Below are 144179 nucleotides of genomic sequence, written 5' to 3'. Positions count from 1 at the left end.
TAAGGACATGGATAATCGGGGAGACAATTACAAGGGAAAATACAAAGAGATTAGGAAAGAAGTCAAAGAACAATTAGGAAGGCAAAGAGGAACAATGAAATGAAATTATCAAGGAATATAAAACAAAATAGAAAATATTTTACAGGCCCATTAAAAAAAGGAAGGTTGGGATGGGAATAGGGCCTCTAAGAGATGGACAGGATAATACCACAGGCAGTGATGGAGAGATGGCAGAAATATTAAATAATTATATTGCCTCAATATTTATCAGAACATGATAGGTGGACATGATATTGGATCGAGAGATTTGTAGTGAAATAACAGCTTTTAAAGACAAAAGAGGAAATATATTAAACAAACTGATCAAATTTAAAGAGGGGAAAAAACTATATTTATGAAAAGCAGAGTGTGCCAGGAAGGGACAGAATGTATAAACATGAAGGTGAATCAGAAAATGGGGTCAAAGCAGGAAAAGAATGGTTAAAAAATTATTAAAAGCTCTTTACCTGAATGCACGTAGCATTCATAACAAAATAGATGAGTTGACGGTACAAATAGATACAAATGGGTATGATCTGATAGCCATTACAGAGACGTGGTTGCAAGGTGACCAGGACTGGGAACTAAATATTCAGGGGTATTAGACAATTCGGACAGACAGACAGAAAGGAAAAGGAGGTGGGGTAGCACTGTTAATAAAGGATGAGATCAGTGCATTAATGAGAAACAATATTGGCTCAGAAGATCAAGATGTTGAATCAGTTTGGATGGAGATAAGGAATAATAAAGGGAAAAAGTTGCTGGTGGGCATAGTCTATTGGCCCCCTAACAGTTGCTACACTGTTGGACAGAGTATAAATCAAGAAATAATAGAGGCTTGTAATAAAGGAACGGTAATAATCATGGGCAATGTTAACCTTCATTTTGATTGGACAAAGCAAATTGGCCAGGGGAGCCTTGAGGAAGAGTTCATAGAGTGTATCCAGGATAGTTTCCTTGAACAGTACAGAACCAACCAGGGAGCAGGCTATCTTAGATCTGGTACTGTGTAATGAGGCAGGATTAATAAATGATCTCCTAGTAAAGGATCCTCTAGGAATGAGTGACCATAACATGGTTGAATTTCAAATTCAGTTGGAGGGTGAGAAAGTTGATTCTCAAACCAATGTCCTAAGCTTAAATAAAGGAGACTACAAAGGTATGAGGACAGAGTTGGCTAAAGTGAACTGGGAAAATAGGGTAAAGTATGGGACGGTTGATAAGCAGTGGCAGACATTTAAGGAGATATTTCATAACAAAAATATATCCCAATGAGAAGGAAAGACTGGAAGAGAAGGGATAACCATCTGTGGCTAACTAAGGAAATAAGGGATGGTACCAAATTGAAAACAAAGGCATACAGTGTGGCCAAGACTAATGGGAGGCCAGAGAATTGGGAAACTTTTAAAAGCCAGCAAAGAACGACTAAAAAAATGATTAAAAAAGAGAGGGAAGATAGATTATGAAAGTAAAGTAGCACAAAATATAAAAACAGATAGTAAGAGTTTTTACAGGTGCATAAAAAGGAAAAGAGTGGCTAAAGTAAATGTTGGTCCCTTAGAGAATGAAACTGGGGAATTAATAATGGAAAACAGAGAAATGGCAGAGACGTTGAACAAATATTTTGTATCGATCTCCACGGTAGAAGACACGAAAAACATCCCAATAGTGGATAATCAAGGGGCTAGAGGGAGGGAGGAATTTAATACAATCACTATCACTAATGAAGTAGTACTCAGTAAAATAATGGAACTAAAGGCAGATAAGTTCCCTGAACCTGATAGCTTACTTCCTATGGTCTTAAAAGAAATGGCTGCAGAGGTAGTGGATGCATTGGTTGTAATCTCCCAAAATTCCCTGGATTCTGGAGCGGTCCCAGCAGATTGGAAAACCTTAAATGTAGTGCCCCTATTTAAAAAAGGAGGCAGACAAAAAGCAGGAAACTATAGACTGGTTAGCCTAACATCTGTCATTGGGAAAATGCTGGATGCATTATTAAAGAAGCAGTAGTGGGACATTTGGAGAAGCATAATTCAATCAAGCAGAGTCAGCATGATTTTATGACAAATTTGCTGGAGTTCTTCGAGGATGTAATGAGCAGGGTGGATAAGGGGGAACCAGTGGATGTGGTCTATTTGGATTTCCAGAAGGCATTCAATAAGGTGCCAGAAAAAGGTTACTCCACAAGATAAAAGTTTACGGTGTTGGGGGCAATATATTAGCACGAATAGAGGATTGGCTAACAGAAAACAATGAGTCGGGATAAATGGATCATTTTCCAGTCGGCAAACAGTGATTAGTGGGGTGCTGCAGGGATCGGTGCTGGGTCCTCAATTATTTACAATTTATATTAATGACTTGGATGAAGGGACCGAGTGCATTGTAACCAAGTTTGCAGATGATACAAAGATGGGTGGGAAAGCAAATTGTGAGGAGGGCACAAAAAATCTGCAAAGGGATATAGACAGGCTAAGTGAGTGGGCAAAACTTTGGCAGATGGAGTATAATGTGGGAAAATGTGAGATTATCTACTTTGGCAGAAAAAATACAAAAGCAAATTATAATTTAAATGGAGAAAAATTGCAAAGTGCTGCAGTACAGAGGGACCTGGGGGTCCTTGTGCAAGAAACACAAAAAGTTAGTATGCAGGTACAGCAAGTAATCAGGAAGGCAAGTGGAATGTTGGCCTTTATTGCAAGGGGGATAGAGTATAAAAGCAGAGAAGTCCTGCTGCAACTGTACAAGGTATTGGTGAGGCCACACCTGGAGTACTGTGTACAGTTTTGGTCTCTGTATTTAAGGACAGATATAATTGCATTGGATACAGTTCAGAGAAGGTTCACTCGGTTGATTCCGGAGATGAGGGGGTTGACATGAAGATAGGTTGAGTTGGTTGGGCCTATACACATTGGAGTTGAGAAGAATGAGAGGTGATCTTATTGAAACATATAAGATAATGAGGGGGCTAGATAAGGTGGATGCAGATATGATATTTCCACTCATAGGGCAAACTAAAACTAGGGGACATAGTCTCAAAATAAGGGGCTGCCCATTTAAAACTGAGGTGTGGAGGAATTTCTTCTCTCAGAGGTTTGTAAATCTATGGAATTCTCTGTGCCAGAGAGCTGTGGAGGCTGGATCATTGAATATATTTATGGCAGAGCTCGACAGATTTTTGAGCGATATTGGAATAAAGGGTTATGGGAAGCGGGCAGGGAAGTGAAGCTGAGTCCAAGATCAGATCAATCATGATCTTATTCAGTGGCGGAGCAGGTTCGAGGAGCGAGGTGGCCTGCTCCTGTTTCTTATGTTCTTATGCAACATGTCCAGGGAACTACAGACCAGTCAGCTTAACATCGGTGGTAGGAAAAATAATGAATCCCTACTGAAGGAAAAAATACAAGAACATCCAGAAGCCAAAAATATAATGAGTAGTCATCATGGATTTCAAAAGGGAAAGTCTTACTTGACCAACCTCATTGAATTTTGTGAAGAAGTAACAGAGAGAGTAGTCAAGAAAAATCAATATGTGCAATGGGGCTTTGACACCGGAACTTAGAAATGCAGAATGTAAAATCAATTGAACCTAAATATAAAAAGGGAGTAAGGGTAAAAACAGAGTAGAACACCACTTTTAAAAACAACTGGGAAAGATAATTGTGCATAACAGTTCCATTAAAAGAGACTCAAAAAATTCAGAGTGGAATGGTGTCATTAAAAGAAACTTAGAAAGGAAACTCAAAGCAAAATGGCACACCCACATTATACTTATCTTCCTGATCTATTTCATTATTTCTTCCTAGATCTCGCCCCTGGAAGCCATATTATCATCATCATCATCATAGGCAGTCCCTCGGAATCAAGGAAGACTTCCTTCCACTCCGAAAGTGAGTTCTTTGGTGACTGAACAGTTCAATACGGGAGCCACAGACCTGGTGACAGGTGGGACAGACATTCATCAGGGGAAGGGGGGTGTGGGACTGATTTACCACACGCTCCTTCCGCTGCCTGCACCTGACCTCTTCATGCTCGTGGCGTTGAGATTCAAAGAACTCAACGCCCTTCCGGATGCACTTTTTCCACCTAGGGCGGTCTTCGGCCAGGGACTCCCAGGTGTCAGTAGTGATATCGCACTTCATCAGGGAGGCTTTGAGGGTGTCCTTGTAACATTTCCTCTGCCCACCTTTGATTTCTTGAATCCTGCACACATTTTAGAAATTCAATTTATCTTTCTCTGTTTACTCTCTGCCTGATCTAATCAATGAGTGGGTAATTAAAATATCTTCACCTCTCTATTTATACATTTTGCCACTTATGCACCTTCTTTCCCCCTCTGCTCTGAAATCCCACTCGAACCAAATTCCCATTATGGGAGTATTGGTTTAATTGCACTCTATGTTCTTACGACTATCTCTCTTTTTCTATTCATGCCAAATTTGCTCACAAATCAGTTTCATCTGCTCATTCAGCCCAACTACACAGTAGCTTAATTAACACCAAAGCCAATGACTAAGGATCACCTGCTACTTGTTAACTGCCAATTCATTATCAGTTGCAGAAATTTAAATTTTTAGAAGGAAGTGACATCCTAAGTAAATGTTGACAAATCTTAAGATGGGGTGGTACTTTAACTTCTACAAAGCCTTTGCTCGAGTCCCATGTGAACAGCTGCTACACAAGCTCTAAGGTAGTTGTTTTCTTTTAGTAAAACTTGGCTTGAGGTATTTAGATGACAGAGGGTGCTTTTTGTGCTTTGGTGGGTGTACTAAATGAAATGTCCCAGGGATTTGTGTTTCTAATCTAAATAACTAAACCAGGTTCAGATTTGAGAATACATAATAGTTTTACTTCTTATGGGCATGGGTGTTCATTCTATTTTGAAAAAGGACCAAAGTACAGATATTCATGTAATCTAACCAAGTCACTAAAATTGAAGAATACAGCTCAGTATTCTGTTTATTTGAGTCTTTTTCCAACTTCAATTAAATTTGGTAGTTTTCCAGGCATATATTGCTGATGTAGACAATTTAAATTGTCCTGGAATCTTTAATGGGAAGTAAATTAGAAATTCCATTTGCAGTGTCTGTTGTTAATAAGTATGGAAATGTTTTCCCCAACAAATGCCACATAAAAATCACCCCTACTGGGATAATGTCCTAATCTATACTTCCTCCTTCACCTGCTAATCTCAACATACCAGCAATACTATTAACTCCTTCAAAGAAAGAACCTCAACAGCTTGTTGCAACCACAAAACCCACACACATCCACCAGTACAAGTTAGGGCCCTTTTAGATTGCGCAACAGCACCAAACTGAGGCAAAAGCCATTTAGATCCTATGTTTATCCCTGTTCTGAAACACTGATATCCATGCTTATGAGTTACCACTCAGTACATCTTCCCAAACCCCCAGCTCAGAATTAGTCCTGAATGAATCCATCAAATGTATAATGTACAATATTTCAAAAGTAACAAATTATAATTGTTGTGTTTAGTACTATTTGAATGTTGCCCCCTGACCTTTCAACATTTCTTCCCTTCTCTTCTCAAGTATGGTATTTTGGTATGTGATTATAAGTAATACAATAAGGTGAAGTACAGAACTGTAATCACAGTAATAAACAATTTTCAATTGCCCAGTTAGGTGCAACCTCTACATGCACTATTTCTGAAGTATTGTTGATTGACTTAACCTCTGATTCAGCATTGTAGGCATCCTGATCTATTCTTTCAAAATCACAAATATTCAGCAGAGTTCCAGCAAGCTGCTGCTCATGAAGAGTAAATGGAGTTCAAGAGGTTATTCAAAATAATTGGTTGTACCCGAAGATATCACTTGAAATTGCTTGCAATAAAGGTTGGCTGAAGCAAACCAGATAGGGGCTTGCTGAAAATGATAGAAAGTAGTTCTAACCCTATGCCATATGTTCAGTCGTCAATCAGGTCCTTACAAGGGATCATTATTTCCTTATTTTCCTGATTTAAATGGGTCAAATGTCCTTTTTCATAGGTTTTGTTTTACAACCAACAAACCTGCAAAGCCATAATTCAGTTAGATTTAGGGTAGTTATGGAAAAGGACAAAGTTAGACCAGGAATAAAAGTTCTCAATTTGGGGGAAAGCCAATTTTACTAAGCTAAGAGGTGATTTAGCCAAGGTGGACTGGAAACAGCTACTGGAAGGTAAATCCGTGACACAGCAGTGGGAGACATTCAAGGAAAAGATCCTGAGAGTTCAGAGCAAGTATGTTGCCTTAAAGAAAAAGGGTGAGACTGACCATTCTCGAGTCCCATGGATGTCAAGGGGCATACAGGATAGGATAAAGAAAAAAAGGAAGGCTTATGCAAGATACCAAGGACTCAATATTGCAGAAACTGTAGAGGAGTGTTGGGGTGAAATTAAAAAGGAAATTAGGAAAGCAAAGAGCGAGCATGAAAACATTTTGCCAAGTAAAACCAAGGAAAATGCACAGATGTTTTAGAAATATATTAGGAGCAAGAAGATGATGAAAGAGTAGAGCCTGTTAGAGAGATTAAAGGTAATCTGTGTGGAGGTGGAAGAAGTGGGTATGGTTCTTAATTAATACTTTGTCTGTTTTCACAAAGCAGAGGGGCATTGCAATCAGAGAGGAGCAGTGTGAAATATTAGATGAAATAAACATAGAGAGGAAGTATTAAAGGGTTTAGCAGCTTTGAAAGTGGATAAATCTCCAGGCCTGGATGAAATGTATCCCAGGCTGTTGAGAAACAAAAGAGGAAATAGCAGAGGCTTTGACCATCTTTTTCCAATCTTCTCTGGTTACAGGTATGGTGTTGGAGGACGGCTAACGTTGTACCTTTGTTTAAAAAGGGAAAAATGAATAGACCAAGTAATTACAGGCCAGTCAGCCTAACCTCGGTGGTGGGAACATTATTGGAGAAAATTCTGAGGGACAGGATAAATCTTCATTGAGAAATACACGGATAAATCAGACAGTCAACATGGATTTGTTAAGGGAAGGTCATGTCTGACGAACTTGATTTAATTTTTTGAGGCAGTAACCAGGAGGATCGATGAGGGTAGTGCATTTAATGTAGTGTATATGGATTTTAGCAAGGCTTTTGATAAGATCCCACATGGCAGACTGGTCACAAAAGTAAAAGCCCATGGGATTCAAGGCAAAGTGGCAAGTTGGATCCAAAATTGGCTCAGACAGGAAGCAAAGGGTAATGGTTGTGTTATATATGCAGACTATAGATATACTCTCTGTGTAGTCACTGTATAGTTGCATAAGATGGAGACTTGTTACCTGGTGAATTATTAATAAGGTTTACACTGTGTATATACTATGCTGGCACCACTAGAGGGTGCAACTGATGGAGACTGGGATTTCCTGCCCCTGTGGCAGAGACTGTCCACCAGAGGGCACTGTGGTGGGAGACTGAGGGTCACCTGCATAGGTGTGCAGGGCCCAGTATAAAAGGCTGCTCACCATGTTTGTGCCTCACTCTGGAGTTACGAATAAAGGACCAAGGTCACTACAGTTTGAGTACAACACATTGCCTCATGGAGTCATTCATAAGTGCATTACAGACATAACAGGTTGTTAGGTGTTTTTGTGACTGGAAGGCTGTATGCAGTGGGGTTCCTCCGGGCTCCGTACTGGGTCCCTTGTTTTTTGTCGTGTATATATCAATGATTTAGACTTGAAGGTAAGGGGTGTTATATATATAAACTTGTATTTACTCTGCTCAGCCCCTGGCGTCCCAAGGGATCCCATAATTCCTTGGGAGCATAAGTATTTAAGGAGGCCTCACACAGGTTGGAGAGGCACTCTGGAGGCCTGCAATAAAAAACTGAGGTCACTTTATTTTCAGCTCAGTGTTCAGTCTGACTCTTTTTCTCCATACATAACAGGGGGTATGATTAAGAAGTTTGCAGTTGATCCAAAAATTGGTTGTGTGGTTGATAATGAAGAAAAAGACATCAATGAATTGGTCAGGTGGGCAGAACAGTGGCAAATGGAATTTATTCTGCAGAAGTGTGAGGTAATGCATTTGGGGAGGGCTAACAAGGCAAGGGAATACATATTAAATGGTAGGACACTGAGAAGCGGTGAGGAACAAAGGGACATTGTACTGCATGTCCACAGATTCCTGAAGGTAGCGGGCCATGCAGATATGGTGGATAAAAAGGCATATGGAATACTTGCCTTTGTTAGCCGAGGCTTAGAACACAAGAGCAGGGAGGTAAAGCTTGAACTATACAAAACACTAATTAGGCCAAGCTAGAATACTGCATGAATTTCTGGTCACCACATGACAGGAAAGTTGTGATTGCACTAGAGAGGGTACAGAGGAGATTGATGAGGATGTTGCCTGGACTGGAGAATTTTAGCTATGAGGAAAGTTTGGAAAGGCTGGGTTTGTTTTGTTTGGAACAGAGGAGGTGGATGGGAGACCTTTCATTGAGGTGTATAACATTATGAGGGCCTAGATAGAGTGGATAGGAAGGATCTATTTCCCTTTGTTGTGGAGTCAACAACCAGGGGATGTAGATTTAAAGTAATTGGTGGGAAGTTTAGAGGGGATTTGAGGGGAATTCTTTTCACCCAGAGGGTGGTGGGGGTCTGGAACTCACTGCCTGAAAGGTGGTAGAGGCAAAAACACTCACCACTTTTTAAAAAGTACTTGGATATGCACCTGAAGTGCCATAACCTGCAAGGCTGCGGACCAAGAGCTAGAAAGTGGCATTCGGCTGGATAGCTCTTTGACGGCCGGCGCGGACACGATGGGCCGAAACGCCTCCTTCCGTGTTGTAAATTTCTATGACTGTGATATTTTTGCAATACAAATTTTCAAAATGCGGAGTAGTCCTAAAAATGGGGCAGTAACAAATCTGTAAAGCTTGTTTCATTCACTGGGCCCTGCAGATCCTTGTCCACTGTATAGTGGAGAAACAAGATGATAATTTTGGTTCAGGAGGATAGCCAAAAAGCAGGCTTCGGAGACCACGAGTATAGCAATAGAATGACAGAGCATATGACTTTAGTGTCCTGGAGGGATTATTCATTCCGGGATGTGGACATTGCTAGTGAGTCTAGCATTTATTGCCCATCCCTAATTGTCCTAGAGAAGGTGATGGTGAGCCGACTTCTTGAACTGCTACAGTCCCTCTGGTAAAGGTGCTCTCGCAGTGCTATTGGGGGGGAGTTTCAGGATTTTGACCCAGTGACGTTGAAGAAACGGCCGATATATTTCCAAGTCGGGATGGTGTGTAACTTGCAGGTGATGGTACTCCCCTGCGTCGACTGCCATTGTCCTTCCAGGTGGTACAGGCTGTGGGTTTGGGAGGTGCTGTATAACTGGCCTTGGCGAGTTGTTGAACTGCATCTTGTAGATGCTACACACTGCAGCCATGTTGCACCAGTGAATGTTTAAGGTGGTGAATGGGGTGCCGATCAAATGGCATGCTTTGTCCTGGATGGTGTCGAGCTTCTTGACTGTTGTTGGAGCTGCACTCATCCAGGCAAGTGGAGTATTCCATCACGCTCCTGACTTGTGTCTTGTAGATGGTGGTAGGGGTTTGGGGAGTCCGGAGATGTATCACTTGCTGCAAAATACCCAGCCTCTGACCCACTCTTGTAGCCGCAACATTTATGTGGCTTGTTCAGTTAAGTTTCTGGTCAATGGTGACAGAAAGGATGATGGTGGAGGATTAGACAATGGTAATGCTGTTGAATGTCAAGGGGCGGTGGTTAGACTCTCCATCTATTTGGAGATGGTTATTGCCTGGCATTTGTGTGGCACGAATGTTACTTAGTGATGTTCATGAGGAACACTGCATACTGTTGAGGAAGGGGTAGTAGATGTGAGGTCGATGAGGAATCCGCATATTCAGGAAGTTGCTTACTGTCTGTCTGGGGTTATACACCTCTATGATCCTGCTTTCCAATGTCAGATGTTAAGATGTCCTTGTGGAATAGTCATTTGCTTCCATGCATGGAGCAGTGGAAGATGAAGTTAGAAAAGACAGAAAGGAGATGAGTAAAAGTGGAGGGCAGAGAAACCCAAGGCAAAAAACAAAAAGGGCCAATGTACAGCAAAATTCTAAAGGGTCAAAGTATAATAAAAAGGCAAGCCTGAAAGCTCGGTGCCTCAATGCGAGGATTATTCGGAACCCAAGAGAGAACTCTGAGCTAGTTAGAGTGGGTGAGAGCGCAGATGAACAGGACCCCAAGGAAGAATGCAAAAGGCAGGAGGCAACAGAGCAGAGTAGCACTGGGGTAAGTGTAAACCACAAGGTGATAGGAAGGGACAATATTTATGAATATAAAGGGGCTGCAGGAGGGGTCAAAACAAAAAATCATGGTTTAAAAACTAGTATTAAAACACTTTACCTAAACGCACGCAGCATTCGAAATAAAGTAAATGAGTTGACGGCACAAATCATTACAAATGGGTATGATTTAGTGGCCATTATAAAAACATGGTTGCAGGGTGGCCAAGACTGGGAATTAAACATACAGGGGTATCTGACAATTCGGGAGGATAGACAAGAAGGGAAAGGAGGTGGGGTAGCTCTGTTAATAAAGAATGATATCAGGGCAGTTGTGAGAGACGATATTGGCTCTAATGAACAAAATGTTGAATCATTGTGGGTGGAGATTAGAGATAGTAAGGGGAAAAAGTCACTGGTGGGCGTAGTTTTCAGGCCCCCAAATAATAACTTGACGGTGGGGCGGACAATAATCAAGGGAATAATAGAGGCATGTGAAAAAGGGACGGCAGTAATCATGGGGAATTTTAACCTACATATCGATTGGTCAAATCAAATCACACGGGGTAGCCTTGAGGAGGAATTCATAGAATGCATACGGGATTGTTTCTTAGAACAGTATGTTACAGAACCTACAAGGGAGCAAGCTATCTTAGATCTGGTCCTGTGTAATGAGACAGGAATAATAAACGATCTCCTAGCAAAAGATCCTCTTGGAATGAGTGATCACAGTATGGTTGAATTTGTAATATAGATGGAGGGTGAGGAAGTTGTGTCTCAAAGAGCGTACTATGCTGAAACAAAGGGGACTACAGTGGGATGAGGGCAGAGTTAGCTAAAGTAGACTGGGAACACAGACTAAACGGTGGCACAATTGAGGAACAGTGGAGGACTTTTAAGGACCTCTTTCATAGTGCTCAACAAAAATATATTCCAGTGAAAAAGAAGGGCGGTAAGAGAAGGGATAACCAGCCGTGGATAACCAAGGAAATAAAGGAGAGTATCAAACTAAAAACCAATGCGTATAAGGTGGCCAAGGTTAGTGGGAAACTAGAAGATTAGGAAAATTTTAAACAGCAAAGAATGACTAAGAAAGCAATAAAGAAAGGAAAGATAGATTACGAAAGTAAACTTGCGCAAAACATAAAAACAGATAGTAAAAGCTTTTACCGATTTTTATATAAAACGGAAAAGAGTGACTAAAGTAAATGTTGGTCCCTTAGAAGATGAGAAGGGGTATTTATTAATGGGAAATGTGGAAATGGCTGAGACCTTCAACAATTATTTTGCTTCGGTCTTCACAGTGGAAGACACAAAAACCATGCCAAGAATTGCTGGTCAAGGGACTGTGGGAAGGGAGGACCTTGAGACAATCACTATCACAAGGGAGGTAGTGCTGGACAGGCTAATGGGACTCAAGATAGACAAGTCCCCTGGTCCTGATGAAATGCATCCCAGGGTATTAAAAGAGATGGCGGAAGTTATAGCAGATGCATTCGTTATAATCTACCAAAATTCTTTGGACTCTGGGGAGGTACTAGCGGATTGGAAAGCAGCTAATGTAACGCCTCTGTTTTTAAAAAAAAAAAGGGGGCAGACAAAAGGCAGGTAACTATAGGCTGGTTAGTTTAACATCTGCAGTGGGGAAAATGCTTGAAGCTATCATTATGGAAGAAATAGCGGGACATCTAGATAGGAATAGTGCAATCAAGCAGATGCAACATGGATTTATGAAGGGAAAATCATGTTTAACTCAGTTACTGGAATTCTTTGAGGATATAACGAGCATGGTGGATAGAGGTGTACCGATGGATGTGGTGTATTAAGATTTCCAAAAGGCATTCGATAAGGTGCCACACAAAAGGTTACTGCAGAAGATAAAGGTACGTGGAGTCAGAGGAAATGTATTGGCATGGATAGAGAATTGGCTGGCTAATAGAAAGCAGAGAGTCAGGATAAATGGGTCCTTTTCGGGTTGGAAATCGGTGCTGGGACCACAACTGTTTACAAGAGACATCGATGACCTGGAAGAGGGGACTGAGTGTCGTGTAACAAAATTTGCAGATGACACAAAGATTAGTGGGAAAGCAGGTTGTGTAGAGGACACAGAGACTGCAGAGATTTAGATAGGTTAAGCGAATGGGCTAAGGTTTGGCAGATGGAATACAATGTTGGAAAATGTGAGATCATCCACCTTGTCGGGGGGGGGGGGGGGGGGGGGGGAAACAGTAAAAGGGAATATTATTTGAATGGGGAGAAATTACAACATGCTGAGCTGCAGAGGGACCTGGGGGTCCTTGTGCATGAATCCCAAAGTTAGTTTGCAGGTGCAGCAGGTAATCAGGAAGGCGAATCGAATGTTGGCCTTCATTGCGAGAGGGATGGAGTACAAAAGCAGGGAGGTCCTGCTGCAACTGTATAAGATATTGGTAAGGCCGCACCTGGAGTACTGCGTGCAGTTTTGGTCACCTTACTTAAGGAAGGATATACTAGCCTTGGAAGGGGTACAGAGACAATTCACTAGGCTGATTCCGGAGATGAGGGGGTTACCTTACGATGATAGATTGAGTAGACTGGGTCTTTACTCGGAGTTCAGAAGGGTGAGGGGTGATCTTAGAGAAACATTTAAAATAATGAAAGGGATAGACAAGATAGAGGCAGAGAGGTTGTTTCCACTGGTCGGGGAGACTAGAACTAGGGGGCACAGCCTCAAAATACGGGGGAACCAATTTAAAACCGAGTTGAGAAGGAATTTCTTCTCCCAGAGGGTTGTGAATCTGGAATTCTCTGCTCAGGGAAGCAGTTGAGGCTAGCTCATTGAATGTATTCAAATCACAGACAGATAGATTTTTAACCAATAAAGGAATTAAGGATTATGGGGAACGGGCGGGTAAGTGGAGCTGAGTCCACGGCCAGATCAGCCATGATCTTGTTGAATGGCGGAGCAGGCTTGAGGGGCTCGATGGCCAACTCCTGTTCCTAATTCTTATAAACATTGATCTGTGCTAATGTTTCCCATTTGAGCATGGAACACCAGTGGCAAACTCATGCAGGCCATCGTCGTGGGAGTGCTCCCACAAAATAGTTACGGTAGTATGCCAAAGGACGGAAGAGTGGTCAGTATTACAGAGAGAAATTGGAAGTGCCTCATTTGGGACGCTAACTTTTAAAAGTAGAAAAATTAGCGGCAGGTGCTATTTTCAAACTTTTTTTAAAATTCGGCATTTGTGCTCCAGGAAGGAAGTGGAGCGCTTGATTTAGCGCTGCACTTCCTGGAGCATGAGGGGCAGCAGGCAGGGCGATAGCTGTTCAGCACATTGCTCCGTGCAGCCCTGATACGTTCGGAGGCTCCTTCCGTCCCTTAAAGGGAAGGGCCATCGCTGCAGACTCTGCAAAAGACTTCCCTGGACCCCGACGGATGCCGTGATCTAGCCCGATGCACTGCAGCAGAGTGCCAAGCTGATTAGTCGCTGGCAGGAAACCAGGTTTTAAAAAAAAAACCTCGATACATAGATTATGTGACTTTTTTTTTTTTACTTGCCTCAGCCACCTCACCTTTAAGCATCGTCCCCGAAGCACCCGGCCTCCCGATGGGCACCTCCTGCAGCTGTCGGTGTTTTTGCCTGCCGATGCTGCAGAGGCAGAGCGCAAGTTTGGATCTGGATCGATGCACACGGCAATGACGTCACGATCTCTGGGCGCAGGAGACTGGGGTGCAATGCAGTACCGCTGCCGCAAAACTCCCGCCAAATTTAGCAGGAGTCGCTGATCTCGCGCAAAACCCATTTGCGCTCCGTTATCGCCCACCCCCGGAGGTTCAAAGGAGGCCAATTTTGCTCCCTACATTTCTGTTCAGGAAAGGGATCAGCTAGCAGATTACTAACTAGATGTGTACAATCAATGATGTCCTGTACCTTGAGGAAACTACCATTTTAGAAACAATTTGAATTGCCTCTGAAGTATGTGGAAGTAGTTGAGTGTGTGACAAAACAGTTCTTTATGGAGCAATGGATTGAAAAAAAGTTGACTGTCATGAGCTCCCATGTAGATGCCTGGTTGGACTTTGAGGCATAAAAGTTGAGGGCAGTGGTGACTTTCTCTGCCACTGGCACTGCAGAGCAGTAATACGTCTGTTACTGAGGGGAGACTTAATTGACATGTATAAAATGATGGGGGGCCTAGATCGAGTGGATAAGAAGGACCTATATCCCCAAGCAGAGGTCAATAACCAGGGGTCACAGATTTAAAGTAATGGGTAGAAGGTTGGAGGGGAGATGAGGAGAAATGTTTTCACCCAGAGGGTGGTGAGGGTCTGGAACTCACTGCCTGAAAGATTAGCAGAGGCAGAAACCCTCATCACATTTAAAAAGTACTTGCATTATGCACTTGAAGTGCCATAACCTACAAGGCTACAGACCAAGAGCTAGAAAGTGGGATGAGCCTGGATAGCTCTCTTTTTTGGCCGGCACAGACACACTGGGTTGAACGACCTCCTTCTGTGCCATAAATTTCTATGATTCTGCCATGGGTCAGGTAACCAGGTCAGAGGCCATACTGAACCTGAATCTCATTATACACATTCTAATGTTATGCTCACTGACTGTTGCAATAGATCTTGGAGCATTAGTTCTGCAAATTGTTTATCTTGTGCCCTCTGCACTAAAATATGCTTGGCAATCTCTACTATACCCTATGTGCCAGTATCCAATGACTAACACCAAGTCTGTTCTGGAGGCAAATACTCACTTTATTTTTAATCCCCTTCTGCATAATTCTACATGGGTTTCTCATGTTTGTCTTTCAACAATGCCTTAATAACCTTCAGAATAGAGATGAACCTGGAAGAAGCACTTTTTACCACTATTACACCACAGTTTATGTGCAGTTTACTTTTTTTAATAAAATAAGTCAACCGAGGCAATTGTGACTTGATCACTATACTCAATCCCCCTTTAGGGAGATGCTGTAGCCGAACTACTCGTCCAGCCTCCAAAACTACACCAGAGCACCTTGTATGATGGATCAATAAACCATATTGGTCCTTGAGCTGCCTTCACATTCTAAAAATGCAGCCAATGATGCACATGATTTTGTCTGTAATAGAAAATATAAAAGCACTGACTTCGCTTATTCCAGCAGCGACCCACTTTTACATGGATTTTGTGAGCTTAGATTTGCAACTCTGCTTCAGATTGGTGCCTGATGAAGAAAGGGCAAATGTTAATGTGGTACTGGGAAGCTGGTATGGCACTGCTCTCTCAAAATCGGAACTACTGAATGAAAGCACCTTTATTTTGTCTCCGTGTTGGAATACTGTAATTTTGTTTGGCAGTCTTTAGAGAAAACCTGTCCCTTCTTTCTGGATGCAGAATAGTCCAAACTTATGCAGGCCAGTGGAATGCATCAGGATGGGCGACGACATGACCAGTGTCCTTCTCCTCCTAGAAAGATCATTAATATCTGTGTGGGCTGTCAGTCTTCAAATTGACCAAAGCAGTACTACAAAAGTTGCTGGTGCTCAAGTTAGACCTGCATGCCAGAAACACAGCTAATGCACCTGCATTTAATGTTGGGTGACCAGCCAAAGAAATCTGCATGGAATACCAGTGGAGAAAATGCACACTTTTTTCTTGCCTGGAATTCTGCTCTTTGCAAGCAGGTGTTTAACTACATAGTTAATCATCTCTTGCGAAAGCTGAGTTGTTGGAGAATGCATTGGATTAAGAGGGATTTGTAACTCGCCCATTGGCACCAGGGTAACATTTTTGCAGATTACTACTGTGCTCCCAAAATGTCATGAGGCATCTGTTCTTTTCATAATTGTGTTCTACTGTAGTCTGTTGCCATATCACTGAACAAACAAACCAAAAAGAGACAACAGCCAGACTATTGTGCCACAATTGTAGCAGTATCGCTGTGAATTTTATGCAGTGTTTCATTGCTGGAAATCTGAATATTGAATTTAATACCCCCTTGCATCACACACTAAATTTGAATGGTATCCCAGTAAAGCACTACTGGGAAATAAAGAAGAGTGCTTTTTTTTTTCTTCTGCTGAATTAATTGAATGATGATCAATCAGCAGCAAATTTTGCATGCCTCAGTTTCATCCTGCAGCAGATTGCTAAACCATTGCTGGTAAAAAGAAAAAAAGAGAGATTTTGATTTATATAGCGCCTTTCACGACCACCGGACGTCTCAAAGCACTTTGCAGCCAATGAAGTACTTTTGGAGTGTAGTCACTGTTGTAATGTAGGAAACGCGGCAGCCAACTTGTGCACAAGCAAGCTCTCACAAACAACAATGTGATAATGACTAGATATTTTTGTTATGTTGATTGAGGAATAGAAATTGGCCAGGGCATCAAGAATAACACCCCTGCTCTTCTTTGAAATAGTGCTATGGGATCTTTTACGTCCACCTGAGAGAGCAGACGGGACCTCTGTTTAATGTCTCATCCGAAAGATTGCACTGCATTGAAGTGTCAGCCTAAATTTGTGTGCTCCAGTGTCTGGAGTGGGACTTGAACCTGCAACCTTCTGACTCCGAGCAAGTGTGCTACCCACTGAGCCACAGCTGGTACTATAAAGACCAAATGTGTTTACACTTTGTCATCATTCCTGACATTAGACAAGAAGTTTGTCACGTTAAAACACAGTGGAGATTCCCCAAACTTTCTGCCAATAATTGAAAGTTGTCCTAGTTAGAGTGACTCTCAGTGCTGAAAGCTGCTGAACATGAGGAGAGACTGAGTATCTGGCTAGGTGTTCCACCTCCGTCTCTTGAAATATGACAAATGGTGCTTGGCTGAGATCAGAAGGCAAACACCATGACTTGAAAACCGTTTTCTTGGTCATGTTTAAAACATTAGGGCCATTTTGTTAAACAAGGTTATGATTTCAAACCAGAAACTCTAGGATAAGGCTTCATATGTACCGATGGTTATTTTGTTTGTGTTCCATGCGTACTCTTCCAAATTATTTAAAAAAAATTTTTTAATTGCTTTGAAAAACATAGGATTAATGTAACATGTTTTCCTCATGATCTCAAGAAGCAGTCATTTACTTTGACTTAATCACTTCAGATTCTATGGAAAAGGGAATATCTCATTATCAAAAAGGGAACGGCTTAGCTTGCCATTTTTTCATGTTAAAATCAAATCAGTTAGTTGTGTTGTAATAATGAAAAGTGCATATGGAGCAGGTAACAGCACAGTGGCTGTGAAATATCCTTAAAATGTTCTCTCTTGTGTTTCTACTGACAGATCTTGACCAAGGGTTATGCTGTAACATTTGTAATTTATCTGAATGGAAGTAAGCTTGGTGTTGTGGAAGAGCAGTGTGACTAGGGCGGATGAAAGTTCATGTAAAATTAAAAATAGCATCTCTGGTTGATAAGGCTGGAAAAAAGGTAATAGAATTCGAGGTTTTATCTCTCGGTACAGAATATAAAAGCCAAGAAGTAATGAGCCTATATAAATTGTCGATAACACCTCTGTTTGAGATAACTGCTGCCTGATATGAGGAAATATAAATGAACAAGACTTGAAAAGTTGGTTCTTTTTTCCTTGGAACAATGCAGATATAATACAAGTTTTTTAAATTATGAAAGGATGGGACAGGGTTGATCGAAGAAAACTTTTTCCAGTATTGAGTGCTCAAGAACGAGGAGCCATAGATACAAAATTAAATGCAAGGGAGTTAGAACCGAGGGCAGGACCAACCTCTTCAGACAGAGGTAGAAGTGATGTCAAAATTTAAGATTAGATTGGATAGGGATGGAGATGTGAGAATCCTGGGAAATCTCCATTTCAGATTCCCCTAACTATCTAACATGGACTAAATTAAATAAGTATTTTTAGTTATAGGTTCAAGTTTGTATTTTCTAACTTGCGTGAGGTACGGCAATTCTTGAATAACCATGCTTTTAAACTAGTGTAATGTGCCCTGGGTAGACCTGATTAGATTTAAAATGGAAGAAACCAAGGCATTGAGCCTTGCTGGGCCAAATTTAAAGATGCACTAAGCAGCTTTCCAAGCAGAACAAAAGAGCAACCTATTCATGGGACCCCAAGGCTAAAGAATTAATGGAATTTCAGAGCCTGAGATAAGAAGATATGGGAACAGGGCAGGTAAACGTGTTTGATACTACTTGTTTGTGTGGAGGGTAAATGCCAGCACAGACTGTTTGAGGTGAATGGCCTGTTTCTGTGTTGTAAATTCTGTGCAGTTGTTTGCTCTCACCCTGCTGCTGTTATCTTAGTCTCTGTTATTGTTTTACACTGGTTTTTGTTCCTTTTGGTTTCCATTGGCTTTCACTTTTGTTTCTCTTCTGTTTTGCTTTCATTTTTTCTCCATACATTTCCTTTCTCACTCTGTATTGCCTACTTCTGATGAACTCGCAGCTGATCAACCAAGACAGCATAAAACCTAGCGTGCTGCAGCAAAATGGCCATTGGGTATTTCCAAGATTCTCCAAGAAAATATGAGATTTGGTATTTTCCCTGAGAATATCCATTTTTTTGAAGTTCTGTGGTGTTCACGTATCCATAACAGTATAACTAAATTCTGCTTTTCCTGTAGATTACAAATTATTCTTTCCTATTTCTGTTACCATTTTCTTTGCATTTACCTTTGTATAACCATAAGAATAAAAACACCATGTAAACAATTACATTGGCATAATGTTTTGCTAACGAAGAAAGAAATAGCTCCATCTGATTTTTTAAAATGGCATATCTGATTAACCGAGTCGCACTTAGATAATGGAAAGTAGCTATTGAAATCAGAGTTTTGTGAAACCTGCCTTCATTTCCAGAGAGAATACATATATCTTGCCAGCTCTGTTTCACACATCTTGTAATATCTCATTGTTACAATTATTACAATCTTACAATAAACTAGTAATGAAAATCAGGAGAAATATTGCCTCGCATTAATTTCTCAATTTAAAGTTTCTTCCAACTTCTGCATACAGGCCATTTTCTCTGACACATGCAAGAATTCCTGCAGATATGGATCCATGCCACCCTGCAGATGGTGCCTTAAAGACACTACTACATTGGAAATAGTAATGGCTATTCTAAGTTTTCCACACATCATTCGCTTGAATAACATGAGCCAGTAATTAATCCACAACTGCAACTAATCCAGTGGCACTGGATTCAAAAGCCATTTGATGACTGATTTATTGCATTGGAGACAGAACCATAATAACCAGAAATGGGAATAGAAATAGCTTCTGGGAATGTTTGTGGTAAAGGAAAGTTTTATACCAAATAATTTTACGCAGATCACTATTAAAATGATGTCATGAAAATGTGGGAGCAGATGGAGACCTGATTCAAACAGTATTTTACTTGCACTTGCACAAACCTGTCCAGTTCATAATCCAAAGTAATTACATCGGATTAACTTTTGTTTTACAAGGATATGAAATTCTTTCCATTTGTTTCCAGGTACTTTTGGGTCGCCCTTAGTCCTGCAACTCTGGTGGTGTAGAGGGTGGATGAGTGACCTGGTACCAGCCTTCTGCCAATGTCACTCACCAGAGTGACAGTGGAAGTGCACCAGGAGAGCTGAGTTTTCAGCCCCCATTTCTCAAACAGAGACGATTCACTAGGCTGATTCCAGAGATGAGGGGGTTACCTTATGATGATAGATTGAGTAAACTGGGTCTTTACTCGTTGGAGTTCAGAAGGATGAGGGGTGATCTTACTGAAACATTTAAAATAATGAAAGGGATAGACAAGTTCGAGGCAGAGAGGTTGTTTCCATTGGTCGGGGAGGCTAGAACTAGGGGGCACAGCCTCAAAATACGGGGGAGCCAATTTAAAACCGAGTTGAGAAGAATTTCTTCTCCCAGAGGGTTGTGAATCTGTGGAATTCTTTGCCCAGTGAAGCAGTTGAAGCTAGCTCATTGAATGTATCCAAATCACAGATAGATTTTTAACCAATAAGGAAATTGAGGGTTATGGGGAGCGGGCGGGTAAGTGGAGCTGAGTCCACGGCCAGATCAGCCATGATCTAGTTGAGTGGCAGAGCAGGCTCAAGGGGCTAGATGGCCTACTCCTGTTCCTAATTCTTATGTTCTTATGTTCTTAAAGGATGGCCACAGTGACTCTCGCCAATTTTCCCTCTGGAGAAAGGCGGGCAAAAAGCAACATTAAAGATTTTTTTTTTAAACACACATTATTCCGAACTTCCAGCAATCTCCTAAAATTATATCAATTTTTTTTCAGCTATATGATGAGATTTCAGTTACATTTTCTTTTCTTTTCAGCCAGTTTTCTTTCCTACTCTTAACCTGTTGAAGGTGTCTCCTTGCTGAGTACAGTTCTGCAGGCACCCTTCACTATCTAACGTAAGTGGGTATTGTTCATGTGCGAGCCTTGTAAATGGATGCAAGAAAGTTATTTCATGGGGGAGCATCCTGTCCAAGTGTGATCCTGTTTCCACATAAGCATTTCCATCAGGGATGGATGGATAGCAATCATTAGCAGGAACCCAGACAACTATTTCCCTCAGGAGTGGGGTTGAGGCCAATTTTGGAGCTCCTTTAGCACCCTAGCTAAGATCAGCTCACTCACTACAGAATGGAGATTATCCCAAGGTTTCTTCCTGCCTTGGCCACAGGTTTTTTTTACTTAAATAGTTTGCGTGCTTAGGGAGTGAGCGACTAGTGTGAAAGGTTGCACCATTGACCGAATGGGGCAAGCGTAATGGGCCTGATGATCTTTTGTGATCCTTCTTTTCATTATCCTAACCCTCTCCAAGTCCTGCTCTCCCATCATTTTTTTGCTTGCAGATCTCTTGACTTCTTGTCCACCAATGGCCTCGATTTTAAAGTTCTCCTCCCTGTGTTAAAATCCCTGCATGGCCTTACCCCTTCCTATCTTTAACCTTCTACAGCCCTACAAACCTCCGAGAACTCAGCATTCCTCCAACGCTGACAGTAAGAATCTGTTGGGATTCACTCTCTAGGTTTACACATAAAGATTGGCCACAGATGTGAGATACTGTGTCCACAGAACTGTACAGCAGCAGGAGTGAAGGGCTCAAAAATCCCACGCTATATTTAGCATAATTTCAGTGTATAATCAGGGCAAAGAACTTGTTTTGGCAGCCAAATGAAATAGAAGCCTTTTATGCCAGTTTTCCACCTCAAAATAGAACCCCTCCAAAATTCCTTCTTGCTTTTTGTCCCTCTCAGCAATCTGCCAAGCTGCTGCTATGTGAGCTCATTTACATACAATATAATCAAAGCCATTGGTGCTGCACTTCCAAGTTTCCTACTTTTATGCTTGCTGTTATGTATCTGGACTTGTACATACTCTGTACAGCCACCAGAGGGCTCATTCCCTAGAGTCCCAAGGGATCTCATAATCCCTTGGGAGCACAGGTACTTAAGGAGGCGTCACAGGTTGGAGAGGCACTCTGGAGACCTGCAATAAAGGACAAAAGTCACACTTTACTTTGAGCTCAGTGTTCAGTCTGACTCTTCCTCCATACACACTGGCGACGAGATACAGATAGCGAACCCAAAGATGCCGAGAACAGTGGGCATCCTGGAGAAATTCTTGGAGGGAGATGATTGGGAATCTTTTGTGGAGCGACTTGACGAATACTTCATGACCAATGAGCTAGATGGGGAAGAGAGTGCTGCCAAACGAAGAGCGATCCTCCTTGCCATCTGTGGGGCAACAACGTATGGCCTCATGAAGAATCTGCTCACTCCAGTGAAATCCACGGAGAAATCGTACGGCGATTTGTGCACACTGGTCCGAGAGCATTTGAACCCGAAGGAAAGCCTTCTGATGCCGAGGTACCGGTTCTACACCTACAAAAGATCTGAAGGCCAAGAAGTGGCGAGTTATGTTGCTGAGCTAAGACGCCTTGCAGGACATTGCAAATTTGAAGGACATTTGGAGCACCTGCTCAGACTTTTTCGTACTTGGCATTGGCCACGAAACCATACTTGGCAAACATTTGACTGTAGAGACCCCAACCTTGAGTAAGGCCATAGCAATAGCCCAGGCGTTCATTGCCACCAGTGACGATACTACGCAAATCTCTCAGCACACGTGCTGCTACAGGTACTGTGAACAAAATGATGTTTTTGAATCGTAATGGACAGGGCAGGTCACACATATCTGCAGATGACTGAGTCCACCTTCAAGGGTGATGAATGCAAGGCCATTAACACCTTGTTGGCACTGTGGGGCTGATCATCGTTTCCATTCATGCCGATTCAAAGAATACATTTGCAAGGGCTGTGGAACAATGAGACACCTCCAACGAGTGTGCAGGTGAGCTACAAAGCCTGTTAAACCTGCAAACCACCATGTTGCAGAGGAGGACAGATCCACGGAGGATCACGACAAAACAGAACCTCCTGAGGAGGTAGAAGTACATGGGGTGCACACATTAACCACGAATTGTCCCCCGATAATGCTGAAGGTTGAACTAAATGGACTCCCGGTGTCAATGGAGCTGGACACGGGCATGAGCCAGTCCATCATGGGCAAAAAGACTTTGAAAAGGTTGTGGTGCAACAAGGCCTCAAGGCTAGTCTTGACTCCAATTCGCACGAAACTAAAAATTTACACGAAAGAACTGATTCCTGTAATCGGCAGTGCTACCGTAAAGGTCTCCTACGATGGAGCAGTGCACAAGCTATCACTCTGGGTGGTACCGGGCAATGGTCCCAAGCTGCTCAGCAGGAGCTGACTGGGAAAGATACGCTGGAACTGGGACGACATCCAAGCACTATCGCCTGCTGACGACAATTCATGTGCACAGGTCTTAAACAAATTTCCTTCGTTGTTTGAACCAGGCATTGGGAAATTCCAAGGAGCAAAAGTGCAGATCCACCTAATTCCGGGGGCGCGACCCATCCATCACAAGGTGAGAGCAATACTGTACATGATAGAGGGTAGAAATTGAGTTCGCCGGCTACAAAGAGAGGGCATCATTTCATCGATCGAGTTCAGCGAGTGGGCCAGTCCTATTGTCCCAGTCCTCAAGGGAGATGGTACCATCAGAATCTGTGGCGATTACAAAGTAACTATCAATCGTTTCTCCCTGCAAGTCCAATCCCCACTTCCAAAAGCCGACTACCTTTTTGCAACGCTGGCGGGAGGAAAGACGTTCACAAAGCTGGATCTGACCTCGGCCTACATGACGCAGGAACTGGAGGAATCATCGAAGGCTCTCACCTGCATCAACACGCACAAAGGTCTTTTTGTTTATAACAGATGCCCATTTGGAATCCGATCAGCGGCAGCGGCATTCCAGAGAAACATGGACATTTTACTGAAGTCGGTCCCGCACACCGTGGTCTTCCAGGATGACATCTTGGTCACAGGTCGGAACACAGTCGAGCATCTGCAGAACCTGGTGGAGGTTCTTGGTCGGCTCAACTGCGCGGGGCTCAGGTTAAAACGCTCAAAGTGCGTTTTCCTGGTGCCTGAAGTGGAGTTCTTGGGAAGGAGGATTGCAGCGAATGGCATCAGGCCCACCAACGCAAAGACAGAGGTAATCGAGAACGCACCGAGGCCACAGAACATGATGGAGCTGCGGTTGTTCCTGCGACTCTTGAACTACTTTGGTAACTTCTTTGGTAACTTCTTGTCGGGTCTCAGCACCCTGCTAGAACCACTACATGTCTTACTACGAAAAGGGGACAAATGGGTTTGTGGCAAAAGCCAAGAAAATGCCTTTGTAAAAGCGAGAAAATTGTTATGCGCAAACAAATTGCTTGTGTTGTATGATCCATGTAAGCGTTTGGTACTAGCATGTGATGCGTCGGGTGTGTATTGCAACAAGCTAATGATTTCAGGAAAGTGCAACCGGTTGCTTATGCATTCAGGAGTCTGTCAAAGGCTGAGAGAGCCTACAGCATGATTGAAAAAGAAGCATTAGCGTGTGTCTATGGGGTAAAGAAAATGCATCAATACCTGTTTAGGCTAAAATTCGAATTGGAAACTGACCATAAGCCACTTAAATCCCTGTTTTCCGAGAGTAAAGGGATAAGTACCAACACACTGGCCCGCATCCGGAGGTGGGCGCTCATGTCCGCATACAAATACGCCATCCGCCACAGGCCAGGCACAGAAAACTGCGCCGATGCTCTGTCGGCTGCCATTACCCACCACGGGGGTGGAAATGGTGCAGCCCGCAGATCTAGCCATGGTTATGGAAGCATTTGAGAGTGATCAATCACCCGTCACTACCCGGCAGATCAAAACCTGGACAAGCCAGGATCCCTTATTATCTCTAGTCAAAAGCTGTGTGCTTCACAGGAGCTGGTCCAGTGTCCCAGTGGAAATGCAGGAAGAGATAAAGCCGTTCCAGCGGCGCAAAGCTGAAATGTCTATACAGGCAGGCTGCCTTCTGTGGGACAATCGAGTAGTAGTCCCCAAGAAGGGCAGAGACACCTTCATCAATGATTTCCACAGTACCCACCCAGGCATCGTAATGATGAAAGCGATAGCCAGATCCCACGTGTGGTGGCCCGGTATCGATGTGGACTTTGCTTAACTGTGAACGCAGGACTCTATGTACCCAGGGGGGTGCCGCTATGTTTATGGTCTTGGCCCGCCAAACCGTGGTCTACGGTACACGTCGACTATGCAGGCCCGCTCTTGGGTAAAATGTTCCTTGTGGTTGTAGACGCGTACTCCAAGTGGATTGAATGTGAGATAATGTCAGCTAGCACGTCCGCTGCCCACCACTGAAAGCCTGCAGGCCATGTTTGCCACACATGGTTTACCCGATGTCCTGGTGAGCCATGTTTTACCAGTGCTGAGTTCAAAGAATTTATGACTCTTAATGAGATCAAACATATCATATCTGCCTGTCCAATGGTCAGACAGAGAGAGCAGTGCAAACCATCAAGCAAGGCTTGAAGAGGGTAACTGAAGGCTCACTGCAGACTCGCCTATCCTGAGTCCTGCTTAGCTACTGCACGAGACCACACTCTCACTGGGATCCCACCTGCTGAACCGTTCATGAAAAGAGTGCTTGAGACAAGGCTCCTGTTAGTTCATCCTGATCTACATGAACAAGTAGAGAGCAGGCGACGTCAACAAAGTGCATACCATGATAGCGCAAATGTGTCACGCGAGATTGAAGTCAATGATCCTGTATTTGTATTAAATTATGGGCAAGGTCCCAAGTGGCTTACCGGCACTGTCATGGCCAAAGAGGGGAGCAAGGTGTTTCGAATCAAACTTTCAAATGGACTCATTCACCAGAAACGCTTGGACTAAATCAAACTCAGATTTACGGACTACCCTGAGCAATGCACCTTGGACCCTAACTTTTTTGATTCCCCCAACACACACACCAGTGGCAACCGATACCACGGTTGACCACGAAGCAGAACCCATCACCCACAGCAGTTCTGCAGAGTCCAACACACCAGGCAGCCCAGCCTTCTCACAGACGATCAACCAGGGCAAGAAGGGCCCCAGATTGACTCACATTGTAAATAGTTACACTATTGACTTTAGGGGGGAAAGTTGTTATGTATCTGGACTTGTGTATATACTCTGTACAGCCACCAGAGGGCTCATTCCCTGGAGTCCCAAGGGATCTCATAATCCCTTGGGAGCACAGGTATTTAAGGAGGCATCACAGGTTGGGGAGGCACTCTGGAGACCTGCAATAAAGGACTAAAGTCACACTTTGAGTTCAGTGTTCAGTCTGATTTTCTCCATACACTACACTCGCAATGCAGTCATAAGTTAGAATGAGAATTTTAAAATACAGTTGCTGGCAGGATCATGAGACAAGTGGTAGTGAAGAGTTTTATTGGAGATTCCTGTAGCAGTGATTATTTTGGGTTGGTGGAAGCAGAAGTACATGGTGCGCATAGTGCTCTCCATCACTCAAAGGATTTCTGCAAAGGGAATCCGATCACTGAAGTCTTCTCTTCTGTTTAACAGTCTACCTTTGACACATGCCTTAACACTTTCTCCACTACTTTCAAATAAAGGATAATTTCTTCAATCCAGTCCCCATCCTAGAACATGACAAGACATCAGCCCTCTTTGCCTCTACATGACCACGCCAATAATCAGCACCAAATAAGTGTACCCTTTCCAGTAGGACTCTAAACTTCATGAATAAAATGCACAATATAAGTGCACTTTCTATTTTAATGTTACAAAGTCCAAATCAAACACAAACAAATCTATTTTCCAAACACTGCTTCCCCTGGATTTCTAACCATGCCTTCCCGTCATCAATTCTAGTGCTTTTCCTAGGAGCAACCTGAGGGTCAGTTTTGCAAGAGGTGGTTGGCTGTTCATGTGCTATAAGAGGTTCAGGGGACTGAGGCAGCCCTCCTCACATGGCGGTTTGTACCTGGTAGGGAGCAGCTGTTTGCTGCATCTCTTGAGCTTGTTCATCAGCCTGGTGTTGCTGGTTATGTTCCACTGCCGTGGTAGTTTTTCAGGACAGCGTGTGGTTTCACTTGGAGCTGGTGAACTTGGTCACTGCCTTTGTCCCTTCCGACACAGCATGCTTGGCCAGCTTCCAGGGCAGCAGCAGGTGCATGGCGGTCTGGATCTCCCGGGAGCTGATGGTGCGGTGCTTATTGTAATAGGCCAGGCGGGAAGCCTATATTGTTCACAAACTAGTTCATGATGCCCTTGGCCTTGGAGAAGATGCCGGTGTCGGGGTGAACCTGCTTCATCACTTTGTAGATGTAGATGGAATAACGCTCCTTCCTCGACTTTCTGCGCTTCTTGCCTCCCTTTGGTGGTGTTTTCTTGATTACTTTCTTGGCAGGAACTGTTCTCTTATCGTCAGCCATTGTCTCATTCAGTCTGGCACAGATTTCTACTCTAAGAAAGCTGCAGGCCTGGCATATGCTGACCGATGAAATTTGGTACAAACAGCACTCCAGGGCATCGATGGATGCAAATCATTTCACATTGCAAATCACCACGTGGAGTTTCAGAGGAAAAAGATTAAACGGACAATTCTAATAAAAATGGAGAGTGGGGAGTGGGGAGGAATGAAGTTATTTTTAAGCACAAGAAAAATATTTTAATTTTCACAAACAGAACATCTTAAAACTGTAGGTATTAAGGCCCCAAGTTTCGTCCCGCGGCGAAAACAGCGCACCTCCGAGCTGGGCGCCTGTTTTTCGCGCCGAAAACTGCGCCTAAAAAAAAAAAGTCCGATATTCTTGAGCTCCTTGGAGCTCGATGTCTGCTTGGCGCGGCGCACTCTTCGCAGCAGGGGGCGGAGCCTAACACTCGCGCCGATTTTCTAAGTAGCAGGGGGCGTGTACAATTTAAATTAGCCTTCGTGGTGCCGGCAACTCTGCGCGTGCACGTTGGAGCATGCGCGCACGCGCAGTCTCACACAAACATTGGCACTCGCCCATTTTTAAAAATACTGCAGAAAAAGTGAAGATTTGTTTCTTGGACTCCTGCAAAGGCTTGTAATTTAATTTTTTTGGATATTTCTGTGTGTGAGGGAGTGCTTTTAGCAGCACTGCTGAATAAATCACCTGCTGAAATCAGTGAGTTCAGCTTTTCACTGCTAAACTTGCAGAACCGGTGCTGCATTGGTGCATGCAAATTAAGGACTGTGTGTTTGGAGAAATAAGAGTGCCAATTCAACTTTGCAATAATACGTGGTGTTGACAATGCAGCACCCATTCTGCAAATTTAAATATAAAACTGTCTATGGCTGCCTCTCCCTGTCCAAATGGCCTCCGTTCCCCTCACAGCTCGAAGGCTGCTGCCGTTGAGCCACTGACGCCGCCCCTAAAGCGTGGCCGAATGGCCTCAAGCACCATAAAGAGCTGCATGTGTCAGGTGTTGATTCTTCGGCTGCCGGCCAGCCACTGACGCCGCTGATATCCTATGGCCGAATGGCCTCACGTCCATCCGCTGCTGATTCTTTGGCTGCCGGCCAGCCACTGACGCCGCCCCTAAAGCGTGGCCGAATGGCCTCAAGAACCTTAATGAGCTGCGTGTGTCCTGCGTTGATTCTTCAGCTGCCGGCCAGCCACTGACGCCGCTGCTATCTCATGGCCGAATAGCCTCGGGTCCGTCCGGTGCTGCTTCTTCGTGGCCAGCCACGAAGAGAATGAAGGCCTGCCTCAAGCACTGCAGCTCAGCTCGAAGCTTGCTGCCGCTGCCGTCGAGACACTGACGCCACACCCCTGCCTGTCTCCAACATGAAAGGCCTGCCTGAAGCACAGCAGCTCGAAGGCTGATGCTATTTCACACAGGTAGGAACATGGTTTATTTAATCTTTTCTTTGCTTATAAATTTTTATTCAGGTTGGATTTATTTGTATAATATTTGTATAAGTATAACTAAGGATTGATTGTAGAATTTAATGACTTCCCTTTCCCCGCCCCCCCCCCCACCTCGTTCCCTACGCCTAATTTGTAACCTACGCCTGATTTTCTAAAGTGTAGACAAGGTTTTTTCGAGCGTACAAAAATCTTCACTTACTCCATTCTAAGTTCGTTTGGAGTAAGTTTTCACTCACGAAACTTTGAAATCAGGCGTAAGTGGCCGGACACACCCCCTTTTGGAAAAAAATTCTGTTCCAAAGTGAAACTGTTCTAACTGACGAGAACTGGAGCAAACTAAATGTCGAGAATTCCGATTTCTAAGATACTCCGTTCTACACCAGTTGCTCCTTTTAAAAAAAAATCAGGAGAAAATCATGTGGAAACTTGGGGCCTAAATATCTGTGCAGGATTTTGTTAGTGATTTTGCATATGTTACCAGCACATAATCAGTATTCTAGTTGTTAGCTCACAATGGATTTTACTGTTCCTCAATGAACCATCACTGAAATCATTTCTCACAATAAAGTAACTAAAATGAAACATTAAAAAATTGTTATAAACCTTGTAATTTGTAAAATATCCAACACCTCTTGGAATAAAACAGGCAATTAATCTAATCCTCAGAGAATTGCTCCTTCATAATTATGTCACTCGTGAGTTATTCTCCTGCAGCCATGGCTCAATGGTAACAATCTCGCCCTTGGGTCAGAAGGTTGTGGGCTCAAGTCCCACTCCACGTTTTTTTGCTTTTTGCATTAGATAATATCACAGAAAATTACATTTTTACTGTCAAATTAACAGCCACTTTTTTTTCTTTTGTATTCCATGCATCACGACATCTCCTTTCCCCACCACAACTGTGATGTACCTAAAACTACTTTATGAATAGTCACAGTTATCAGCTTGTAAAAGCAATGTATTCCCCTGCAAAAGCCATTTTCTTTTAAATTTTCTTTGTACTTGTTTCAAGTTTAATTCAAAAATCCTGCCATTGACAATACCGTGGAATGAAAAGCAGGCAAACCAAGAAAAGAAACACAGCAGCCTGTAAGAAGTGTGATCATGATTAACAATAAGCTTAATCTAGAAATTGAAATTATGGTGTTGGATCAAGTTGTTTTTCTTGTATCTTATCATTTCATTACCTTATCGGTATATATGGTTTTAAAAATTGAAAATGTAAGGAATACAAGAAAATTTATAATATGCGGAAAATTGATATCAAAATATGGGTGAACCGGAACATTATGTGGAATTTCATTTACTTGTTACAGGGATGACATATTAGATATAGTGGCAATCAAGCTGCCACATTTAAAATGTCAAGTAGTCAATTCAACTTGAGCACCATTTTATGTTGGAAAATCCTACTTATCCATGTCGGTTTCATCTTCAGTAACTAACATAAAGGTTGCTTTGACACGACCACCTAATTCTGATGCTGCATCTGTAAAATGGACTGCACTGCCAATAGTCTCTCCTTGTAGTAATATACTGTGCCAGCACAGTTTGTTATTTGATTGCTGACAATGCAGTAGAAAATACTCCATCATACTCTGTGTATTGTAATAAGAGACAGTTGAATAAAGCTATTTGCCCAGCGAATGTCCTTCAACTCTTACATAAGAAATAAGAGCAGGAGTAGACCATTTGGCCCCTCGAGCCTGCTCCGCCATTCAATAAGATCATGGCTGATCTGATCATGGACTCTGCTCCATTTTCCTGCCCGCTCCCTATAACGCTTTACTCCATTATCGCTCAAAAAAAATCTGTCTATCTCTGCCTTAAATATATTCATTGACCCAGCCTGCATAGCTCTCTGGGGCAGAGAATTCCACAGATTTACAACCCTCTAAAAGAAGAAATTTCTCCTCATCTCAGTTTTAAATGGACGGTCCCTTATTCTAAGACTCTGTCCCCTGGTTTTAGTTTCCCCTATGAGTGGAAATATCCTCTCTGCATCCACCTTGTCGAGGCCCCTCATTATCTTATGTTTCAATAAGATCACCCCTCATTCTTCTGAACTCCAATGTGTATAGGCTCAACCAATCTTCGTAAGTCAACCCCCTCATCTCCGGAATCAACCTAGTGAACATTCTCTGAACAGTCTCCACTGCAAGTATATCCATCCTTTTTTAAATATGGAGACCAAAACTGTACGCAGTACTCCAGGTTGGCCTCACCAATACCCTGTACAGTTGTAACAGGACTTTTCTGCTTTTCTCCTCTCTCCCCCTTGCAATAAAGGCCAACATTCCATTTGCCTTCCTGATTACTTGCTGTACATGCATACTAACTTTTTGTGCACAAGGACCCCAGGTTTCTCTGTACTGCAGCACTTTGCAATTTTTCTCCATTTAAATTATAATTTGCTTTTCTATTATTTCTGCCAAAGTAGATAGCCTCTCATTTTCCCACATTATACTCCGTCTGCCAATTTTTTGCCCACTCACTTAGCCTGTCTATATCCCTTTGCAGATTTTTTTTGTGTTCTCCTCCTCACAATTTGCTTTCCCGCCCATCTTTGTACATTACATTCAGTCTCTTCATCCAAGTCATTTATATAGATTGTAAATAATTGAGGACCCAGCACCAATCCCTGTGGCACCCAACTAGTCACTGTTTGTCAACCGGAAAATTACCCATTTATCCCTACTTTCTGTTTTCTGTGAGTTAACCAATCCTCTCCATGCTAATCTATTACCCCCAACCCCGTGATCTTGTGCAGTAACCTTTTATGTGGCACCTTATTGAAATCCAAATACACCACATTCACTGGTTTCCCCCTTATCCACCCTACTCGTTACACCCTCTAAGAACTCCAGCAAATTTGTCAAACATAATTTCCCTTTCATAAAACCATGCTGACTCTGCTTGATTGAATTATGCTTTTCCAAATGTCTCGCAACTGCTTCCTTAATAATGGACTCCAGCATTTTCCCAACGACAGATGTTGGGCTAACTCGTCTATAGTTTCCTGGTAAAAGCAGGCATATAGCTTACATTAACAGCATAAGAGTTTTAAAACATAGAAAAATTAAATTTAATCCCTCCTTTTTATCTTAAGAATAAGGTAAGTTTATTTTTAACCCTATTAAAACACTTTTTTTTTAAATTCTAATACATTGAATTACATTCTATTTCAATTAATTTTAAATATGAGGTTTTTTATTTATTGTGCTGTTTCTTGTTTTAGGGGGGTTTTATTGTAAAAGGAGACTGCACAAACAGAACTCTCATTGTGATCAATGAGAATACTAGATAGTGATTGGTGGTCCAGGCCCACGTGATTCCAGCATGTCCATCCATACGTGGAAGATGTGTTCCTGTATGCTGCACAGCAAATTTGAGGCCTCCGGGAATCTTGCTTACCTCCGGGACCACCAGTTATTTTTGTAGATTTATTTTTCGGGTTGGAGACATTCGTCTGAAGGAAGCCTCCGACCGCAATTTCACTCCCACAGTGAGACGGAGAGGTTTCGGGCGGAAATTCCAGAGCTAAGGGCCGAGGCAGCTGAAGGCATTGTCACCGAGGGTTGAGTGATTAAAATTGGGGATGCGCAAGAGAGCACATTTCAAGTATTTTTTCTGAAATTAACGTGCTTTACTTTTTCCATTTATCTCGTCTATGTAGAGCTATATAATATGAGATCAGCTAATTGTAATGTCAATGCCAGTCATGCCTTGTATTTACCCTAAGTAGAACTGCAGAATGATTAAGGAGATAAACGACCTAGACTCTGATTTTGTCGGGAGCAGCATTATAAAGTTTGCAGATGATACCAAACTTGGCAAAGTAGTCGAGCATGATGTGTGTTTCTATGGTTCCCTCTGATCCAACAAGTATCAAAGTACAAATAAGTTTTAATTATAATGTTTTAATGGTCCCAGTAAATGTTCTTTGGTGGTACTTTGCAGTAAATATGTCAGCATAACTTTCTATATATGCACACTATCAATAAATTTGCTGTGTTTAAAAAATTAAAAAAAATGGTATTGAAGGCCACAATTTACAATATATCAGAAGAAAATGAACAAGCATCAAATATGGTTTATTAGAAAAAAGCACATTCATCCCATGATCAGGCACATGTGAAATGCCCGTCATACTCATGCCAATAATTTGGTGCATTTCTCTCCAGAATAAAGCACTACTGGCTGGGTATTGCTGCATATCCACAGGTAAAGTATTCCAGGCAACTCTGGATTGTGTTCCACACTGGTTCAAGGTGCTAGTTTGTCCTGGAATGAAAAAAGCAACTGCAATGTATGCAGCTCTGCTCTGTGATTAATGCCACCAGTTTATCTTTGGAGGGAAGCAGACCTAAAGTGGCATATCTCTGTGCAGCAACAAAATTGAAGTTATTTTAATTTATCTTTTAAAAGTTATCTTTTAAACCAGGTAATATATTTATTCAATTATTTTCAGAGATAATGGGTGACAAAATTCTGCACTTCCCCTTTAATTGTACACATACGACCTAATGACTTACTTTTATGCAGTCCCCAAGTGAACAAATGGATCTGCACAAGAATCTAATGCACTGCAAAGTTCATTAAATTGTCTGAAGCAAATTTTTGATACACGGTTTATAGTGGTTCAACCAAGAACTTTAAGACAGCAAAGTGCTCAACTTTAACTTGTTGCAAATGGGATAAAAATTCCTCTACACACTGTGTACACTTTAAATGAATTTCTTTAGGATTTCCTCTGTGATATAGAAACATCGAAAATAGGTGCAGGAGTAGGCCATTCGGCCCTTCGAACCTGCACCGCCATTCAATAAGATCATGGTTGATCATTCACCTCGGTACCCCTTTCCTGCTTTCTCTCCATACCCCTTGATCCCTTTAGCCATAAGGGCCATATCTAATTCCATCTTGAATATATTTAACAAACTGGCATCAACAACTCTCTGTGGCAGAGAATTCCACAAGTTAACAACTCCTGAGTGAAGAAGTTTCTCCTCATCTCAGTCCTCAATGGCTTATCTGTTATCCTTAGACTGTGACCCCTGGTTCTGGACTTCCCCAACATCGGGAACATTCTTCCTGTATCTAACCTGACCAGTCCCGTCAGAATTTTGTGTTTTTATGAGATCCCCTCCCATTCATCTAAACTCCAGTGAATACAGGCCCAGTCGATCCAGTCTCTCCTCGTATGTCAGTCCTGCCATCCCAGGAATCAGTCTGGTGAACCTTCGCTGCACTCCCTCAATAGCAAAAATGTCCTTCCTCAGATTAGGAGACCAAAACTGTACACAATACTCCAGGTGAGGCCTCAAGGCCCTGTACAACTGCAGTAAGACCTCCCTGCTCCTATACTCAAATCCCCTAGTTATGAAGGCCAACATGCCATTTGCCTTTTTCACTGCCTGCTGCACCTGCATACCAACCTTCAATGATTGATGTACCATAACACCCAGATTTCGTTGCACCTCCCCTTTTCCTAATCTGCCGCCATTCAGATAATATTCTGCCTTCATGTTTTTGCAACCAAAGTGGATAACCACACATTTATCCACATTATACTGCATCTGCCATGCATTTGCCCATTCACCTAACCTGTCCAAGTCACCCTGCAGCCTCTTAGCATCCTCCTCACAGCTCACACCGCCACCTAGCTTAGTATCATCTGCAAACTTGGAGATATTACACTCAATTTCTTCATCTAAATCATTGATGTATATTGTAAGTATCTGGGGTCCTAGCACTGAGCCATGCGGCACCCCACTAGTCACTGCCTGCCGTTCTGAAAAGGACTCTCTGCTTCCTGTCTGCCAACCAGTTCTCTATCCCTGTCAATACATTACCCCCAATACCATGTGCTTTAATTTTGCACACCAATCTCTTGTGTGGGACCTTGTCAAAAGCCTTTTGAAAGTCCAAATACACCACATCCACTGGTTCTCCCTTGTCAACTCTACTAGTTACATCCTCAAAAAATTCCAGGAGGTTTGTCAAGCATGATTTCCCTTTCATAAATCCATGCTGACTTGGACCGATCCTGTCACTGCTTTCCAAATGAGCTGCTATTTCATCTTTAATCATTGATTCCAACATTTTCCCCACTACTGATGTCAGGCTTAACCGGTCTATAATTTCCGGTTTTCTCTCTCCCTCCTTTTTTTTTTTTAAATGGTGTTACATTAGCTACCCTCCAGTCCATCGGAACTGATCCAGAGTTGATAGACTGTTGGAAAATGATCACCAATGCATCCACTATTTCTAGGGCCACTTCCTTAAGTACTCTGGGATGCATCCCAATCAGGCCCTGGGGATTTATCGACCTTCAATCCCATCAATTTCCCCAACACAATTTCCTGACTCATAAGGATTTCCTTCATGTCCTCCTTCTCGCTCGACCCTCGGTCCCCTTGTATTCCCAGAAGGTTATTTGTGTCTTCCTTCGTGAAGACAGAACCAAAGTATTTGTTCAATTGGTCTGCCATTTCTTTGTTCTCCATTATAAATGCACCTGATTCTGACTACAAGGGACCCACGTTTGTCTTCACTCATCTTTTTCTCTGCTAAAGCTTCTATAGATATTTGAAATCAGTTTTTATGTTCCCAGCAAGCTTCCTCTCGTACTCTATATATTTTCCTCCTCCTAATTAAACCCTTTGTCCTCCTACTGAATTCTAAATTTCTCCCAGTCCTCAGGTTTGCTGCTTTTTCTATCCAATGTATATGCCTCTTCCTTGAATTTAACACTATCCCTAATTTCCCTTGTGAGCCATGGTTGAGCCACTTTCCCTGTTTTATTTTTACTCCAGACAGGGATGTACAATTGCTGAAGTTCATCCATGTGATCTTTAAATGTTTGCCATTGCCTATCCACCGTGAACGCTTTAAGTATCATTTGCCAGTCTATTCTAGTTAATTAACGTCTCCTCCCATCGAAGTTACCTTTCCTTAAGTTCAGGATCCTAGTCTCTGAATTAACTGTCACTCACCATCTCAATAAACAATTCTACCATATTATGGTCACTCTTCCCAAAGGAGCCTCGCACAACAAGATTGCTATTTAGTCCTTCTTGCATATCATTATTACATGGTTAGTAGAAATATTGAACAGGGGACATCTTAACATATGCTTTTGTGATGTTATGAGACATAGCATAGAAACATAGAAAATAGATGCAGGAGGCCATTCGGCCCTTCGAGCCTGTACTGCCATTCAATGAGTTCATGACTGAACATGCAACTTCAGTAACCCATTCCTGCTTTCTCGCCATACCCCTTAATCCCCCTCGTCGTAAGTACTACATCTAACTCCTTTTTTGAATATACTTAGTGAATTGGCCTCAACAACTTTCTGTGGTAGAGAATTCCACTCTCTGGGTGAAGAAGTTTCTCCTCATCTCGGTCCTAAATGGCTTTCCCCTTATCCTTAGACTGTGACCCCTGGTTCTGGACTTCCCCAACATTGGGAACGTTCTTCCTGCATCTAACCTGCCTAAACCCGTCAGAATTTTAAATGTTTCTCTGAGATTCCCTCTCATTCTTCTGAAACACAAGCCCAGTTGATCCAGTCTTTCTTGATATGTCAGTCCCGCGATCCCAGGAATCAGTCTGGTGAACCTTCGCTGCACTCCCTCAATAGCAAGAATGTTCTTCCTCAAGTTAGAAGACCAAAACTGTACACAATACTCCAGGTGTGGCCTCACCAAGGCCCTGTACAACTGCAGTAACACCTCCCTGCCCCTGTACTCAAATCCCCTCACTATGAAGGCCAACATGCCATTTGCTTTCTTAACCACCTGCTGTAGCTGCATGCCAACCTTCAATGACTGATGTACCATCACACCCAGGTCTCATTGCCCCTCCCCTTTTCCTAATCTATCACCATTTAGATAGTAGTCTGTCTCTGTTTTTACCTCCAAAGTGGATAACCTCACATTTATCTACATTATACTTCATCTGCCATGCATTTGCCCACTCACCTAACCTATCCAAGACACTCTGCAGCCTCAGCATTCTCCTCGCAGCTCACACTGCCACCCAACTTCGTGTCATCTGCAAATTTGGAGATACTACATTTAATCCCCTCATCCAAATCATTAATGTACAATGTAAACAGCTGGGGCCCCAGCACAGAACCTTGCGGTACCCCACTCGTCACTGCCTGCCATTGTGAAAAGTACCCATTTACTCCTACGCTTTGCTTCCTGTCTGCCAACCAGTTCTCAATCCATGTCAGCACACTACCCCCAATCCCATGTGCTTTAACTTTGCACATTAATCTCTTGTGTGGGACCTTGTCGAAAGCCTTCTGAAAGTCCAAATACACCACATCAACTGGTTCTCCCTTGTCTACTCTACTGGAAACATCCTCAAAAAATTCCAGTAGATTTGTCAATCATGATTTCCCTTTCACAAATCCATGCTGACTTGGACCTATCATGTCATCTCTTTCTAAATGCGCTATGACATCCTTAATGATTGATTCCAGCATTTTACCCACTACTGATGTCAGGCTGACCAGTCGATAATTCCCTGCTTTCTCTCTCCCTTTTTTTAAAAAGTGGGGTTACATTGGCTACCCTCCACTCCATAGGAACTGATCCAGAGTCTACAGAATGTTGGAAAATGACTATCAATGCATCCGCTATTTCCTTAAGTACTCTGGGATGCAGACCATCAGGCCCTGGGGATTTATCGGCCTTCAATCACATCAATTTCTTCAACACAATTTCCCGACTACGAAGGATTTCCCTCAGTTCCTCCTTCTTACTAGACCCTCTGACCCCTTTTATATCCGGAAGGTTGTTTGTGTCCTCCTTAGTGAATACCGAACCAAAGTACTTGTTCGATTGGTCTGCCATTTCTTTGTTCCCAGTTATGACTTCCCCTAATTGACTGCAGGGGACCTACGTTTGTCTTTACTAACCTGTTTCTCATTACATACCTATAGAAGCTTTTGCAGTCCATTTTAATGTTCCCTGCAAGCTTCCTCTCATACTCTATTTTCCCTTCCCTAATCAAACCCTTTGTCCTCCTCTGCTGAGTTCTAAATTTCTCCCAGTCCCTGGGTTCGCTGCTATTTCTGGCCAATTTGTCTGCCACTTCCTTGGCTTTAATACTATCCCTGATTTCCCTTGATAGCCACGGTTGAACCACCTTCCCTGTTTTATTTTTATGCCAGACAGGGATGTACAATTGTTGTAGTTCATCCATGCGGTCTCTAAATGTCTGCCATTGCGCATCCACTATCAACCCCTTAAGTATCATTTGCCAATCTATACTAGCCAATTCATGCCTCATCCCTTCAAAGTTACCCTTCTTTAAGTTCTGGACCATGGTCTCTGAATGAACTGTTTCATTCTCCATCCTAATGTAGAATTCCACCATATTATGGTCACTCTTCCCCAAGGGGCCTCGCACAATGAGGTTGCTAATTAATCCTAGCAACTAAAGGAATTCTTACACTGTAGTATTGAAGTGCAAGTCTAATCCTAAAATATAAAAAGAACCTATTGATGTTTATGACGTACCTCCTATAACTGATTCTATTGGATTGAATCCTAGAAATTTACAGCACAGGAGGCTATCATGTCTGCCGGCTGACAAAGCTGTCCAGCCTAATCCCACTTTCCAGCTCTTGGTCTGTAGCCTTGTAGGTTAGGGCAAATCAAGTGCATCACCAAGTACTTTTTACATGCTATGAGGATTTCTGCCTCTACCACCCTTTCATGCAGTGAGTACCGAACCCCCACCACGCTCTGGGTGAAAAAATTTATTTTCAAATCCCCTCTAAATGTGCTACATTAAATCTATGCCCCCTGGTTATTGACCCCTCTGCTAAGGGAAATAAGTCCTTCATATCCACGCTATCTATGCCCCCCATAATTTTATACGCCTCATTTAGGTGTCTCCTCTGTGCCAAAGAAAACAACCCCAGCTTATCCAATCTTTCCTCCATAGCTAAAATTCTCCAACCTCATATCTCCTCTCTCCGCTCTCTTGTGCAATCACGTTTCCTGTAATGTTGTGACCAGAACTGCATGCAGTACTCTAACTGTGGCCAAACGAGTGTTTGACACAGTTCAAGCATAACCTCCCTGCTCTTATTCTATGCTTCGACTAATAAAGACAAATATACCATATGCCTTCTTAACCACCTTATCTACCTGTCCTGCTACCTTCAGGGATCTGTGGACATTCACTGAGGTCCCTTTGCTCCTCTGCACTTCAGTGTCCTACCATTTATTGGGTATTCCCTTGCCTTGTTAGCCCTCCCCAAATGCATTACCTCGCACTTCTCCAGATTGAATTCAATTTGCCACTGTTCTGCCCACCTTACCCAGTCCATTGATATTTTCCTGCAGTCTATCGCTTTCTTTATGATCAACCACACAGCCAATTTTTGTATAATCTGCAAACTTCTAAATCATACCACCTACATTCAAGTATATATGTCATTGATATATACCACAGAAAGCAAGGGACATAGTACTGAGCCCTGTGGAACCCCACTGGAAACAGCCTTCCAGTCACACAAACGCCCATCGACCATTACCCGATCTTAATCGATAAGGGATTAAGGGGTTATGGGGAGCGGGCAGGGAAGTAGACCTGAGTCCATTATTGGATCAGCCATGATCATATTAAATGGCGGAGCAGGCTCGAGGGGCTGTATGGCCTAGTTCTATTTCTTATGTTCCCTTTGCTTCCTGCCTCTGAGCCAATTTTGGATCCAATTTGTCACTTTGCCTTGTGTCATGTCCTGACACACTACTATAAATTCACACAAGGCATATTCTGCAGACAAGGTCACTCCATGACCTGAACCTTTTATTAACAGGACCAAGAAGTGATGATCCTGCGTGGGACCTCCCTTTATATACCTGGATGACCAGGTGAGGAGTGTCTCTCTCAAGTTCACCCCCTGTTGTCAAGGTGTGCATTTCTTCGGTGTCTACAGTATGCAGTGTTGTTATGAAGGTTACAGTTACGTGAAGGTTACATACATGACATCACCACTTCCCCCCCCCCCCCCCTCATTCAGGCAGTTGACGCGCTCTCGTGGAGCGCCGCAGTTGGAGCTCTGGTTGTTGACCCTTGGCATGCTTCTCTGTCACCGGTGGTGATTCTGGCTTGTCCGGGCTGGCCGCAGGGACTGTGCATGCTGCTGAATGTTCTTGTTGCTCGTTCACTGGTGGTGGTGTGGGCAACATCTCATGATCTTCCTCAGTGTCCATGCTGAACCTTTTTTTTTACTTGGTCCAGATGCTTGCGACATATCTGTCCATTGTTAAGTCTGATCACATAGAAACATAGAAAATAGGTGCAGGAGTAGGCCATTCGGCCCTTCTAGCCTGCACCGCCATTCAATGAGTTCATGGCTGAACATGCAACTTCAGTACCCCATTCCTGCTTTCTCACCATACCCCTTGATTCCCCTAGTAGTAAGGACTTCATCTAACTCCTTTTTGAATATATTTAGTGAATTGGCCTCAACAACTTTCTGTGGTAGAGAATTCCACAGGTTCACCACTCTCTGGGTGAAGAAATTCCTCCTCATCTCGGTCCTAAATGGCTTCCCCCTTATCCTTAGACTGTGTCCCCTGGTTCTGGACTTCCCCAACATTGGGAACATTCTTCCTGCATCTAACCTGTCTAACCCCGTCAGAATTTTAAACGTTTCTATGAGGTCCCCTCTCATTCTTCTGAACTCCAGTGAATACAAGCCCAGTTGATCCAGTCTTTCTTGATAGGTCAGTCCCGCCATCCCAGGAATCAGTCTGGTGAACCTTCGCTGCACTCCCTCAATAGCAAGAATGTCCTTCCTCAGGTTAGGAGACCAAAACTGTACACAATACTCCAGGTGTGGCCTCACCAAGGCCCTGTACAATTGTAGCAACACCTCCCTGCCCTTGTACTCAAATCCCCTCGCTATGAAGGCCAACATGCCATTTGCTTTCTTAACCGCCTGCTGTACCTGCATGCCAACCTTCAATGACTGATGTACCATGACACCCAGGTCTCTTTGCACCTCCCCTTTTCCTAATCTGACTCTATTCCCCTCTTTGCCAATTACAGCCACTTGGGGCCCAAAGCGTGCTTAAGAACAAATACAGGGTCATCGATTTCTATATATCTCCCCTTTGAATTATGGTCATGGCACTCATTTTGCTTGCCCTCAACAATGTCTGACAGGACAGGATGAATGAGGGACAGCCGACTTTTAAGTGTACATTTCATGTCGTTCCGCGGGCGGGACTCCCGTGAGCGAATGCGGTCGGGACCTATAGGCCAGCAGGAGGCACGATAGGCGACATTGAAGGGAGGGTCCTTGAATCCGGAGCATGCCCTGTTTTATGATTTGGACCGCACGTTCCGCCTGGCCATTGTAAGCCGGCTTGAACGGTGCCGTCCTGACATGTTTGATGTCATTACCCGACATGAAATCCCAGAATTCATAGCTCGTGAAACACTGGCCGTTGTCGCTAACCAGGATGTCCGGCAAGCCGTGGGTCGCAAAAACCGCATGCAGACTCTCCACAGTGGTGGATGTCGTGCATGAATTCAATATGATGCACTCGATCCATTTCGAGTATGCATCGACAACAATGAGTTACATTTTTCCCATGAATGGGCCCGTGTAGTCTACGTGAATACATGACCATGGCCTGGTGGGCCAGGGCCACGGGTTGAGTGGGGCCTCCCTGGGGGCATTGCCCAGCTGGGCACACGTCGTACACCTGCGAACTTAATGTTCCAGGTCTGAGTCAATTCCTGGCCACCATACATGTGACCGGGCAATGGCCTTCATTGGCACGATGCCTGGGTGCTCGTTGTGGAGTTCCCTGATGAATGCTTCCCTTCCCTTCTGGGGCATGACTACCCGGCTGCCCCATAGTAGGCAGTCGGCTTGGATGGAGAGCTCATTCATCCGTCTGTGAAACGGTCTGACCTCCTCGGGGCATGCTTCGTGTGCGGGCGCCCAATCCCCAGTCAGGACACATTTCTTAATCAAGGATCGGAGGGGATCTCTGTTGGTCCAGATTTTGAAAAGGCGGGCTGTGATGGGGGAGCCTGCACTGTCAAAGGCTTCAACAGCCATGACCATTTCAGTGCTTTGCTCTGCTGCCCCCTCAGTGGTGGCCAGTGGAAGCCTGCTGAGCGCGCCAGCGCAATTTTCGGTGCCTGGCCAGTGTCGTGTGGTGTAGTCATACGCAGCTATTGTGAGAGCCCATCGCTGTATGCGAGCTGACGCATTGGCATTAACAGCTTTGCTGTCTGACAACAGGGATGTTATTAATGGCTTGTGGTCTGTTTCTAACTCGAACCTTCTGCCAAAAAGGTACTGGTGCATCTTTTTCACCCTGTAGACACATGCGAGTGCTTCCTTTTCAACCATCCCCGTTCTGCTTGGGAGAGCGACCTGGAGGCATAAGCCACAGGTTGGAGTTGGCCCTCATCATTACTCTGCTGCAACACGTACCCAACCCCATCGGATGATGCATCACATGTCAAAAACAATTTCTTACCGGGGTTGTACAGAGTCAACAGCTTATTAGAACAAAGCAGGTTCCACGCCCAATTGAAAGCCCGTTCCTGACAGTCCCCCCAAAACCAATCGCAACCCTTATGCAGGAGCACATGTAGCGGCTCCAACAATGTGCTTAAGTTCGGCAGGAAGTTCCCGAGATAGTTCAAGAGTCCCAGAAATGGACGCAACTCCGACATGTTGCCGGGCCTGGGCGCACGACGAATCGCCTCCGTTCTGGATTCGGTAGGCCGTATCCCGTCTGCGGCAACCCTCCTGCCCAAAAACTCGACACTTGGGGCCAAAAACACACACTTGGATTTCTTTAGTCGCAGGCCTACCTGGCCCAGTCGGCGTAGCATCTCCTCAAAGTTGTGAAGGTGTTCTTCGGTGTCTCGACCCGTGATAAGGATGTCGTCCTGAAATACGATTGTTCCAGGGATGGATTTGAGCAGGCTTTCCATGTTCCTTTGGAAGATAGCGGCCGCTGATCGAATGCCAAACGGACACCTATTGTAGATAAACAGCCCCTTGTGCGTGGTGATGGTGGTCAGTAGCTTGAATTCTTCGGCCAGTTCCTGGGTCATGTAGGCTGAAGTTCTTGGTGAACAGCTTGCCGCCTGCCAGCATGGCAAAAAGATCCTCCGCTCTCGGAAGCGGGTATTGGTCTTGTAGTGACACTCGGTTGATAGTGGCCTTGTAGTCGCCACAGATCCTGACCGAGCCATCCGTTTTTAGGACAGGGATGATGGGGCTTGTCCAGTCGCTGAATTCAACGGGCTAAATTATGCCCTCTCTTAGCAACCTGTCCAACTCGCACTCAATTTTCTCCCGCATCACATATGGCACAGCTCTGGCTTTGTGGTGCACTGGTCTGGCGTCCGGGGTGATGCGTATTACTGCTTTGGTACCTTTTGAAAGTCTCGACACCAGGTTGAAATAGTGACTCAAATTTCTATAGGACCTGTGAACATGAACTTCGCTCCACAGATGAAATGGCATGCACATCCCCCCACCCACCCCACCATTTCCAGTTCATCTCGGCTAGCCAGCAACTCCCCAAAAGCACGGGACCATTTCCCGGGACAATCCAGAGTGGCAGCCGGTTCTCTGATCCATTGTGTGACCACCAACATTGCACTGCCTAGCACTGGGATGATCTCTTTGGTGTACGTCCGTAATTGCGTGTCAATGCGTTCTAGTTTGGGTCTGCTAGTGGCCATATTGTTGGACACTCATAAGTGACTGGCTGGCCCGTGTCCAGCTCCATGTGTACCGGGATGCCGTTTAATAGGTCTTTCATCATCATAGGTGGCGTTTTGGTATATGAGCTATGGATGTTTGCCACATGAACCCGCTGAACTTCAGCGTCCATTGCTTTGTCCCAAGCATCAACCTGCCTTGCAGACCCCTCTTCTGGTTCATCTGCCTCGTAAATTAGTCTCGCTGCGGGCTTCTTGCACATTCTGGCTAAATGTCCACTGAAGTTACAATTTCTACAGATAAATTGTTGAAACCTACAGGTTTTTGCAGCATGTCTGCCCCCGCACCTCCAGCATGAGCTGAGATCATTGTGAACAAAAGGGCTGTTACCAGGCATTCCTCTCTGTCTTTTCGATTACACTTGAGCACTCTGTTAATGGGTGTCAATGGCCCATCCTGGGACGCATTGTCCACCGTGATGGCGTCAATGTCCGTTCAACATGCCATTGTCTCTGTTGAGGACCCACTCTAGAGTCTGTTGCTGCCTGGGTGGTGTCAAATTGCCCTTGCCTGCCTGTGGGGTTCTGAGTCGCGTTTACAATGTTAACTCCCTGATCCATCACCACGTTAGAAGCAATGTTGCACGCGTATATTATCTTGGTTTCCTCCTCCCCCGCCATGAAGGTCTGAGCCATCAACGCCGCCGCTTCCAAGGTCAAGTCCTTGGTCTCAATTAGCTTTCTGAAAATCCCGGCATGACCAATGCCCTCAATAAAGAAATCCCTTAACATCTTCCACCTGCAGGCGTCTGTGAACTTAGAGGCTGGCCAAGCGCCGAAGGTCCGCAACGAAGTCCGGTATGCTCTGTCCTTCCCGACATCTGTGTACAGAATCGGTGTCTGGCCATGTGTATACTGCTCACCGATCAGTTTGCTGAGCTCTTCAAAGGTTTTGTCTGCCGGCTTCTTGGGTGCGAGCAGGTCTTTCATCAGTGCGTATGTCTTAGGTCCACAGCTGGTCAGTAGATGCGCCCTTCGCTTATCAGCCGCTGCATCTCCCAGCCAGTCCTTCGTGACAAAGCTCTGCTGGAGCCTCAACGAAATCGTCCCAGTCCTCACCAACACAGTACCCTTCCTCTTGTGCCTTCGGTGGCCATTCTCGTGAGTCGTTGATTCCCGGTTCTCGTCACCAAATGTAATGTCCTTACACACTACTATAAATTCACAAGAGGCACATTCTGCAGACAAGGTCACCCCATGACCTGAACTTTTATTCACAGGACCAAGAAGTGATGACCTTGCGTGGGATCTCCCTTTATATACCTGGATGACCGGGTGAGGAGTGTCTCCCACAAGTTCACCCCCTGTGGTTAAGGTGTGCATTTCTTAGGTGTACACAGTATGCAGTGTTATGAAGGTTACAGTTACATGAAGGTTACATACATGACACCTTGGATCCCATGGGCTTTTACTTTTGTGACCAGTCTGCCATGTGGAGCCTAGCTAAAATCCATATACACCACATCAAATGCACTACCCTCATCAACCCTCCTTGTTCCCTCCTCAAAAAAATTCAATCAAGTTAGTCAGGCACAACCTTCCCTTGACAAATCCATGCTGATTGTCCTTGAGTAATCCGTCTTTCGAAATGAGGATTTATCCTGTCCCTCGGAATTTTTTCCAATAATTTTCCCACCAGTGAGACTAGGCTGATTGGTCTGTAATTACTTGGTCTATCCCTTTCTCCCTTTTTAAAACTACGGTCCAATTTCTTTTTGAAATATATTCATGTAAAATGTTATTTTGATATTTTAAAGAATGTATATTATGGGTTGCGATTACCTACCGACATAATATTATGTTGCAGGAATAGTATTCGATGTATTTGAGACATTTCAACAATTTAGATTAAAAGTGCTTCAAATCTGAATAGTTGCAGTCTATGTTTAAAAGGACATGCGTGTAATTAGCGGTGAGCCCAGTGAAGTTCCAGGTTTGTTGCAACGGACAATTCTGCAAACCAGGCCCGGAGAATCCTGTAAAGCCAGCTTGGCCTTCTCGATTATAACTAGTCGAGGTCAGTTGCCGCTCCGCCCGACTATATGGCTATTAAAGCCTTGTATTGCGTTATTTCTAGCCAATTGCCTCTTCCTCCTCTTGTTCCTCCTCCCCCCGCCCCCCCGCGCCGCCCGAGAAAAGCGCTGACTCTCCAAACTCTGGGAAACCGCACGACAGTTAAGCGCTTGAGGTCACGCATCCGGGCGAATCGGGCCGTCTTGCTGCGCGCGCCCGCGCGCTTGTGGTCAATGTAGTCCGCCGGGCGCGCGGCACGGGTGGAGCGCCCTGCCGGAGAAACTACAATACCCTACCCGGGTGCCCAGCGCACATGCGCAGAAGCCACCGTTTATCTCCAGTCTATCACGTAAGTGTACGTCAGCCCTTTCGGGATATACACGCGGACCGAGCGGGGCTGAGGCAACTCTGGGCTTGCTGCCGGCGGAGTCTCGGGCCTTGCTCTCTGGCCGCCTTTTCCGACACACAACTACGGAGGAGAGAGAGAGCGAGAGAGAGGGGGGAGAAAAAAAACACAAGACACGTTATTTTTAAATCCAATAACATTCTTACTGCGGCCATGGATTCGAAAGACGTGGCGGATTACGCCCCTGATTCCTGGGAGCTGGCGGCCGACACGGATGTCGAGGCCCAGATGAACTCTTCTTTCTCTAAGCTCAATGTGAACGCCAAGCCGTTCGTCCCCAATGTCCACGCAGCAGAATTCGTCCCCTCCTTCCTAAGGAGCTCGGACGAGCCCGGTGAGACGCCAGAAGGTAATGGAATATATTTAAAAGGAAGAGACAGGGCGCTGGGTGGGAAGTGTGCGCGGCGGCGGGGCTCTTCGAAGCCTTTGTTCGGTTGCCCGTAGCGGCGGGGCTGTGGCATAGGGTTGGTGGATTGAATGGCTCCGAAGAGGAAGGCAGCTGCTGGTGTGACCACCCTCCCATCGTTTGTCCCAAGGTACAACCGTAATGGGCGGACACAGCTCGGGTAATTGTGCCTAGCTGAGAAGAGGAGGAGGTAAAAATTTGCCTTTTTTAAAGGCCGGTTTGCACTCCGTGTCGACTTTAAACATCAGTGTTTTCAACGCAAATTATGGTTTTATAACTCCACAATCCAATACGCGCGCGTACATATTTCTTGCGCAATGTTCCATATGGTAGAGGGGAAATTTGTGTTACATCTGCGGTGGCTTCAGGCCCGAACGTGGAAACCGGCCTCGGTCGGAATAGATAGGTTATTTGCACTTCATTCGGTTGTGAAATTTCTGTTCAGCGCATGAAATAAAAATGCGCGACACTTAACCCAACATTCAAGGCTGCAGCGCATATTTTAGCGTTTTATTCAGCGCTAAAGTGTTGCATTACAACAAAACTTGCAGAAACCCGCGTAGTTTATTTTCGCTTATGACTTCATTTATTTATTGTAAACGGTGCCTGTAGGTTTAAAGTGGAAAAATCTATGACCAGCACTTGTGAAATAATGGCATAACTTTGCAAATCCAATTGTAACCACTTTTCAGAAACCTTTGGATTGTTTAACTTAAATTGACATGGGATGGAATTATTGGGGTTTTGAGTCTATATTGTACAATATGCATTCACCAAGCTAAATTACATTCTGTCCTGTCAATGAGAAGTGCACATGGATTTATTGGATGGTATGTATTTGTTGTACTTGTTATAACAATTGTCGTGGTCAGTCAGATTTATAGCAATTAAAACTGCAATGCGATAGTCCAGAGCTCAATCTAAAGGCTCTCTAGGGTTTTGTATTGAATATGTAACACTATTTCTTTTGAACACCTGAGTGAAGAGTTTCTTATCACCTCTGGCCAAATAGGGTGGGTTGGAAGTTACTTTCAGCTCTTGGTTCTAAGATGATTGCTCGGAGTTGCACAGCGATGTCCTGGGGATTAAATCCCTGTGACTGTGTACAGGTGTGTTGTGATGGCCACTGGGAACTGGATTGAGGCCGCTAGCATTCCTTTCAGGTAGGACCCATAAGCACCGGTCCGAGTTCCAAAGATAATCCAGCCCAGTTTCTTCACTGCTTGCATGTGACGTACACAATATAATTGAAACTTGGATTTGCAATTTCAAAGTGGTTTTTACTCTCCATAGCTGGCGTTACTGCAATAATTTCACAGGCTCGACTGGTGGAATGGCCTCCTGTGCTGTAACCATTCTATGATTCTAATTTCATGGAGAAGTTATTGCTACTGTATTTTCTGATAGGATAGCACCTCCATCAACCAATTGTTAAACTAGAGCTGCCTTAAACTTTTTTTGACGAGTGGCCGTGATACGTGCCTGCAATTAAGATCGCACATTCATTTGTCCTGTCCTGTCCTGTGACTTGGATTCAGGTTTTTAACCAAAGTTGGCCCTTTTTTTAGCCATCCTTCCCCACTTGTACACTAAACAAGTCCTAAACTTGTACCAGTTTCAAAATAAACAAGCCAGAAATTATTAATAGCTGTGGCATGGTGGTGTGGCAAGATGCAAGTTGCTACCGATGATTTTCCACACAGTTAAACATTCTTAACTGGCGGACCATGCGATCCTTTTGGACAGAAGGGCTAATTGCGTTGAACCACACGGTCATAAGTCCTGGCAGCCAGCTGCAAAGTTACACCAGAAGCTTGCAAATAGCTCTCCATGCCATTCTGTTGGCCAGAAAACATGTTGTATTTGTAATGTTCCTTGCAAAGAGAAAAATCAAATTGGAAAAAACTCACCTTTCCCTTGTAGTCAATTATGTTTTGAATAGGATGATTTTTTTCTCCCCTTTTGACTTTAGTTCTCAGTTCCCTGTGCATCTCATCATCCAAGATCTTTGCAGGTGAAATAACTCTTGTACAAAGACTTTACCAAGCAAAGAGGCATGGATAAATGTTGAATTTTTACCCATAGACATCGATTTATTAAAATGTTGCCTTTAGAGAACCTGCTCTGTGGTATTAGTTTCCTGTTTATTTCAGCCAGCAGAAACAATTGGCACCCTTACAGCGGCTGGTAACAATCTCTCCAAAGCAGTTAGTGACTTTTCAGGTAAGTGAAAAACTTCCACTTTCCATATTTTACAGAGTCAAACGTTTCGAAGAATGATTGTAATTGAACTGGTGGTGGAAACTAAATATTGAAAGAATATTCTGTCTGATAAATAATCTGGAGCCCAGATTACTTGATTTCAGTCACCTGGCAACTGGACTTGCAAGACACAGGATCTCAAAACTGCTCCCTAAATTTGCAAGTGAACTGGATGGCTTCTGCTGTGAAATTTTGTAGGTAGAGTGTCAGTGGAATAGATCTACACTGACATTTGAATGCTATTCCTTAGCTGGACAGCAGAAGTATTTCAGCAATGCACAGGCCATGCCAGTTTTCACCATTATTTGGCTGTGACTACCAGTATTCACCATATTGATGTACAAGATCTAGTAGTTCTTCAGGCTCAGATTTGAACTCTGGGGTCCTATATTTCTATGGCACCTTTAACATAGTTAAGTATCCCTAGATGCTTCATAAGGGGACAGGATCAGACAACAAACAGAAGTTAGACAAAGAGATGGATAACCTGCTCAATATGAGAAGTCTCTGCAGAACTTACAACGGTAGGGAGAGCTGGAACGAAGCAGTGGAGGTTTGACCACCAGCACAGCGGATGAAATGGGGAGAGGACACAGGGGAATCTGGTGTTTGGTCTGGAAATAATGCAGGGTTCGGAGAGCTGGGAGGTACGGTGACATAAGGCTATGAAGTCATTTAGAAGTGAGGTTGAAAGTTTCTTTTCCAGGTAATGCCAGCTTTATTTATTGTGGCAGTTGTATTTAAATATCTTCATTAGTAATCTATTCCAGAACCTGTTTATGCATCATCACCAGCAGCAGGTGCATCTCCTCCCATGGTGTTTTGTGTATAGATAATCTGTGCTTTGTGTTTGCACACCAGTTTGACTATCTTTTGAAAGCAGTTCCTGGAGGGCAGCAAGTGGAGGTTGTTGAAGACAGAGTTCACAGCCAAGATCAATTTGGTTCAGCAGGACAGTAGTAGAACTTTAGATGTTAATTTGTGCAGTGTGGAGCTCCCTGTGCCATCGAGGTGTGTGTTGGAAGAGTCAATCTGAGGGTAAGAAAAAGCATGGGCAAGTCTTTGAGGAGCAGTAGGAAGTAGTGGTGGAGGTAGGAAATATTAGATGTTGGAACAAATTATCCTGATGGACTGGATCTGTGGTTTGTACCTCCGCTTGGGATCAAACTGCTGGAATGGGGATGGGATTGGAGACTTATGGTGCAAAGTTTCTACAGGAAGCAGTCGGAATGACTTGGTTGGACTGGAGAAAGTTCTGGCTCATTTGCGACTTGATGTCAGACAAGTAGGCAGCATAGCTGCTGCTGTTTGAGGCCAACTCTGACTGACTTAAAATCTGGCATCTGGCAAAGATTTTAAATTCTAAAAACGTAGTTTGCCCAGAACAGTAGGTGGATTTTCATCGGCAAAAAAACATACATTTACCATCCAAACTTTTTCAGTCATTGCAGAAAAAGTAAGATGTGTATAGGTACTATTAGAGTTGTTTGAAAAAGCAGCGGTCTGGTTTTACTTAAAAAATGAATTGTTGGTACCTGTATATGCAATTGCTAATCAAAAATCAGAAGTGTAAAATTAAGGTACATTTATGTAACACAAATGTTCTAACGAAGCACTAATGGTGCTAATTTGCAGACTTCATCTGTTAGCTTTGCCTTCAAATTTACGTAGAAGGAAAACATCCAAATTTGTATAGAAGGAAAACCTATCCAAGTTAGTATAAACCTATTATTGCTGGTATGATGAGCTAGGGAAATTAGTGATCATCAGGAACTAGAAAACTGCTATTGAGCAGCTGCTATGAATTTATGAAAACAGCCAGTGCAGAATGACCAATCACAACCTCGGAATAGGGGAAGAAAAACAACCATTGATGCTCCAAGTTAATCAGTATTTTATACCAACAATTTGTCGCCTTTAGTAAAACGTCCCAAGGTGCTTCACAGGAGCGTTATCGAACAAAATTTGATGCAGCCATATAAGGAGATATTAGGGCAGATGACTAAAAGCTTGGTCAGAAGTAGGTTTTAAGGAGTGTCTTAAATGAGGAAAGAAAGGTGGAGAGGTTTAGGAAAGGAATTCAGAGCTTAGGGCCTTGGCAGCTGAAGGCATAGGCGCCAATGGTGGAGTGATTAAAATTGGGTATGCGCAAGAGGCTAGAATTGGAGGGCTGCAGATATCGCTGAGCGTTGCAGGGCTGGAAGCGGTTACAGGGCTATGTCTCTTTGGACCTCCACTGCTAGCTTTTCACCATTTAGAAAGTACTCTGATTTATTATTTTTAGATCCATAGTGGATGACCTCACACTTGCCTATTTTGAAATCCATTTGTCACAGTTTTGCGCATTCACTTAATCTATTAATATCTTTGTAATTTTATGCTTCCATCTACACTGCTTCCAATCTCCTAACCAGGTCAATAATTTGCCCTAATTTCCATGAGTTTCAAATTTAGTCAAGTTTCTTGTGAGGGACTTGCTCAGATACCTTCTGGAAGACCATAATATATAAAACGTCCATCGACATTCCGCTGTCCACGACTTTAGTCACCTCTTCAAAAATTTCAATCAGGTTCGTCAGGCATGAACTACCCTTTTTACAAATCTGTGCTGGCTCTCTGATCTGCAAAATTTCACGGTGTTCAATTTCACGACATGTCGCTGTTAGGCTAACTAGTGTAATACCCTGGTTTCCCGCGCTCTCCTTTTCTTAAATAGCGGGGTGACGTGCAGCTTTCCAATCTAAAGGATCGGATCATTATCAAACAATTTATCACAGAAGCATGATCAAACAAAATTTGACACCAAGCTACGTAAGAAGATAGTGGGACAAACAGATGACCAAAAGCTTGGTCAAAGAGGGAGGTTTAAAGAAGCGTTTTTAACACTGTTTAAGTGCACTCCGTTTAAATTGGGAATTTGGATAGAGTGGGAATTCAGAGCAAAGGGTGAAGGATGTGCTATCTTTTGCCTCCAATACTTGTCGTGGTTTGTGTTACAGGCAAATATTTAATTTAATCTGCCTACAATTTAAACTAGATCTAGTAATTTGTTAAAACTAAACTATAAACTAAGTTAATTAAATACATAAACTTGAATTAAACAAATAAAACAAGGTTATGTAGGGATGGCAATGCAAATGGTTTGCTGCAACTTGGGAGTTTGTGGAGAGCATCGTGATCCCGGCGACCAGTCTGTAGTGAGTGTCTGCATCTCGAACTTCAGCTCAGAATTGTTGAGCTGGAGTCCAAGGTGCAGACATTGCTGGGCATCAGGGAGGGGGAAGAGTTGTCTGGATACTTCGATCCAGGAGGCAGTCACACCCCTTAGCTTGGGTAGTGGTATAGGACTGGTTAGTGGCCAGGGACAGGAGGGTGAATGGACCTCTGGTGCTGTGCTGGAGGGACCCTGGCCTTTGTCCTTATCCAACAGATACAAGGTTCTGGCTGCCTGTGGATGAGGGCAAAGCCTGCAGGGTGGATTTGCATGAGGCCATTCAAATGGGGAGAGTGAAAGGGAATGTTGTAGTGGTCGTGGACCGTATAGTGACTGGGATAAATACTGTTCTCTGCAGTCGCAACCGGGAGTTCTGAAGGGTCAAGGATATCGTCGAGCAGCTGGAGAAGAATTTGGAGTTTTTCCAGTCCACGGAGGAACCAACGATATAGGTACTGCTGAGAGTTTGAGTTGTTCGGGTCCAACTTAAATCTCAACGGTAATAATCTCTGGATTGTTACCTGTGCCATGTGCAAATTGGCATAGGGACAAGCAAATCAGAGTTAAAAGCGTGGCTCAGAGTGGTGTGGAATGAAGGGGTTTCGATTCATGGGGCACTGGCACCAATACTGGTTAAAAAGGGAGCTGTTCCATTGGGACGGGCTCCACTTACACCGGGCTGAGACAGCTCTGGCTGTAGATTTGGCTTTAAACTAAAAGGGTGGGGGTCAGGTGAGGAGAAATTTTTGAAATCTTAAACAATGAAGCAGTGCAGTGATTTGGGTAAAGATAAGCAGACGGTGACCGGAAGGGACAGAGGGTTTAATGGTGCATCTGTGAATAAAGTTGGGGAATAATGGTAAAAAGTTTAAAAAAAATTAAAGGTGCTTTATTTGATTGCATGAAGCATTCGTAACAAGATAGATTAATTAGTGGCACAAATCAAGAAAAGTGCGTTTGATCTAATAGCCATTGTAGAGACATGGCTGTGAGGTGACCATAGTTGAGAATTAAATATTTCAGGGTACTTGACATTTCAAAATGACAGGCAGAATGGAAAAAGGGTTGGAGGGAGCCCTGATAAAGGATAACGTAATGACATACGTGAGAAAGGATATTGGCTTGGAAGATCAGGAAGTAGAATCAGTGAGTACAGAGAAGAAATAACAAAGGGCATAAAATATTGGTGGGTGTAGTTTATAGGCCCCTTAACAGGAGCTATACCATTGGACAGAGTATTGATCAATAAATAATAGGCGTTTATAACAAAGGTAATGCAATAATCGTGGGGACTTTAATCTTCTAGACTAGGCAAATCAAATTGGCAATGGTAGTCTGGAGAATGAAGTCATGGAATGCATTCGAGGTGGTAATCTCAGTAAAGGATCCTCTGGGGAAGAGTGATTATAATATAAAATTTTGCATTGAGTTTGAGGAATGAGTTGGGTAAGGTAGATGGGGCAATTGGATTAAAAGCTATGATGGTAGATAAGCAGTGGCAAACAATTAAAGAAAGATCAGAAAAATCTCAACTAATATAGAATTCCATTGAGTAATAAAAATTCCATGGCAAAAGTGATTGTTCGAGCAAACCGGATGCCTTACTAGGTTTTTTCTGTAGCCATAGAGAGAGAGAGCACAATGTACACTGCCCTAACCCGATGTATTAATGTTCATTAAAGCTACTGTTTTGTTTTGTTCATTGTTTTCCACTCCCTGTAATGCCTTCCGTTAGGGAATAAGTTAGTGTAGCTTGAGGATAGGCTTGCGGAACACGCGAAAGTTCTATTCCCATTGCACCTTCGTGCCTAATTACATAACCTCCATTCATGGGCGCAACTTAAGTTGAACTTCCAAGATTTTACAAAAAAATATGACTTGGATTCAAATGAATTACATGGTAGATTGTGCATTGTTTAGATTATCAAGTCCTGCAATAAAACACTTAACACTTGGCGACATAGCGTAAGCTTCCATATGTACGCTGATGCCACCCACCTCTAGCTATCTGTCTTGACCCCATCTGCTTCTCTGTTGTCTGACATCCAGTCTTGGATAAAGAGCAGTTTCCTTATGTTGAAAGTGAGAACTGAAGCCATTGTCTTCGCCTCCCACCCACAAACTCCGTGCACTTGTTGCAACACCATCCCTCTTCCCAGCCTTTGTCTCCAATTATTCACAGCCTCAGCTTCCTATTCAACGCTGACACTGACCAGTATCCTTTCCGATCATACCTCTCATCCGTGCTTTTGTTACCTTCAGACTTGACTATTCCAATACTTTGCATATTCCAATACATATGTATCAGCTGTGGCTCAGTGGGTAACACTCGCCTGTGAGTCAGAAGGTTGTGGGTTCAAATTCCACTCCAGGGACTTGAGCACAAAAATCTAGGTGGACAGTCCGGTGCAGTACTGAGGGAGCGCTGCACTGTCGGAGATGCCGTCTTTCGGATCTCAAGTGGACGTAAAAGATCCCATGGCATTATTCAAAGAAGAGTCGGGGAGTTATCCCCGGTGTCCTGACCAATATTTATCCCTCTGTCAACATAACAAACATATTATCTGATCATTATCACATTGCTGTTTGTGGGAGCTTGCTATGTGCAGTTTGACTGCTGTGTTTCGTACATTACAACAGTGACTACACTCCAAAAATATTTCATTGGCTGTAAAGTGCTTTGAGACGTCCGGTGGTCATGAATAAATGCGAGTCTTTTACTTTCCTAGCTGGTCTCATCCACTCTCGGTAGACTTCTGTTCATGCAAAACTCTGCTGCCTGTATCCTATCTCACACCAAGGCCCTCTTGCCTATAAATCCCTGTTCTTACTGACCTATAATGGTTTCCGGTCTCCAATGGCTACAAATTCAAATTCTTGGTCTTTCTCTTTGCTATCTCTGTAACTTCCGACACCCTTTCTCCCCCTCTAACTCTGGCCTTTTGTGCATGCTCTTCTTCCCTTGACTCCGCCATTAGAAACCATGGGCCCAAGTTTCCACACGATAAAAAACGGGCGCCCCTCCGAGCTGGGCGCCCGTTTTTCGCGCCAAAAACGGCGCCGTAAAAAAAACGCGCGATTCTGGAGCGCTTTGCGGCGCCCAGGGGGCGGAGCCTACACTCGTGCCGATTTTGTAAGTGGGAGGGGGTGGGTACTATTTAAATTAGTTTTTTTCCTGCCGGCAACGCTGCGCATTGGAGCGTTCGCACACGCGCAGTGTGAAGGAAACATTGGCACTCGGCCATTTTTGTAGTTCTTTGTAGCTGTTTAATTTTTGAACATTTTTTAATAAAAGCATATTGCCATCAGCACTGAGGCTTCTTGCAGCCTTCTCTCTGTCTCCTCCCCCCCCCCCCCCTCTCCCGCGGGAAGAACGGGCGCCTCAGGCTGACTGCAGCATTCTCCGTGCCTGAAGCACTTTCACACAGGTAGGAAGATGGTTTATTTAATCTTTTCTTTGCTTATAAATGTTTATTCAGGTTGGATTTATTTGTATAATATTTGTATAAGTATAAATAAGGATTTATTGTAGAATTTAATGACTTCCCTTCTTCCCCCCCCCCCCCCCCCCCCCACCTCATTCTGGACGCCTAATTTGTAACCTGCGCCTGATTTTTTAATGTGTAGAACAGGTTTTTTCAGTTCTACAAAAATCTTCACTTGCTCCATTCTAAGTTAGTTTGGAGTACGTTTTCACTGTGGAAACTTTGAAATCAGGCGTCAGTGGCCGGACACGCCCCGTTTTGAAGAAAAAATTCTGTTCCAAAGTAGAACTGTTCTACCTGACTAGAACTGCAGAAAAAAAAATGTGGAGAATTACGATTTCTAAGATACTCCGTTCTCCACCAGTTGCTCCTAAAAATCAGGCGCAAATCATGTGAAAACTTGGGCCCCATGTCTTCCGAAGCCAATGCCCAACACTCTGGAATTCCCTCCTAAACTCTTCTACATCTCCACCTTCCACTGTCCTTTAAAACCTCCCCTTATAACTCAGCTCTTACACTAAGCTTTTGGCCATCCATCCTAATATCTACTCCTTTGGCCTGGAGTCCATTTTGTCCGTTACACCCTGTGTAATGTCTCGGTGTTTTTTCTAAAGGTGGTATTTAAATTCAAGGTGGTATTTAAATTCAAGTTGCCATTGAATGGTAACCAAAGCCAATCCATTTTTATGACTTGACCTTGATGAAATTTGTTTTGAACAATGTGTTCTGTTAGTTATGTGAAAATAGCAAGGCAATTACATTTCCCTATCTGTGTATATATATTTTCTTTGCTGCTTTTAAGCTATCTTTTGCATTGATTATTGGCCAGGAGGGTGGATGGTCAGATGTGTGTTCCAAGAGACACTGAAATGTGTATAACAACATTAGGGATGATTAGGCATTGTCCCTTTTTTGTTTCATGTGGATGTGTCAAGCATCTGCCTCCTATCAGGCCAGTTCAGATGAGGAACTTGCTAGGTAGGAACCCTAAATGGAAGCCTATATCTGCCGCTTCGACCTTCGTCTACCCACATTTATAGATAGAAGTAGGTTTGAGATCCTGTAAAGGGATTTCAAGGAGCCAAGTTCGAGATTAAGAAGCGGGATCTCCAGCATAGTAATTCGCAATACTCCCAGTGTTATGCGCTGGAACAGATGGGGAGAGAAAGATTGGTTGTCAACGCGTGGGTGGAAGGTTGATGTAGAAGGGAGAGTTAGATTCCTTGGACCAATTTTGTGTTCCAGTAAGGCTATACAGACTGGAGGTAAGAGACAATATCAAGCTAGCTGAAAAGCCTTGGACAAATGTGTGGAAATTCAGTGGACTGGGAGAGCTATAAAAAGCAATCGAGTAATAAGTGCAAAAAGGAATATGGTGGGGAGGAATAAACGCAAGGAATATCAAAACTAATGGCAAAAGTTTTTATCAATACATTGAGTGGTAAAGTGGAATGTGGGCCTATAAATGAAGAATGCAGTTGAAGATTAATGGATAATCCATGTTTACAGTGGAGAAAGAGGAAATAATACAAGCCGCACAAGGAAACCTAAAAGTAAGTCATGGGAAGGAACTTGGCGTATTTTATATAAGGTCCAAAAAAGTAATGGAGAAAATAATGGGTCATAAGATGGACAAATCTCCAGGAGCTGATGGTTTCCAACTCCGGGTATTAAAAGAAATGGGTGAGAAAATTGTAGATATACGTGGATAGACTAGAGAAGCTGGGGTTATTCCCATTAGAGCAGAGATGGTTGAGAGGAGATTTGATAGAAGTGTGCAAAATCATGAGGGGTCTGGACAGACTAGATAGAGAGAAACTGTTCCCATTGGTGGAAGGGTCGAGAACCAGAGTACACAGATTTAAGGTGATTAATCAACGAACCAAAGGCGACATGAGGAAAAACATTTTCGCGTGGTTAGGATCTGGAATGCACTGCCTGAAAGGGTGGTGGATGCAGACTCAATCATGGCTTTCAAAAGAGGATTAGATAAGTACCCAAAGGAAAAAAAACTGTGCAGGGCTACGGGGAAAGGGTGGGCAAGTGGGACGAGCTGAAGTGCTCTTGCAGAGAACTGGCACGAGCTCGACAGGCCAAGTGTCGGCCTTCTGTGCTGTAACCATTCGATGCTGGGGATGTTGGCCTGATTGAGAACATTTGACTTTGGTGCGTCTGTCCTCTCAGGGGATTTGCAGGATCTTGCAGAGACATCGTTGGTATTTCTCCAGCGATTTGAGGTGTCTACTGTCCATGCCTCTGAGCCGTACAGGAGGTGGGTATCACTACAGCTCTGCAGACCATAAGCTTGGTGCCAGATTTGAGGGCCTGATCTTCGAACACACTCTTCCTCAGGCGGCCGAAGGCTGCACTGGAGGCGGTGTTGAACCTTGTTGTCGATGTCTTCCCTTGCTGATAATAGGCTCCCGAGGTATGGAAAGTGGTCCACGTTGTCCAGGGACGTGCCGTGGATCTTGATGACTGTGGGGCAGTGCTGTGTGGAGGGTCAGGTTGGTGGAGGTTCTTTGTTTTGCGGATGTTTAGTGTAAGGCCGATGCTTTCGTATGCCTGAGTGAAAATGTTGACGATGACTTGGGAGTTCAGCGTTGTCCGCGTACTGTAGTTCGACGATAGAGGATGGGACGGTTTTGGATCTGACCTGGAGGCGATGAAGGTTGAACAGGTTCCCACTGGTTCTATAGTTTAGTTCTACTCCAGCCGGGAGCTTGTTGAATGTGAGGTCGTGCCAAAGAGAGTGAATCGAGGTAATAACAGAGTTGGGATAAAGGGTATGTTCTTTGGCAGGATATGACAAGTGGTGCTCCCCAGGAATCTTGTGACCTCAGCATTTCACCATATTAATGACTTGAATGAAGGAATAGAGTTGTATATGCAAATTGTAGATGATGTAAGGTTAGGAGGTATGGTAAATTGTGTGGATGGGAGCAGGAAATTATAAAGGGACATATCGACTTGAGTGGGCCAAATTATGGCAGATGTAGTTCAATGTGTGAAGTGTAAGGTTCTTGACTTTTCATCTGAGACACAAATCTGGATATTTTCTTAAAGATGAGACACGAGTAACTGTGGAGGAGCAACAGAATTTTGGTGTCTATGTACACATCACTAAAAGTGAGTGCATAGGTATAAAAAGTAATCAAAAAGGGCTCATGGGAGTGTTGACTGTTACCTGAAAGGGGTTGGAGTTCAACAGTGATGCTTCAGTGGAACAGAGCCTTTGTTGCACTGGACCTCAAAAGATGTATTCTTGAAAAGGGTACATCTCAGATTTACAAGAATTATGCCAGAGCTTAAAGGGTTAAATGTTGCCTTGAGTTTAGGAGATTAAGGGGTGATGTAATTCAGATATTTAAAACAATTAAGGGATTCATGGGGTAGGTCCAAGAAATTATTTATTTTGTCTGAATCCAGAGCAAGAGGACATAATATTAGAGCTAGGCATTCAGGAGTTAAGTCGGGAAACATGTTTTCAAGCAAAGGATAATGGAAGTTTGGTACTTGCTGCTGGGTCAATAGAAATTTTAAAGACCAAGATCAACAGATTTTTGTTAGGTAAGTGTGTCAAAGGATATAGAACAAAGGCTGGTAAATGAAGTTGAGCTACAGATGAGCCATGATCTAATTGAATGGCAGAACAGACACACAGGGGCTAAATGTTCCTGTTCTATCCCGTACTTGTGTCGTGTCTTATGCTTGGAGCCTTGAATTCTTGTCAAGCTGATGTTTTTGCGGTTGAGGACGAGTTACGAAGAAGTTGAAGTATAGTAATTTCCTTATTTCCTACTCTTGAGTGTAAACTGATAATGTCAGCTGTGGCTCAGTGGGTAGCACACTCTCCTGAGTCAGAAGGTTGTGGGTTCAAGTCCCACTCCAGGGAGTTGAGCACATAAGCCTAGACTGATACTCAAGTGCAGTGCTGAGGGAGTGCTGCACTGTCTGAGGTGTCGTCTTTCGGATGAGACATTAAACCGAGGCCCCATCTGCCCTCTGGTGGACACACAAGATCCCATGGCACTATTTTGAAGAAGAGCATGGGAGTTATCCCTGGTGTCCTGGCCAATATTTATCCCTCAATCAACATCACTAAAACAGGTCGTCTGGTCATTACACATTGCTGTTGGTGTGAATTTTGCTGGTGCGAGTCCCACATTACAACGGTGACTACACTCCAAAAGTACTTCATTGGCTGTAAAGTGCTTTGAGACATCTGGTGGTCATGAAAGGCACTATGTAAATCCAAGTCCTTTTTAGAAATTACATTTAGTTCATTTTTTTTTCCCTGCTGATTTCTATCTGAAATGCTTCCAATTGGCATATTATGCATGTGGTATGGTGTGCCCGATGTCTGCTGTTATCAACAGTGATGTGTGGTAATTTTCACTTAAAATTACTATTACTCTCTTGGAAATAGTCAAATCTGCCTTGTAATTGAAAACTAGAAAATGTAAATATGGCCTGAATTAAATTGACCTGCAATAATTATCTCTCTTTTTGGGAAGTGGTTTGGTTTGCACATCCTAAATGATTTGGTTGGTAAAAAAAAACTAAAGACGAGGGATTGTTATGTAAAATCACAACTAGTGTTTTAGGGCCCAAGTTTCCACACGATAAAAAACGGGCGCCCCTCTGAGCTGGGCGCCTGTTTTTCGCGCCTAAAACGGTGCCTAAAAAAAACTCGCAATTCTGGAGCGTTCTGCAGCTCCTTGTCTGCCTGGCGCGGCGCCCAGGGGGGCAGGGCCTGCACTCGCGCCGATTTTGTAAGTGGGAGGGGGCAGGTACTATTTAAATTAGTTTTTTTCCTGCCGGCAACGCTGCGCGTGCGCGTTGGAGTGTTCGCGCACGCGCAGTGTGAAAAAAACATTGGCACTCGGCCATATTTCTAGTTCTTTGTAGCTGTTTAATTTTTGAAATTTTTTTTAATAAAAGCACATTGCCATCAGCACTTTTGCAGCCTTCTCACTGGCCCCAAGTTTCCACACGATTTGCTCCTGATTTTTAGGAGCAACTCGTGTAGAACAGAGTATCTTAGAAATCGGAATTCTTCACATTTAGTTTTCTGCAGTTCTAGTCAGGTAGAACAGTTTCACTTTGGAACTGAATTTTTTTTTCAAAAGGGGGAGTGTCCAGCCACTGACGGCTGATTTGAAAGTTTCCACAGTGAAAACGTACTCCAAACTAACTTAGAATGGAGCAAGTGAAGATTTTTGTACGCTTGAAAAAACCTTGTCGACACTTTAAAAAATCAGGCGCAGGTTACAAATTAGGCGTCGGGAACGAGGTGGAGGGGGGGGGAAGGGAAGTCATTAAATTCTACAATCAATCCTTAGTTATACTTATACAAATATTATACAAATAAATCCAACCTGAATAAAAAATTTATAAGCAAAGAAAAGATTAAATAAACCATGTTCCCACCTGTGTGAAAGTGCTTCAGGCAGGCCTTTCAGGCAGCGGTGTGGCGTCGGTCTCGGGGGCAGGCAGCAAGCAGCCTTGGTGCTGAGCTTCAGTGCTTGAGGCAGCGATGTGGCATCGGTCTCGGGGACAGGGGCAGGCAGCAAGCAGCCTTGGTGCTTGAGGCAGGCCTTCATTCCCCGCGAAGATGCAGCACCCGGACGGACTTGAGGCCATTCGGCCATGGAATTGCAGCGGCGTCAGTGGCTGGCCGGGAGCCGAAGAATGAACAACAGCAGCCTTCGAACTGTGAGGGGGACTGACTGAGGCCATTTGGACAGGGAGAGGCAGCCACATCGACATCTTTGTATTAAAATTTGAAGAATGGGTGCACCACATATTATGCAATGGTTTGCATCCTCATGCAAGAAATTCTTTGTTCTTGGTGGAAGTTGATCCATTGCAAAGTTGAATTGCTAAAAGCACTCCCTCACACACAGAAATATCAAGAAAATTAAAATGCAAGCCTTTGCAGGGGTCCAAGAAACAAATCTTCACTTTTTCTGCAGCACTTTTAAAAATGGCCGAGTGCTAATGTTTACTTCAGACTGCGCGTGCGCGAACACTCCCACGTGCAGGGTTGCCGGCACCTCGAAGCCTAATTTAAATTGTACCCGCCCCCTCCTACTTACAAAATCGACGCGAGTGGTAAGCTCCGCCCCCTGTGTGCCGCGCCAAGCAGACATCGAGCTCCAAGGAGCTCGGGAATACCGCGTTTTTTTTCAGGTGCCGTTTTCGGCGCGAAAAACAGGCGCCCAGCTCTGAGGGGCGCCTTTTTCGCCGCGTGTGGAAACTTGGGGCCACTATATCTACTGGTTCCCATTTATCCGTCCTGCTCGTTACATCCTCAAAGAAGGCCTTTTGCCTGCTTTTACCAGGCGTAAGAGTTTGAAGGGCAAGAGCTGGGCAACTCTCCCAAATCTCCGTCCGCGAAGGCCCTTCTGGGGAGGCGCGCAATCTGGCAATCAAAAAAACATTTTGACAGATTGCAAGTGCCAGGTCCAGACGGATGCGCTTTGCGCGCCTAAACCCGCAACTTGCGAGGCCTCTTTGGGCGCATTCACACATCACATGCGCCCGGAGAGGCTGCAATTTACAGCCCATTAAGACAGTTTGGCAATCTCCATTCTTGGCAGGATGTAATTTTTGGGTAGAGGAAGTCTGAATTCATGTAGTTTTCAAAAGTCTGGACTTGTACATGCTTAATCATATGTTTTTGTGAAACTTGTGTGCTCTGAAAATGTCTGGTTTGTTGGCATGAGTCACAACTTCGATTTTTAATCTTTCAATTCTGACTAGCAGCGAACAATAATGTAATTCCTGAGATTACAGAATAAATGTTATTTGCATCTTGTCCATGCAAGGAGACCAATTTGCAAAATGGTGATCACTTTGGCAATCTCCTAGATTAATTATGAGAAGAGGGTGACTGGTTATCCAATCATTAAATTGTAACTCTTAGATCAGATTGGTAGTTAGGATTGATAAAGAATTGGAAAGTGCGCAAATTGAAATAGCATCAATGTGTTAAAACAGCCAATGAAGCTAGATTTATTTGGCAGAGGAAAGCTGGCAGATTGCTCATTCTTTGAAATTGCAGGTTTCTAAAAATGTTGCCTGGCTCCTATATACTGAATATCTCCCAGCAGACTTCTGTTCAGTTTTAGTCATTGTAGTCATTATGGGCTCAAAATTGGCCAATAGTTGCACTCTCTTTTTTGGAGTAACTTGGTTTTTCTGGCGTAAGTTAAAAATCCCCACTTTCCCCAATAAACTTGCTCCAAAGTAACTGAGTTAGTTATGATATTGTTAGTTTAGTTTTTTTTCCTCCAAAAGTGGGTGTTTCCAGACACCTATTTAGGCAACTTTGGCCAGCTAATAGTTACTCCAAATCTACTTAGGCCAGCGTATGTGGCCACTTCAGAAAACCCTTGTGGAGAGTTAAGAAATCGGCAGCAGGTTAGTACATTCTGAAACACCAAGACTTACAAAGCACAAAAAGTAATGAGCATTCAATAATTAAAAAAAAATAGAAGGAAGCGGAGAGAACCTGCACCTAAAAGCACCAAGACTTGCAAAGTTTTACGGAAAGATTAAAAGAAAAAAAAAGGAACTCGGCAAACATAAACTTCGCCTGTTCCAAAAACATCGCCTCTTGCTTGACTATTATAAGAGGTCCCGCCCGACCAAACCTGAAATGAAAAAATTGGACTGAAAAGCACCCTTATTCACCAAACACCGGTGAATACACAATAAGATGGAATGAGAGATGTGCCAATTGGTGTCAGGAATCTGATATTTAGTTGTACTAGGTGGGGAGAATAGGGCTTATCTGCACTGGAGGTGGTCCTGGACTTTAACACACAATACAGTCCTGGGGTTTTGCAGCATTGGGGGTGGGCTTTGGCAGGAGTGGGCTAGGTGGTCCCAGAGTTGGCAGCGGTATGCTGCTTTGCTGAGGTTTGCAACATGAAAGGGGAGGAACCTTGTGTCTGGCATCACTGTGGAGGGTGAACCTTGAGGTTTGGCAGACTGTGGGGGGGGGGATGGAAGATGGTGTCTGGTTCACTGGTGAATTCCTGGTTTCTGTTAGCAGTATGGAAATGGTGACATAATGTGCCTGTCGGCACTGAGTGAGATACATGGCAGCATTGGGTAGTTTTCTTAGAGCAAGCATAACATTTTTGTTTTGTAATTGGTTTCAGAAAATAAGTCGACCAGTGTCCATATTGCATGTTCTCTGGATTTCCTGCTTGTCTCTCGAACTGCTGTCTAAACCCAGATTAAGAAATCTAGATTTTTTTAAAAACACTCAAATTAGAACAAGGGTAGACACACAGTCTGTGTGTGTCTCTTTGTCGTAGCTTAATTTGCTTTCTAAAGTTTCGGTCATCATTGGATGCCAACAAAGTTACATGGGGTGTGTCATCAGTGCAGTGTGTTGTGATTTTCTTGAAAAACACCATATAAATCTCAGCTGAGTACAATTTTTGAAGTTGGCCCTCTAGCTTTTCTTGAAATAAAATAGAGGTAAAGGGGCAAAGGTGGAGCAAATTTTTTCCAAAACCATTGTTATTTTATTGGTTCATAATGGTGACTTGTTTTTCTTAACGACACATAATTAGAAAGAATTTTCCATTATAAAATTATATCATTAAATCCTCATGTATGACACTTGCTGGTCTGTAAACACTACTCCCATAACTTATCTATGTAAGCATCTATAATGTAATTCTTTATGTAAACATAGAAACATAGAAAATAGGTGCAGGGGTAGGCCATTCAGCCCTTCGAGCCTTCACCGCCATTCAATGAGTTCATAGCTGAACATGCAACTTCAGTACCCCATTCCTGCTTTCTCGCCATACCCCTTGATCCCCCTAGTAGTAAGGACTACATCTAACACCTTTTTGAATATATTTAGTGAATTGGCCTCAACAACTTTCTGTGGTAGAGAATTCCACAGGTTCACCACTCTCTGGGTGAAGAAGTTTCTCCTCATCTCGGTCCTAAATGGCTTACCCCTTATCCTTAGACTGTGACCCCTGGTTCTGGACTTCCCCAACACTGGGAACATTCTTCCTGCATCTAACCTGTCTAAACCCGTCAGAATTTTAAACGTTTCTATGAGATCCCCTCTCATTCTTCTGAACTCCAGTGAATACAAGCCCAGTTGATCCAGTCTTTCTTGATATGTCAGTCCCGGGAATCAGTCTGGTGAACCTTCGCTGCACTCCCTCAATAGCAAGAATGTCCTTCCTCAAGTTAGGAGACCAAAACTGTACACAATACTCCAGGTGTGGCCTCACCAAGGCCCTGTACAACTGTAGCAACACCTCCCTGCCCCGTACTCAAATCCCCTTGCTATGAAGGCCAACATGCCATTTGCTTTCTTAACCGCCTGCTGTACCTGCATGCCAACCTTCAATGACTGATGTACCATGACACCCAGGTCTCGTTGCACCTCCCCTTTTCCTAATCTGTCACCATTCAGATAATAGTCTGTCTCTCTGTTTTTACCACCAAAGTGGATAACCGCACATTTATCCACATTATACTTCATCTGCCATGCATTTGCCCACTCACCTAACCTATCCAAGTCACTCTGCAGCCTCGTAGCATCCTCCTTGCAGCTCACACTGCCACCCAACTTGGTGTCATCCGCAAATTTGGAGATACTACATTTAATCCCCTCGTCCAAATCATTAATGTACAATGTAAACAGCTGGGGCCCCAGCACAGAACCTTGCGGTACCCCACTTGTCACTGCCTGCCATTGTGAAAAGTACCCATTTACTCCTACTCTTTGCTTCCTGTCTGACAACCAGTTCTCAATCCATGTCAGCACACTACCCCCAATCCCATGCGCTTTAACTTTGCACATGAACCTCTTGTGTGGGAACTTGTTGAAAGCCTTCTGAAAGTCCAAATACGCCACATCAACTGGTTCTCCCTTGTCCACTCTACTGGACACATCCTCAAAAAATTCCAGAAGATTTGTCAAGCATGATTTCCCTTTCACAAATCCATGCTGACTTGGACCTATCATGTTACCTCTTTCCAAATGCGATAAACATGTAAGCATTCATTGTTTGTTGATGAGCCAATCAAATTGCAGAGAGAGAAACTTGTCCCTCCTTTTTTTCTTCTCTCTTTTCCCCCCCCCCCCCCCCCCCCCACCCCGCCCCCCCAAACCTAGGTAACAAATTTCTATTGCCCTGAAAACGATCTGTTTATTTTACAAGTGGAGTGTCTGAAATCCGGGAACCTCAGGACAGAGGCCGTTCCGGATTTCGGAACGTCTTTCCAACATCCCAAATCCAGAAACGCTCAGGCCGAAGTAAGGGTGCTGCGGCGGCTTGGGGGGAGGGCAAGTTCAGGTTCGATAGTGTCGGCGGCAGGGAAAAACCTGCGTTGAAGACTTGCAAAAAAAAGTAAGTTTAAAAAGTTTTATTTTTCAAATTATTTTTCAGCGATTTTAGTAGGTTAGGGTTTTTGTGATTTGTAAAAAAAAAAAACTTTTTGGGAGTTTTTTTTTGTTGGTGTTTTCACCCCTCCAGAGGCCCAACTCGCAGCGGTGACCCGTTTTAAAAACAAATGTTCAGATTTCAGAACATTTTTCAGATTCCCATGACCCCTCCACGGATCAATGCGATGTCTGGATTTTGGAACATTCCGAATTTTGGATACTCAACCTGTTTTTTTTTTTGTACTGTAAGGGGCCCAGGTACACTCAAACTATATGCATGCACCCCATATCTTAGAATTTGTGATGGGACAGGAGCACATCCGTGATGTGGGCGGAAGCTCCATCCTGTTCTCGATCCACTACTAAAAGGCCTCTTGAGAAATTTGCCCCCGATATGTACATCTTGCTGTATGTTCTACGCTTCAGAACTCTTACGCGATTGAAAATTAAAACACATAATTCTGCATCTTCAAGTGCAAGTTCCCATTATATATTCCTATATCCAGATTTATATGCAGTTTCCATTACGTAAATATCATGCATTAATTAGATCCTTCTGTCAGCCTCTTATCTCGTGGGGGAATGTGACTGACTGAGGCAGAATGCAATCATGTGGACATTCTATTTGGAGTCAATTAATCAAATATTCAGAAAGGGACTAATAGATGAACCTTATGATTGCTTTACTGAAGAACAGGATGCTGGAATTTAGTCTGGTTTTGTGAATGCTTCACAGTAGCCCTCAATGGTCTGCTTATTGTATGTGGAGGCAGAAGACGTGGATATGGTTCTTAATGAATACTTTGCGTCTGTTTTCACAAAAGTGAGGGGCGATGCAGACATTGCAATCAGGGAGAAGTAGTGTGACATATTAAATGAAATAAGCACAGTGAGTGAGCAAGTATTAAGGGGTATAGCAGCTTTGAAAGTGGATAAATCCCCAGGCCCGGATGAGATGTCTCCCAGGCTGTTGAGAAGCATAAGAGGAAATAGCAGAGGCTCTTGACTATCATTTTCCAATCCTCTCTGGCTACGGGTGTGATGCTGGAGGACTGCTAACATTGTACCTTTGATTAAAAAGAGAGAAAGGGATAGATTGAGTAATTGCAGGCCAGTCAGCCTAACTTTGGTTGTGGAAAAATTATTGGAAAAAATTCTGAGGGACAAAATAAATCTTCACAGATTACTTGAGGGCAGTCAGCATGGATTTGTTAAGTGAAGGTCATGTTTGACTAACCTGATTGAATTTTTTGAGGAGAGCTAACCAGGAGGGTTGATGAGGGTTAGTGTGTTTGATGTAGTGTCTTTGGATTTTAGCAAGGCTTTTGATGAGGTCCCACATGGCAGACTGGTCACGAATGTAAAAGCCCATGGGATCCAGGGCAAAGTAGCAAGTTGGATCTAAAATTGTCTGAGGGAGGAAGCAAAGGGCAATGGTTGATAAGTGCTTTTGTGACTGGAAGGCTGTTTCCAGTGGGGTTCTGCAGGACAAATGGAATCCAATCCGGAGAAGTGTGAGGTAATGCATTTGAGGAGGACTAACCAGGCAAGGGAATACACATTAAATGATAGGACACTGAAAAGTGTAGAGGAACAAAGGGACCTTGGAGTGCATGTCCACTGATCCTTGAAGGTAGCAGGCCAGGTAGGTAAGGTGGTTAAGAGGCATATGCAATACTTGCCTTTATTAGCTGAGGCATCAAATACAAGAGCAGGAAGGTTATGCTTGAACTGTATAAAACACTAGTTAGGCCACAGCTTAAGAGTACTGTGCAGTTCTGGTCACCACATTACACAAAGATGTGATTAGAGAGGGTACAAAGGAGACTTATGTGGATGTTGCCTGGCCAGGACAATTTTAGCTCGGAAGAGATAGCCTGGGTTTGTTTTCTTTTGGAATATAGGAGGCTGAGGGGGGAGCTATTGGAGTGCATAAAATTATGAGAGGCCAAGATAGAGTGGATAGGGAGGACCTATTTCCCTTAGAGAGGTCAAAAACCAGGGGGCATAGATTTAAAGTAATTGGTTGGAGGTTTAGAGGGGATTTGAGGGATAAGTTTTTTCACTCGGAGGGCGGTGGGGATCTGAAACTTACTGTCTGGAAGTGTGGTAGAGGCAGAAACCCTCACCACATTGGAAAAAGTACTTGGATGTGCATTTGAAGTGCCATAACCTACAAGGCTGCAGACAAGAGCTGGAAAGTGAGATTAGGCTGGATAGCTCTTTGATGGCTGGCATGGACACGATGGGCCGAAATGGCCTCCTTCCACGCTGTAAATTTCGATGATTTCTGCCAGCAGCAGAAATTCACATACTTTCCCTTTATGAATCTCAAGATTTGGGGAGAGAAAGCAACAGTCCTTGTAACCTGTTTATCGACTGAGGAAGATGGAACTCCTGGACCATCTGGCTTTCATTATCAATTTGCCCATTGTGATCCTGACTATCGAGCTCTAAAGTCCTCATCTTTCCTCTTCCACTCAACCTAACCATAAACAATACCGCACTGTTGTATTGTTGGAAACATGGCAGCCAATTTATGCACAGCAAGTTCTCAAGCAGCAACGTGATAATGACCAGATCATCTGTTTTAGTAATATTGATTGAGGGATAATTATTATCCAGGGTATAACTCCACTGCTATTCAAAATAGCGCCATGGAATCTTTGATGTCGACCCAAGAGAGCAGACAACCTCGGTTTGACGTCTCATCCGCAAGAAGGCACCTCAAACAGTGCAGTGCTCCCTTAGTACAGCACTGGAGTGTCAGCCTAGATTTTTGTGTCTGGAGTGGGACTTGAATCCATTACCTCTGACTCAGGCGATGGTGCTACCAACTGAGCCATAGCTGACACACACTATCAAATGGAAGCATTTTATTCAGTTTCTAGGACCAGAGTTTCAACATGTTGTACGTGATATTTATTGCATGTACAAACTCGGCTTGATTGCTATTCAAGCTTGCTAAGTGTCTATATTGCAGTTTCTTAACAACCTCAACTCCATTTTCTTTCCTTCTGAATAAATGCTTTATTGGCCTCTCCTGGGTAAAGACTGGGTCAAAGAAAATGTAATTAAAGAGAATAGTGTACTGCTTGCACAGGTTTTTGAATAAGTTGTTTATCTAGTGTTTGCTTAAAACTATTATTAAAAAGCCAGTGTTTATGATGGTGATACAAAGTAACTGAGTCACCTATTTTACTTTTGCAGTAATTGGATGGGAGAGTTCTTGCTTTTGGCATTGCGGCTATTTGCACATGATTGTTTACAAATGCCGAAACACTCTTCCTGTCATTTATGTCCTGGATGATGTCAGCTTCAAAACTAAGCTATTATCGTAGAAATAAATGTTTTAATGTTTCTAAACGGCAAGATACTATCTGTCGCACTTCAGACGTCAGTTATAGATGTCTCACTATTTGAAAAAAGTATTAATATAAAAAAGAAAGCTGGTCATTTCTGATGTATGGAAAAATGTCCTCATCAACAGAAATTATCTAATTCAGGAATTATAGCTTTTTTTTAGTCAAAGCCTTCTGACCTCATTGACCCAAGGATTTGACTAAGAGCAAATTAGCCTCAAATAAACTTCAGGTCGGCATAGCAGTTGCTTCTTGTACTTTAAAGTGACACAAGTTGTACACATCTGCATTTTAGCAGCAGAATAATGTGTGCAATAATGTATGCTGCACGCTATTATACTTGTGTACCAGCAAAGCACTTGATTCATATTTGTAGAACAGTAACATCACAACAGATAGGGAACCTAGCCACCAAAAGTAGGAAAGAAACTACTAATCAAAGACTTGAGAATGTCTGAAAACTAGCAATCAACAATAAATAGTCATGAAGACGGTTAAGGGCGATCAGTGCAATCAATCAAAATATTTTTTGAAGTTTTGTTTGCCATCTAGGTTGATCATTAATGTGAGGAACGTAGTACTAGAAATAAGATGCTACATAGTGGACCAGAAAAATTATAACTCAGAAAAATCATTAAAATTGTTCAAGTCCTCTTGCATGTAACGTCTTTTACATGATCCAACGCTTAATTTTTCCTTTTGATGCCTCTCGTTGCTTTGCTTACTGTAAATTGAAGAACATGTTGTACAAGGACAGGTGCATTATACTGTGACACACAATGTACTATTGTGCAAGCAAGAGACAGCTGTGTGTAGAATGATCTGACCCCTGCCTGATGGAAACAATTTTCAACAAACCTTTTGTTTCTAACATAGTTTCATCTGGGTGCTGATTTGATTCTGTGCTGGCTTATGGTACATCTAGTCTTCAATGAATGCTAAGATGTCAGCCAAAGTAAGTTTTCCTTTTAAATTTTCTTTCCCTTTTTTTGGTTCCTTGGTATCCTAGAGCAGGATTTAGATAAGATCCTGGCCTGGGATGCCGAGTGGCAGGGCTCAAGTCAGGGATGTGCCACTCGCCTGGGTTGGTGAAACAACATTCCAGAAGCTTGATGCCATCCGGGGCAGAGCAGTTTGGTTGATCATAGCCGTGTTGCTAAAATCAATATCCACCCCCTTAATCACCCTCGCATGTTGGCTGCAGTATGTATGATCTACCGGATACAGTGCAGCAACTCACCAAGGTTACTTCAACAGCGCCTCCCTCCCCTGTGACTGCTGCCACCATCATGGTCAAAAGCAGTAATATCATGGGAATACCATCTCCATCCTAACTTGGTTATATCACCATTCCTTCATTGTTCCTGGGTCAAAACATGTCGGCAAACTTTTGACCGTTTGCCCTAGAAGTCATTCTTCTTTGAGCCCAGACAGAGGTGTTGGGATCAAAGCTTTGGGAGTATCCGAGCTGATAATCCTGTCTACACCCAGAAAGATGAGTGGACAGCAATCAAGAGTTTGAACCCCAACTGATATCTCAAACATGCTACCCAGGGTACCTCAGCACAGATCACTCAACCAATCACCATCTATTTTTGCTCGTTGCCACATGAGGCGCCATATTATCCACTGAGGGCCATGAAACTATCTGATACATTTTTATGGAAGTATTACTGACCTGAAGCCATGTTCACTTTGCATGTTGGGAAATTACGAACATCGTGCTAATGATTTCTGCATATAGCCCACCCCCATCAGAGGAGGGCATTCTTAAAATCAACCCTTAAATGCTGCTAAATTCTGGCAACATTCTGTAAATTCATAGGTTGTTGCTGTTATTTGAACTAGAAGTGAAGGTTCAACCAATGCAAAGCTGATCTTGATTCCAGGATGATAGCTATAAAATATAAGTGCCATTTTGTTTCTGTCCAACACCAGTGAAATGCTCAGGAGTCCACTCCCAACAAAAAATTTCCATACCATTTACTGAGATTTGTCTAATGACTTCTAAATGGAGCAGGTTACTAGTATAGGGATTAAAGCTGATCCCATCTGCATTATGTAGTCTATCTGCTACCTTGATCTAAGCATTGCTGCCCAAATTGTTCTGTAAATCCCCACATTCGGTCTTGATATGAAACCTGTTGGCCAAGCATTTCAGAATGTGTTTTCCCTAGGCTGTTTTGTCAAATTAATGGCAAAGTCTCAGGATTTGGATAACTGTTGATGTTGCTGCCATGTTCTTAACTGTTTTTTCTTGCTAGGGAAATAATGCATGCAGTTTTCCTCCTGAAGAAACTAATTTCTGTCTGTGTCTGGAGAGCGGGAAAAAGAAAATAATTGCACTGCTTTAGAGTTGCTTGAAATTGTAATGGGTGATTTTAGTACTTTCAGCAAATAGTTTTCATTCTGCTGATTCTAGAACTTGACTGACCATTTTCTAAGATTGTTTTTAATCCCTCAAAACAAGAAAAATGAAGGATGAGGGATAAGCATGCAAGTAAACCATTAGAACGTGACATTTAAAAGATCAAAGGGAAGAAATCTGAAAATAAAACCGAACATTAGGATTTGAATCTCTTGTCTGATAGTTAAATATTTTTGGATTGGGAAGTGGTGAAGGAAAACTTTAGTATTTTTTAAAGCTCCAGCTTCAAATCAAATAAGAAATTTAAGCATTTAAGATTTAATGGATTTGAAGTGAATTGTACAACTTGCGTCATTGTGTTTTATGTAATAATTTGCTTTGATGCATAGAGAATTTGAACTTTGAACACTAAGACCCAACAGGGCTTTTAGCCTGAAAACTATTGTGGAAAAGGGAGAACAAGCATTTTTAAAAGCAACAGAATCACTGTTTCTTCCCCCCCCCCCCAAAAAAAAAATCTCCTCCCACCAGTGCTCTCTCCTTTCCTATTCACTTGATTGACCACACAGATGCCCAACACATTGCACCATCATCATCCATCAGTAGCAAGCAGGGAAAATAATCAATGCATATATTACTAAATATCTCATCGATCTTCCGTGGTGCACACGAGTCAAAACCAAGTACAATCTTCAGGTGAAGTGTGGTTAGAGACTAAGGAATAATTAGCTCTGGGCCGCAGGCATAATGCAGTCCCTTTTTCAAAGTCAAATACTGTCCTTATTAGTTGCATTATGAATTGCATTATGTCCACATTTATCATGGAAAAATGCTGTTGTAAACTTGTCATATTGTAATTATGCTCTCCTGACAATGGTGGTACTGCAGTGCCTCCACAAGAAGAGTGATTATAGTTTACAGAGAGAGTTGCCATTATAATGTGGGCATAGGAATTCATAATACAAAAGGTTGATGGAAAGTGCATGCAGCCACGGGGACTTTGAATATAATAGAGATTGATATAGATTATCAAATTCTGTTGGACAAGTACCATTTTAAGAAGGAAAACTGTGTTGGTTTGTGTTTCTGAATAAAATTTTGTTTTGCGTACTTTAATAATTTTTACACTTTGGAGGTCAGTCAAATGAATAAACCTCAGACAAGCTTGGAGGAACATCCTCCTCCCACCAGCAAAGTTGTGGATCTATGGAATCGACTGCAACAGCAGTTGGTGCTGGGTGAAATGATCAAGATGTATAGTGGCTTCATAAATATTCATCCAAATCTCAAATTTTGAGAATTACACTTTAGCAATGAGTGCATTTTCTTTTGTCTTTTTTTTTTAAATGCTTGAATGGGCGAAAGCGCCTTATCCTTTGTTTTTCATTACACCTTTCCTGAAGTCTCGGGTATCATTCCACTGATGCCAGTTGTCCATATGTACTTGCCCCAGTTGCCATTGATCATGTGGGAACCAAGGCAATGAGTGTTGGTGGCGAATCAACTGGGAAAGGGACCATCACTGTCTTCCCCAGGCGTCTCTCCCTGTGCTCTTTTCAGTAAGTGATCCGATTGAGGAGCCGTGGATGATTTGTTCAAAAACCTTTCCTGGGCTCCAAATGCTCCACCAATTGAAGCACTCGTACTGCCACCATGGCAGAAATAGGTTAACTTGGCTGAGATCAAATTGAACTTGGTGCTATTTGTTCAGTATGGTTCATTTTAACACATTCCTTACCCTTTCTAACTGAGCCTTCGTGTATTTTTCGCAACTGCTTACTTAATTATGCCCTGGATTTGGTCAAACAATTGCCTCCTCCCACAGATCCTCCAACCGTATATGGTGTTTTATTATAATTGAATTTTCCATTAGTTGATCTCATGGATTCTCCAGCATTGTAAAAGCAGAATTAGTTTATATATTATCTTGCCTTTGTAAAACTGAAAATTATCAAACTAGTTAATTTGCTGGCTTAAAATTAAGACTTCAGACAAGTCCTCAATCTCCATAGCAGCAAAATACTCTGTTAATAAATGGGGTCACCTCTGCTGATTACACATACATAATTCCAAGTATTATGTACACTAATATTCAGAAAGCCACTCGGTGGGATATGCAATAATCTCATTGGATTTGCAAAGATTGATATTTAAATGGTGTTTTAGGATCTTTACAGTACAAAAGGAGACTATTCCACCCTTGTATCTGTGCTGTTTCTTTGAAGCAATCTGAAAATAAACCTACTACTGATATACTCATACCCCTGTGTCTTCATCGACTTCAAATATTTATCCACTTTTCCTTAAAGATGGAATTGGTTCAGCCTCAACTATATGGCAGATAAACAACATATTGCCATATTGGGATCAGGTATCAATGCTCCAACAAATCTAAGAAATTTCTTCAAATCGGGTCTCCTGCTTGCTCCCCTTTAATAATCCATTTTTAAAGTATTAATGGACTCTACTTCAAGATCAGTAGTTCACAGAATTTTGCATTTTCTTTGCAATGTTTTCCAATTTCCCCTGTAATATTTGTCATTTTAAATATGCTCTTGTTACAATCACACCAACCAATTGAAACAATCCAGCACTGTTTACTTTAATAATAAAAGCCCGAAGTTCTCGGGTCTCCTCTTAACAATAATTCATAATTTTTGGTAACATTCAGTGAATCTATCCTTGGCCTTATCCATTGCTTTTATTTCATTCCTGCAATGGGTTGTCCAAAACGGCGCATAGTTCTCCAGCTGCAGCCTACCTAAGGTTTTGCACAAGTTCATCATTACCTCTTTGCTTTAGTTCTCTCTGCTTCTAGATAACAGTACAAAGGATTTGGTTCACTCTTTAATGGCTTTAAGTATTTGCACTGCCTCCTAATGAGTGTGTCTCATCAAGGTATCCCCTGCTCCTCTACTCTATGTAAAATATTACCAATAAGATATATATTTTCTCTTCCTGTGAACTGCTAGATTATAGGACATGAGTTGCAAGTCAGTTCAGTGAATTTGGCATGATTCAGTTACTCTTCCAAGCAAATAATTCTCAGTTTCTCTCCTTCAGGACTGGATGCTACAGATCCCAGCATGGAAGTCTCAGAACCTGCTGGTAAGAAACTTTTAGTAGGATTCCAGCCTTAAACATCGTATGATTTGCTAACACACATCAACATTTAACTGTCAGTTAACTGACCATATACCTACATTTTTAACTTGCGATACATATTGTGCAAAAAGTTCTTGACCATTGAAGAAGCTTTTTTTTTTCCCAAGGGCCCGGATTAAAAATTTGTGTATATGTACATTTTATACATGTATATGCGTTCATACAGAATATAAATACAAATTGAAGTAAAATTTATAAATTTGAGTTTCAGAATTAAGCTGATGGTTTATTTGGAGTAATTGATTATTATATATTCTCTGAGCTTGTGTCTGAAATATGGTGGGCAGAATTGTCTAAAATACACATTTTCAATATGGGTTTACCCAGAACAAAACTTTGGTTGCATGCTGCATTTTAGCTTTAGTAAGTAGGTTTTGAATCGTAAGTTTTGACTCGGCTTAGTATTTTGCCAATAACAGTTCACTGCATGAGCATCACTGTATGAGTGTCTCTAAACTGAGCGACTGCTGAGAACCAAACCGTATAAATCTTACAGCCCCAGTAGAAAATGGCGATACAGAAGCGGGACCTGAAGAATCATGGGAACAGAAAGCAGAGCCGAGTGAAGCAGAGCCAGGAGGTGGTCCTGCTGGCGATGGAGGGCCACCTTTGTCAACTCCAGTAGAAATGGAAGAGGAGGAGGAGGTGCCTACGCCAAAGGTTGCTGTGGCAGAACCAGGAGCTCCAAGGAAGGAACATGTAAATGTTGTATTCATTGGTCATGTAGGTAGGTTAATAGATAAAATTACATCATGGTTATGTGCCTCATTTAAAATTCAGATTTAATGAAGTGCCAATCCCATTTTAAATATCTCATTTACTTCCAGTAATTGCTACATCTAGAAATTAATTATTATAGCAGCAATAGAACTTTTATTACAGGAAATCTTCTCCCAAGTTTACCCAATTTATAAAAAGTAAAGCTTGTTCAAATTGTTTTCATCCAATAACTCTTTTTTTTTTTCTTCTCTCAGATGCTGGAAAATCCACTATTGGTGGACAGATAATGTAAGTTAATGCTTCTGTTTTGAAAGATGTAGAGCTGGAGTGAGAGAAACTCTGTTGTAATCAATTTTCAATTTGTTGATTTGTTCCTAAACAGAATACACTAAGCCATTCTTTGTAGTACTTTGTGTGTGTGTGAGCAAGAGAGCTTAACTAGGGTCATGGCCCCGTTGCTTCTGAGTCAGTAGTATGTAGGATTGAGCCCCAAACCAGGATTTGAGTTTATAATTTGTGTTGAGGCTCTACTATTTTAGATTCTACCTAATTGTTCACGGGGATTTTGAAGATCCCCTAGCACCATCCAAAAAAGAGCATGTGATTCTTCTTGTGTCCCATATAGCATTCCCATTTCAACTGATGCTGCTTAGAAGAAAAATTGATCAGCTGATGATTTTACTGCTGTTTAACATCCCATAGAATGGCTGTCTGTTTATCCTGGATAATGGTAGCTCTATTCGAGAAGTAGTTTGTTAATTTGCATTGAGCTGTCTCAACGTGGTGAGGCACAAATATTTTTGTACCTTTTTTTGAAAAGTTTGGTTTAATTTCATATTTATTGCAATGAGTTCTGTACTGGATACTTTAGTCTTGTTTTGATCTTTATGTTCCTTGTCATGAACTACAAGATTTTATGGTTCTGAGCCTGGATAGTCTTAATTCAGACTAGAAATGCATTAACATTTTGGTCAAATTATTCTCAAACCTGCAGATGAAGCATTTTTGAAAGTCTTTATTCAACCCCTTAAAATTAATGAGATTTGTGTCTTTGAATATCTGAGGAAAGGGTAGTGCCTCAATTAAATTTGCAATATAAATCAGTATTGTAGTGTTGATCATTGGGGAAAGTTTCACAGCTCAAAGTTTTAAAGAAAATGTTTCTTTGAGTGATAGCCAAATTGAACTGGAACTGCTGGTCTTTTGATCATTGGACATGACTGTAAAAAGGATTCCACTGTTTGTACAAGAATGGTACTGTATAGAGGGGGGAAAAAACACGTTTATACAAAGGACTTTGAAAATGCTTTGGAAAGTGTAACATTGTGTATATTGTCACATTTTCTGAAGTAAAATGCATTTATTCAATGCATTTATTTAGCCCAGGCTTTAATATGATTAACACAATAAAGGAAATGGAATTTTTTTTTTAGTAAAGTATTAATCAAAACATAAGTAGAAATATGTTGACTATTTACTGGCAATTTCTTAAAGGTACCTCACAGGCATGGTTGACAAACGAACACTGGAGAAGTATGAGAGGGAGGCTAAGGAAAAAAATAGAGAAACATGGTAAGATTATTATACTGTATTATTTGTATGTTGGGTACTGTGGATTTGACCAGCATCAAGATTCCGAAATTAAAACTTTATTTTAGGATCCATTTCCATATATTCAATCATGTTTTTTATATTTAAAATTATTTGGGTTCCCCGATTGTTCAGAATTTATCCATTGAGGCTCATAAGGAGCAGGGGGTTCCTAGTTTGGTCACCAGTCTCTGTTAAGATACCCCATTTCTAGCTGCTGCTACAGCCAGTACAATTGGCTTAAGTGCCTCAACTTAGGAAGAGGGAAATTAGTTCGAGTTCTGCACCCATGATATCTGTTGGAAGTGTGCAGGTGATTACTTGTTTAACCTTCCTGCTGTCAAATTGGTTGCCATCGCTCTTTGTGACTTGCATATGACTGTGGTCACTTGGCTGAGGTTGCAGGAGGTAGCTGGCATCTGTGGAATCATACCCCAGCAAGGAGTTGATGCTCCCTGTGGGGGCGGGGGGGGGGGGGGTGGAAATTGGCACGGGGAAAAATAGCAATTATGATTTTGGATTAGGCTATGAGTTGTTGATCTGCAGGAATGTAGTGCAAGAGCCAACAACTGAGATGCAAAAAGTGGTTTGAATCACTTCTCCACCCCGGCTTTGTTTAGCTGTTTGGGAACTTGCTGTATGCTGAGTTCATGTGAACCCTATTGCATTTCAGTGGCTCTGTTCAACATTGTGTAAAGATGTTTTTTTAAATTGCTTATGGTTTTATTCATCCAACAAGTTAACATGAAATAGCAGAGTTGCTTTTTGTTTACACTATATATTACAAAAATCTAATTAATTTTAGGTACCTTTCCTGGGCCTTGGACACAAATCAGGAGGAGAGAGATAAGGGCAAAACAGTAGAAGTGGGTCGTGCATATTTTGAGACACAGAAAAAACACTTCACCATTTTAGATGCTCCAGGTCACAAAAGCTTTGTACCGAATATGATTGGTGGGGCATCTCAAGCTGATCTTGCTGTCTTGGTAAGAAATCAAGTTTTCAGCTGCTTTCTTGGGGATTAAAATGATGGATTCGGGAACTAATTTGATTGTGGAGTGCACCAGAAAAGATAGAATGTGGTTTTGCACTTAAATCCAATTATTCATGTTTTCTCTTGTATAGTATTGCAATGTATCTTTTGGAATAGGGGAAATAATGCAAGAGTCTAATTGATGGCACTATTGTAGCAAATATTTTTGTCTACAAATACGTGATGCATAAAAAATGTATTTTTCAATCACAGTTTATGTAGCCCAATGGAATTTAGAGTTCATGAGAAGCAAGAGTTCACTTTTATTTTTAAAGCAATTAACTGTAGGTACAGGTTATATTCAGAGTGTTGAATCTCAGTGCAAGACCAGTGTTAGAATTACTCTTGTCTGGTAATCCTTTCTGAAGGATTGTGAAGCTTCCAGTTTTCACTGGGGAGGTAAAACAGGCCAGTGAGGATTTCTCTCTGCTGTTCAAATGGTACCTCTAGCTGAACAAAATTGCCATTTATGGCACCTGTGTAATTGTTTATTTTTGTAAAGTCATTCTTGCATCTGTAAAAATGCACAGTCTCCTCCTTTCTCCCGTGTTGTTTATTCAGGTTATCTCAGCCAGAAAAGGTGAATTTGAGACGGGCTTTGAGAAAGGAGGTCAAACACGAGAACATGCTATGTTAGCAAAAACAGCGGGAGTAAAGCATCTGATAGTGCTCGTCAACAAAATGGATGACCCAACAGTGAGTTGGAGCCAAGATAGGTATGATTTGTACATTATATTATGCATGCTTTGAATGGTGCATATTTAAAATTCATATATAATATTTAAAAACTTAAGAATTTTGACATCGACGCATGCTATTAATCACATGGTTGCATGCTGAATAATTCAAACAACTTGTGACTGTTTCTGGTGGTCCTCAGGGTTGGTTAGAGAAAAGAATCATGGGCAAGGCCATGGTTTGGCAGTTTTCATACACAATGGACAGAAACATAGAATTTCATCTCCAATGCCCATACAAATCCCATAATCTCCTGCAATAAAAATAGAATTTAACCAAGGCAATGGTTGTAATTGTGGGGTGGAGAACTTTTGGTGGTGAAGCTTCAGATTAAAAATTAGCCATTCTGATAGCTGATTAGTGCTACAATTTAGTCATCTCTACATTTTAATTAGTATACATAAATTACAATTGCTTATATTGTGATTAAATGTTTGCCACGTGATTTTTGTAAAAGCTCACTTAAATTAGAAGCAGCAAATAATTATTCTGACCCTGCCAAGGCAGCCATTTTGAATGTGTATCCAACCGTATAGCCTAGACTGTATGTGGCAATATTAGAGTTGGAAATAGACACCAGCTTGCCTGAAAACATAGAATAGAGACAGTTGAACTTTAGAGCAAAGCAAAATGTTTTGCCACTTTTAATAGTGGTATTGTCTTGCTGTTGATGCAACTGTATCAAAAGTGGTGTTTTTTCTCAGATATGAGGAATGCAAAGAAAAACTGGTGCCATTTTTGAAGAAAGTTGGTTTCAATCCGAAGAAGGATATTCACTTTATGCCTTGCTCTGGACTGACTGGCGCAAATCTAAAAGAACGAGCTGAGAACTGCTCTTGGTACACGTAAGTATAAACTGTCTCTTAATTTATATATCACAGAAAGAAGTGAAAAGTGGGCAAATACTAAGTCGAGTCGATACATGTTCATTATAACCTAATAAAGTAAGGGGGAGAAGCAGTCGCTGTCAGTGCTACTAAAATGCGATTTATAGGGGGAAAATGTAAGTGAAACTTGACTAGTTAAGGATCCTTGTATGTTGGCTCCATTGGAGGACTTATCTGCAAATCAGTGCGTGCACATTGCATCCTTGGTAACACGATCCAAGTCCTTTACTTTAGGGCTGTCTTATCAAGAGACACTCCAGGTACGATTAGCTAGTTTGATATGCTGAAAGAATGTTTTTCAGAAGATGGCCAAGCTAAACTGACTTATAACCCCATCAGAAAGGATTGAGATATCTTGTTCAGGGGGAAATAAGCAATAGGATAAAATGCAGTTTTTTGTGGATGGTGATAGTTCAGTTATTGGAGTTGAACCTTCCAATGAGAGGTCTCAAATACTTAGATGTTCTGGACCCACTTGGCTGCTCTTTTTTATGGTACTTGTCTGTCTGTGATAACTCTGAATATGCTATCTCCTCCCCTCTTCCCAGGCTCCACCTAAGTAATTAAAAAAACATCAGGTTCATAAAGATTTTCTCTGCTTCCTCTACTAACTAAAAGAAGCTAAGTAGTTCAATAATTTGTAGCTGAAGGAAAAGGCTACTTGGCTCAACATTTCTTGACTTCCTCCTTTTTAGATTGAGGCAGAAAAATATTGTGAATTTGATGTTTTGTTGTACATTGAAAAATCATTGTCATAATAAATGGGACTGGTCGTTTGTATTTGATTTTAAAAAGTTGCCGTGAAATGCAATTTAAAAGTGTAATTACAAAGATCAACAAAATGCATACCAGTCATTTCAGTTTGCCCATTCACTTCGTAAATGATCTACAGCTGATTAATTTTAAATGTGTGACTGGAATTGAGATATTTTAAAAAAAAAACACATGCATGGCGAACTTATCTGCATTCGCTGTCAATAACCTTCTGAAACTGACCGTAACTTCAGAATTTTAGCGCATGCGCACCTAAACACGGAAATCGTGAAGATGCGGTCAGCCATTCCCTGCTCCACCAGAAGCTGCGCTGTGGAGCTCCCTCTAGCCGGCATTCAGTGGAACTGTCGAAAACTTGAACCTTTCCACACTAATATCACTGTTACGTACCCCATTAAATGTTAAGCTATGTTGGAATAGATGTAACTGAGTTTTAACAGTGTATTGACTGCAGAACAACCATTCTGGCCCTGAAAAACACATTTTAGATTTGTCAAATTTCTCCATTGATAAATTATATTTTTTAAATGATAAGTGTTAAAGTTTGTTATTTCAACTTCTAACTTACCCCTATATGTATATCCCAATCTTTATTTTGCTCTCCATAAATTTTTTTAGGTGAATTGAACTAGTGCTTTTTATTTCCTGGTTTTGTCTGAATTCTTCATGATGATTGGCTGCTTCGACAGCTTGATGATGTCACTGCTGCATCGTGCTGGGGAGACTATATTGACAGCGCTACAATCAATTTAATGTTGAAAGCTTAAGCTTTTGCCACAGAGAACTTTGAGCAGCTTTTTTCGTGGTCAGCGGTGATCGCCGTCACTTCACTGATCAGTCAAGTCGTAAGCATAGTCCCGGAATTTGCGATGTTCACCTATTAATTTTTTTTTTCAGTGGATTACCATTTATTCCCTATCTGGACAATTTGCCACACTTCAATAGGACATCTACTGGTCCTGTGCGAGTACCAATTGTAGATAAATATAAGGTAAGCTAGTAGCCCCATCATGGGTTTCTTTACTAAATCCCAAATACTTGACATGCCTTCCAGCCTGTGTGTTTTATCATTATTCATTTTCTTACACAGTTGCTCTGCATTATTTTGTGAACAGAAACAGTAAGACGCTTTGGTGTTGGAGTACGTATTTTAAGCTGCAACTGGTCAAATCAGTACTGGTGTTTTCTTTTGGTCCAGAGAAAGAGATTACTAGAGTAGCTAGAGTAACTATAAGCTGACTGTCTGGAAAAAATAAATCTGAGAATAAATAGACATTCATGGGTAAGAAACTACACACATTCCCTCTCCCTGGGATCTGTAGTAATGGTCAGTTTATCTGTCCTGGAAGGATCCAGAGGTTTACCAGCTCAATGTTGTGGCACAATGATGACTTCAATGACCTGCATAGTCAGGACTCTAATTCAAGCCAGTATTTCTTGTAGCGCATTTATTAAGATGAGGAGGCCAACAACTGATCCTTGTTGGGCATGGTATTTGTGACTGAAACCTCATCTAGCCTAAAGACCAAACTATCCAGAATTTCCTCCTCTCAAGATATCTTATGCTGAAAAAGTTCCACAGAAGGTAGCAGCCCTTCTGAATAACGATTCTTTGATGGGCATTTGCGCAAGTTTCGTGATTTAAATACCTGTGGAAAATATGGGTAAGAAACTACACACATTCCCTCTCCCTGGGATCCGTAGTAATGGTCAGTTTATCTGTCCTGGAAGGATCCAGAGGTTTACCAGCTCAATGTTGTGGCACAATGATGACTTCAATGACCTGCATAGTCAAGACTCTAATTCAAGCCAGTATTTCTTGTAGCGCATTTATTGAGATGGTCAGTTGTATTCTTCATGATGGTGACTTACTCCAGAGGCTAGATTATTCTATGAAAACTTAGCCAGACAAGCTCCTTCAGATGTAAAGTTGAAATTGGATTCTGTTGCCTGAGAGATTTAGTTTTATTAGGGATGAGGTCAGTCAGTATTGAGCCTTTTTAGAAGATTCCCGATGCTTCCACTTTAGTAGACTGACGAATTTTGGAAGATGTACCATATTTTGGCGTGTCTCATTAAGATTTAATGTAGAATTGGTGTTGCGACACTTGTCTTTTTTGGCAATGGACCATGGTGATCTTGTCAATGCACGCATAGATTATAAAACTTGGTGTCTGACCCAAGCTTTTGTTTTAGTCAGCAAATGAAAAGGTGAATGTCGAATAAGAAATTGGAATTAACTGGGGCTTCTTGATTCGCAGATTTGTAGCTTTGATGGGCAAGACATTAAAAATTAAGGCAAACTTTTGTTTTTAAAAAGCCCAGTTTTCAGTTCTGAACATACACTAACTGCTTCAGTTGTACATAAAGAAAAAAGTGAGTTTTCCAAAAGAAACTTGGATCACAAAACAGCTCTTTGAGTATGGAATGCTGAATGAAAACTAAGTTAACTTATGGATGACAAATTTAATTAATGAGAAAGGCAACTGGTATGTGGTGATTTATGTGCTTTAATTGTTTCACAGTGGCTGAATAACTAAACTCATTTGAGTAATGAAATATTTTTGTGTGTGTAGGATATGGGTACTGTGGTTCTAGGCAAACTAGAATCCGGATTAATTGGAAAAGGACACCAACTTGTCATGATGCCAAACAAAGTAAGTAAACTTCTCGATATTATATGGCTAAATGCACAGATTTGTAAGTTCCCGCGTATTTAAATTCACAGGCTGCGCAGTGAGCTGGACAGCTGGCGTGGCACAATATTCAACAAGCGGGAACAAGTCACAGCACTGAGAGGATGGCCCCGGAACCCCTCAACCGATCCAAATTGGAACAGTGTTTGGAAAGAGCCCTGGAACCCGGTGAGCGTCGTGGACAGTCGTTGACTGATGGCGGCTGCAGGACCTATGGTTTTCTGCGCCCAAATAACCCCTCCCCGCTGATTTCCCCAGTGAGACTGCGCATGCACCACAAGGCTGCTGTGCAGTCTCAAGAGTCTGAATCGGTGGAAGAAACAGGAAAGCAGCGGGCAGGATGGGGAAGGCGCTGGAGCAGCGATTTAATGATGCCGGGGCTCATGTCGCACGTTTGCCGGGCATGGTGGCTCTGATTTGGGCCCTGTGACGCCCACTTGGTGTTGCTGAGGCCTGTTTCTTGACGAGACAGACAGTCTCCGGCTGCAATTTGGAATATGCGTGGGAGCAAATTGGAGAAAGTTGAGGAGCTCAATGTGCGCGGCAAGCGGGAAAGTGAAGTTATATTTTTATTACCATTATTGTTGGAATTATTTTTAGGTTAACTTCAATCTCGATCTCTAGGCAGTGAGGGCTAGAAATGCGGTTCTCAATAGTTATCGTTCAGGCTGGAAATTCAAGCTTCAACTTGCGCAGCGGTAAAAATCGCTGTTGCACGAGGATTCACAGCGCAAACCGCAATCCTTACCAACTTTAGTCCAAGGCTGATACCGCTGCGAGTTGGACTTTGGGAGGACGGGAAAACAATTTTTTTTTTTTTAATTTAAATTGAAAAAAATCACAACATTTACAAGACGCATATCTATTGAATCGCTGAAGATGAATTTAAAAAATAAAAACTTTAACTGACCTTTTTTGCAGGTCTTCATACTTACTGCTGCTCCAAGGGCTGCAATGCAGCTTTTTACGTCGATATTTTTCACGCAAAATACTGGTGCGCACCGCCAAATCTTTGGTGCAAGCGCTATTTAGTGTCTTGCACGACGGCGCTCCTCTGTCCAGCGATAATTGAAAACCGCTGCGGCAAAACTTCACTGATATTCCCACCAACCAGTTTTTTGCCAAATATGGTGAAGTAGTTCAAAAAAACCGGTCCCAAAGTCAGCGAATCTCTAGCCCTCAGTGTCATGGTGAACCTCTTCATGCAAAACTTTGTTTCAATTCATGCAGTACAATGTGGACAATGGTGGGCTGTGGATGTGTAACCCAAGAAGATGGTCCTCAAATGGAAATGTTGGTGTCAATGTGGAGTGTTTGATTAAAGCTGAACAATACCAAGACGAGAATGGGAGGGAAAGAGAAGCCCTTTTTTATCTTCAATTAGGCCGCAGTTCCACAAGCACTTTTGCTCCCATGCAAAGTGGTTTTGGATGCGCCTCAGTGGAAGAAGTGGTGGTATAACCGAACGAATAATTGAGGGTACAAAAGGCATGAGGCATGAGTCTTGTACGGGTTAACGTTTGCACAAAGTACATGTTAACTCCAGCTTTAGTTTTTCACCACCTCCCAACAAGTGTTGGAAACAAAGTTATTGCTAATGTCTGTGATGTAATAAGAAAACTCAACAGAAGTCGCCATTTGGTTCATCAAGTGTTTTACTTCCACCAACAATATTCAGTCTATATTTGTTACTGGAATGAGAAGGCAGTGTCTGACTGACCTGATTGAAGTAGCATGGGATGTGAGAGATTTTGCCCACCATGTCTGTTGAAGTGAAGTTCCATTTCTGCAAACCTCCAGACCTTGACATAATCGCCATCTTTGGTTTAACTGCTAGTCAATTTAACGTGATGTTTCCTGTTGCAAAGAAACAGGAGATGACCTGGACAATCTTAGATCGTTAATGTGACCTTGCTAAAAATCGCTCCATCATCATCATCATCATCGGCAGTTCCTCTGAGTCGAGGATGACTTGCTTCCACACAAGAAATGAGTTGTCGGGTGACTGAAGAGTCCAATGCAGGATCTACAGTCTCTCAGGTGGGGCAGACGGTGGTTGGAGGACTGGGAAGTTGGGGTGCCTGTGTTGCCACGTGCTCTTTCCACTGTCGACGCTTAGCTTCAGCTTGCTCTCAGCGAGGAGATTTGAGGTGTTCAACGTCTTCCCGGATGCTTTTCCTCCACTTTGGGTGGTCTTGGGCCAGGGATTCCCAGGTGTCGATGGGGATGTTGCACTATTTCAAGGAGGCTTTGAGGGTTTCCTTGAAGTGTTTACTCTGCCCACCTGGGGCTCGCTTGCCGTGTCTAAGCTCCGAGTAGAGCGCTTGTTTTGGGAGTTTCATGTCAAGCATGCGGACGATGTGGCCCGTCCAGCAGAGCTGATCGAGAGTGGTCAATGATTCGATGTTGGCCTGAGCCAAAACACTGACTGGCGCCGATACTACTAATGGATTTGCTGGATATTGCAAAGGCAACGTTGGTGGTACTTACTTCTGCAGTGTTTTGAGGTGCCTGCTGTACATGGACCATGTCTTTGAGGCATATAGGAGGGCGGGTATTAATACTGCTCTGTAGATCATGAGCTTGGTGCCAGGTTTGAGGTCTTGGTCTTCAAAGACACACTTCCTCAGGCGACCAAAGGCTGCACTGTCACATTGAAGGCACTGTTGGACCTCGTTGTGGATTTTGCTAATCGGGGGTCAGTGCTGTGTGGCAGGGGCAAGTTGGTACAGGACCGTTGTCTTATGGATGTTTAGTTTAAGGCCCGTGGAGATGTTGACACTGGTTTGGAGTTCGGCCTCCGAGTATGCACAGGCGCAAACGTCAGCTGAATACTGTAATTCGATGACGGAGAATGGGCCGATGTGGCCTGGAGGCGGCGGAGGTTGAACAGATTCCCGTTTGTCTTGTAATTTAGCTCCACTCCAGTGCAGAGCCTGCTGAGGGTGAGATGGAGCATTGCAGCCAGGAAGATCGAGAAGAGCATTGATGTGATGACCGCCTTGCTTGACCCCGGTCCGAATATGGAATGGGTTTGTGATGAATCCGTTGGTAAGGATCACAGCTTGCATGTCATCGTGGAGCCGGCGGAGGATGGTGACAAACTTTTGAGGGCAACCGAATCTGAGGAGGACGCTCCATAATCCCTCACGGTTGACAGTATTGAAGGCTTTTGTGAGGTCGAAGGCGGCCATATACAAGGGTTGGTGCTGTTCCCTGCATTTCTTATATCTGCCATGTGGTGAAGATCATGTCCATTGTGCCCCTTAGTGGGCGAAACCCGCATTGTGACTCTAGGAGGAGCTCTTCAGCCACAGGGAGAAAGCAGTTAAGGAGGATTCATGTGATTACTTTCCCTATGGCTGACAGCTGGGAGATTCCTCTATTGTTAGCGCAGTCGGACATCACTTTTCTTGAAGATGGTCACGATTACAGCGTTTGAGATCTCCTGGCCTGATCTTCTCCTTCCAGCTAAGAGATGAGGTCATGAATCCACACCAGTCGTGCATCTCCACCATGTTTTAGTGCTTCAGCGGGGATTCCATCTGCTCCTGATGCCTTGTTCCTCAGTTGTCGGATGACCTTTTCGACCTCTGGCTGGGATTGTGTTGAGATGGTGGCGGGTGGGATAGAGTCGAGAACACTCGCGTCGAAGACACCGTCTCGGTTCAGGAGATCCTCAAAGTGCACTGACTGTCTCTGTCCTTAATGAGCATCTCTCCATTCTTGGCCAGCAGTGGGGTAGGGCCTTGGATGCTTGGTCCGTAGGTCGTCTTGACTGCGCTGAAGAGTCCTCGCACGTAGTGGTTGTCGACTAGCTGCTGGATTTCTTGTGCTTTCTGGGAATTAAACATCCAGGGGTATCTGACAATTTGGAAAGATAGACAAGAAGGGAAAGGAGGTGGGGTAGATCTGTTAATAAAGAATGATATTAGGGCAGTTGAGAGAGACGATATTGGCTCTAATGAACAAAATGTTGAATCATTGTGGGTGGAGATTAGCGATAGTAAGGGGAAAAAGTCACTGGTGGGCGTAGTTTACAGGCCCCCAAATAATAACTTCACGGTGGGTCGGGCAATAATCAAGGGAATAATGGAGGCATGTGAAAAAGGAACGGCAGTAACCATGGGGAATTTTAACCTACATATCGATTGGTCAAATCAAATCGCACGGGGTAGCCTTGAGGAGGAATTCATAGAATGCATACGGGATTGTTTCTTAGAACAGTATGTTACAGAACCTGCAAAGGAGCAAGCTATCTTGGGTCTGGTCCTGTGTAATGAGACAGGAAAAATAAACGATCTCCGAGTAAAAGATCCTCTTGGAATGAGTGATCACAGTATGGTTGAATTTGTAATACAGATGGAGGGTGAGGAAGTCGTGTCTCAAAACGAGCGTACTATGCTTAAACAAAGGGGACTACAGTGGGATGAGGGCAGAGTTGGCTAAAGTAGACTGGAAACACAGACTCAACGGTGGCACAATTGAGGAACAGTGGAGGACTTTTAAGGAGCTCTTTCATAGTGCTCAACAAAAATATATTCCAGTGAAAGAGAAGGGATAACCAGCCGTGGATAACCAAGGAAATAAAGGAGAGTATCAAATTAAAAACCAATGCGTATAAGGTGGCCAAGGTTAGTGGGAAACTAGCAGATTGGGAAAATTTTAAACGACAGCAAAGAATGACTAAGAAAGCAATAAAGGGAAAGATAGATTACGAATGTAAACTTGCGCAAAACATAAAAACGGATAGTAAAAGCTTTTACCGATATATAAAACGGAAAAGAGTGACTAAAGTAAATGTTGGTCCCTTAGAAGATGAGAAGGGGGATTTAATAATGGGAAATGTGGAAATGGCTGAGACCTTCAACAATTATTTTGCTTCGGTCTTCACAGTGGAAGACACAAAAACCATGCCAAAAATTGCTGGTCACGGGAATGTGGGAAGGGAGGACCTTGAGACAATCACGATCACTAGGGGGGTAGTGCTGGACAGGCTAATGGGACTCAAGGTAGACAAGTCCCCTGGTCCTGATGAAATGCATCCCAGGGTTTTAAGAGATGGCAGAAGTTATAGCAGATGCATTCGTTATAATCTACCAAAATTCTCTGGACTCTGGGGAGGTACCAGCGGATTGGAAAGCAGCTAATGTAATGCCTCCGTTTTTTTTTTTAAAAAAGGGGACAGACAAAAGGCAGGTAACTATAGGCCGGTTAGTTTAACATCTGTAGTGGGGAAAATGCTTGAAGCTATCATTAAGGAAGAAATAGCGGGACATCTAGATAGGAATAGTGCAATCAAGCAGACGCAACATGGATTCATGAAGGGGAAATCATGTTTAACTAATTTACTGGAATTCTTTGAGGAGATAACGAGCATTGTGGATAGAGGTGTACCGATGGATGTGGTGTATTTAGATTTCCAAAAGGCATTCGATAAGGTGCCACACAAATGGTTACTGCAGAAGATAAAGGTACGCGGAGTCAGAGGAAATATATTAGCATGGATAGAGAATTGGCCGGCTAACAGAAAGCAGAGAGTCGGGATAAATGGGTCCTTTTCGGGTTGGAAATCAGTGGTTAGTGGTGTGCCACAGGGATCGGTGCTGGGACCACAACTGTTTACAATATACATAGATGACCTGGAAGAGGGGACAGAGTGTAGTGTAACAAAATTTGCAAATGACACAAAGATTAGTGGGAAAGTGGGTTATGTGGAGGACACAGAGGCTGCAAAGAGATTTAGGTAGGTTAAACGAATGGGCTAAGGTTTGGCAGATGGAATACAATGTCGGAAAATGTGAGGTCATTCATCTGGGGGAGGGAAACAGTAAAAGGGACTATTATTTGAATGGGGAGAAATTACAACATGCTGCGGTGCAGAGGGACCAGGGGGTCATTGTGCATGAAACTCTTTTGAGAATCCCAAAAAGTTAGTTTGCAGGTGCAGCAGGTAATCAAAAAGGCGAATGGAATGTTGGCCTTCATTGTGAGAGGGATGGAGTACAAAAGCAGGGAGGTCCTGCTGCAACTGTATAGGGTATTGGTGAGTACCTGGAGTACTACGTGCAGTTTTGGTCACCTTTCTTAAGGAAGGATATACTAGCTTTGGAGGGGGTACAGAGACGATTCACTAGGCTGATTCCGGAGATGAGGGGGTTACCTTATGATAGATTGAGTAGACTGGGTCTTTACTCGTTGGAGTTCAGAAGGATGAGGGTTAATCTTATAGAAACATTTAAAATAATGAAAAGGATAGACAAGATAGAGGCAGAGAGGTCGGGGAGACCAGAACTAGGGGGCACAGCCTCAAAATACGGAGGAGCCAATTTAAAACAGAGTTGAGAAGGAATTTCTTCTCCCAGAGGGTTGCGAATCTGTGGAATTCTCTGCCCAGGGAAGCAGTTGAGACTAGCTCATTGAATGTATTCAAATCACAGAGATTTTTAACCAATAAGGGAACTAAGGGTTACGGGGAGCGGGCGGGTAACGGGAGCTGATTCCACGGCCAGATCAGCCATGATCTTGTTGAATGGCGGAACAGGCGTGAGGGGCTAGATGGCCTCCTGTTCCTAATTCTTATGTTCACCCACCACCTATTCTTTAGGTTGCGGGTTTTCTGTTGGACCTTGGCCTTCAGACGTCTATCGAGCTGCTTTCTTGTGTTGGCTTCGGTTCCTTTTTACTGTTCTGGCCAATCTGCTGTGGAATGAGTCCGAACCCGTCTGTTTTCGTCCGACTCCACCATTGTCCCGACTAATTTCCAATATTAGCATCTCCTAATCGGACAATGACCCCGAGATCTTAGAATTTTCTCTCCCAAAGTTAATCATAGCGCGAGACACGTATAATATAAAAGCTGTGATCTGTTAAAGATTAAATATAGCCAGTAATTACATTTACAAACTGACACGCTTGTTTGTCCTCCCAAAATGACCGCATTGTCTCTGATTGGCTCTCCATTATCACATGACCTATTGCTGATTGGTCCCCTTGAAGGATAAGCCACACCCTGCAGATTCTCTGGAATGTGTAACTGGAACCACCCATGTTCTGACTGACTTTGCATGTAATTTGATCCATTCTGACTTCAGAAGCCAGAGAGGATAGATCTCCTCCAACCCAGCAAAAGCCTCCCACGTTCCAGCGAAGTCCCTTACACCAACACAAATGCATGACCTTAGCCTTCTCCCCCCCCCCACCCTGCCACCGTAGATGGGGCATTGTGTGTGGGTCACTGGTTGTTAACAGGTTTATTGGTTATGAAGTGAATAGTGACACTAAGCTACTCCAACAATGTCCCTTGTAACCCAGAGCTTTGAGAAATCGGGAGGGGGTTGGAAGAACGTGATCCGTCTTCCCTGAGTTCCCTCTTTCTCTCCCCCTCCCTCTTCCTCCTGCTCTCTCTTTCTCTTCCCCCCCCCCCCCCCTTCCAGGTGACTGTATTTCTCTCCTCCCTCTCCCTTTCTCCCCCTCTTCCCCCACCTGTCTCTTCGCTCTCTCTTTCCTCCACCCCCACAGGCTCAGAGGAACAACGTGGTCAAGTTCCGGTTTCAGGCCGGGGGCTGAGTCCAGAGGCCGCAGGTGCAGAAGGGCAGAAAAAAGAGAGTACAAATAGTTCTCCTGTTTACAAACCCCAAAAAACTGATTTCATGATTTTTTAAGAGTTGTCTGCTTGCCTCATGATTTGAGATGGTTGGTTATATATGTTGCTGGTCCCTATGGCTGTTGTTGTAAAAGTTGTTTTAAAAATTGCCCATGGACAAAAAAGGTCCCCCTCAAAGTATCTATTGGACTTGCCTTCCACATACTGCAGTATATGTTGGAGGAAGATATTTATTTTCTGAGAACCAAGGTGATTCTTCAAATCCGGTAATCGCACTCTTTCGTTCCTCAAGATATGGGTGATGCTGGCAAGGCTGAATATACTGCCCATTGCTAGTTTTCCTGAGAAGATGGAGGGCCTGCTTTCTTTAATTGCTGCAGTCCTTGTGCTGTGGCTCTTTCATCAACAACAACTTGCATTTATATAGCGCCTTTCAGGTAGTAAAACGTCCCATGGTGCTTCACTACTTAACAGGAGAGGCTGAAGGAGATTAGAGATAGGGGCGAGGCCATGGAGGGATTTGTAAACAAGGATGAAAATTTTGAAATTGAGGTGTTGCTTAACCAGGGATCCCGGGTAGGTCAGCCAGCACCGGGATGATGGGTGAGCAGGACTTGGTGAGAGTTTGGACACGGGCTGCCAGGTTTTGGATGAGTTCAAGTTTATGTAGGGTAGAATAGGTGAGGCCAGCCAGGAGTGCGTTGGAGTCGAGTAAGAAAGACATGAATGAGGGTTTTAGCAGCAGATGAGCTGAGGCAGGGGCAGAGACGGGCAATGTTACAGAGGTGGAAATAGGGCAGGTTTGGTTATGCTGCGGATATATGGCGGGAAGCTCATTTCGGGGTCAAATACAACAGTATGGTTTAGCCTCAGACAGAAAATAAGGAGAGAAATGTAATCGGTAGCTAGGGTACGCAGTTTGTGGCGGGGACCAAAGACAATGGCTTTGGTCTTCCCAATATTTAATTGGAGAAAATTTCTACTCATCCAGTACTAGATGTTGGACAAGCAGTCTGACAATTTAGAGACCATGGAGGGTTCGGGAGATGTAGTTATTAAGTAGAGCTGGGTGTCAGTGGACATGTGGAAACTGACATGTTTTCGTATGATGTCGCCATGATATTGAATGGTGGTGCAGGCTCGAAGGGCCGAATGGCCTACTCCTGCACCTATTTTCTATGTTTCTGTGACGGCAGATTTGAAGGAGAGGTGGACAGTACCCGAGGAGAGAAAACTGTTAACAATGTCAGCTAACATGGGAGCCAGAAAAGGAAGTTGGGTGGTTAGCAGTTTAGTGGTAATATGGTCGAGGGAAATGGATCTCATGGACAAAATGAGCGTGGAGAGGTCATGAGATGAGATCGAAGAGAAGCTGGAGAAAGATGCGAGTTCAGGGCTAGGGCAGGGGGGAGCCTCCCAGGAAGTTTGGCCCGGTGGGTTAGGGGAAGAAGGGAAGTGGCAGAGGCAGCTGATCGGATGGTCTCAATCTTTGAGCCAAAAGTCCATGAGCTCCTCATACTTGTTGGAGGCGACTGTGGTGGAGACATGGGAGAGGGGTATAAGAAGATGGTTAGCAGTAGAGAATAGTAACCGGGAGTTACCTTTGCATTCCAGAATAATCCTGGAATAGTGAACAGTTTTGGCAGAAGAGAGTAGGACCCAATGATGCTTTGTGTTCAAGCCAGATCTCGCGGTGAATGGCTAAATCAGTTGTCCGCCACATCCAGTTCAGTCTGCGCCCTTGGACTTGAGGGAGTACCGGGGGAATGACCAGGGTGAGAGAGTAATGGTTTAATAGTGACTAGGGCATCAAAGGTGGTGGTGTGGTTGAGCAGATTAGTGGCTGCAGAAATGTCATGGTGAATGGAGGGTCAAAGGTTAGACAGTTTGAAGTTAAGTGCAGTTGTAAGAGAGTTTGGAGAGTTTTTTTCCCCCAGGGGCATATGCAGAAGGAAGTAGGGTTGAGTGGGGGAAGGGTGATGTGGGTGGAGAGCGATACAAGAAAATAGTCAGAGATGGCCGGTTAATTGTGTGATTCCATACAGTCCAGAGACCACTAATTCAACAGTGATGAGGGAGCAAGCTGGAAACTTTGCTCAATGTTGCACCACAGAGTATATTTATATCCAAAGTTTTAGAAAACAGCACATGAACCTTTTTTTAATGTTTCTTCTATCGTAATTCACCAAGATTAATGAAGTTATGGACATTATCATTTACTTGTTAATTAGCTGGTAACTATTTGGTTTCTTTCCCAAATTAATGTTTATGGTTTCAGTGGAAAATATGCCTATTTTAGTTGAGTAGCCAGTTCCATGACCTGCAAGCTTCAACGTCACTTTTGGATTAAGTCAGACAGCTGTTGGGGGCAGGTAGAAGAAGCATGAATATTAAATCTGAAAAGATAATACTCTGTTTTGCAGCACAATGTTGAAGTTCTGGGTCTCCTGTCTGATGATGTAGAGACCGAGACTGCAGACCCAGGTGAAAATCTAAAGATACGACTGAAAGGCATTGAAGAGGAGGAGATCCTGCCGGGATTCATCCTGTGTGATCATGGCAACCTTTGTCACTCGGGACGTACTTTTGATGCTCAGGTAAAATTGTGCTATTTTGGTTACAAGACCTCAACAAAAATTATTTGCAATACTTAGACTTGACCTAACAAAAACTTAGAAAATGTCATGAAAATGTAGGAACAAACTGGGCCATTCGGTCCATCCTGATGGTTGTTAAAATTCTGTTCTGTTAAAATCCTGTTTCAAGATCTGATGCAGTTTCTTTAAAATGTTTTCAACTACATACACTTTTTTTTTTGCTTAATCAGGAATTTATCCAATTTCATTATGAATGAATGCTTCAGTGAAGTCAGTATTTACTGCATTGTGTTTATTCTTTCGTCCATTACTCTCGAGTGTGAAGAAGTTACTGTGCTTAAGGGTATGATCATACCCTTGGGGTTTGGGTATGCTTTCTGGCAGTCATGGTATGCGCGTATTATCTTGCCGCAACAACCTCGATTCCTTTCATTGAGTGTGGTTACTAAATCTGGATGCAATACTTTGGTCTCATTCCTTTTGATTTATTTTCTGTGGACCTACTTAAGCATATTTTCAATATTTGGATCAAATAGTTCCAGGTCTCTCTCTCAGCTTACTTGACCACATGCAGTTCAATTTAGAATCATTTGCTCTTTTTATATCAATACTGTATATTAAGTAATATTTGGGATTTTTTATTTCTGTGCCAAGTCTCTCCTCTTCCCTTAGAATCCTGCCTTTTATGCATACATTTAATGCTGATTTTTTTTTCTGCCATTGATACATTTTTTTATTGCTTGAAAAAGATCAACTTTACTGGAGAGGGAACAAGTTCACTCACTGTATTGTAGAGTACGGTACTTAATATTTTAAGATGTGGATATCATTTTATTTTACTGTTAATCTTCCATACATTTTTTTTCAACTTTCAACATTCAGATTGAGTTCTTGGTTTGAGAAGAAATGTGCCCGAACGAGAACACTTGTATTCATTCTGTTGAATGTGGCTTTCTGAGGCCTGTCTGAATTAGCGGGTTGCTTTGTTTTGAGAATTGTTCCATAATACAAAGATTGGTTTGTTTGGATTTGTCTGTCATTTTATGATTGTTCATTACATTCAACATAATTTCAAAAGATTCTTTCAAACTAAATATTTACTGACTCATAGCTTGTATTGATCTGCATTAAATATTTTTATCCATACTTCTAAAACCTCTGTGGCAATGATGAATTTAGGTTTTTTTTGCCATTGATTAATGTTGTGGTGGAGATTAAATAAGTTCACAAAAACATGTTTCTTTTTTCTGTTCACAACTAGTATCAAGTACCCCATCATGGGTTATCAATGTGGCTGAAATGTTGATCTGTGTTACACAATTCCCTTCTGCCAAAATTGCCCAATTCTCCAGGATCATCGTACCCCCGGTGCCTTTGCTGCTTCTTCAGCTGTCTCCTTGTATCCCTCTCCCTTGCCCTCGCCACCCTTACCTTCAACAACCCGATGGTCTTCCTTTGTACAAACATTAAGACTGTCCATTCAGCTGGCTTGCCACAACCATGCCCTATTAGCAGTCTTTCTCTAGTTTCTCCAAAACAAAAGCAAAATACTGCGGATGCTGGAATAAAAATAGAAAATGCTCAATCTCAGTGGATCAGGCAGCATCTGTGGAGAGAAAGCAGTGTTAACTTTTCGGGTCGACGACCCTTCATCAGAACTGGAGAGTGTTTGGAAAGAACACATTCGTAACAAACACTGAAAGGGGGAGGGGAAGAAAGAACAAAAGGGAAGGTCTGTGATGGGGTGGAAGGCAGGAGAGATTAGAGATAAAAGGGATGATGCGCCGAACTGAAATGGTAATGCCAGGTGTTAGAAAAACATTAGTCAAGATAGGGTGTGAGTGGTGAAATAATGACCAGCTGCCATTAGCGACGAGGAGAAAAAAAGACACCGGCTCGGGAGAAAGCAGCGGTTACGCTATGATATTGTTGAACTCGATGTTGAGTCCAGAAGGCTGTAAAGTGCCTAAACAAAAGATGAGGTGCTGCTCATTGAGCTCGCGTTGAGCTTCATTGGAACAGTGTAGGAGACCGAGGACAGAGAGGTCAGTGTGGGTGAGAATTAAAGTGACAGGCAACCAGAAGCTCATGGTCACACTTGCAGACTGAACGGAGGTGCTCCGCAAAGCGGTCACCCAACCTACACTTAGTCTCCCCAATGTAGAGGAGACCACATCATGAGTAGCGAATACAGTATACAAAATTGAAAGAAGTATGTAAATCGCTGTTTCACCTGGAAGGAGTATTATTTTGGGCCCTGTATAGTGGGAAGTGAGGAAGTAAAAAGGCAGATGTTGCATCTCCTGCGCTTGCACAGAAACGTGTCATGGGAAGGACAGGGGTTGCTGGGGGTGACTGCAGAATGGGCCAGGGTGTCTCCGAGGGAAAGGTCCCTTCGAAATGCTGAGCGGGGAGGGGAAGATGTGATTGGTGTGGGATCACGCTGGAGATGGCGGAGGATGATCCGTTGAACAAGAAGGCCTACCTTCATGCCCTCTCTAAGCTCAACTTGACCATCAAATCCCCTTCTGTTCCCTTGACTCCATTCCAACTAAACTGATGGAAACATAGAAAATAGGTGCAGGAGTAGGCCATTCGGCCCTTCTAGCCTGCACCGCCATTCAATGAGTTCATGGCTGAACATGCAACTTCAGTACCCCATTCCTGCTTTCTCACTATACTCCTTGATTTCCCCTAGTAGTAAGGACTTCATCTAACTCCTTTTTGAATATATTTAGTGAATTGGCCTCAACAACTTTCTGTGGTAGAGAATTCCACAGGTTCACCACTCTCTGGGTGAAGAAATTCCTCCTCATCTCGGTCCTAAATGGCTTCCCCCTTATCCTTAGACTGTGTCCCCTGGTTCTGGACTTCCCCAACATTGGGAACATTCTTCCTGCATCTAACCTGTCTAACCCCGTCAGAATTTTAAACGTTTCTATGAGGTCGCCTCTCATTCTTCTGAACTCCAGTGAATACAAGTCCAGTTGATCCAGTCTTTCTTGATAGGTCAGTCCCGCCATCCCGGGAATCAGTCTGGTGAACCTTTGCTGCACTCCCTCAATAGCAAGAATGTCCTTCCTCAGGTTAGGAGACCAAAACTGTACACAATACTCCAGGTGTGGCCTCACCAAGGCCCTGTACAATTGTAGCAACACCTCCCTGCCCTTGTACTCAAATCCCCTCGCTATGAAGGCCAACATGCCATTTGCTTTCTTAACCGCCTGCTGTACCTGCATGCCAACCTTCAATGACTGATGTACCATGACACCCAGGTCTCTTTGCACCTGCCCTTTTCCTAATCTGTCACCATTCAGATAATAGTCTGTCTCTCTGTTTTTACCACCAAAGTGGATAACCTCACATTTGTCCACATTATACTTCATCTGCCATGCATTTGCCCACTCACCTAACCTATCCAAGTCGCTCTGCAGCCTCATAGAATCCTCCTTGCAGCTCTCACTGCCACCCAACTTAGTGTCATCCGCAAATTTGGAGATACTACATTTAATCCCCTCGTCTAAATCATTAATGTACAGTGTAAACAGCTGGGGCCCCAGCACAGAACCTTGCGGTACCCCACTAGTCACTGCCTGCCATTCTGAAAAGTCCCCATTTACTCCTACTCTTTGCTTCCTGTCTGACAATCAGTTCTCAATCCATGTCAGCACACTACCCCCAATCCCATGTGCTTTAACTTTGCACATTAATCTCTTGTGTGGGACCTTGTCGAAAGCCTTCTGAAAGTCCAAATATACCACATCAACTGGTTCTCCCTTGTCCACTCTACTGGAAACATCCTCAAAAAATTCCAGAAGATTTGTCAAGCATGATTTCCCTTTCACAAATCCATGCTGACTTGGACCTATCATATTACCTCTTTCCAAATGCACTGCTATGACATCCTTAATAATTGATTCCATCATTTTACCCACTACCGATGTCAGGCTGACCGGTCTGTAATTCCCTGTTTTTTCTCTCCCTCCTTTTTTAAAAAGTGGGGTTACATTGGCTACCCTCCACTCCATAGGAACTGATCCAGAGTCAATGGAATGTTGGAAAATGACTGTCAATGCATCCACTATTTCCAAGGCCACCTCCTTAAGTACTCTGGGATGCAGTCCATCAGGCCCTGGGGATTTATCGGTCTTCAATCCCATCAATTTCCCCAACACAATTTCCCGACCAATAAGGATTTCCCTCAGTTCCTCCTCCTTACTAGACCCTCCGACCCCTTTTATATCCGGAAGGTTGTTTGTGTCCTCCTCAGTGAATGCCGAACCAAAGTACTTGTTCAATTGGTCCGCCATTTCTTTGTTCCCCGTTATGACTTCCCCTGATTCTGACTGCAGGGGACCTACGTTTGTCTTTACTAACCTTTTTCTCTTTACATATCTATAGAAACTTTTGCAATCCGTCTTAATGTTCCCTGCAAGCTTCTTCTCGTACTCCATTTTCCCTGCCCTAATCAAACCCTTTGTCCTCCTCTGCTGAGTTCTAAATTTCTCCCAGTCCCCGGGTTCTCTGCTATTTCTGGCCAATTTGTATGCCACTTCCTTGGCTTTAATGCTATCCCTGATTTCCCTTGATAGCCACGGTTGAGCCACCTTCCCTTTTTTATTTTTACGACAGACAGGAATGTACAATTGTTGTAGTTCATCCATGCGGTCTCTAAATGTCTGCCATTGCCCATCCACAGTCAACCCCTTCAGTATCATTCGCCAATCTATCCTAGCCAATTGACGCCTCATACCTTCAAAGTTACCCTTCTTTAAGTTCTGGACCATGGTCTCTGAATTAACTGTTTCATTCTCCATCCTAATGCAGAATTCCACCATATTATGGTCACTCTTCCCCAAGGGGCCTCGCACAACGAGATTGCTAATTAATCCTCTCTCATTACACAACACCCAGTCTAAGATGGCCTCCCCCCTAGTTGGTTCCTCGACATATTGGTCTAAAAAACAAACTTCCCCTCCTTTGAATGATATTGAAAACTATAGAAAAATAATGGGGAAATTGTGGTCAGAGGCTTCCTTTGGACGAACACCTCCGACCCCCAAAAATTTTACAAAACTACCTGGTGGTCCCAGAGGAACGTAGGATTGCGGTCGGAGGCCTTGTTTTGCAGTACAGCATAAGGGAACATGTCCTCCAGATACGTATTCGTATCCTGGAATCAAGTGGGCCTGATTCCACCAATCACTGTAGTATTCTCATTGATAATGGGAACTCAGTTTTTATGAGCTCACATTACTATCAATGAGAATACCCCCCAAAAGCAAGAAACACAACACAAACTTAAAAATCATCTCTCATATTTGAAATTAATGGAAATTGAATGTAATTAAAGACTTTAGAAGAAAAAAATGTGTTTTAATGTGTTAATAGGGTTAAAAATAAACTTGCCTTAGTGTACAGGATTTTTAATATAAAGAGTTTTTAAATTTAATTTTTCTGTTTTAAAACACTTACGTTGGTAAAAGTAGGCTATATGACTGCTTTTACTAGGCGTAAGAGTTTGAAGGAAATTAGCTGGGCAAATAGCCCAAATCTCTGCCCCACAGGTGTCTTTCCTGCAGGGATGCGTTAGATCAGTCAAAAGAAATTTTGACAGAACGGAAAAGCTGGTTCTTGGTGCATGTGCAACGCGCGCCGAGAATTGGCATTTGCGGGGCCTCTTCGGGTGCGTGCGCACATTGTACGCACCCGGAGAGGCCCCAATTTTCGGGCCATTTTATTTTGGGTCATGTTACGATATTTTTACAACTTTTCGCTGATTGCAGTGTTCAGATCCATTCACAATTCCTTGTATAATGAAGCAGTCCATGCCTGCATGCAGCCAGACCTCGACGACATCTCGGCTTGGGCTGATAAGTGGCAAATAATATTCACACCACGTAATGATCAGGTAATGATCACCTCGAACAAGAGAAATTCGAACCACCTCTCCTTGACATTTAGTATCATTGCCATTGTCATATCTCCGACCAGCAACATCCTGGGGGTCACCATTGACCAGAAACTTAACTGGACCAGTCACATAAATGCTGCAGCTACTAAAGCAGGTCAGAGGCTGGGTATTCTGCAGCAAGTGGCTCCACCTCCTGACTCCCCAAAGCCCCTCCACAAGGCGTAAGTCAGGAGTGTGATGGAATACTCTCCACTTGTTTGTTCCAGCCGCAATAACATTCAAAAGAAAAACTACACCATCCAGGATAAAGCAGCCTGCTTGATCGGCTGCCCATCCACAACCTTAAACATTCACTCCCTTCACCACCGGCATACCATGGCTGCTATATGTACTATCTGCAAGATGCACTTCAAGTCGCCACAGTTTCTTCGGTAGCACCTCCTATACCAGCGACCTTGTGGGGAGTACCTTCATCACTCTGACTGCAGCGGAAGAAGGCGCACCACCACCTTTGAGGCAGCTAGGGATGGACAATAAATGCCAGCCTTGTCAGTGACTCCCACCTCCTGAGAATTAATTTTAAATCTTTTTGCTCTGTCTGGCTTATTGGGTAGGGCTTTACATCTAAAATCTTGTTTGTATTCAGTAAGTTACAAATTGATTTATGATGTGCATTCTTAGCTGCAGGTATATTTCAAGCTTGAACAGTGGCATATTTTGCCATATGTACATTTTCCTGAAAGACTTGTCAAAATGAGTGTTCAAATATTTTTTTAACTTTTTTTTATTACAGATAGTTATAATTGAGCATAAATCCATCATCTGCCCAGGTTACAATGCAGTGCTGCACATCCATACTTGCATTGAAGAAGTACAGATAGCGGTAAGTCTGGAGAAGTTTATGCAATTCCTACTTTGTTTTAGACTTTATTCAATAAATGTCGGTATAGTTCAATAATTTTCTAAAGCTTTGCACTAAAAATGCTACTTTGATTTAATACAATGAAAATTGGCTTTCAGAATATATCGGAACTGCTGGGTACCTTCCCACATAAACTGAAATTAATTCAAGAATTCATTTAAACTTTGGTGAAAAATTTTTGAAATTGTGTGTATAATTGTATGAGATATATACTGCATGATCTGTGAACCTAATAGCCAGGTTCCTGCACCATTCTTTATTTACATAATCATTTAATCGTATTTTTAACAATGACCATTGCTACTTCGATTGCATGTGCAAACAGTTGAGGTTCTCTTGGCATCTTAATCTTATTCTCCACATACCTTGGAAATGTCTGACAAAACCTAAGGGAAGAAAAGTCCTTCGAAGAATTGTTTTTCCAGTGGGAGTTCTGACTTGCTTTCCTTCTGCACCCCGCCACTATATGCCTTCTGCCTTTTAATCCCTCTCTTCTTAGTTTTTCACTTTCCACCTAGAAGCCCAGAGAAGACTTGTTAAGTCAAGCTAGGAACTGGGTGGTACAATGGGATGTGCAATTATACTTGTTTATTATTTATACTTTGTTTTACCTTTTGGGATAAGTCTACCCCACCTCCATCAAGTCATTTGTTGCTTTAATGCCAATATGAGAATTTTAGTGGTGCATTACATGTGGTCTTTTGTTCCTAAGAAATGCCAGGAAGATAAAATCAAGGGTCTGGCTTCCTCATCGCTACGTCTTATGGAAAATTATTTGGGTGGAGGTTTTATTTTCTAGATAGATACTGAAAGATAAAGCTATTAGAAACATAGAAAATAGGTGCAGGAGCAGGCCATTCAGCCCTTCTAGCCTGCACCGCCATTCAATGAGTTCATGGCTGAACATGAAACTTCAGTACCCCCTTCCTGCTTTCTCGCCATAACCCTTGATCCCCCGAGTAGTAAGGACTTCATCTAACTCCCTTTTGAATATATTTAGTGAATTGGCCTCAACTACTTTCTGTGGTAGAGAATTCCACAGGTTCACCACTCTCTGGGTGAAGAAGTTTCTCCTCATCTCGGTCCTAAATGGCTTACCCCTTATCCTCAGACTGTGACCCCTGGTTCTGGACTTCCCCAACATTGGGAACATTCTTTCTGCATCTAACCTGTCTAAACCCGTCAGAATTTTAAACGTTTCTATGAGGTCCCCTCTCATTCTTCTGAACTCGTGAATACAAGCCCAGTTGATCCAATCTTTCTTGATAGGTCAGTCCCGCCATCCCGGGAATCAGTCTGGTGAACCTTCGCTGCACTCCCTCAATAGCAAGAATGTCCATCCTCAAGTTAGGAGACCAAAACTGTACACAATACTCCAGGTGTGGCCTCACCAAGGCCCTGTACAACTGTAGCAACACCTCCCTGCCCCTGTATTCAAATCCCCTCGCTATGAAGGCCAACATGCCATTTGCTTTCTTAACCGCCTGCTGTACCTGCATGCTAACCTTCAATGACTGATGTACCATGACACCCAGGTCTCGTTGCACCTTCCCTTTTCCTAATCTGTCACCATTCAGATAATAGTCTGTCTCTCTGTTTTTACCACCAAAGTGGATAACCTCACATTTATCCACATTATACTTCATCTGCCATGCATTTGCCCACTCACCTAACCTATCCAAGTCACTCTGCAGCCTAATAGCATCCTCCTCGCAGCTCACACTGCCACCCAACTTAGTATCATCCGCAAATTTGGAGATACTGCATTTAATCCCCTCGTCTAAATCATTAATGTACAATGTAAACAGCTGGGGCCCCAGCACAGAACCTTGCGGCACTCCACTAGTCACTACCTGCCATTCTGAAAAGTACCCGTTTACTCCTACTCTTTGCTTCCTGTCTGACAACCAGTTCTCAATCCACGTCAGCACACTACCCCCAATCCCATGTGCTTTAACTTTGCACATTAATCTCTTGTGTGGGACCTTGTCGAAAGCCTTCTGAAAGTCCAAATATACCACATCAACTGGTTCTCCTTTGTCCACTTTACTGGAAACATCCTCAAAAAATTCCAGAAGATTTGTCAAGCATGATTTCCCTTTCACAAATCCATGCTGACTTGGACCTATCATGTCACCATTTTCCAGATGCACTGCTATGACATCCTTAATAATTGATTCCATCATTTTACCCACTACTGAGGTCAGGCTGACCGGTCTATAATTCCCTGTTTTCTCTCTCCCTCCTTTTTTAAAAAGTGGGGTTACATTGGCTACCCTCCACTCCATAGGAACTGATCCAGAGTCAATGGAATGTTGGAAAATGACTGTCAATGCATCCGCTATTTCCAAGGCCACCTCCTTAAGTACTCTAGGATGCAGTCCATCAGGCCCTGGGGATTTATCGGCCTTCAATCCCATCAATTTCCCCAACACAATTTCCCGACTAATAAAGATTTCCCTCAGTTCCCCCTCCTTACTAGACCCTCTGACCCCTTTTATATCCGGAAGGTTGTTTGTATCCTCCTTAGTGAATACCGAACCAAAGTACTTGTTCAATTGGTCTGCCATTTCTTTGTTCCCCGTTATGACTTCCCCTGATTCTGACTGCAGGGGACCTACGTTTGTCTTCACCAACCTTTTTCTATCCCCTTAAGACATTAGTACTTTTCCTATCACCCTTAAACATGTGTTCAACTTGTATCTACCAACTCCCCAAGTTCTCAAAATGGCAGTTGACATCCAGATTTCAAGAACCCTCGGGTGTTAACCTGTCTTACCACTCTGTCGTGTTATAGCCTAAACTTCCCTTAGATGCAAGCTCTACATGATATCCACTGTTGCACCAGAGGAGCCCAATAGGGGAAAAGTAGGCACATTAGAAAACCAGTATTTGCAAATTCCTGCCTATGGTTGGGTGAGTGAGACTATTGATATTCAGAAAAAATCATAAATACCCTGATGATATGGCTATTCTATAATTTTACCTTTTTTTCTGATCAAAAATAAGTGCACGGATGTTTCTTGTGGAAAGTTGAGTCATAAAGTTCTGGTTAAAGTTTTAAAAGAAACATGCTTCTCATGACTTTCATTGAATTCTGACTTAACCATTGTACATGGAGGATAACTTAAATCATGTTCGGAATAATGCACCTAAAGGTAAACAGGAATTTTATCTTTTCCCCAATGTGGAAGTACAACATCATCTCGTTTGATTTTTGGCAGTACTGATGCAAGTTTAAATGTATCTGAAGTTAAATAATTCCGTGCAACAATCTTTTGTCTAGGCCTTAATCTGTCTGGTGGATAAGAAATCTGGAGAAAAGAGCAAGACGCGGCCTCGTTTTGTTAAACAGGATCAGGTTTGCATTGCTCGTTTAAGGACGGCTGGAACTATCTGCCTTGAAACCTTCAAAGATTTTCCTCAGATGGGGCGTTTTACCTTGAGAGATGAAGGTTAGCCACAGATGTTTGCAAAATATCTACACTTTTAATGTGTAAATTGTGTCTATTGTGTCTTTCATGGATACTTTTAGTCTTGAATTCTCTGTGCTTCCTTTCTTGCATGTGTATTAAATATACTTGATCATATAATCTGGTCACATATTTGGCAGTAGTCATTTGACCTTTGAAAGAAATAAGCTTGACTAGCTTATCAAAAAACCTGATTTACATTTCGTCTATCAACAAAAATGAGGGCAGTGCAAAAGCCACCCTTGGAACGTGCCCTATGCAATCTTGCATGACTTGTGCACCTGTATCTTTTTTGTAGAAAGAACATGTCAATAGTTTTGAAACAAAGAAATTTAGAGTTGCTGAGTCTGTTTCAAGATTAACTAGATTTTTTTTCTCTCCCAAACTCTTGCATTTTAAAATTATTTCTGATCAAAGAACCTTGCATGGAGCTTCAGTTTTATGCCTGCATATGTGATCGTTATAAACTGAGTTGATTCTCACTTTGCGTGGGGATAACTAAGGAAAGAGTAGGGCTTTTTAGGTTACTTTTTTGGTCTCTGGAGGTGGACGACGTGGGTATAGTTCTTAATACTTCACGTCTGTTTTCACAGAAGAAAGGGGTTGTGCAGACATTGTACTTGGAGGAGTGTGAAATATTAGCTGGGCTAAACAGAGAGAGAGAGGAAGTATTAAGAGGTTTAGCATCTTTGAAAGTAGATAAATTGCCATGCCCAGATGAAATGTATTCCAGACTAAGAGGCAAGGGAGGAAGTTTTCCAATCCTCTCTAGTTACAGGCATGGTGCTGGAGGACTGCTAACATTGTGCCATTGTTTAAAAAGGGATAGACTGAGTAATTACAGGCCAGTCAGCCTAACCTCGGTGGTGGGCAAATTGTTGGAAATATATATATATATCAATGATTTAGACTTGTATGTAGAGGGCATGATTAAGAAGTTTACAGATGATACAAAAATTGGCCATGTGGCTGATGGTGAGGACGGAAGCCACAGACTGCAGGAAGATATCAATGGATTGGTCAGTTGGGAAGAAAAATGCCAAATGGAATTCAGTCCAGAAAAGTGAGAGTTAATGCATTTGGGGAGGGCTTACAAGTCGAGGAATACATAATAAATGGTAGGATACTGAGGTGTCAAGGAACAAAGGGATCTTGGAGTGCATGTCCATAGATCCCTGAAGGTAGCAGGACAAGTGGATGAGGTGGTGGAGAAGGCATTCGTGCCTTTATTAGCCGAGGCATAGAATATATGAGCAGAGGTGTTAAGCTAGAACTGTATGAAACACTAGTTAGGCCACAGTTAGAATAGTGCATACAGTTATGGTCACGACATTACAGGAAAGATGTGATTGTAATAGAGAGGGTACAGAGAAGAGTTACAAGGATGTTGCCAGGACTGGAGAATTTTTAGCTATGAGGAAAGATTGAATATGCTGGGGTTGTTAGCTTTGGAACAGAGGAGTTTGAGGGGAGACTTGAGCTGTATAAAATTGAGGGGCCTAAACAGGGTGGATTGGAAGCACCGATTTCCCTTAGCAGAGGTCAATAACCAAGGGCATAGATTTAAAGTAACTGGGAGAAGGAGCAGAGGGGAATTGAGATTTTTTTTCAACCAGAGGGTCTGAAATGCACTCCATAAAAGGGTGGTAGAGGCAGAAGCGCTCACCACATTTAAAGCTTACTTGGCTATGCACTTGGATGTGCCGTAACCTGCAAGACTACGGACCAAGAGCTGGAAAGTGGGATTAGGCTGGATAGCTCTTTGTCGACTGGCGCAGACACGATGGGCCGAATGGTCTCCTTCTGTGCCATAAATTTCTGTGATTCTATGCATCAATACCAAAATCTGGCCATTTGCATTAAGTAGTTTAGATATGCTCATTTGTGTATACAGTTTCCTTGTTGACATTTTCACACAATTCCTGTCAAGAATTGAGTTATGAAGTTTGGGACCTCGACATAGTTTCTGACAGAAGTTAATGAGTTGACACTGGGTTAATTGATGCTTTGGCAAGTTTATTACTAACTGTTGTCATGCGGTACAAGTTATTGATTTTACCAAAGCAATAATTTCTTTTTTTTTTAAGGCAAGACTATTGCAATTGGAAAGGTCCTGAAGCTGATCCCAGAGAAGGATTGAACATCCACTATCTAATGCTGCACAATACTGTGATGAAAAAGGACTCGGCAACAGCCTACTTCACGCCTTTCTTTCCTGATTTTCATTGTTCCTCTGCCCATCGGTATCTTTATTTTCCCATATACTGCAAATTGCTGTAAACATGTCCACATTTTACATCAGCTTTCTCATATTGAGAGCTCTGCTATGCCATTGTTAAAGCTACCATTTTAAATCCTTCTCTTCTGAAATCTGCTTCCTTAGAAATGCGGCAGTAGCTACCTTACTGATGTGGACAGAATTGCCTGCAAAAATAAAATTAAACCAAAAAAGTTTATTTTATTCTGGCATCATTCTCTTTTGTGCGCATTCTTGCTCACCTGCTTTTTCCAACTAGATCAGGTTATTCAACAGATCAGCGTGTGTTCATGTGTTAGAAAGGCGTCTGTAGAGATAATAAAGTTGATTTGAAATATTTCTGGCATTTGAGTTACTTTGGGAAGGATTCTTGTGAAATGAACCTTGCATCAGCTTGTCAGCTGGTTTCCCAGCAAATGATTTATTGTTGATTTTAATTTTTACTTCCTGAATATGTTCTATAAACCTCTGCCATGTATCCACACAGTATGACCGTTGTGGTATTTTCAACTTTCACAAAACCACAATGCATTTTATTGTAAATCTTGCATGTGCTGGAAAACAAATTATTATTCCAGCTCTGAAAAAGATGCAAGGAAAATTGTGTTAGTTTTGAAGCGACTGCTTCCCTTCAATTGATAACACCTCCAAAAGAATCAAATCTTTTTTTAAGTAAAGAAAAGGTACACAACAGCAATTAAAAAGAGGATGTGAATTGTTTGGAAAAACCTCAGAATAGAACAAATAACTGCTGCATGAGCTTATGGTATTATATTCCACTTTGAACAAGCAGTATATTAACGAGGGTATCTTAAGTTTGATTCTTTTGACTAGAAATACTATTTAACATAACAGATTGGAATATTTGTAGCTGAATTTTTTATTTTCTTATAAGCACATTACATGATAGAACAGTTAGCATGTGTATGCACATGTAACAACTTTGCCACTTTGGGTGGGGGATTTTAACACTTGCGAAAAGTTTCATATCAAACTTAATTTTTCAGTGTATTGATTTTATAAAGGGAGTGGATTTTTCTTAGATGAGTAATGAAGAAAAAAAAATTAATCAGCTGAAATAGAACCTGTGTGGTTGGTATACAAAATGTGAGAATATAGTTCTTGTACATATTTGAAACCTTGTATTTGAGACACAGCAGTTATTTAATATAAGTTTGTTACCGTTAAAGGGTCATGATGAGGATTTTTTTTTAATTCCCTCGCCGAATAAAGTTACTATTCCAGTTAATGAAAGGGATTTACGAAAGAATGATGGGACTGGCCCTAAAATACAGAACAATATACCATGGTATGAATGGGCCTATTCTGAAAAACTACAATTGTGTCATTTTGTTGTAAAGCTGCAAATTACATTCAGACTTTGGACAGAGATATACCTGAACACTAATCCAGAGCAAATTCCATTGATTCACTGGGCCACTACTAGTGTGAGCTGTGAAATTGAGTTGTACAATCCCACAAAGGCTGAACAGATTATTTCATCTATTTTAGTGAGTCAAATGTTTAGGCAACAACTGGTTTCCCCTTAATTTTGTTTTGCTTATATTAAGTTTAGTTCCAGTAATGCATGGAAATGTCAACTTGTTTTCAAAACAAAAATCTCTGGGAATGTGCTGCTCTTGAAGAAAAGTTGGTGATTCAGTATATTAATGGCAATATTTCCCCTGGTTTCTGCTATTGCAGTGTTATTTTAATTGGTTAAGTTGGTAAGTGTGTAAGGAAAATGCTAATTGCTGCTGTATGAGATGCCCTTACTTTTAATTGGACAAATGTTGGCTTTGTCTTGGCGATCCCACTTGAAGTTGTCTGCTTTATAATGAAGTATCATTGGCACGGCACAAGCCTGGTATAAGACAGTACAGCTGTTAAATATGACCACAGTATTGTATAGTATACAAATTTATTGTATGCATTCTTAATCTCGCAAAATAAAATTTAATTTCATTTCCATTGGCATATTGTCTCTAACTGGAGATCTAGCTAAAGAGTACACTTGTTTTTTTTCATCATGCAAATGTATTCATGTGGTTACATTATTAACTATGAGCATAGGGACAGTGTGATGTTTCCATTGAAGAGGCTTGCTGTAATACTATCCTTTCCCCAAAATACATTGGTCTGTTAAGGTTTCATGCAGGCTAATTTTCCAAGATGGAAAGACCTACATTTGTACAGCATATGTTGCTGAGGATTTATACAGAGTAGTAATGGCAAAAACCATTTGATAATCTGACTTGGTCTGTTTGCAATAATTCTGATTTGAAGAACAATTTTCTATCCTTATTGAGTATTGAAGTCTACATTGATCAATGCATTGTTGAAGGTATGTGCTTTATGATTGTTTTAGCTACGTATATGGAGGATTCGCACAATCACATGCGTATGTCTAAAATTAGTGACTACCGTCGTGGCTCTCTTTTTAAAAGATGCTTGCAATCTTCTGGTGTCTAGACTATACAGGTAACCAGCTGATTTAACAGATTACCTAAGTGCAGTACAGGATATTGTTCACTAAAATGCATGGGATTCAGTATCTGTTGAAAGCTAGAAGCAGAAAGTTGTATCAACTTGTTGAATTTCTCTGTTTAACTGAACTTCAGCTGTAAGTGTTTATTTTTGTCCATGCTGTACTTCATTGTGCTTGCAGCGCAAATTGCATTTGCCCATATGTGTTACATGATTCATTTCATTAATCAAACTACAGAAAGGTAAAAGTGATCATAAGAGTTGTAATATGGACAATTTCATTACAAATAAATTTTGTGCAATAGAACATTTTTATCTCTGAATTCCTAGGGAATAGTTTTGTGGCAAATGGGTTATTTAATCAGAAGTGACTAGAAAAGTCATTCATTTGTTAGGTGCTGGCTCTTCACTGATGTATGCGCATTTATTTATCCAACCTAAATTTGCTGAGCTGATCTTGGTTGTCAAGATAAAGTTGCGTGTTGTGAAATTGTACATGGGATAGTGTTTAAATTACAATAAAGTTTTGTTGAAGGTATTTACATGAAATCATTTATTCGTATTCGCAGGGTAAGACCAGAGATGGAAACAAAATAAATTAGTTGTTTCTTCCTTTTCCCCCAAATAGCAGAAATGGTTTAGCTAGCAAATAGGCTACATCTTGCAGATGAGGAAAATTCCAGGTACACTTGCTGAGCTAGTTAATCTTACATTGATTCTCATGCCATCAAGGGTAATTAGTCACAGTTTCCTGGTAGGGAGAGGAAAATGAGATGGCATTTAATTACCCAGTCACTATCCAGTAATCTCTGTTGAAAATGCCTGTAATACCTCCTTTGGAGGTGTAGCTTGCAGAATACATTGACTAGGCTCACACATGAATAATGGCCATTTGAATGAGGGATGGCAAACCACCAGCACTTGTTCATCTGTGTTCCCCTGCAAAGAGTTGACTGTTTCAGGAGAGGTAGGGAGGGGAGAAAATTGAATGAGGGGAGAAAATTGCATGAGGGTAGGAAGAGTTTACATAGGAATTACCTTTTTTGATTTTTTTTTTAAACTTGCACCCTTTCCACAACCTGCATTTGTGCTGCACCTGACCAGCTTTTATTAAATTAATATCAGTGATAGTCCAGCTGCTGTGAATATAACTTTGTTTCCGACAATAGCTTATCAACTAACTTGATTTTAAAATAATTTCCAATTTATGCCTTATGATCTCTGTCCACTCAAATTTCCAATCATTGTAGTATAATGTTTGACAAATTGAGATGTGGTGTGCATCACTGCTTTTTTTTTTTAAATAAAAAGTTATTCCCAGTTGAATTTAAAATATATAATCTCTTGCTGCATTTGTCCCTGTACTATTTTGCCTCTGTTAAATGGACCAAAAGCGTAATGACATTTTGGTTGGGAACATTTAAACAGAAATGTTGGGCTTTCAATAGAAATTGAGGGAAAGGAATGTTTCAGCTCTGAGTCTTCAAAAAAGGCAAGTGCTCCAGATTCTTGTGCACTGAATTTACATATGGTGGATAACTTTGAAGAATGCCATGTGTAAAGATCAGAGCAATTTATCGGTGGGTTTTTGTTTGGTGGAGGTTCTAACACGCTAGCTTTTCATTTTGTTAAAACAGGAAATATTGAATATCCAGCAGTATCTGAAAAGATTATTTTGAGTAGAGTCTTTGCACTAGACCGAAGTAAAAGACAGTGCCCCCCTCTAGGACTGGGAAAAACAAGTGCTTGTGTAAACGCAAAGGAGTTGTCCAGAAGCAGTGCACCGAGACCTGTGATCATTGTGCGCCACTCTCCATTTTGCATGTTGCCGTTTTGCCTGATGCCACTGCTAAGGAACACCTATTGGAGGCTGTTGCTACAAACAAAGTCCAGCTCTACAATTCTACCTTGAAAAAAGAAACTCACTGACAGTTTGCAAGACTCTTAAGAGGATCTCGGCTACTGGTGGAACAGGTTGTCATTGCTGATGGCAGAACAGTGTGTTTGCCACCAGCTGCACTCTTGTAACAGAAAAACATGGAAGGGAAGAACAATAGATTGAGGTCAAGAGTACAGATATTCTGACTGCCATTGCACAAAAACATCTAAATGTGTTTATAGTAGCCTGTGACCAACCAACCAGACTCCTGAGTGGGACCGAAGTAGCTCCATGGTGAGGTGTCTAGTGACAAAATTTAAAAGCAAATAAATCCTCTGGCTGAATTGATGAATAAATATGGACCAGGCAAATCTGCAGTACTTGAGGAAACTTGATTGACCAGCCAACCTTGCTCACTGATGAGAATCTGGAGCGCTAATCCGTCAGGTTGGGATTCTTTCCACTCTGCTCCAGGTAGCCCTTTGAGCCAATGTCCTAATTGGTAGGGAGACCCTGGCTGGAAAGCAGTGGGAAGTTTAGCAGTATTCTGTGTTAGCATGCAGTTTTAACTCCTTAAACTCCAGCAGCACGCACTTGGGAATCTTTAGTCAGCCACCTAATTTCTTAGGCTTGGGTAAATGGCGTGTCCCTGCAGGGAAAGTGTGCACTCTTGTCAGGTAAACAAATGGGATCTATGTGAATTTCTCAGCAGCTTGGTTTAGGGCCTCTTCGTTTATTATCTGCAAGACCTACTGTAGTGCCAGTGAGTTTCTGAAGCATGACAGTTGCTAGCCAAATATAAAACTGCCCTGATTCAGTAAGAGCCATTTTAGGGAGTATGCTGGGCAGTTCTTGGCAAGGCCCAGCATTTCTATTGTGTAAGACCCATGTGCTATGTGAACCTGCTGGTATGTGCACAATATATAAACATGTTTAATTGTGGTGGTTTCTACAAGTCAGACACCTGGCTAACAAAAAACACCTTATTTCATATTAGTCCAGCTTTTTGGATAAGTGCTGGATGATACACAACGGTTACCATGGTATGAAAGTATTAGAGCAGTTTTCCAAATTATATTTCTATGAATTAAATGGAAAATTAATGGGAGGGACTGGTAGGAAAATGGGGGTGAGATGAGAGATAAGATCTGACGTTAAATCGCGGTTCAGACTGGAGCCCAGCAAAGTGCCCAGGAGTAAAATGAGGTCAAGTGCTTTCTTCTTTAAAAGCAAATTACTGCAGATGTTGGAAATCTGAAATATAAACAAAATGCTGGAAATACTCAGCAGATCATGCAGCATATGTGGAGAGAAAGTGTTTACATTTCAGGTCAATGACCTGTCAACAGAATTGGAAAATGTCACTGGTTTTAAGTAAATATAAAGGCAGGGAAAGTGGGGTGGAGGGGTGGTGTCAGTGGGAGGAAAGAACAAAAGGGAAGGTCTGTGATGGGATGAAAGGTAAGAAAGATTGAATGACCAAAGGGATGATGGTGCAAGGTGAAAGGGTGGGCTCCAGAGACAGACACCAAACCTACCTGCACACTCACGACATTTATCCTAGCATATGGTTCTGATGCCAATTCTGAAATTGGAGTATGTGCAATGTATTGTGCTGCATGCATTGAGCTGGCAAGGGCCAATCCTCTGCCTCAGAGGCTGGTTATGTGATACCATTTTGCATCATGGTTATAAGTAGGCTGCCTTCAGCAGAGTACACGAAAGGTTGACACTTGGGCACTGGAGCATGAGATCCACTGAATAAAGTTTTTGCAATCTTGTAGTAACCAGGTATTTTTGATCATTAAAACAATCCATGTGGGTAGTTTTCAACTTATCGCTGGAGTGTAAGGCTGACTGTGCAGATTGTTTGCCCGCTATAGAAACACTCAATTTTCCACTGCATTACAATCAAGAGAAAGGAAAATCCAGTGGCTTTCTATAATGGGACCTGCAAGACCAGTTTTACAGTCCAGGGCTAAGTTGAAAATTACCTGCCATGTGTCTGTTCTTCAAAGATGGAAAATTCAGAGTGGTAAATCGAGGAGAATCAAAATGGGAAATCTGTTGCAGCCAAAACTTTTTCTCTTCAGATGCTGACCTGCTTTGCATTTCCAGCATTTTGTGTTTTAAATTCAGATTTCCAACATTTGGAGTATAATTCCCCATGTATTTTTACATAAATCCTAGCTTTTTTAAAGATATGGTTCTTGTGCCTGGAATACACGGATTGTAACAAGTGGCAACAATCGACACTCAAATTTAAAACTTGGCGAAAAATACTTTCCTATTTCTAATTTCCAGCATGAAATATATAGACTAGTACCTCTCATGTTGCTCAAGCGTAATCTGGTTCTGATGATGGTCATCATCCCATTACAGCCTAAAAGTGAAGTGTCTCTTCCCATTATTAATGCACCAATTTACTGAAGCAATATATTTCACATGGAGTTAAAAATATATGCTTTATTGATGCAAAAATTGTTAGATTTATTTAATACTAGGTATCTAGCATTTTATAAATTTGCTTAAAAAATGGCAGTATCTGTTCTTCCTCAATGGAATCTTGTATCTCCTGTTTATAAAAATATTTTTATGCTTGCTGCCCATCATGGATTTGTAATATTTGTTTCAGAACTTGCATTCTTCTCTCTCTCTTGTTTTCTCCTCCTCCTCTATCATGCTGGTTAAAGAAAGACATGCATTTATTTAGCTACTTCCACGATCACCGGATGTCTCAAAGCACTTACAGCCAATTAAGTACTTTTTTGATGTGCAGTCACTGTTGTAATGTAGGAAACACAGCAGCCAATTTGCGCACAAGGAAGCTCCCACAAACAGCAATGTGATAATGACCAGATAATCTATTTTAGTGATGTTGATTGAGGGATAACTCCCATGCTCTTTAAAATAGTGCCATGGGATATTTTACGTCCACTTGCGAGAGCAGACTTTAAGTTGTTGCTGAAGCTGCCAAAGGGAAGTCCTGACACAGAAAGAAACCCTTTTTAATAGTTTAATTCTGGTGAAGCCAGGAGGAGCAGAAATGCTCCCAAATAGCTCAAGAAATTCCTACGACTCAGAGGGGAAAATTGCATCGAGACACCCAATCAGAGGCCACAGCTTGTTGGTTTCATGCAGATGAGACATGGCACCCAATCAGCCCGTAGGCCGACGTCTTCCGATGCACGGTGAAATCTTGCCACCCATTTTCTGCCCTAAAGACTCATGGGCTGAATGAAATGTGGTGCAGGTTGGATTAGACCTTGGGGCCACGTTGGATACGTTGGTGTGAACTATATAAAACAGCTGCACGAAGTTACATTTTTGAACTATATGGAGGACCACGAGCAGGACAAACTCAACATATGTGGCGGCACAGTGGTATACAGTCGGGAGGCAGTGGTCCTAGGAGTTTGCAACCTCGACCCCCGGACCCCATGAATTATCATGGCATCAGGTCAAACATGAGCAAGTAAACCTGCTGATGAATCTGTACTCTCATGTTGAACACCACTTCGAAGAAACCAGGGCACAGAATGTACTCTGGTTGAGGGACTTCACTATCCATCATCAAGAGTGGCTCAGTAGCTCCATTGCTGGCCGAGTCCTGAAGGACATACCTGCCAGACTGGACCTGCAGCAGTTGTTGACAGAACCAACACGAGAGGAAAAACCGACTTGACCTAGTCTTCACCAATCTACCTATCGCAGATCTGTCCGTGACCTATGAACCAACAGATCAGATCAAGGTTCTTCATTCCTGCCACATCCAGTTGTGAATGGTGGTCGACAATTAAACAACTAATGAGAGAAGGAGGCCCCATGAACATCCCCATCCTCAATGATTGCAGAGCCAAGCATGTGCGTACAAAAGACAAAGCTGACATGTTTGCAACAATTTTCAGCCAGAAGTGTTAAGTGGATGATCCATCTCGGCTGCCTCCTGAGGTCCCCACCACCGCAGAGGCTAGTCTTCAGCCAATTCAATTCTCTCCACATATAAATAAACAGCTGCGTGCACTCGGTACAACAAAGGCTATTGGCCCCAATAACATCCTGGCTCTAGTGCTGAAGACCTGTGCTCCAAAACTAGCCATGCCCCTTGCCAAGCTGTTCCAGTACAACTACAACACTGGCATCTACCCGACAAAATGGAAAATTGTCCACGTATCCCCTGTCCACAAAAAGCAGGACACATCTAATTCAGCCAATTACCGCCTGATCAGCCTAGTCTTAATCACCAGCAGTGATGGAAGGGGTCATCAACAGTACCATTAACCTGCTTGCTGATGCTCAGTTTGGGTTCCACCAGGACCATTCTGCTCCAGACATCATTACAGCCTTGGTTCAAACATGGCCAAAAGAGCTGAATTGCAGAGGTGAGAGTGACTGCTCTGGACTTCAAGACAGCATTTGACGGAGTGTGGCATCAAGGAGCCTTATTAAAACTGAAGTCATCGGGAATGCGGGAGGGGGGGGGGAGACTCGGTGTTTGCAATGTGTACCATCTACAAGATGCAGTGCAGTAACTTGTCAAGTCACCTCACAAACCAATGACCTCTACCACTTAAGATGGTGTGTAACATGGAAATATATTGCCATTCCTTCACCGTCGCTGGGTCAGAATCCTAGACCTCCCTACTTAACAGCGCTGTGGAAGTACCATCATCACAGCCACTGCAGCAGTTAAGATGGCAGCTCACCACCACATTCTCCAGAGCAATTAGGATTGGGCACTCAATACTGGCCTTGCCAGCAATGCCCACATCCCATGAATAAATATTTGAAGTGTGTTTTATGTGGCTGTCTCAGTACATTTGAGTGGTGTAAGATCCAATTCTCTTGAGCTATACAAAAATGGTCAGATTCTGAGGACTAATGGGTGTGGAATGGGATTTAAAACCGGAGTAGAGATTGGGTGGTATGAGGCTGCGGATGGAAATCGGGACAGGATTTCAAATTCAAAAGACTAGTAGACAGGGGTTTTGTAGGTCAGAAAGGACTATGATATGGACAGCTAAGTTTTGAGCAGGTTAAATTTTGTTGCGTGGATGATGGGAAGCTGGCAAGTAAGAAATGAGAAAAGTAGAGTCTAGCGGTGACTAAACATGGGTAAAGTTCTCGGGTTGAGGTAGGGATGGAGGCAGATAATGTTGCGGAGATGCAAGTGTGCAATTTTGGTGTTGGATATGATGTGGGCCTTGAAGCTTCCCATTTGGTCGAGCAGGACATCCAATATTTACTGTAATCTAGTTGAGCGAGTGGCCAAGAAGGCGAGTGGGGTCAGTGCAGAAAACAATGCCTTCAATCTTCCTGAGATTCAGTTGGAGAAAGATTTTAATCTTCCATGACTTGATGCCAGACAGGCAATCTAAAAGCGCAGCGATGATTCATTGGGAGTGTGGGGAGACAGAGCTTGGTGTCATTTGCAGACATGGAGAAGCTGACACAGCATCTGCAGTGATTTTTAGATGAACAAGGAGGGAACAAAGGATATTTCTGCAGATGACTGGGAGCAGAAAGCAAACCCATTGCTGGAGATAAGGGGGACAAGTGGAACCATGCAAGGGCAGTCGGGAGATCGACAACAGTTGGAGAAAGATGGCCGAGTCGACAAGCAAATGTTGCAGAGTTGCGGTGCCCATACTGAGACTGCCATAGCCGAAATCAGAAATTACATTCTCGGATTGTGATACCACTCCAGGGAGGTTTTAGTGCTCAGAAGGAGAGAAGCTAAATGGAAGTAATTCAAACAATGTTTGGGGAGGATCACAGATGAAGCATTGGAGGATGTTAGATTAGAGATGGGATGGTAGTGAAAGAAGACTGGTTGAGGAGGGATGTGATGACTGGTTTTACCTCAGCACCATCCCTCTTGTCTTTCAAGATGCAATTAATGGTGTTTGTAAGCATGAGGAACAGGAAGGGTAGTTTAGGGGAGAGTGACGAAGCAAATGTCAAATCTCATAGAGTTCAGTTTCAAGAGAGATTGGAAAGCAAATGCAGAGTGATGGGGGTAGGAAGTAAATAAGATGGAATACTGGGGTGAGGTGAGGAGGGGGAAGATAGTGGCAAAGATAAACTAGTAGATTGACTCAAGCTTTGAATTCTATATACGTGATATTGGAGGTGAGGGTAGTAGAGCAGGGAAAACTACATAGCATTTGCATCTGAGTCAGCAGGTTGTGGGTTGAAATCCCACTCCAGGGACCAGAGCACAAAAAAAATATGCTGACATTCCAGTTTAGGGCTGAGAGCAGGGGAGTTAGTCCTGGTGTCCTGGCCAATGTTTATTCCTTAACCAACATCACTAAAAAACAAGATTATCTGGTCATTAGCATATTGCTGTTTGTGGGTGCTTACTGTGTGCAAATTGATTGGCGCTTTTGCCACATTACAGCAGTGACTATATTCCAAACGTAAAGTGCTTTGAGTTGTCTGTCCGGTGGTCATGAAAGGCACTATATAAATGCAAGTGCTTTGAGGAAGAAATGTGTCACGGAGAATAGAAGTCTTGGATTGGCTTTGCCCTTCATGATGATCTCCGTGTAGAATACAATGTAAAGTATAAAAGTAAGTTGGATGTGTCATTTTTATTTAAAACTTTTTTTGGAGCAGCATGCTCCTGGGTTCCAGTTTTGCATCACCATTTTTTGACCGTTCAATATTTGGATTTTTTTCCTTCAGGTTTTTGTGTAATTATAAAAGCAAAATAGGTCACTGACCTGAAACATTGACTCTTTCTCCCCACAGATGGTACCTGACGTGATGAGCATTTCCAGCATTTTCTGTTTTATATTTCATGTCATGTTTGTTCTCCTCCCCTCCCCCACAAGTGAAGGAGCTTAAATTACACAGCCTGTATTGTTCACTGATCCAGTCCCTTGTGTCGAAGGTGCTGGTTACCTTTTTTGCTCCTTTTGATGGTTATGTTTGGGAACATCCGGATGGCAGGCATTATCTATGGAGAAAAAAATCAGTTAACGTTTCTGGTTGATGACTTTACATTTCTCTCTTTTTCCAATTCTGATGAAACCGGTTTTCACCAAGTACAGAGGCAGGAAAAGGAGAGGAAAGAACAAAAGCGAAGGTCTGTGAGAGAATGGAGGAGAGGAGATTAAATGACAAAAGGGCTTCTATAACAAGTAAAGAAACAACAGATAGGTCCCGAGGTGTAAATGGGAATATCAGAATCGATCTGTTTTAGGATGCGACGTGTGGCTTCGTCCGAAATTGGCGCTGTTGACTGTTGACTCCTGGCTGTTGATAAAGTTTGTTGTTGCTGACCTCTGCCAGACCCGATAAAGTTTTGATAAAGTTGGGTTATTGAAAGCAGTGTCAGTGTGCGGCTGCGCAGTGGGAGGTGGCTTTCCACACGTGGAGAAGATGGCGGCGCTGGAGCCGGAGCAGGTAACAAGCGGGAGCGGGGCCGGCCTCTCTCTCTTGTCTCTCTCCCCCGCTCGGGGTTCTCGGTTCAGGGGTGGTGGATCTGAATAATAAAAATGGCGCGGTAGCAGTTGTCCGCGGGCGGCCGGGCCTCCCCACACGCCGCTCGCTCGCTGCAGCGGCGAAGTTGGAAGGCGGTCAGCACTCGGGCCGCTCCCCGACTGACCTGTTTGTGCCCCGGAGAAAGTGCACCCGCGGCGGTGCAGAGCGTACGCTGTGTTGGTGCCGTTTCCGCGGCCTGTGTCGGGGGAATCAGGGCAACGCGCGGGTGCAGTGTGAGTTAAGCAGAGTCAACGCGGCAAATAACTTTCCTCCACAATCAAACCTTTCAGTGAAGTAACGTCTCTTTTTAGAAATATTAACTTTTATGCACGATTTTGTTGTAATTGTGCTCGACTGGTGGAAAACATCAGTACTGTGTAGGTATACAATTGAAAGAAAACGTGGCAGCGTGTAGCTAACTATGGAACGGAGCAGAGAATCCACATGGACCGTTGGAGTGGTTATAAAGTAGCGTTCTCTCTAAGGGCGTTCAGAAGGTCGTAAACAGTGCAATTTTGACCTGTAATTATCTGAATTCCATTTATAATTGTGATAGTTTATGCCGCAAAACTTGTATGGCCCTGTGGATAAATGCACTACATAGTGTCCAACTAAACCATAAGATGAGATGGTCTTAGGTTAGATTGCTATTTAGTTGGCTTGGTTGGGGTGCCACAGGTTTCTGGGCTCGAGGGGGAAGGAAAGGTTCCTGCTCCTGATTGCTATTGGGCAATTCCTTTTATGTATAGGGCGGGAGGGGAGCAGTAAATGGTGACAATCTGAAATAAAAGAAAATGCTGAAAATATACAGTTCAGTCAATATTTGTAAAACGAGAAGACAAGTTACTGCTTCAGGTGTATTGCCTCCAAAAGGGGTTCAACAAAGGATATACACCTGAAATATTAGCCTGAATTTCTTTTATAAAGACTGCATCGGAGGTGAGAACAGAATTAGACTTGGTGCTGTCTGTGATCAAGCAGCCTGTAAAGGTTTCACTGTCCAGACTTGCATGAAAGATATCTGGTGGTTTGCCTGTGTCTATGAAACAATCACTCCTTCATGAGCGGATGGAAGAACGAGACAATAAAAAAATGATTTTGATGTTACTAAGTATTGAAGTGATAATCACTAACTGATTCGGAAATAAAGTGGTGGATGCAAATCATAGTACATTCAAGTGTTCTGGGGCATTCTGTGTGTGTTCTAAATTGAAATGCGAAGGAGCATTTTTGCAGTTTTGAATCAGCTGGAGCAAACCGCGCTTTCATCAGCAGTTCCGGTATATTCCTACTAACAAGACTATTAATGGGAGACTTGCTGTTGTATTTTATCCCCAAATGAATTTGTACATTTGTGTTAATTTTTTTTTTCCCTCCTTCCCATCTCATCAGGTAGCTAAGGCCGTTAAGGCCTTGCAGGCGTATGTGAAGAAAAGCGGAAATGACACAAAGCTGTTCCTGAATGAAGATGAGAATATAATGCTGAATATTACAGTATGGAAGATTCCAAAACAAGAGCAAACAATAAAAATGTAAGTGAACCAAAATTAAACTGGGTACAAAAGATGTTACAAGTTACTTGTGGTTTCCATGATCCCCACCATGGTTTTGTGAAAACTCTTACAGATTTTTGTTTTGTTGTTTCAAAATACTGAAACTTTACTCTCTTTCCCCCTTGCTTATTGTACTTCAATTCATACACACACATATAGATAGATAGGAGGAGGAAGCATAGAAAGGAACCTGTTTACTTTTTTTAAGAAAAGTAAACATCTCAACTATATATGATAAAATCAAAAATTCAACAACAACTTGTATTATATGGCACCTTTAACATAGTAAAATGTGCCTAAGCACTTCACAGGAGTGTGATGAGACAAAAAACATTGTCACAGAGCCAAATAAGAAATTGGTGCATATAAGCAAAAGCTTAGTCAAAAATGTAGGTTTTAAGGAGCGTCTTAAAGGAGGAAAGAAAGGTTTAGGGAGGGAGTTCCAGAGCTTAAGACCTATGCAGCTCAAGGCACGACCACCAATGGTTGAGCAATTATAATCTGGGATGTTCAAAGGGGCAGAATTTGAGGGGCGCAAATATCTCTTGCGGGGATGGGGTTGTTGTGAGCCTGGAGGAGATTACAGAGATAGGGAGGGGCGAGGCCATGGAGGAATTTGAAAACAAAGATGAGAATTTTGTAATGGAGGCCAGCGAGCACAGGAGTGATGGGTGAACGGGAGTTCGGGCACGGGCAGCAACGTTTTGGATGACTTCAAGTTTACCTAGGGTTGAATATGGGAGGCCAGCCAGGAGTGTGTTGGAATAATCAAGTTTAGAGGTAACAAAGGCATGAATAAGGGTTTCAGCAGCAGCTGAGCGGAGACGGGCAATGTTACAGAGGTGGAAATAGGCGGTCTTAGTTATTCCATAGATATGTGGTCGGGCGCTCATCTTGGGGTCAAATATGATGCCACGGTTGCAAACAGTCTGGTTCAACCTTGCACAGATGCTCGGGAGGGGGGTGGAGTCAGTGGCTAGATACGGAGTTTGTGGCAGGGCCCAAAGACAATAGCTTTGGTCTTCTCAATATTTAATTGGAGAAAATTTCTGCTCCTCCAGTACTGGATGTCAGACAAGCAATGTTTCAATTTAGAGACCATGGAGGGGTCGAGAAAAATGCTGATGCTTGAAACTGACACCGTGTTTTCAGATAATGTCGCCAGGGGGAAACATAAAGATGAGAAATGGGAGGTGGCTTCGAATAGATCGTTGGGGGACTCCAGAGGTAACGATGCGGGAGTAAGAAGAGAAGCCATTGCAGGTGATTTTTTGGCTACGATAGATAAGAATGGAACCAGGTGAGTGCGGTCCTACCCAGCTGGATGATGGTAGAGAGGAGGTGGAGGATGGAGTGGTCAACCGTGTCAAAGGCTGCAGATAGACCGAGAAGGACGTGGAAGGATAGTTTACCTTTGTCACAGTCACAAAGGATATCATTTGTGACTTTGACGAGAGCCGTTTCGGTACTGTGGCAGTGGCGGAAACCGGATTGGAGGGATTCAAACATGGAGTTCCGGGAAAGATGGGCATGGATGATCAAGGACATTGGAGAGGAAAGGGAGGTTGGAGATTCATTTGGTTTAGGTCCTTTTCAAAGCCTCGGATAGATATGTTGTTTGCTTTTACACCATCCTAAATAATCATTGTATTCCCTCTTTAACGGTAACACAGTTGTTGAATAGGGGGAACTTCGTATGATTGGACTAAGGACTATTTTGGTGTACAATAGATTGGTTGGGGTACATAAGAAATAGGAGCAGGAGTAGGCCATACAGCCCCTCGAGCCTGCTGCACCATTTAATACGATCATAGCTGATCCGATCATGGACTCAAGTCCACTTCCCTGCCCACTCCCCATAATTCCTTAATCCCTTATCGGTTAAGAAACTGTCTATCTCTGTCTTAAATTTATTCAATGTCCTGGCTTCCACAGCTCCCTGAGGCAGCAAATTCCACAGATTTACAATCCTCGGAGAAGAAATTCCTGCTCATCTTAGTTTTAAATGGACAGCCCCTTATTCTAAGATTATGCCCCCTAGTTCTAGTCTCCCCTATCAGTGAAACATCCTCTCTGCATCCACCTTGTCGAGCCCCCTCATAATCTTACAAGTTTCGATAAGATCGCCTCTCATTCTTCTGAATTCCAATGAGTAGAGGCCCAACTTCCACAACCTTTCCTCACAAGTCAACCCCTTCATCTCTGGAATCAACCTAGTGAACCTTCTCAGAACTGCCTCCAAAGCAAGTATATCTTTTTGTAAATCTGGAATACTGCATACTGTTTTGGTTTCCATGTGTGGCCTCACCAATACCCTGTATAACTAGCAAGACTTCCCTCCTTTTATACTCCATCCCCTTTGCAATAAAGGCCAAGATTCCATTGGCCTTCCTGATCACTTGCTGTTACCTGCATACTATCCTTTTGTGTTTCATGCCCAAGTACCCCCTACTGCAGCACTTAGCAATTTTTCTCCATTTAAATAATAACTTGCTCTTTGATTTTTTTTCTGCCAAAGTGCATGACCTCACACTTTCCAACATTATACTCCATCTGCCAAATTTTTGCCCACTCACTTATCCTGTCTATGTCCTTTTACAGATTTTTTTTCTGTCCTCTTCACACATTGCTTTTCCTCCCATCTTTGTATCGTCAGCAAACTTGGCTCCGTTACACTCGGTCCTTTCTTCCAAGTCATTAATATAGATTGTAAATAGTTGGGGTCCCAGCACTGATCCATACGGCAACCCACTAGTTTCTGGTTGCCAACCAGAGAATGAACCATTTATCCTGACTCTCTTCTCGGTTAGTTAACCAATCCTCTATCCATGCTTAATGTATTACCCCCAACCCCGTGAACTGTTATCTTGTGCAATTTTATGTGGCACCTTATCAAATGCCTTCTGGAAGTCCAAATACACCACATCCACTGGTTCCCCTTTATCCACCCTGTTCGCTACATACTCAGAATTCCAGCAAATTTGTCAAATATGACTTTCCCCTTCATAAATAGTACAATTGACCTCAGTTTCACTGGGCTCGGGGGGGGCACAGTTTAGCAGAACTCAAGGTGGATCAGTTATTGGGTCCTGATGGCATGCATCCTGTTGAAGGAAGTCAGAGAGGAGATGGTAGAGGCTCTAACTACGATTTTTCAATCCTCTTCAGACATGTAAACTATCAGAAGTTGAAGGCTATCCAATTTTAAAACTCTGATCTGGAAAGAAGACAATTGTAGACTAGTTAACCTTATGTTGGAATCCATAATTTGAGATAAAATTGATGAGCATCGAGAAATGTATAATCGAGGACAACCGGTGCAGATTTGTTAAAGGCAAGTTGTGTTTGACAAATTTAATAGCTTTTCAAAGGGGTGACCAATTGGATAGATAAAGGGGAAACAGTAAATGTGTATATGGATTTTCAATAATGTTTGACAGGAAGCTTTTTCAAAAATGAATGTGTATGGTATTAGGCAGTCCCTCATGTCGAGGATGACCCGCTTCCACAGCAAAAAAGATGACCTCCACGGGTGTTTAAGTGAGCTACATCTTGAAAGATGGAAGATTCCTGTGTGTGAATTATTTCAATGTGGAGTGGCTGTTGCACATCAGCCACCACACGGGCTTGACAGAGCAAGGGTTGACCAAGTCGACTGGAGACCAAGCTCTACTGCGCCATCTCCTGGGCCCTGAATCTGCTGTTGTATGCTGGGCCACGACCCCATCGATCCTCCGCTGCTCACTGCTTCCGATCGCCTCTCTGCGCTGGGCTCGGTCACCTCTCCCCGCTGCTCCTCCTTCACCAGAGTCCCGACCCGGCCGCTGGTCTAGTTCCGCTCCAATGGGCTGCCTAGACTCCGATGACGTCAGTCCATTCATCCTCTTCAAAGCCGTCGCATTCCTGGACCAGCTCACGCTGCTCACTGCAGTGACTAGCTCTGATACTTATACCCTGCCTACTGCCAAAATGTGGCAGCAATGGATGGAAAATTGTTTGACGGGCAGGAACAAAGGATTTGAGTTAATGGGTGTTTGGGTTGGAACTGTGGAAGTGGTGTACTCCAGGGGTCATTGCTGGGTCCACTTTTGTTCTCAATATATTCAGATGATTTGAATTTAAGCAAGGGAGTGTAATCTCAGTATTTGATAAAAGTGGGACTAAAAGATCAAGAGGATGTAGAAAGGCTAACAGAATGGGCAGAAAGGTGGCAAATTGAATTTAATATGGAGACGGTTACTGCTGCTCTTCAGTGCCGATAGGTGGGTACAAATATATCATCTCTACCAATCCTTTATGGCATGAGTGCAATAATGTGATGTTGGAATATGAGATAATTACTTTGGAATTTTGATATAGCCCAAAAGAGGTCTGTGAGAGAGATGTTCTGAAGCCTTTCTAACTTTAGATACGTCATTTAACACTAGCGGATTTTAAGTTGCTTATCCAAAGAAACTAGAAATTTATTTGCTGTGAGACTTATTCTGCCACTGAATGAATTGAGATCCGTCCTTACACAACATTTCTGTTGAATAATCATCCAAATGAGTTTATAGTGCTTAAAGCATTGCAATGTTGTGAGCTCCATTCTGCCATCTGTAAATAAGTCTTAAGTATTCAGTAAAATCAAACCTTAACACTGCAATGCATTGATAAAAATATATAAATTGATAAAGTTCTTTCTGTAGGTTCAGTAATATTGTCTGTCAAAGACAACTAAATTAAATGTGCACCTAACTCTGTTTTCTTCCAAAATTCATGTTAAGACTGTTCCTTCCTCTTAAAGCAGCAGCATCAAAACGAGCGAATTGGTGCTTTGTGACAGACCACAAATAATGTTTTTGCAAACAATTTCCAGAAACATACTTCAAGAAGGAGCATGGAGTCAAACTATAAATGGGTGGTACTAAAAATAGAGTCTGACTGCAGCACACTGTTCACCATAAAGTGGCCAGTGATTTAATTGCTTTACTACCTTCGCCCTGCCCCCAACACAGGAACTTCACTTTAATCCTCTAATTTAAACACTTGGAACAAAAACCTGAGACTGCACATGTGCAATAATGGGTAGAAGTATCTAGATTTTCAGCCCGAGTTCTGGAATATATGAAAAATTAGTCTGTTGGAGGGGCTATAGTAGAGAACTGTAGGAATTAATTTTCAGTTTGATTACTTAATTTGATATCTTATAATGCTGTGCTGCTTTATTTGAAATTTAATGGTTGGAATAATAGAAAATGGAACCCTATGTGGTATTTTTGTGGCTAATTTTGAACACCTATGCTGAAGAGATCTTGTTTTTACTTTTGCAGAAATCTGCCTCATGCAATTCGATTGGAGACAAAGGAAGTTTGCCTCTTCACCAGAGATGAACCAAACATGACTGCAGATCAGACCGAGAGATTCTATAAAAAGCTTCTCAGCAAGCATGGACTGAAGAATATAACACAGGTAGGCTTCTAGTTTAGATAAGCTACAACATTGCATTTAATACTGCCGCCTTGAAATTAAATTGTGCATTTTAATATCTGTGTTTACTTTCCAATTGTTCTTTGTTCATCTCTTGTAACTTTTTTCGCCGAAATACAAATGGCTGATCGGGATTGGTGGCACAGCACACTAGCATCGCAGATTAGTCCGACATTAGCTGCATCTGTGATTTTCCCCTTGTGATTTCTAGGACATTGGAAAGGGAAAATCAAAATAATTCATCAACTTAATTACCTTTTGTGCACTGCCCTCTCCCTGTGCGGATACTCACTTTCACATTAAGAGTGATGGGATCTACATCCAGGAGTGGGAAATACTCTAATTCTGACTGCATCATAACCAATAAGTGGAGAACCAGCTTGATATGTCGTCTTGATTAATTTTTTTCACTCATCAAGTTGAGGGATGCAGCTTTTGTTTTTTCTGTTTATACCTATCGTCAGCTTTAAGAATTCCTAGGGCTGGTTGTGTGTTATTGGATGCAACTTGAAGGGAAGAAAGAGGTGGCATTAAAAAGCAATAGGGGGAATATACCATTTTAAATGGTAGAGATGGATATTTCTTCTGGTCGAGGGTAAATGCAGATTCGGACTGGTTGGGGCGAATGGCCTGTTCCACTGTTGTATTTCTTTGTATCTACGTTGAAAGTTGGTTTCTGCTCCCAACGGTGTAACTTCATTTCAGCTTTTGAAGCCAGCATTTTCTGTTTTTATTACACATTACTGCATCCGTGTGAAGGTTCGCTTTCCACACCGGTTATCTCTTTACTTTCTCTGACATTACAAAATGATGCTGAATTTGATCAGTTCCCTCTTTTGTTTTTAAACTTATCTTGTGTATAATTTTTATAACCCATTTAAAATTATAAATTTCAAGGTCATTTAATCTGTTTTTTGCAGTGATTCATTGTAAAGGCTCCTGAAGATGGTTTTTGTTCAAGTACAACTGTAAATATTGTAAAATGGAAACTTATTGAAATATAGGGAATTATGCCAGTGAGCCTCCCTTGCTAAGGGCTTGATGAGTTTGTACATTAGTGAGGTCTAAACTCCCTCTCCGCGGTTAGGAATCCAGTGAAAATACAAAAGTTTGTGTTTTAACTAGGATATGATTGAGCAATATATGTTAATTGACATCTTCAAAGGCAAAATGGTGCAGTGTTGATACGAATTTTATTTTGTTAGATCATTCCATATAAAGTACTGAAGACTGAATACAAACCATTTGAAGCAAAGCGTCGCTTGTTGAGCAGATTTGATCTGTTCCTGGCTGATGACCGAATCAGGCGACTTTTATCCTCTCACTTAGGCAAACATTTTTACAACTCTAAGAAGTAAGTAACTTGTTTATTATTTAAACAAATGCTCCAGAAACTAATCTCATTGTATTTTTGAGCCTTCTCTAATTCTTGAGATGCCACACATAAATACAGAACAATAAACTAAATTTAACTCATTTATTTCATTGAATTGTTTGAATATATTCAAATCACAGATAGATAGATTTTTAACCAATAAGGGAATTAAGGGTTATGGGGAGCGGGCAGGTAAGTGGAGCTGAGTCCACGGCCAGATCAGCCACGATCTTGTTGAATGGCGGAGCAGGCTCGAGGGGCTAGATGGCTGACTCCTGTTCCTAATTTTTATGATCTTATTAATGTTGGGGAAGTCCAGAACCAGGGGTCACAGTCTTGGGATAAGGGGTAAGCCATTTAGGACCGAGATGAGGAGAAACTTCTTCACCCAGAGAGTGGTGAACCTGTGGAATTCTCTACCACAGAAAGTTGTTGAGGCCAATTCACTAAATATATTCAAAAAGGATTTAGATGTAGTCCTTACTACTAGGGGGATCAAGGGGTATGGCGAGAAAGCAGGAATGGAGTACTGAAGTTGCATGTTCAGCCATGAACTCATTGAATGGCGGTGCAGGCTCGAAGGGCCGAATGGCCTACTCCTGCACCTATTTTCTGTTTCTATATTTCAGTCTTACAATAGCTGACCCTTGTATTTGAATGATGACGGCCATTATTCCATTTCTGAGCAATGAAGTGGCTCAGTCAGGCACCAACTTCAGCACTGAAGCACAATAAATAATTGCTCAAGTTGTATACTACCATTCTAGTCGGGAATACTAGTAGAATCATAGACATTTACAGCACGGAAGGAGGCCATTTTGGCCCATCGTGTCCGCGCTGGCCAACGAAGGGCTATCCAGCCTAATCCCACTTTCCAGCTCTTGGTACGCAGGCCTGTAGGCTATGATCTTTTAGATTTTTAATAAGACAAAGGGTAAAACTACTATTCATTGAATGTGCCGTTATACCAATACAATAAGATTTTATTCCCGTGAAAGAAAGAAATTGCATTTATTTAATGCATTTCACGACCTCTGGTCACCTCGTTGCTCTTTACAGCCAATTAATTTTGAAGTATAGTTGCTGTTATAATGAAGGGGAACCGGCAGCCAATTTGCACATAGCATGATTTCACAAACAGCATTGAGATAAATGAACAGTTGTTAGTGAGGTTGGTTGAGGGATAAATATTGGCCGAGTCACCGGGAGAACTCCCCTGCTCCTCTTTGAATAGTGCCATGGGATTGTTTACATCAAGGGCAGGTATGGCAATAGCTTCTCATCTGAAATAGAGCACCTCTTGCAGTGCAGCAATCCCTCTGTATCACACTGAAGTGTCAATCTGGATTTTGCATTCTAGTGAGGATTGAGCCTATCTTTTAGACTCGAGTGAGATTGCTAACACTGAACCAAGTCTGACTCAAGTTGAGTGCTCTTTCTGTGTTGAAGTTAGAGCCAGACTTGGTGTCTGCTCCTCTAGGTACAGGATAATGGTTGTTACCATCTTGGTTATATGGGCAGCCGCACAGTTTGGATGTCCCCCGGCTTAAATTCACACAGCTTTTGTTTATTCATTCCTGGGATGTGGGCATCGCTGGCAAGGCCAGCACTTATTACCCTTGAGAAGGTGGTGGTGAGCCGCCGCCTTGCACCTCTGCAATCCGCGTGGTGAAGGTACTCCCGTGGTGCTATAAGGGAGGGAGTTCAGGATTTTGACCCAGCGACTATGAAGGAACGGCGATATATTTCCAAGTCAGGATGGTGTGTCACTTGGAGGGGAAATTTGCGATGACAGTGTTCCCATGTGCAAAGGAAATTGGTATCATCGCAGAAAATGTTTTTTTAAATTTAAACATGTACATCTGTGCTTGTAAGTCAGCAAATGCACACCAACACACACATCCTGTGGCCCCGAGAACTCAATTTGAAAACCTATAGTCTTATGGTATGGCAAGTTTTACAAGCTCACAAATACAATTGTTGTAGTTCTTTAAAACAATATTTTGTGTATAATTTTGCACATTTTTATTTTGATTTCTGATTTTAGAACACCCCTGTCAGTAAAACTGTCTTCAAAGAATCTTGCAAAAGATCTGAACAACAGAATCCAGGGTACAATCCTTCCTGTCAGCAACAAGGGCAGCTGCTAGTGAGTATTAAGGCTGCATCATGTGTTCCTCAAATTTGGGAGCGTCACACTATCTTTAACCTAACCCTGAAAGATTGTTTTCTTTTGCTTTTGCAAAGCAATTTTGAATGGGGCTGACGAGTGAAAGAATTAAAGTGCCTATAGAAATCTAAATTATTTGGAGTTGCAAATTAGTTTCAAGTTCAAGTTTCACTTGTAAACAGATCTGATGCAGTTGATATTGATAATTTTCAGTATGACCTCGTTTCATATTAATTTTACATTAGAAACATAGAAAATAGGTGTAGGAATAGGCCATTTGGCTCTTTGAGCCTGCACCACCATTCAATATGATCATGGCTGATCATGCAACTCCAGTACCCCATTCCTGCTTTCTCTCCATACCCTTTGATCCCTTTAGCTGTAAGGGCCACATCTAACTCCTTTTTGAATATATCTAACGAACTAGCCTCAACAACTTTCTGTGGTAGAGAATTCCACAGGTTCACCACTCTCTGGGTGAAGAAGTTCCTCCTCATCTCAGTCCTAAATGGCTTACCCCTTATCCTTAGACTGTGACTCCTGGTTCTGGACTTCCCCAACATCGGGAACATTCTTCCTGCATCTAACCTGACCAATCCTGTCAATTTTATATGTTTCAATGAGATCCCCTCTCATTCTTCTAAATTCAGTGAATATAAGCCTAGTCGATCCAATCTGTCTTCATATGTCAGTCTTGCCATCCCAGGAATCAGTCTGGTGAACCTTCGCTGCACTCCCTCAATAGCAAGAATGTCCTTCCTCAGATTGGGAGACCAAAACTGTACCCAATAGGACCCTATCCTACTAAATTCCTGAGTACAGAAGGTGCTGGGTATTCCCAATGGCTGCTTATATCTTGTCTTAATACTCCTAAACCTTCCGCCAGTATCTGTACTCACCAACAATGTTAATCAGGGGCATGCTTGAATGATAGTGCTGTTTCTCTCTACCAGACAGTGACTGAAGTAACCAACTTAGTCTTGTATTCAACACGTACTCTGCTCTGCTCACCAGCATTTTAAAATTAGTCTTAACTTAAAGTGGCAGTGATCAGAGCAGAATACTTGCCAATTGAAAGACCAGCTGATAACTTTTTCCACTGTTGGGTGGGTAGAAAGATGCAGGACTTTGAAAAAAATGTGCCTGATTTAACATTTGTGAAAAGTAACAGTGAGCAGAGAAACTGACTGGTGAAGCCTTTGAAGCATAGGGACTAGGGCAATCTTTTCATAATGACACAGGCAGTACTGAAGTTTTAGACTACTGAATGAGCTATGGGTTGTACTTTGCAGCCAATTCTATGAAATAGTAATACAAAAGTATTTTGGCTGTTTAAAAGGTAATTGTCCAATTCCACTGGGTTCCTAGTGGACCCTAGTAAATGTGCATTCGAGTCCATGAGTTGGGAAATCCTCAGATTGAGATGTTTTCATTTTTCGTGATCAGATTGAATTTTCCACACTTTCCTATTTAGTATTGTGTGTTTATAAAGTGATATTTAATCCACGGAATTGTAATACTATTACTAGTACACAGTCAGTATCGTATTAGTCTTTCGCCTCGTGATTTTGGCCACAAGCTTGACAGTTCCTTGGTAGAAGCTATTTTAAATTCACTGAACCACTTCAGTCTAAAATAGCACATGATACTAATGAACAATGGAGCTATAATGATTTTTAACCATCTCAATTATCAATTTATTTTTAATGTTTGCTGGCGACCCATCAGTCTGTCCATTTTTTAAACATCTGATTTGTCTGTGGAGCCACATAAATGCTGCATCTTGCACGTGATTGGGCAGTGCTATCTATACAACTGTTATCCCCATGTTTCCAGCCTGACTGTGTAGCCTGGCCCTGGACTTCACTCTATCCTGGACAGGCTCTGGGCTTTGTTGCTCACTGCTGGTCAACAACTGATCCTGGTTTCCTTGGAATTTTAATCACATTGTGGATTTTAAATGAATTACCTGATGGTAATTTCAGAAATACTAATTGATATTTTTACTTATTATTGGTTCTTTCTAAATTCATAAAACTGAAAAATCTAAAATGTCTGTCCAGAATGTTGGTTACGCCAGGTAACTTTAGGGGATATGGAGCCTGTGGATATTCCCAAAGAATGCGTTATTTATTGTCAGTTGTTTGAAATAATGCGCATATGGTGTAATTTCCTGACATTTTTTCCTTTTAGTGCTTCTCGTGTAGCTCATACGGGAATGAAGTTTCAGGAAGCAGTGGAAAATGTTATCGCTGCTGTTGACACTATTGCAAAAAAGTTGCCCATGGTATGTAGAAAAATGTACCACTCATGGGAATATAGCCAATCCTATATATGCATGTATCTTTCCTCTTCTGTGCAAAGTAAACTTCACTCCCTGGATGATTTTTGTCTTGCTTCAGTTCTCATATTTTTGTTCTGCCTTGCCCTTCCTCCAACTCTCATCTCTTGCTGTCACGTGCGATTTTTCTTAGTGTAGAGTACTGTATGTAGAATGTTGGAAGTGACAGAAAAATTTACTTTTTGGATACCCTTTTTAAAGAAAAGCAGCTTCCAATTGGATGGCATGAACAATAAATTGCTGAAATAAATGTTTCAGTTACAAATGTGTAATGTTATTGTTTGAGCTTTCCCTTTTTAGTTGCTATGAGATACACAGGGAAGAAATGTAAGAAACCCAACAGTTAATAATGTGCTTAACAATTCTAACTTTATATCTCACTGGGGATTACTGGTGCTGGAGAAAGTAGAAGTTTTCCATTTTGGCCACCATGTATTTGGCCACATGGCTAGATGCAGAGTAAAACTATTTCTACACAGCTCCAACCGGCCTTAAGCCTTGTCTCAGAAGAGCAACTTGCATGGTGTGAATTTTGCTATTTCCCGTGCGAATGATCCATTTTGGAAATCAGTACAACGATCCACTAGGACTACTATTTATATTGCTAAATATATTTCTGCCGCTCGTTGATGTGTAGAAATGTTCAATCAATACAAGGAAGAGAGTTTTATCTAATCACTCATGGATTTTCCGTTGTATTCCGGAGGGGCAAGAAAATGCCAGCCCACTGCACCATCTGATAGGAGCGCTTTTTTTAAAGCAATTTCTGATACTCGCCATTCAATTAGAAATTTCAGCCTTTAGAATTTATTTTTATTAATGAGAAATAGATGGATGGACAAGGATTTAAGGCAAATTAAAGACAAACCATCAGTAAAGGAAGGCTTCGTTTTAGTGGCAGCGAGAGCAACTTTGGAGAATTAAGTTTTGGAGTATTACAACTCTAATCCTTGGGTAGAAATTTGAAGTTAAATTTCAAACACAAGACCCTTGGCTTTTCAAGCATGTTTTCGCTATACACCATTTGGCTTGTGAACTCATAATTGAACATTACTGGTCTTGTTTTATTGTATTACTTTAATAACTTTGTGGGTTTTAACACCTCTGTAAATGTGATTACAAATAGTGCTTTTGTGAAATTGTTAAAACTAACGTCCACAGAAAAATATGGGAAATGTGTCTTGCACAACATTTGTTTGGGGAAAGCAATTCTGATTTTATTTATCTCCAAAATAGTATGAGGGTCTGCTACAAATTTAGTAAAATTACTTGCATCTGGTTTATTTCCCATGAAATTTTTTTTCTGGTAGCAGCAGTGGAACAATGTGAAAATTCTTCACCTGAAAACCCCAACTTCTGTTGCTCTTCCTATTTATACCTCTGATATAAAGAACCTTCAAGAGCTACAGAAAAAGCTTCCGAAGGCTCCCAAGAAACAGCGAAAAGCGGTAAGTAAAAGATTTTTATCGAGTAAAAAAACACAAGTACAGTATAACACTTATTTACATTGCAGAAAAAATAGGTTTACCATAACAATTTACAATGGTTACAACACAGAAGCAGACCTTTCGGCCCGTCGAGCCCATGCCAGCTCTTTGCAAGAGCACTTCAGCTGGTCCCATTCCCCCACCCTTTCCCCATAACCCTGCAAATTTTTTTCCCTTCAGCTACTTGCACAATTCTCTTTTATGAAAACCACAATTGAATCTGCCTCCACCACCCTTTCAGGCAATGCATTCCAGATTCTAACCACTTGTTTCATTAAAAAAAAATTCCTCATGTCGCCCTTGGTTCTGCTGCCAATCTGTGTCCTCTGGTTTGCGACCATTCCACCGATGGGAACAGTTTCTCCCTATCGACTCTGTCTAGACCCCTCATGATTTTGAACACCTTTACCAAATCTCCTCTCAACCTTCATTGTTCTAAGGAGAACAACCCCAGCTTCTCCAGTCTATCCACGTAACTGAAGTTCCTCATCCCTGGAACCATTCTTGTAAATCTTTTCTGCATCCTCTCCAAGGCCTTCACATCCTTCCTAAAGTGTGGTGCCCAGAATTGGACAAATGGGGCCGCCCATTTAAAACTGAGTTGAGAAGGAATTTCTTCTCGGAGTTATAAATCTGTGGAATTCTCTGCCCCAGAGAGCTGTGGAGGCTGGGTCATTGAATATATTTAAGGTGGAGATCGACAGATTTTTGAGTGATAATGGAATAAAGGGTTATGGGGAGCGGGCAGGGAAGTGGAGCTGAGTCCACGATCAGATCAACCATGATATTAAATGGCGGAGCAGGCTCGAGGAGCCAAATGGCCTACACCTGCTCCTATTTCTTATGTTCTTATTACTACCATTGAGGCCGGACCAATGTTTTCTAAAGGTTCATCATAGCTTCCTTGCTTTTGTACCCTATGCCTCTTATTTATGAAGCCCAGAATCCCGTATGCTTTTTTTAACCGCTTTCTCAACCTGCCCTGCCACCTTCAACAATTTGTGCACACGTACCTCCAGGTCTCTCTGTTCATGCACCTCCTTTAGAATTGTACCCTTTAGTTTATATTGCCTCTCCTTGTTCTTCCTACCAAAATGTATCACTTCACACTATGCTGCATTAAATTTCACCTGCCACATGTCCGCCCATTCCAACGGCCTGTCTATGTCTTCTTGAACTTTATCACTGTCCTCCTCACTGTTCACTATACTTCAAAGTTTTGTCATTTGGAAATTTGAAATTGTGCCCTGTACACCCAAGTATATCGTACCTACCCCTGGAGAACCCCACTGTACCTTCCTGCAGTCTGAAAAACAACCGTTCGCCACTACCCTGTTTCCTGTCACTTAACCAATTTCGTGTCCATGGTGCCACTGTTCCTTTTATTCCATGAGCTTCAACTTTATTGGCAAGCCTATTATGTGGCACTTTGTCGAACGCCTTTTGGAAGTCCATGTACACCATATCAACTGCAGTGCCCTCTCTGTTACTTCATCAAAAAACTCGATCAAGTTGGTTAAACACGATTTGCCTTTAACAAGTCCGTACTGGCTTTCCTTAATCAATCCACACTTGTCCAAATGACTTAACTTTGTCCCAGATTATCATTTCTAAAAGCTTCCCTACTACCAAAGTTAAACTGACTGACCTGTAGTTGTTGGGTTTATCCTTGCACCCTTTTTTGAACAAGGGTGTAACATTTGCAATTCTCCAGTCCTCTGGCACCACCTCCGTATTCAAGGAGAATTGGAACATTATGTCCAGTACCTCCGCAATTTCCACCTTTTACTTCTCTCAACATCCTAGGATACATTCCATCCGGTCCTGGTGACTTACCTACTTTTAAGTACAGCCACCTTTTCAAGTACCTATCCTTTATCAATTTTTATCCCATCCAGTATCTCAACTACCTCCTCCTTCACTGGCTTTAGCAGCATCATCTTCCTTGCTAAAGACACATGCAAAGTACTCATTTAGTACCTTAGCCATGCCCTCTGCCTCCATGCATAGGTCTCCATTTTGGTCCCTAATCGGCCCCACCCATTCCCTTACTACCCATTAATTATTTATATACCTATAGAAGAATTTTGGATTCCCTTTCCCTTTTATGTTAGCTGCCAGTCTATTCTCCTACTCTTTGCCCCTCTTATTTCCTTTTTCACTTCCCCTCTGAACTTTCTATATTCAGCCTGGTTCTCACTTGTATTCTCAACCTAACATCTGTCATATGCCCCCATTTTTCTGCTTCATCTTACTCTCTCTCTCTCATCACACAGGGAGCTCTGGCTTTGGTTGTCCTAACTCTTCCATCCCCGCCCCGCCCACTCCCCTGGTGTACCTCGACTGTACCCGAACTTCCTGTCTGTCAACCAGTTCTGAATCCACGTCAGCACACTACCCCCAATCCCATGTGCTTTAACTTTGCACATTAATCTCTTGTGTGGGACCTTGTCGAAAGCCTTCTGAAAGTCCAAATACACCACATCAACTGGTTCTCCCTTGTCCACTCTACTGGAAACATCCTCAAAAAATTCCAGGAGATTTGTCAAGCATGATTTCCCTTTCACAAATCCATGCTGACTTGGACCTATCATGTCATCTCTTTCCAAATAGGCTGCTATGACATCCTTAATAATTGATTCCATCATTTTACCCACTACTGATGTCAGGCTGACCGGTCTATAATTCCCTGTTTTCTCCTTTTTTTAAAAGTGGGGTTACATTGGCTACCCTCCACTCCATAGGAACTGATCCAGAGTCAATGGAATGTTGGAAAATGACTGTCAATGCATCCGCTATTTCCAAGGCCACCTCCTTAAGTACTCTGGGATGCAGACCATCAGGCCCTGGGAATTTATCGGCCTTCAATCACATCAGTTTCCCCAACACAATTTCCCAACTAATAAGGGTTTCCCTCAGTTCCTCCTTCTTACTGGACTCTCTGACCCCTTTTATATCCGGAAGGTTGTTTGTGTCCTCCTTAGTGAATACCGAACCAAAGTACTTGTTCAATTGGTCTGCCGTTTCTTTGTTCCCCGTTATGACTTCCCCTGATTCTGACTGCAGGGGACCTACGTTTGTCTTTACTAACCTTTTTCTCTTTACATATCTATAGAAGCTTTTGCAGTCCATTTTAATGTTTCCTGCAAGCTTCCTCTCGTACTCTATTTTCCCTGCCCTAATCAAACCCTTTGTCCTCCTCTGCTGAGTTCTAAATTTCTCCCAGTCCCCAGGTTCACTGCTATTTCTGGCCAATTTGTATGCCACTTCCTTAACTTTAATACTATTCCTGATTTCCTTTGATTGCCATGGTTGAGCCATCTTCCCTTTTTTATTTTTACGCCAGACAGGGATGTACAATTGTTGTAGTTCATCCATGCGGTCTCTAAATGTCTGCCATTGCCCATCCACAGTCAACCCCTTAAGTATCATTTGCCAATCTATCCTAGCCAATTCACGCCTCATAACTTCAAAGTTACCCTTCTTTAAGTTCTGGACCATGGTCTCTGAATTAACCGTTTCATTCTCCATCCTAATGTAAAATTCCACCATATTATGGTCACTCTTCCCCAAGGGGCCTCGCACAACGAGATTGCTAATTAATCCTCTCTCATTACACAACACCCAGTTTAAGATGGCCTCCCCCCTAGTTGGTTCCTCGACATATTGGTCTAGAAAACCATCCCTTATGCACTCCAGGAAATCCTCCTCCACCGTATTGTTTCCAGTTTGGTTAGTCCAATCTATATGCATATTAAAGTCATCCATGATAACTGCTGCACCTTTATTGCATGCACCCCTAATTTCCTATTTGATGCCCTCCCCAACACCACTACTACTGTTTGGAGGTCTGTACACAACTCCCACTAGTGTTTTCTGCCCTTTGGTATTCCGTAGCTCCACCCATACCGATTCCACATCATCCAAGCTAATGTCTTTCCTTACAATTGCATTGATTTCCTCTTTAACCAGCAACGCCACCCCGCCTCCTTTTCCTTTCTGCCTATCCTTCCTAAATGTTGAATACCCTTGGATGTTGAGTTCCCAGCCTTGGTCACCCTGGAGCCATGTCTCCGTGATGCCAACCACATCGTATCCGTTAACTGCTATCTGCACAGTTAAATCGTCCACCTTATTCCAAATACTCCTCGCATTGAGGCACAGAGCCTTCAGGCTTGCCTTTTTAACACACTTTGACCCTTTAGAATTTTTCTGCAAAGTGGCTTTGTTTTTTGCCTTGGGTTTCTCTGCCCTCCACTTTTACTCATCTCCTTTCTGTCTTTTGCTTTTGTCTCCATTTTGTTTCCCTCTGTCTCCCTGCATTGGTTCCCATCCCCCTGCCTTATTAGTTTAACTCCTCCCCAACAGCACTAGCAAACACTGCTCCTTACACTATTACGATCCCAGTGTAAGCGTCTTTAACATAGATAAGCGTACCAGGGCACTTTACAGATGCATGGTGGGGGTGGTGGATGCCGAGCCAAAGAATGAAAGGACTTGCATTTGTATGGTGCCTTTCACAACCTCAAACGTCCTAAAGTGCTTTACCGCCAATGAAGTCCTTTTGAAGTCACTGTTGGATTGTAGGGAAACTAGCAGCTAATTGGTGCACATCGAAGTCCCACTAGCAGCCATGAAATAAATGACCAGAAATCTGTTTGTGATGTTGGCTGAGGGATAAATGTTGGCCAAGACACTTGAACGTCCCCTGTTCCTCTTCGAATGGTACCATGGAATCTTTTACTTCCACCTAAAAGAACAAATAGGCCTCTATTAACATCTCATCCAAATGACGGGCCGAAATTCAACCCTGCCAGAATCGGGGCGCACCTACCTGTTTTAAGCTGTTTTCGCTGCCACAGTGGATGCAGTGGCCTCTTGCGCAAAATTCAGCTTTTTGTCTTTTTTGCCCCCAGCGGGGCGGAAGTCAGTCATAATGGGGACGGGCACGGAGTGTCCGTCACACAGGGAGCGGAATTGGGGGCGAGTGCAATGTCCGCTGCTGTCAGTGAACAGCGTAGAGATGGCATGTCACCATATCTCACGCCTTCACTTGAAGGGGAGGGCCACTGCAAGCTCTGCGATTAGTTTAGTTAGGTCCACTAGGCTACCAAGGAGGGTTTCGGCCAGGCCCGCAGCCTGACGCCCAAAGGGCGGGGGTGGGTTGCCAGGCTCTCTGTTGGCGGCCCGGCTAAACCCGGGGGCATAATTGTCGGGCTGACCTGGCAGTAGACTGACCAAAAAAATAAGATGGCGGCCGAGGCAGTAGGTCCTCCCCTTTTAATAGCGGCTGCACCACCATTTTGCGTGCACTGACAGAAAAGGCTGTCGGGTCACCGAGCGGCAGGCCGAAGATTTTTGATGGAAAATTTTGCTACGGGGCGGGAAATCTGGGATGCACGCTTTGATGACTCACTTGGGAGGGTTCGGCAGCAGCAGCAGGGCGGAAGTGGGGATTGCTGGAAAAACTACAGAGGTGAATTTCGCGATCGCCGGCCATTCGACACTGACGCTATCCAGCGGTAACGGGCCTTATTGGGAGGCTGAATTTCGGCCTCAGAACCTTTGATAGTGCATAATTTCCTCAGTAATTGCACTAAAGTGCCAGGCTAGATTATGTGCTCACTAACCTGGAGTGGAGCTTAAACCCACAGCTGACACCTGTCTGGAGGAGATATTAAGAGGGGTAACTTCAAAAAAAGGTTTGAAATAGTTGCGGGGGTGAGCGTGCAGTTTCGGAAGGGAATTCCAGTGTGTTGAACTGACTGGGGGGAGGGGTGCAATTGCACAACAGGCCAGGATCAGAGGAACAGAAAGTTTTCGGGGAGGAGTTTACAGACACCCAGATTGGTAAGGCCATGAAGGTATTTAAATGCAAGGATGAGAATTTCAAATTTGAAGCGTTGGGGGACTGAACCAAAGTAGGTCAGTGGGACAGGGTTGATAGGTGCGTGGAACTTGGTGCAGGCTAGTATACAAACAGCAGAGAGTTTTACATGAGCAGATGTTTATAAGAGATTAGAGTATGGGAGACCAGCCAAAGAGAGTATTGGAATAGTTGAGGTAACAAAAGCATGGTGAAGATTTTAGTGGCAGATGAGCTGCGATTGATGCAGAAGCAAGTGGAGTTGGAGTGGGTGTGGGATTAAATAGGATACAGCCTGAGACGGTGGCTGGGGAAGGGTTTGGAGTTTGTAGCGGAACTGAAAACAATGGCTTTGGTCTTCCTAATGTTTCACATGAGGAAATGGTGATACCTGGATGCCAGATAAACATCTTCGTGGTGGAGGGATGTCATAGAATCCTAGAAATTTACAGCACAGAAGGAGGCCATTCGACCCATCATGTCTGTGCCGGGTAGGGTAGAGCTGGGTGTCAACAGCATGCATTTTGAAGCTGATCCCATGTCTACGGATAATATTGCCATGGGGCATCTTGTAGATACAAAGCAGCAAGAGGTCAAGGGTGGATCTTTGTAGGATTCCCATGGTGTGGGGTCGAGATAAACTCAATCTAACTTCCAATCATATAAAAGTATCATAAAATAGGTTGCCCATTGAATTTTTCTCCCCGCATTTCCTGGAGGAATCAAGCTCTTTCTGCGGTAGCTTCACGGGTAATGGCTGCCCTCCAGCATAGAGCCCAAAAGGCCATTTTTTTTATTTTGGACCCTAGATAATTAATGTTGAACAGCTATTTGACTGTAGGGGACATCCCAGCCAAGTCCAATCTAATCGCACCTGATGTTCACCTGTGCATTTCCAAAACTTTCCAAGCATCTGTGCATTTCTGCTCACTTTTCTTCCTTTCATCATTCTGGCTGCTGGAACATCCACGTCCGTGTCTCCATATGGGCCAGGGAATGCAGTGTCCATGTTAAACCCTGCCAATGTGATGTAATAGATTTTAATATAATGTTTAATGTCTTAACATGCAGAATAAATTACATGAACAGTGAACATCTCTACCTCTTCTTGCACAAGATTAAAACTCAGGAATGATGTACTCAATTTATTGATATAGCTGGATTTCAAACCATTTGTAACTCAATTATTAATTTAATCACATGGGAGCAAGGGCCTACTTATGGGCTGCATCTCAATTTGAAGAATACTGCATATAAAAGTAACCTAGCTTTATTGCAATCCCTCCTCGATTTTTGCCTGAGATAACCTACTTTGATGAGACACGGTTGATCAGTCAATAATTGTATGATGTGAGGTGCTCTACTTCACTACTGGAGGTGAAATTGCAGTTTTATCTTGGAGGATATCTGAGAAATTTCCTTAGCTGGACTATCTTCAACTGATGGAAGAAGTCATGAAGCTGCTTGGAAGAGCAATAAAATAGTGGGGGAAATGAACTTTTATTTCACGTATTTTATACATGGGAAAGGTTTCATGCCTTTTTAAAAATACAGCCCACATATTGAAAATTATTTTCTTTAAACAGAAGAAAGCAACAAAAGTTGTGAATTCAGAACCTCCAACTAAAGTGCCAACATCAGCTGACGTTACCAGTACTCTTGTTGAGGCAGTGGAAGAGAAGTCAAAAAAAACAAAGCCTTCTATTGCTCAGAAACATTGCGCAGAAGAAGAAATACCACAGCTGGTTCCCATTGAAGAGCAAACACCCAAAAAGGCAAAATTGCAAGTAAGTTGGATAGTTGATGAGATGCATTTTTTCTGCTTTTCTTTTCCCCCACAGCCAGGTCTGCTCCTGTCCTTGCGTGACATCCTTGTGTGCAAATACCAACAAGGATTGCTGGACAGTGATCAGGAGAGACTTGACTCCACAATCCAGTTGTTGCATCCCTTTGAGATCAGCCCAACTCCGCATAGATTGATCAAATCTGGGATCTTCACTAGCTGGTGCAATTACCCGCTCAAACTCCCCATCTCCTTCCACTTTACAGGTCACAGCTATTTTACTAACTATTTTGATCATTTAAATGTTTTCCTTTTGACTAACCCACTTAAAAATATGAATCATTTTGAGGAACAGACCCTTTATTTCACAGTATTTTTCTCTGCTAAACAAATGTATTTGTGTGTGTATATCTCGGTGTTTTCACATACAGAACTTGTCTGCAAAATTTTCAACTTTCTCATGAGTACCTCTAATGCTCCAAAAAAATGCATTAAAAAACTTATCACTGTTGTCTTTCTATCTCATTTGGACTAAATATAACTTAGGATTGGCAGTTCTGGAAGGCAATGGGTAATTCTCAGACCTGTACTTTGCAATGGCTACAGAAGATTGATGATTTTCTAGTAGCTGTTTTTTAAATCTTCTGTTGTATGAAAATATACTCTGTCTCACTTGACTGTTTCGGGTTGGCAGAGGCTAAGGGAATTCTTACAATTCAGATGATACTAGCAATGAAGAGTGGTAAATTGGAAGAATTTTAATTGTTCTCCCTTATATGAGCATTTGATTTTGTAGGCAACAGGGACACTTAACTGTGGAGCTTTATTCATTTAAAGTGACTCACCATTTATGGTAATATAATTGGATGCTATTGCAAACCTGGTCAGATGGTGTATTTTCGTCTATTTGCCATTATATTTATTTACATGTATTTGATTCCTTTTTTGCTGAGCAGAAATTACATGGAGAAAGCCACTCCACACCAAAGACAGCTGATGGAAATGAGACTCCAGTTGGTAAGAAACTGCAGCAAATAAAGTCCAAAAAAATACAGGAAACACCTAAAAACAATCCAGAAAGTCTAGAACTGCAGGCTCCAAACACACAAGGGAAACACCTTCAAACTCCAAAACAGGGAGTGAAAGAAAATGAATCCTTGTTTGAGAAAAGTGCACAAAAGAAAACTGCGAAACTTCCTCAAAGGAAGTCAGTAGGAATCCCAAAAACAGAGAAACTTGTAAAGTCTGCAATGAAAACTCCCAAACAGAAACAAAAGCAGAAGGTTCCACAGTCAGCCTGAACTTTACACATCTTTTTGAACGGTGTAAATCTCTTTTGTTGAAAAAGTGGCAATAAATTCTTTGTCACTCGAAGTGGTCCGTTGAATACACATTGTGTTGATTATATTTGTTTAAATACACATGACATAGTTTAATAATTCCAATGAGATCTTTTGTTGATCACTATGGTAACAGTACGAAAACATCCCTAGTTGGCTTCAGCTGAATAGATATCATGATCGGTGCATCAACCATGGGAATGACCAAATGAAGTGCTAACTTTCTCACCGATTCAGAACTTTGTACTAACATGAAAAGGGACACCGAATAATCATGGTTGTAACTAAAAAAAAAAATCATAGTTGTAACAAAGTAGTTTGGTGTTAATGGGTTCTTTATTTCACCTAAACTGTGTAGCTAGTTATCTCTTATCTCCAGCATAATATTGTAGATATTTTCCTCACTCTCCTTTGGTTTCCCTGGGCCATCCACCACTTTCTAGCTAAGGGCCTTGGCATTTACCTGTTCCAAGCCCTGTACCAGTGCCATTCTCCAGATGGATGATAACTGGTTGGATTGACTCTCCTCAATTTTGTTTCTTTCCATTCTTTCTCTTGTTCCCCTGTGGAAGAGTATCTAACAGGGACTTGAATGATGACTCAGCTGATGGTGGGTACTCATAATGTGAACCTGTCTCCATTACATTGAGTGAATTTTAGTAGCAATCAAAATGATTGCGGAAAGAAGTGTATACACGGGCTGAAAGGTAACCACAGAAATGGCCAACTATTCTCTCCTTTTAATTTTGACACCAACCTATGGCCCATTTGGTACTCCATTGTACTGTATGACATCTAAGCAGAAGCATTTCTGTTAATGCTCTCGTGTGGGAAGTCAATCAGACAAGGCAGACTGTTAAAGTCTATCCTATAAACAATGCCTCGACCTCTGTCCAACCCCACTTCCTTCTGGATCTGCTCCTGGAGAAATTCGTGGGGAAATTCCATTGCAGGATTTCTATGAAGCTTCCAATACATCAGAATTTGTTCCAGTCCTATTAACTGTGTGCCCATATATGTGCTGAATTTGGCTTATCCTCATTTGTGCTTACCCTGTGTGGAACATTTGTCATGAAAACTGTCAATTGAAATGTAAACTCAAGTCAGCTCTTTGTTTATTAACAGTATATTAGGCTTCCAGAAACCAAATAAAACATTTTTTATCCTATTGTAGCTTTGTACTTGTAGCTGTATGTTTTGTGTCACCGTTGATTTTCGCAAGTCTCTGGAGTGTATGTACGTTAAGTATATTCTGACATTGCTTAGTTATTTAAGATTGAGCAACAGCATAACTTGACAAACTTGTATTTGCATCTGCAACTAAGCTCATTTTAATCTTTATTAATAGTTTATTACTAAAGATGTATGTGTTAATCTGAAAGTAATCATTCATGTGCCTTTGGTTGGAGAAGTAAGTTGCAATTCGTGTAAATAATATGGATAGCTCCCCTTATGAATAGCTGAATCATATAGATCAAGAAATCTCCAATTCTATCTCCAGTCTGTTGCAGATTAATTGATCTCGCGTGGTATGATATTCGGGGCATTATGGATTAGCGTTCCTGTTCTGGTCACTATCTAATGACCTCTGCGAGAAGTACGTGAGCATCAGGTGAACGCAGGATTGGGGTCAGCTATTTGGGTCAAGCCTTGAACATGAATAATAGCCACTTGCAGAATCTACTGGAAAGTGATCAGTGTCACAGACTGATGAGTGATGCTGTGTGAAAACTTGGCCTTGTCATGATAAGCCGAAGACACATCTAACCTTATAAGCTGAAGCATTCAATATTAGAAGTAATAATTTAAACACTTGGTCAGTAAATGAACATGAAAACTTTAATTACGTTGCATATTTAGTAGGAAAATATAGGTATCTTTTCCCAGGATTAAATTTGCTAATGGCAATATTAACATGTTTTATGTTCTAAAGCAGGATTCGATTCTTCCCCTTCAAGAAAAATACTTTTTTTTTGCGTTCCTTAGTTTTTAGCGTCCCTTCGATTTTAGCGGGCATTATGATTGCCTTCCATTCCTGTTCCTGTCGTCTCCTACCCACCTTGAAAAAAAACAAGCCTTTGACATTTTCTTTTTTAATGTGCGATGTTTGGAACGGGGTGAGATCTATGATTTAGCCCCACACTTCTCTACATTTCAAGTAGGGTTAGCTATGTCTGCCAGTACTTTATGTAGCTGTTATTAATGATCTCTTCATATAGCCTTAAACAATTATTCAAATACACAAAGACTATCAACTGTCACTTATAAATAATTCCTTGTATGCAACAGTGAGCTTTGACCCCACATCTTTTGAGACAAAAAAAAGCAAACTAGTAGCAACTACATGAAGACAGTTATGCAGGGACTGAAAAGCTGCCAGAGAAATGGCAAACTATTCTCTTTTTGACGACAACCCCTTAGAAGTTATGTATACTTACAACATATAAACAAGTACAGCTAATCTATCTGCAGAGGATCCAAAACTCACCTAAAATTAACCAGCCAAAACACTAGGTCAACAATAAGAATAATATTGGGCTAAGTTTGTTCCTGTTGTGGTATGCTGTGGGTGATTCCGAAGCTCTGTGTAAACTAGCCAAAGATATGCCGATAGGTGTAAATGATTGTACAAATGGAAAAATTAACACATGAATGGTATTGAAATAGCAACTCCATAAAGTAAAGGAATACTGAATTTTAATAGGCCAAGCAATAAAGTACAACTCATATAAAACAGTAGTGTTCTTGTTGCATGGTACTTGTGTCCACCTTTGGTCGGTAAGCCAAACGACATTCACATTCTGGAGGCTGATGCCCTAATGTCAAAGACTGTTAGAAATGAGAAATAACTGGTGCGACTTGAACTATGTAGTAAATGGTGTTAAAAATGTAAGTCCTGAATACTGCTTCAAATTAAATTATGAAAATAGGGCATGGGATAACCGGTTTAAACAGGCAAATGGCATATTTAGGACTGATAGCAGGAGGTCCTTCACACAATGATCAATAGATGGAATTGGACATCTGGGTAGGATTTTGCTTGCAAAGACTTCCAATTGGGAAACAGTTGAATGCTGTGATGGGAATACTCTAGATTATTCAACCCTGATGAGATGAGCTAGTATGGACAGAAGTGCCTTCCTTGTCCCTATCTGAATTGTGAGCTATTACCCACATCTGCCCCGCCACAGCTCTATTTTCCCCCTCTAGCCACATGTTTTACCAGAGGGT

General features: G+C 42.4%; 2 protein-coding genes across 5 annotated transcripts; both read left to right on the top strand.

Moving 5' to 3' along the window:
* The first annotated feature begins 45692 nt into the window (after nucleotides 1-45692).
* On the top strand, nucleotides 45693-107676 carry LOC139281055 (eukaryotic peptide chain release factor GTP-binding subunit ERF3A). Of its 2 annotated transcripts, XM_070900953.1 has the most exons (15): nucleotides 45693-45743; nucleotides 48360-48429; nucleotides 74399-74443; nucleotides 74997-75227; nucleotides 75475-75508; nucleotides 76715-76792; nucleotides 77616-77796; nucleotides 78405-78559; nucleotides 79286-79426; nucleotides 81140-81233; nucleotides 82819-82899; nucleotides 92968-93141; nucleotides 99849-99938; nucleotides 103264-103432; nucleotides 105538-107676. In XM_070900953.1, the coding sequence occupies exons 1-15, from the start codon at nucleotides 45708-45710 to the stop codon at nucleotides 105588-105590; spliced, it is 1632 nt and encodes a 543-aa protein (XP_070757054.1). In that variant the 5' UTR covers nucleotides 45693-45707; the 3' UTR covers nucleotides 105591-107676. The 2 variants fall into 2 exon arrangements, with proteins under 2 accessions (XP_070757054.1, XP_070757053.1); XM_070900952.1 differs by lacking the exons at nucleotides 45693-45743; nucleotides 48360-48429 and adding an exon at nucleotides 45751-46149.
* A 9742-nt stretch (nucleotides 107677-117418) lies between these two features.
* rsl1d1 (ribosomal L1 domain containing 1) lies at nucleotides 117419-142118 on the top strand. 3 transcript variants are annotated; one of them, XM_070900950.1, is made up of 9 exons: nucleotides 117419-117486; nucleotides 118957-119096; nucleotides 124430-124568; nucleotides 125792-125940; nucleotides 128009-128110; nucleotides 130325-130418; nucleotides 131786-131920; nucleotides 139412-139612; nucleotides 140565-142118. In XM_070900950.1, exons 1-9 carry the CDS (start codon nucleotides 117463-117465, stop codon nucleotides 140907-140909), a joined length of 1329 nt encoding a protein of 442 aa, XP_070757051.1. In that variant the 5' UTR covers nucleotides 117419-117462; the 3' UTR covers nucleotides 140910-142118. The 3 variants fall into 3 exon arrangements, with proteins under 3 accessions (XP_070757051.1, XP_070757050.1, XP_070757052.1); XM_070900949.1 differs by having other exon boundaries at nucleotides 131783-131920; XM_070900951.1 differs by lacking the exon at nucleotides 117419-117486 and adding an exon at nucleotides 122286-122451 and having other exon boundaries at nucleotides 119007-119096; nucleotides 131783-131920.
* The last annotated feature ends 2061 nt before the right edge of the window (nucleotides 142119-144179 follow it).

This window comes from Pristiophorus japonicus, chromosome 15 (genome assembly GCF_044704955.1).
Source record: "Pristiophorus japonicus isolate sPriJap1 chromosome 15, sPriJap1.hap1, whole genome shotgun sequence".
NCBI lineage: Eukaryota > Metazoa > Chordata > Chondrichthyes > Pristiophoridae > Pristiophorus > Pristiophorus japonicus.
Note: the sequence above shows the minus strand (reverse complement) of the source record. Positions and strands in the feature narration are given on the sequence as shown.

What these genes read in the sequence shown, in the direction of transcription:
- LOC139281055 (XM_070900952.1), top strand. Translation starts at nt 45,954, where the DNA reads ATGGATTCGAAAGACGTGGCGGATTACGCCCCTGATTCCTGGGAGCTG. An exon ending in TGTATTCATTGGTCATGTAG is followed by an intron (nt 75,228 to 75,474) that starts GTAGGTTAATAG and finishes TTCTTCTCTCAG; the next exon opens with ATGCTGGAAAATCCACTATT. An exon ending in GAGAACTGCTCTTGGTACAC is followed by an intron (nt 79,427 to 81,139) that starts GTAAGTATAAAC and finishes TTTTTTTTTCAG; the next exon opens with TGGATTACCATTTATTCCCT.
- rsl1d1 (XM_070900949.1), top strand. Translation starts at nt 117,463, where the DNA reads ATGGCGGCGCTGGAGCCGGAGCAG. An exon ending in CGGCGCTGGAGCCGGAGCAG is followed by an intron (nt 117,487 to 118,956) that starts GTAACAAGCGGG and finishes CCATCTCATCAG; the next exon opens with GTAGCTAAGGCCGTTAAGGC. An exon ending in CATTTTTACAACTCTAAGAA is followed by an intron (nt 125,941 to 128,008) that starts GTAAGTAACTTG and finishes TTCTGATTTTAG; the next exon opens with AACACCCCTGTCAGTAAAAC.